The sequence below is a fragment of the Artemia sp. Qi Xiang Cuo genome, chromosome 2 (assembly GCF_049724085.1).
Source record: "Artemia sp. Qi Xiang Cuo chromosome 2, ASM4972408v1, whole genome shotgun sequence".
In the NCBI taxonomy this organism is placed as follows: domain Eukaryota; kingdom Metazoa; phylum Arthropoda; class Branchiopoda; order Anostraca; family Artemiidae; genus Artemia; species Artemia sp. Qi Xiang Cuo.
Window position 1 is genome coordinate 41,474,999 of NC_142795.1, and position 125,769 is coordinate 41,600,767.

At 36.0% G+C, this 125,769-nt stretch overlaps 1 protein-coding gene across 1 annotated transcript; it reads right to left on the minus strand.

The window, feature by feature from the left end:
* Nucleotides 1-3,516: 3,516 nt before the first annotated feature.
* LOC148955238 (uncharacterized) lies at nt 3,517-95,812 on the minus strand. The gene is made up of 4 exons (XM_089101111.1): nt 95,711-95,812; nt 56,068-57,836; nt 26,992-27,122; nt 3,517-8,055 (listed from the first exon to the last, which is right to left on the minus strand). Exons 2-4 carry the CDS (start codon nt 57,751-57,753, stop codon nt 7,044-7,046), a joined length of 2,829 nt encoding a protein of 942 aa, XP_088957237.1. The 5' UTR covers nt 57,754-57,836; nt 95,711-95,812; the 3' UTR covers nt 3,517-7,043.
* Between the last annotated feature and the right edge of the window lie 29,957 nt (nt 95,813-125,769).

Consider the following 125,769-nt stretch of genomic DNA (forward strand, 5'->3'; position numbering starts at 1 on the left):
CTTTTCATACATTTCTTGTTAAAACTTTATTTTCAACTAATTCAACCGGGTTTTCGAAAGCAATTCATGCCAGAGTACAGCATTATAACTAGTCCAAGACATCCACTCTGTCATCGCCCCCACCCCCAAAAAAATACTTTTCAGACATTTCTTGTTAAAACTTTATTTTCAACTAATTCATCCGGGTTTTTCACAAGCAATTCGTACCACAGCACTATAACTAGTCTAAGACATCCACTCTGTCATCTCCCTCACCCCCCCCCCCAAAAAAAAATACTTTTCAGACATTTCTTGTTAAAACTTTATTTTCAACTAATTCATCCGGGTTTTCAAAAGCAATTCATGCCAGAGTACTGCACTATAACTAGTCTAAGTCATCCACTCTGTCATCGCCCCCACCCCCCAAAAAAAATACTTTTCAGACATTTCTTGCTAAAACTTTATTTTCAACTAATTCATTTGGGTTTTTCACAAGCAATTCGTACCATAGTACAGCACTATCACTAGTCCGAGACATCCAATCTGTCATCGCTCCATCCTCCAAAAAAAATACTTTTCAGACATTTCTTGTTAAAACTTTTTCTGAGGGGGAAGGAGGGGCCTCTGAGCCTTGCCTTTGAGGCAGATCCCGTTTATTTTCGATTCTGAGTATTTTTGGCTTTCCCTCCAAAATTGGCCTCCCCCTCCTCTTCCCTCAGAAATGGAGGAAGGAGGGGCCTCTGAGCCTTGCCCTTGAGGTAGATTCCAATTTATTTTCGATTCTGAGTATTTTTGGTTTTCCCTCCAAAATTGACCCCCCCCCCTCCCCCCTGCTCTCAGAAATGGGGGAACGAAGGGAACGTTAAACTATTTTAAACTGACAACACTGTCCAAACATCACATGTGTATTATACAGTACACAATCACCCCATCTCCCCCAAAACCCTTTTCAGCCATTTCTAGTTAAAAAATTTTATTCCAATTCGCAAATCTCATTACCCCTTTTTAAATGTCGATCAAACAATTCGGATTGTAGTGTCCAAGTTTTTAATAACAAAGCCTACACACATGTACACACTATGCTTTCAAAAAACCAGTCTGGTTGAAAAACTTGGAGTTGAAACAAATTTGTGCGGGGAATCCCCCGTTCATACTGTTATTTTTTTTGCAATGTTTAGGAACAGGCGGGGAATCCCCACTCATTTGGAATGGTACCAACAGGACATAAGTAAATACCACATAGTTTTATGACATGTTTAATCACGTGTAGAGGTCCCATTGAATAACAATGGAAGGGACATAGCACCTAAAATAGCATGGAAGGAACATAATCCACCCAAATCCATAAGTACATGCTCTGGAAAGGTACCAAGGAACATAAGGCAAGCAAATAACACAGGAAGGAACATAAGGCAAGCAAAGTATAATATTGATTACTACTTATTTGAAAATGGCATGCAAAAAAAGTTTACGATTCTCAGAGGTTAATATTCCTTTATATGGTGGTTGATCCTCACGAGTACCCTACCCGTGTTTGATGACAGGAAAATTTGAGAAGGATAATCACTAGAAAGAGAAGTAAATTCACTAACTTTGAATATCGAGCTAAGTTGCCTTCGAATATTCTTGACGTTCATTATATAGGAGTTGTAACCTAAGAAAACTCTTGCAGTGTTCAAAGATGCCGACTTAACCATACATTTTTTTGACTTTTCGATCTTTTTTTTGTATTCGTCATCAATTTACACTAGATTTTCTAACGTTGTCTGTTAATTTGTCATTTTATCCTGTCGCCGTTCGATTTGAATTCCAAACTTGACAGGAGCTAAAATAATGGATTTGTCCTTTTACGTCAATGAAATAACGCATCCGATCGATAAAAGAAGAACAATTTAAGTTTGTTTTTTTTACTTTCATTTCGAATACATACAAATTATATAACAACTCTGTAAGTTTTAAATGAGACACAAGGCATTTTGAAATGTATCTTTGACTTCTGCTCTGTAAGAATAAAGCTACAAGCGGAATTATGAAGATTGGTTTCTTTTCTGACGAAACTAGAAAGACTTATACCATCTACATAGCCCCGAGAGACAGTCGATAGATAGGCTAAGCCTATTTTTCCTGTTATCACGTTTCCGTCCCAGCAACAGGATGTGCAATAATGATCCAGTTGGTAATGAAGAGATTAACCCCATGGGATTACTCGGATCGTATAAACGAAAACTGATATGCAGAGTATTTGGCATTAAAAGGAATTCATTCGAAATGGCCCATCGGTAAACTAAAATAAAACATTTGCTTAAAGAAGTGCCGGCGCATCTACCTTTTTATTCTTTATTGTTTGATTAGCTTTTCACCAAAGCAGTAAGAAAACCTTGGATTTCATTATCTTTATGCTTATATTAAAAATTATTCTTGATAGGTTCTGAAGACAGAAAAAAGTACGTCTGAACGCGGCAGCCCTTTAGACAATCTTATAGGCTAGACCAGCAGATTACTTCCTAAAATCTATATTGGACCGTTTTCCTTTTTTGTAACTCAGGCATTGTGAATCAAGATTGCTAAATTGACACATTTTATACCTTTTCGACACTTTCCAGACTTGTGTAGAACCAAAATGTGAAAAACCATCTGAAACCAGAGACTCTTACCTGTCTTTTAAGGGTAGAAACCATGGTAATATCCAAGATTTTTTTTCGGGGTAGGGGAGGGCTACAAAATGATTCTTTGGGGGGGGGGCACAAAAAACTTTAAAAGTATCGAAAAAAATTATATTCATTTTTGTTACGTTTTTACGAGTCGGAAAAACATTTCGGGAGGAGGAGTTCAAACCCCATAGCCCCACCTTGGATACTACCTTGGTAGAGACACTAAAGGAATCGAGTTTGGTGGCCACTTCAGCTGAAAAATCTAGTGATTATGATGAAAGATGCGTTTCTTCAGCTGCTTCCAATTATGAACTGATAGAAAATCAGATTATATGACGATCTAATTTCTATATTTATTTATGCAAACCTTAGTCAAGAAATAAGTGAGTCAAGGATCCAAACGTTTTCCAGAAAGCTAAAGCATTCATAAATAGAAAAACGCCATAACATTTGGAGTTTCCCCGTTCGCCTAGAGGTACAAAAAAGTACCAAGTACAGAGGCTATGAAAAGTTTTTTCTATATTTTAAAAAGAGAGAAAAAAAAAATCAATGATCGTTCTAAACGCAGCACTCGAAAATTTGGCAGATTTTAACTCTACTGTGACAAGAACTTCGCTTCCGGGCCCGCCCCCCCCCCCCGAAATCTCACGATTTTTTTCATTTTCCCATAATTTTCTGATTTTTCTCACAGAATAATGGGTTCGAAGGATTTGGACCCCCCCCCGAAACAAATTGCCCCCCCCCCCCGAAACAAATTCCTGCGTACGTGCCTGGGTCAGGGTTCAGGTGAAAAACAAGACTTTTTACCTGATCCAGATAAAAACTGATTACGAAAATAACTATGATTACCTGTATGTACCTGATATAATGCACCATTAGCTCAAGCTGAGTAGCTGTAATTCTTAGCTGAAATCTTTATGATAGCTAAAATTAAATATGAGTGGTCAAACCAAATGTCATTGATATAAACATTTATACAATGCTTTTTGGAATAAAGAAACAAAAAATAGCTAAACTTTACTAGGCAATTTATATTACATTCTATATTATACAAAAATATCACAGTTCCAAATAGCTCTAAATTGAGAAACTCCGCATAAATTTAAAGTAAGAAAACGAAAAAAAGCCTGTATACATATCAACTGGATATATTGCCTTCACAACCTCTGAATCTATTAATGAATTCAGAAACAATATTCAACAAATTTACTATCCCTATATACAAAAAAGCCATATACCTATCGTTATTACAGATATCTATACAATAAAAACTCCCCAAGCATAATCTAGGGATAACAAAGTAAAAAAAAGATAGGGGACAAAATAAACATTCTTTTTAATTTGCACTCGGGATTATTTGCCATCTTACAGAAGATATATTGCAATGCACCTAAAAGATCAGGTTACGGAATAAAAGATCATATACAGAATAATTTCTGTTCGTTTTAAGTTTTAATGTCGCTCCTTACTTTCAGTTAAAAAAAAAACTTGTTTTGTTTAGTTAATATGCTAAAGAAAGACCGATCAAGTGAACCAGATTCACAGCAAAATGCGACAGAAGTGAAACTCAAAAATCATCCCAAGGAATATTGATTCTTTGTCAGTAATTTTGGCGTTGATATCATAAAATATATACAAAAAATAATTACTTAATATATAATTATTTGACTGAGAACCTTTTATCACTTGAAAAACTTGATATGATCTTTTGATTTAACTCATATTCGGGAGCATGGACCCCTGCAGGGAGAGGGCAGGGGAGTAATGGCCCTGGGCCCACAAGCAGACATCAAGAAAAAGGGTAAAAATAGGAAAATGAGAAACATTCTTATTAAAAGCTTGGTAAAAACAAAGCTTCTAATTCTGTATTAAAATTACATTCTGGATAAAAACAGCAAGAAATAAATATTGGATTTAATTCCTTTTCTGGAGTATAGATGCCGACAAGGGGGGGTGGCCTCTGGGAAACCAGAAGACGTTAAACAAATGTGTAAAACAGAAAAATAAAAAGTATTGCCAGTTTAAATTTTGATCAAAATAAACTCCTGGTAGCACCCTCCCCATGGAAATTTTTTGGTGGTACTGATGTACTGGAGCGAAAGAAAAGGCAATGGATTAAAGTCTATGGCACCTATTTAAACTTCGTGTATGTTTCGTTAGAACTTTTTAATGTTTACTATACTGTGAGTATGTTAGTTTGTGTTGTGCAGTGATGTTCGATTGCCTAGTTGAAACAACTGGATGATTAATTGCAGAACTGATAAGAAATAGAATCAAAATTCTCTAACCGAATAACAAGAGAGCAGTTCTTCCAATTAAACCAAAATCATTAGAATTCGAAAATGCGTCACGATTCCAATTCTTCCCTCCGTCATAACAAATTGGTGGAAACATCCCTTTCAAAACTGTATTTTCTAATACCACTAAAAGTCATTGCCATAAATTTGGTTTGGGATAATCTTGGTGTATAATTTGCCTTCATCTTAGGCAAAGCAGAAAGAGGGTTCTTTCCTTCACTATTTTGTTTTTGTAGTGATTAATTAGTCATATTCTAATTTGATTTTAGCACCATGCAGGTTGACAACTTCTGTTCTGAAATTCTTGCTATATTTTTAACTATTATCTTGTTCAAATTTAAGATGTACAATTGCAATTTTGGGGCTTTGGGTATGTACCTCACCCTCCCAAAAACATCGAGACTGGTTCTCAATGTTCTATGATTCAGAGTGAAACTCATCTTGCTTACATATTTATCTGAAAAATAATTGTGGACTTCTTTTGTATTTTATTATTTTACTTTTTATATTATACAGTCTACAATTGTTGTTGATACTGTGGGGTTTCATTTTAAAATTAAATGCCAAATGACACATTTCCACGAACCATGATCGACACATTTTGTTAACAAACAATTTTATTTTCACATATAATAAATAAACTGCTGCAAAAAAAAAAAAAAAAAAAGGAAAGAAGAAAGTACGTCTTTTTCCGTCAGCGTATTAGTGAAATTGAAATAGAGAACCACTAATTGGCTTCGTTTGAAATAAATCTTAAATTCCTGCTTTAATTTGCCATCATTCAAGGCAAAATAGAAAGAAAAGATTTTCTCTTTACTTAATACCGGCTCAGAAACCATTTCTCTTGTATTTTGATTTTAATCTCTTTTAGAGAGACGAATTCAATGATTTTATCTCAACAGCCTCGCTCGAGAACGCAGAAGGTATCAAATACCGAGCTGGAAATACTTCACTAAGACAACAACGATGGGATTTTATATTATTTTAATTAGCCGAAGAGAATATGCTTCATCAATTTTGGAGAAAAATATAAGGTAAAAATTGTATAATTTCAGATTTTGGTTTTCATTTAGCTAGCATATAACAGGCGAACTTAAATCAAAATAACTTACTAGTTTGAACTAAACTGAAGCAAATGAAAGAAAACATATTCGAATTTATTCCACATTGTCGCCTTTCTAGCTGAAGGTTACTGAAAAGGCCTCCAAAAAGGTTGGATTAGCAATAAGAACGTGTTTTTAAATTACTTTTCTTTCATCTCATTGAATCGCCTTGTTTTAACTCACTTTTCATCAGTCCTGGTTAAACTTCGCTAAAGTAAGGATGCTAGGACTGCTTTGAAAATTTTTTAATTTTTTGTTTTATTGGTCGCATGTTGTTGTGAGTCCTTTATCTTTTATATATTTTTGTCTTGCTGAGGACAGCCCTTGTACATAGGGCCAAAATATTCATTCAAATTATCTCCACTGTCTTGCAAAAAGATTTCCCTATTGTTCTTCGTGCTTCTGTTGTTTGTAAAGCTGCGATACAACCTAATAAAACAATAAACACTGCAATACTGGCGGTAATGATGGCAACAAAATCCACACTATATACAGGTGCCATACTGGCTGATTCCTCGGCAAAGGGCATTCCAAGTTCAAACAACTTCTGATAATTGCTTGTACCCATAAATAAAAACAATGGAACTTGTTTTTTCTAAGAAAAAGAGGCAAAATCTTGTTCCTGACTTTTAGCTAGAAGGACAAAAAAAAATATTTCATTCAAAGCATTATTTAACCATAGAACAATAAAGTAAATAAAAGGGGATGTTACTAGAAAGATTACTTTAAAATAGCCTACATACAAAACATTTTAGACTATTGTTTATCTCATTTTTTTCTTTAGTATGTTTTTGTCCTTGATGGTCTTGGCATTTAAATTGTTATCACTAAATACAGAAACAGAAGACGCAAGGTAAAAAAAAAACAGTTACATGATGGAAGATGAATCGTCATTTGACTGAAAAACACGATATAGGTACAAGACATGCAAGAAAATCGAGATCTTGATAACTTAAAAGCCGATACAGTTAAAGAAGTTATCAAAATAATTCAAAGTGATTAGACAGCTGCATCTAAACATACAACGCTTTACCACAACTGTCTGTATGATTCAAAGTAGGGTAGTTTAAATGCCATTCCCGTCCCGTTTCTTTACAGACATTAGGACTGATAGTCATATATTCGTTTTCGGCATCAGCCACTACACGTTCGATTTCGTAACGATTCGATCGAGGCACCACGAAATAATCCTGATGTACACTTGCAGATTTATTGTCGCTTGGATACTCTTCCACTGAGTAAGGTCTGTCTTTTGCCTGCAGCCATAAAGAAAGATGATCACGCTTCAGTAAAACAATAGCTGCGATGCAACCTAATAAAACAATAAACACTGCAATACTGGCGGTAATGATGGCAACAAAATCCACACTATATACAGGTGCCATACTGGCTGATTCCTCGGCACAGGGCATTCCAAGTTCTAACAACTTCTGGTAATTTCTTGTACCCATAAATGTTAATTCAGTGCAGAATAGCATGGACATGTTACTTTCTACCTCTAACTGATCTGAAAGAGACGCTAATGATCTAGAAAAGCACCCTTCACACCTTAAGGGATTGTCATATAATTTTAGTATTTTCAAAGACGGTGGAAGTCTTTCTACAACAAGTGTTTTCAGCTTATTTCCACTTAAGTTCAAAATTTCCAAACTTTTTAAATAATCAAATGTTTGAGCAGGTATGAATTCTAATAAATTATTCTGTAAGTAAAGCTCTTTCAACGCTTCAAGAGGTTCAAATTCACCTCCACCCAGTTCAACTAATAGGTTATATTCCATGTGCAAAATAACAACATTAGGGATTCCGTAAAATGTCCTATTTTGAATGTGAGCAATGTCACTATTGTTGATATGCAAAATCCGTAGATTTTTACGTCCGATAAAGCTATGACTCCCCAAATCAATCAATGGATTGCCATCCAGCCGCAGATGTGTTACGTCCATAGGTACACGACTTGGGATATCTGATAACTTGGATGATGAACAGTCCACCAGATTCGTCCCCCAAGCGGCGTCATGATAACATCTAAAATAATAAATTATATTGCTTAACATTTGACACTCCAGATAGTTCACAACACAAAAGATGATTTTTCAAAACCTTACATCAGATTGACCTTTTTAATTTTTACACATATTTAAGCCGTTCAAAAGATAAATGAAACAATCCTATGAAACAAATAGCAAAAGAAAAGCAATGGTTAAAATTTGGTAATTTCAAGAGGGTAATTGCCCGAATGGGACCAAAGGACCTCCCTCCAGCATGTATTTCTGAATGGAGATTTAGTCATAGCGTTATCTAATAAATTGTTTAGTATCTGGTGGCGAAGATGTTTTTTCACTTATTCTTGCGTATTTGATAATAATTGTGAACTTGCAAACAACCTTTAAATTTTAAGCAGCTTCTATCCTAGGGAGGCACGAGCCCTGAAATTTGGCTCGTGCCTCATACTCACAAGATGCCTCATTTCTAGCGAGGGTTGAGAAATTGGATCAACCCAGGCCTGGTATTTTATACCTACTAAGGTGTAAACAATTAAGTAGCAAACAAGAAAGTTGTTTTTTGAGAGGTAGCAGTAATTGGTGGCTCTAGTAGAAATTATAAGGGGGTGGGGCTTTGTGGCTTGAGTCTTGATTCCGTTTTGTGAGTGCACCAATAATAAGGGAGGGGGATATCTATAACTAAGCAAATGTACTTTCACAGGAAATACAGTTCGGGGGGAGGAGGGATTCGAAAAAAAGCGAATCATATGAAAATGGGATTTCCAAAAAATAGTTTTACAATCTTTAAACGTCATGGGAGAAATCCAAAGTTCCTCACACCCCAAGTTTAGTCTATGTGCCTAGCCAAAATAAAACTGAAAGGGCATTATGTTATTTTATTATGAATTGTGCTGATACTATTAATAATTGTTTAAGGTTGATTAGGCTACTTCGATAGTTTTGTGTTGATTTTTTATTTGTCAATAAAGTAGAATAAACAATAAAGGCTCATTAAAAAGAGAATAAAAATCATAGATTAGAAGTGCATCTCTCCAAAAAATATTTTAAAGGTTTCTAGAAAAATTTTACATACATAAAGTATTTCCACTTCCCCCGCCCCCTATCCTAGAAGAAAATCTCTCGTACTGACACGTTAGCAGGGAAGATATTTTGGTACCTGCCCTCACCCCCCCCCCTGGCCGAATCTCAAGAATTGACTGACTATGTAAACAGGTAGTTTTTTTTGCGTACTTCTGAATTTACCCCAAATCTCTTCCTAGAAATAAACTCCATCGTGTCTGTTTTGAAACCTCTTTAAGTTTGATTATGCACTCCGGAAGAGATTAGCTGTTTTTAAACAAGGGAGTCAAGTTACAACCTTCAAAGATTAGATCTATTAACCCAATGAAGCAGTATTTACTGACATTGCCGCCCTAAGCAAAACATAGCATTCTAAATTTGCTTTTTGTCAAAAGGAAACACATCCAAAAGGGTTAATTTGTTAATCTTCCGCGAAATTGGATTCAGCCACAAATTGCACTTGGTTTAATTAGGAAGTCTAATTAGTTTTTCTAAAAGCAACATTAGCTAAAATTACAGTTAGACAACATTTCTCCAATTATATTTGAAATAAATTACATTTACATCTTATATTTTTTTACCGGTGAATACTCATTGATTTGGTGACGCATAGTTGACGTGGCGTTAAAAAGGAGTACACGCCAAGTTCCAATAGGCCTATACTTCCCCGTTTTATTGCAATAAAAAAAACAAGTTTTTTTTTAACTGAAAGTAAGCAGCGTCATTAAAACTTAAAACGAACAGAAGTTATTCCGTAAATGAAAGGGGCTGTCCCCTCCTCAACGCCTCGCTCTTTACGCCAAAGTTTTTTATTGTTTTAAAAAGCAGAGTTGTGAGAAAGAGTCAATCTTTAGCGCAAAGGGCGAGGCGTTGAGGAGGGGACAGCCCCTTTCATATACGGAATAATTTCTGTTCTTTTTAAGTTTTAATGTCGCTCCTTACTTTCAGTTAAAAAAGTTGCTTTCTTTATTTAATTTCTGAACGTTTTGAATTAATACTGTTTTTGAATTTGGCAGACCGTACATGAATAATTAAAACGAGATTTGCTTATTAGTTTTACCTTTTTTTTAAACTAATAATAACCTTTTAATAACCTAAGTTTGACTTTTGTTCCAGTTACTTAAGAATGACTCTTGAATCACAACGGCTGTTTAATTAGAATAATAACCTCTTTTAAAAGTTAAAAAAAAAGCTTTAGCGTAAGAGCGAGCTATTGAGGAGAGGCAACCTCCCTTATATACGTAATATTTTCTGGTCGTTGTAAGTTTTAATGTTGCTCCTTACTTTCAGTAAAAAAAAACTTGTTTTTTTTATTTAATGTCTGATGTTCTTTAAATAATGCTGGGAAGTCCAGCGCCCCCTTGAGGGAAATTCTATTCCCCCGTGAAAGAATTCTCCATAGAAAGATCCTCCCACGTAATCCCCTCCCTCTGACTCCCCCCCACCATAAACCCCCACCTGAAAACGTCTGTATACTTCTGAATAACCAATACTATATGTAAACAATGGGCAAAGTTCATAACTTGCAGCCCTTCCCCCAGGGACTGTGAGGGATTAAATCATCCTCAATGACATAGTTATTAGATTTTTGGACTATGCTGAACAAAATGGCTATCTAAAAATTTTGATCCTGTGACTTTGAGAAAAAATGAGCGTGGGAGGGGGCCTAGTAGCCCTCCTGTTTATTGGGTCACTTAAAAAGGGGACTAAAACTTTTAATTTTTGTTCGCATGAGCCCTCTCGTGACATTGAAGGGCCACTGGGTCGATACGATCACCCCTGCGGAAAAAAATTAACATGTTTCCGTGATCTTTCTTCTGGCAAAAAATACAAAATTTCACATTTTTACAGATAGGAGCTTCAAACCTCTACAGTATGGTTATCTGATAGCTGAATCTAATGGTGTGATTTTCAATAAGATTCTATGACTTTTAGAAGGTGTTTCCCCCTTTTTCCAAAAATAAGGCAAATTTTCTCAGCATCGTTACTTTTGATGCTTAAGACTAAACTTGATGAAACTTATACAGTTAAAATCAACATAAAAATACAATTGTTTTGATGTATCTATTGGTATCAAAATTCCGTTTTTTAGTGTTCGGTTTAGACCTCGGCGTCACGCTGCCACATCGACCGAACGCCGCCAACGAGAGGCCCGGTTGACCGCCAAAATGTCGCAACGCCGCCGGCGCACCACACGCGCGCCACCGCCGGCTGACTTTGAATTAATTTTGCGGCAATTCTTTATTGCGTCAACCGCCAAGTCGGACCTTTTCTTTTCTCATGCGGTTAACTATTTCGATTTTCCTGATTAGAAATCAAGCAGGGCTTGCACTTTCCCTGAATTCGGGGATTTCCCCGAAAATCTATGTGTCGCCCCGAAAAAAAATTTGGTTCCCAGAATCCCCGAAAATCACCCAATCACGGTGCCACGCCTAGTGATTTATCACTAATAACTATCCCTGCCAAATATTACTTTGTATACCATAATTCTTCACTATTATCTTGTTCGTTAATTTTCGTCTCTTGTGTAATTTTTGTCTCTTGTGTTACTTACCAGACAACCAGACAGATACGATTGCAATATACACGGCTCTTCATATGCATACAAACCAGACAGATACGATTGCAATATACACGGTTCTTCATATGTTGACAAGAGTATCGTCTTTATGAACTTAAATAAAGAAAACAAGTTTTTTTTAACTGAAAGTAAGGAGCAACATTAAAACTTAAAACGAATAGCAATTATTCCGTATATGAAAACGACTGTCCCCTCCTCAACCCCTCGCTATTTACGCTAAAGTTTATTCATTGTTTTAAAAAGTAGTGATGACAAAGAGTCAAACTTTAGCTTAAAGAGCGAGGCGTTGAGGAGGGGACAGCCCCTTTCATATACGGAATAATTGCTGTTCGTTTTAAGTTTTAATGTCGCTCCTTACTTTCAGTTAAAAAAAACCTTGTTTTTTATTTAATTTCTGAACTTTTTCAACTAATGCAGGTTCGATTTTGGCTCACCATGCATGAAAAATTAAAACACAATTTGCATACTAGTTTTGGCAGATTTATTACGGATATGAAGGGTCGCCCCTCCCCAATACCTTGCTCTTTACGCCAAAGCTGTTAGCACTTTTAAAAAGCTTCCTATTCTATTTAAGCATCCCCTATGTTTCAACCTTAGTAAACAGTCAAACTTTAGCGTAAAGAATAAGGTATTGAGGATGGGGGCAACCCTTCATATATGGCAAAATTTCTGTTCGTTTTTCAAATAATGCCTGTAAATTTGGCTCACCTTCTATGAAATATACCCCTCCCCTTCACGGAACTCAATAGTGTCGAAGACCACACTGCCTTTCCATCATGAACAATAAGTAGAACAACAGGGAAATTTTAATGTAAGGCAGTAGAAAGCAACTTTTGGATATTGCGGCCCCATAAATATGGATAATCTTCAGCAAAACAAACGAAAAAAAAACCAGCATAAAAAAAATTTATATTGAAATACAATTATTGAAGATGAAAAAAGTTTTTTTTTTTCAAAATAGCCCTAGTATCATTATTTCATGAAACTTCAACCAGGACTCTACAAGGAAGTTCGAGTCCTGGTGATATGACAAGCTACACTTTATGTTCTCTAGTTGCAACGTGCCGAGTACGATAAGCTCATTCTAAACAAATTTTACGAACGAGGGGAGAGCAGCCTTAATAATTTTTACAAGGAGAGGGAGTGAGGGTGTTTTGAAGAGTTTCTTTTTCAGTATAATTCAAAAATTAATTTTTCCCGAATATTTTTGGCTTCAGGGGAGGATAGATGCTTGCTCTAACAGCCCCCCACCCCTGCGGATCCCAAAATATAAACAATTTTCGGATGGGCTTTCTATTTATAGATATTCTAAAAACAGATAATAAATATCCCATCCTTTATTATATGTTTTAAAACTCATAGTGTCAATTCATGAAAATTTAGGAAGGGGGGGGGGGTCAAAATATATTTTTCAGAATCTTGGGGGGTGGGAATATGTCACATTTTCCAACATTTCAACGAAAATACCAAAGAGGCGTTTTCCAATGAAAATACCCCCAAAAAGCCTTCTTCTAAATCTAGTAGGCAAAAATTAAGGGGGCACATGCCACCTTTTCCCCTACAGTTGACACCACTGACAACTCGACTTCAATATGCAGGGCTCAAATTGAGCAGATTTATTCACCTAAAATAATATAAAATCACCAATTTTTCGTCATCTTTAATTCTAAAACTGACCTGTTTGTTTGTTTATATGACCAATTAAAAAGAAAAGAAATCAAATCCTAAGATTTATTTAAGAAGATTGTTGGAATCTTGATTATCTAGTAAACGTATGGGACTAGCACTTACACATCACTGTACATAATTTTATGAAATATGAAGCAAATTAGTTTAGTTACACGAAACTTTAAAATAAATATCAAAAACATTTTTCGGCAATAAGAAGGGAGGTTCGTGATAGCTATTTAAGGAAGGGAGGTTCGGCAATAAGAAAATCTGAAGATTCTCCTTTTCACTATTCCCTCTCAAATTTCTAGACTCGCCCTAAAGCTTGCCTGTTTTGTGCTGTTTTGAATTCTGTACCCCAAAATATTGCCCATTTCCAAATAAATTGCTACGTGTGCACCTGCCCCCCCCCCAAAAAAAAAGAAAACCCTGAAAATTGTGCCTAATTGGAAACTTTTAAACCTCTGAAAGAAATCTCTTCACGAAATTGAAAAAAGTATCACAAGGCCTTATAAAGAATCACAATAATATCAATTAACTAACTGAAATACTTTGTAAACTAAAAAAAAAAAAAAAACTAACTACAATACTTTGTCGAAACAAAATTTCCGAAAATAGCACAACCTAAAACAAAAACAAAAGAGAACAAATTGTTCCACGACACAGTAAAATATTCACTTTTAAAAAAAAATTTAAAAACACAGTAGGTTCTATAAAAAAAAAGAGTAACATTTATACTGGTTAGGTGAAATGGAAATGATAATTTGGAAAGTACTTCCCCAGTTCTATCACAAGTAGGGATACATGGCCTAGTTTCCTTCTATATTAAAATATGTCATTCCCTTTTTGTTCTTTTAGCACGTTGAAATTTTGCAACAAAGTAATACGAAAATTTCTATTCAAGGATAAAGCCTTATTTGTTCTATCCACTGTAACAGTTTTACTGGCCAATTTTTTTAATTTAGACGTCCAAAAAATCACGTTTGATATTGTTTACTGGTGTTACTAAGTTATTCTGTTCATAGCGCTTGCCGTAATATACACCTATTTTTCAGGAGTTATTCACTACATTAATATCAGGTCTACTCCTGTGATGGTCGTTTAAAATCCTCGAAAGATCCGTGTAATGGTAATTGGAACATTCCATCACTGTCAGACTTTATCCATTTCAAGAGGAAATTAAAATGATAGTTTTGCCTGGTCCTAATCGTCAGGGGCCATTATTCAAGCTAGCCATTTAGAGTCAGTTTAGCCTTAGTTGTGAATGGTATAATCAAATGCAATTTCTTTGAAACGTGTTAAACAACAAAGTAATATTAGCCAATATTAGCCAAACTTAGAATTTCTCTCAAATAAGATTTCCACTAAAATTTAATAAGTTATTACAAAAAATTATTGCTAAGCATGTCATGTGCTCAAGACACAAATTTGCCATGTTCTTGAGCAAACATTCGTCAAAAATTGAATAAAAAAAAAATCAATGAATAAAGCCATTTACTTCTTGAAAATGTGTCTATCCAAGCAAGCTATAGAGATAAAAGAAGGCACAGAATAATCGAGTGATAGAACGCATCATATGACCTATTGGTCGAACGCGTCAAACCCCAAACAACAACAATAACAACAACAATACGTCTATGTTTAAAATTGATTAGTATGAAATTAAACACCTTCGATTTTCAAAGTATTTTTTCCTTCCTTGTCCTATGTTTACTATCTAAGTACTAAGAAGCGCCGTTAAAACCAAAATCAAAATTAATCTGTCTACTTATAAAAGGTCAAATGTTTGCGTGTGATGGTGTGTGTACACTCAATTGTTTAGCTTCAATTTTCTCTCTGGGGGAGGGGGAAGCGAGAACAAACAAGTGGTTTTAGATATAGCAATACTAAGGAACACCGCTTTTACCCCTTTTTAAAAGTAGAAGCGTGCTTTTTTGCACATATTATGAATATTCAAACCAAGAGATTCGGAAATGGCCCGTAAAACCCTTCACTAAATAAAGACCCTGAAAAGTATTACGGACAAAATAGTTTTGCAGGGTCCAAATGGGGCATCCTATCTTTAGAGCCCTAAGTGAGCAAACCCATAGAATTGTTTACGCATGCCCAATGTAAAAAGCATTTCTTAGCATTTTAGATTTTGCTTGTCGAATCTTCAAATTGTTCAAAATAAAAATAGAATAATTTCATTATCGCAGATGAACTTAGTTCTGTTAAAGCAAAAAACTACAAAGCTACTATTTTGTCATTTAGAATGTATATGACTATATACAACATTATACGAAAGAACGGGCTTCGCCAGCTCTTGCAAATGAGAATTAGAAAGGAATCTCTTAAAACTCTGGTGATTTCTTCTATTTGATTTTATAGTAACTATTGTATCTCAATTCTGTATACCGCTATTGTGTTCTGGAGCGTGCATCCTAATATTAGATTATTTGAAAAAAACTACGTTTTCTAAAGAGTTAAAGAGGCTGAGTTAAACGGTCAAACATAATCCCGTACAGGGATGAGGTGTCACAGTTGGGGGGCTGCCGCTCCCAACGACCCCCGCGTTCACACCCGTTAAATAAAAAAAAATTTTTAAGATTAAAATAATGTGCGACATTAAAACTTAAATCAAACAGAAATTATTCCGTATATGAAAGAGGCTGTGCCCTCCTCAACGCCTCGCTCTATATGATAAAGTTTTTATTGTTTAAAAAAAGAGGTGTGAGAAAGTCAAACTTCGAGGAAGGAGTGATCGGATTCGAGAATATTTCGAGGATAAGCTCCCGGGCCCTAGGACAGCTTAACCTTTAAATTTCAGCCCACTCGGACACCGTTAGAGGGGGGCTGTGGTGGGAGGGTCCAAACTTCCGGCCCAGTTTACCCCATGAAGATAAAGTCAGAGGAGGATTAAATTTTGCAAGTTTCTTAGTTTGAGCTTGGGCTACAAAATGCAATTACCGCCGTCTCTCTGCGACCTCTAGGACCTGAAATCGCTTAACATTGTGGTGGGTCGCCTCTTTATAGAGGCACAACTGTGCCTCCTTGATATCGCTTGCGACAGAAAAATTATTTACGGAAAAGCTATTGTCCTCAGAGAGTCTCATTGGTTAAACAAACAGACATTAGAATACTGGAGAAAAAGAGTAAACAACACAAATATTAGTTAATTTTGGAGAAACACATTTGAATTTTAGAGATAAAAGGAAGAAACAATAATAGAAAAAAGCAATTTCGTCTCGGAATTATTAATTTTTTTTACAAACTTTGTTGTTTAATCTATGGCGTTCGTCGAGCTTTTTAATGGTGAAAAGGCTAATTGGAATATTTAAATTTTTCATAGCCCTTCTACATGGCCCATACAGATGATAGGATTTTGAAAATTCAGTTTAAATCAGTTGAACATCGAAACTCAGGAAAATTAAAGACTCTAACTAAAACCCGACTCACAAAAGACAATGTAGTTGCTTAAACAGGGTGTAAATAAAAAACGCGAACAGTGTCTACCGTAATTCAAACGTATTTAATAAGATTAAATAAAACAATGTTTTCAGTTGAAAGTAAGGAGCAAACTTAAAACGAACAGAAATCATTCCGTATAAGTGGGGGTGATCCAGGGCCGTATTCAGGATTTTTGTTTAGGGGGGTTTTTACTAATTTTTGACTTTTTTGGAGGGGGAGGGTTTACTAATTTTTGACTCAGTTTTCGACTAATTTTACTGATTTTTACCTAGGTTTTACTAATTTTCGACTTATTTTCGAGTCGGTCAAAAATTTCAGGGGGGGGGGGTTCAAACCGGGTAACCCCCCCCCCCGGGATACGGCCTTGGGGTGATCCCTCCTCAATACCCCGCCCTTAACGCTAAAGTTTGACTTTTTGTCCCAATTATTCAAGAACAACTCAAGAAACACGGCAAGGACCGTTAAAATAATTGAAAAAAGCTTTTCAGAGTAGTGAAAAACTTTAGCATAAAGAGCGGGGTATTGAGGATGGGAAAACCCCTTTTATATGCTAAGCTGAAAAATTTCTATTTGTTGCAAGTATTAATGTTGTTCCTTACTTTCAGTTGAAAAACTTGTTTTTATTTAATTTCAGATTTTTTTTTTCAAATAACGCCAGGAAATCCCCTCCCCCCCGTGTAAAATTTCTCCTGGAAAATTGCCCCGACAACTTTCCTCTCCAAGGAAAACTCTCCACATAGAAAATCCCCACCCCCCAAAAAAATACTCGTATTCCCTAATAACAAACACTATATTTGAGCGATGGGCGAATTCCGTAACTTATTGCTTACATCCTTTCTCCAGGGACTAGGGGGTCATGTCATCCCCAAAGGCACAGTTATCGAACTCTTCAACTCTTGTTAGCTATCCTCCGATATTTTTGATTACTTTAAAATGTCACTAGAATTTCCGATTTCTGATCAAGTGAGCCCTATCCCGATCTTCGAGGAACATGGCACCGCTATTTGAGAATCCTCCTCGACTAATGGAGTTTGTTGTTCCGAATATACTATGTCTCTATCGATTTCCGTCAGTCTATAAACCCATTCTCCCTCTCCTTCTCTCTCTCTGTGGGAGAGATAGCTCTCTCTCTCCCTCACTCTTAACCTCAATCTGAGGATCAACCTCACTATCTTGAAACTCTAGAAAGTCTGATGCTCAATCTCACTATCTTGAAACTCTAAAAAATGCTTAAAAAATACTCTAAAGAATGCTTATCACGAAGGTGTGAAAACTTTAAACGCAATAACTTGTATTTTTCAAAGTAATGCGGTAGTAAACTGAAAAAGACAAACGGTACTTCTTAAGGATCCGGTAAACACGCGACGAGTGAAATTTCGTTAATGCTAATGAAATGAAACAAGAGGATGAAAATATAATAGTTCATAAACAAATTTCGGCTATACTGTATGTTTGCACATTAGGGGTGGGGGGGGGGGGGGGGGGGGGGGGGGGGGGGGTGGGGTAGAGCATAACATATATTAAGTACGAAACCTAACCCAATTTAGGTATCTTTTTTTGCCCCTTCAACCCCCCAAAAAACTAAAGTTTAAATCTTTGTCACGGGATGAGCATTACCTCACAATGCAGCGAAAACCTGTTTTTCATTAAGCATCTTTGAGATTTCGATGCGGTCTTGCTCGCGTGTTTACCGGATTATTAACTAGTACCGGACAAGCTTATGAACCGTTGCCCAAAATATAGATTTAGGACAAAATAAAAAAAAGTTGACAGTCATTAAACAAGTATTCCTATTATTTTGTTTTACGAATGGGATTTCTTTCTCCTTTACTACAACTTATTATACATCTTCTAATAAAATCATAATCGCATCTCGAGTATGTGATTTATAAATGCAGAGAGCTTAAAAAGTTGGCAATATATCCTTTCAATTTGAATTGGACTAGCAGTTTTCCCATTCCTGGCAAAGTTTTAACGAGCCAACTTTAGAGGGGATTGACTGAAGTTTTTTTCAAAACTCTTTTTGGGACAGAAGTAATGAAGAGAAAGTTGAGATGACTCAAAAAGCGGTAGCCTGAAAGTTGGATCTGGTCCCCCTAATAGGTCTTATTGGTAATGTTCGGCTTCTAACTTCGACAGATATATAAATAATACAGCTTTTTAATCTTCTTTTTATGTTTTTACAACAACAAAAAACAGGCCTCTTAGTCACTTAGAATTATTGTACGTAGGCCTATCAAAAAAGTATTAAATCTATCAAGTTGGACGACGTGAGGATGGGGGGAGGATAAAATTAACCTAAACTAAAATATTGAAACTTTTTTATTCTCATAGTTTGGTTTCCTCTTGTGCAGCTTGTAAAAAAAAAAAATTAAGGGTGCCTTATGAAAAAGACTGATAAATATTACAGAAGTATTTATAAGATAATATTTCATGTTTTGGGGAGCGGGGAAGGATAAGTTTTTCCAGGGGAAATGCTACAGAAAATCTGGTCTTTAAAGAGTTGTTTCTCTTTTTGAATCATTTTACAATAACTTTTAAAATTTCAGTGGGATAATGGATTTTTCTTCATGTCCAAGAAACGAGAAGAGCAAGGAAAAAGCTGCTATGCTTTATACGAAAATAAAATTTAAAAAATCAGGCGATCGAATGCGCACAGTAGGTGAAATCAAAACTCACGACCTTGATGTTATGAGTAGGGCTGCTGTAGGTGTAGCCTACACCTTCGTCCCCACAAAAATGGTAAAAATTAAATGTTAGTCTTTTTTCGCAAAATCAGTTCAAACCAAACAATGAACTCCACACTAAAAACGATCAATTCAAAGAACTAGCATGAAAACAGGTAAATAAAAATTATTGACACGTTTTAGTTTTTATGTGTTAGAATGTGAGTTTAAAAAAAGATAATTAAGAATTCAAGTTTAAAAAATAAGACTAAGCAATTCTTTAACCACATACATAATTCATTAAATTTAAGAGATATCGACTCAAGCAGGTTACTTCATAAACACTGATGTTAGCGTTTGCTGCGTAATAAGCTGGTGAGACAAGAACGCAGTAATCCTGTTTTTGCATTTCTTTAGACAACTATCCAATATTGCTAGACTTAAATAGGCTAATTGTTCGATTAGTACTTCCTTTTTTCAGAGAAACATCGACAGTGGACCCAGGGAGGCATTAAAAAATTTTTGAACGAAATTTAATGACAAAAATCGAAGGAAAAATTGTTCCAAAACAATCGCCTTCAATATTTATTACATTTTAATATATTTATCTACCGTCCTACGTCTAGAATATGCTTCAGTTTATTGGTCAGTCTGTATTAAAGGATAAGATCTACATTTAATTGATATGATATGTCTTCCAGGTGTCTGTCTAAGAGTTCAGATAGAAGCTTCGGCTAGTTAACAAAGGGCTGATGGGTTTGACTCCCACCAAAGTAGGGTGTCATATTGGTGATTAATTAAAACAAAAACCTTCCACAAGACAAGTTTTTCAAATAAAAGTAAAGAGCTCCATTTAGCCAAGAATGAACAAAAATAAAGTCAAATAATATTGCAAGCGTAAAACTGCCACATATCACAAGAGAGAGAGAGAGAGAGAGAGAGAGAGAGAGAGAGAGAGAGAGAGAGAGAGAGAGAGAGAGAGAGCGAGAGAGAGAGAGAAAGAGAGAGTCTCTCTCTCTCTCTATCAATATATAACTCAAAACGAACAGAAATTACAATAAATAGCCGAGTCAAGATCAAAACGAGCAAAATTAACCTTAATTGTACTAATAATCTCCACGCCTTCTCAAGATCAGAACACAATTTGCGCTTTAAAACAAACAACACAAATGACCGTGGATTGTCAGTTAAATTGACATAGGCTATACTGACATTTCTTCGTTAAGGTTTTGATAATTTTTCGTTTATAAAAGCAAGAAAGGTGAAAACGTTTCAAACGTACTTTGTTTTCAGTGAAGGATACTGATTTGTGGCAGTATTACGCTTGGAGGATTATTTGACTTCAGTTTTGTTCATTCTTGGCTTAATGGAGCTCTTTACTTTTCTTTCAAAAACTTGTCTTGTGGAAAAAGTTTTTTTTAAGTTAATTTCTGTTTGTTTTTTATTTACATAGTCTTATTCATGGAAAAATATTGTATATCTTTTCAGTTTTCTTCTATGAGAATCCAAAGTATGGACTGCCATTTGTATGTTGGAGAAACTTTTTCAACAATTTTTAACCCTGCACACAAACAGTATTTTTTTATTTAATTTTATAACTTCTGAAATTGATCTGAAAAGTAAAACTTAATATCATTCCCAAAAGATTCTATCTATGCTCTTTGATAACCTGGATACACTTCACACTTTTGAATTATTTAAACTATAAGACCAGAAGTACTAATAGCAGTATCCTCAAAAGTTTCAACTTAATACCCCCAGTCGTTCTCGATATATTGCTGAGGTATCTTATTGGCAACCATAACTACAATGCCTTTTTATTTATTTTAAAGCAAAATTTTGTTTCAAAGCATAATGGGCCCAATTGCATAATTGTTGGAGGTTGACATGCCTAATATCTAAGACATAGTTGCTGGACCGTTCTACTATGCTGAACAAAATAACTGTCTCAAAATTTTAACTGGATTCGTTTTGAAAAGGAATGGACTTGGGAGAAGGGCCGCTTGCCCTCCAATCTCTTGTTACTCTTAGAAAGGGCACCAGACACTCGCGCTGTAATTGGAGTGCAAGAGGGAGGACTTCCCCCATCACATATCAAGTAAAAACATTTAAAACAAGTAAAAATAGAGTAAAAACATTTTAAATATATTTTGTTTTCAGTAAAGTGCAAATTGTGTTCTGATCTTGAGAAGGCATGTCAGCCCTACTCATGTTAATTTTTGCTCGTTTTAAGTTTGACTCGGTTATTTATTGTGTGATTTAAAAAAAACAAAATAAGTTTAAAATATTTTAACTTTATTAACTTTAATAAATTGACAATTATTAAAACTTTAAGGAATATACATCAGTATATGTATTTTAAACTGAATATCCATAGCCATTTTTTTTTTCAGTAAAGCGCAAATTATGTTCTGGTCTTGAGAAGGTATGGTGGTTGTCAAAGACATGATTTCCAGACCTTTCAACTACAATGAACAAAATGGCTATCTCAAAATTTTGATGTGATGTGTTTTGGGAACTGACGCATGGTGGGGAGAGGGGGCTTGTTGCCCATTATTCACTTTTGACTATTAAAAAGGGCACCAGCCCTTTCAATTTCCAATCGAATGAGCCTTTTTCGAAGTTTCTACGACAACAAATGACCATCTCAAAATTTGTATTAGATGTATTACGGGAAAATACGAGGTTTTGAGAGATAGGGGTTGCCCACCCTTAGATCACTCAGAATCTTTAAAAGGGTACTAGAGCTTCTGATTACCAATCCAACGAGCCCCCTCCGAAGTTTATACGATCACCCTTTCTATACATACCTTATATGCCCCCAGGGCATAACTTACCTTGCCCTGAGGGCTGTGTGAGGGAAATGGGGGGGGGGAGGTAGTTGCCCTCCAATCACTTTCGACTATTAAAAAGGGCAGCGGCCCTTTCAGTTTCCAATCGAATGAGCTGTTTTCGAAGTTTCTACGACAACAAATGGCCATTTCAAAATTAAAATCAGATTCATTTCAAGAAATCACGAGGTGTGGGGGGGATGTATCCCCCCCGGATGTATCCGCCCTCCGAACACTCTGAATCTTAAAAAGAGCAATAGGACTTCTGATTACCAATTCAATGTGCCCCCTTCAAAGGTTATATAAACCCCCTTTCTATATATACCTTATATACCCCCAGTGCATAACTTACAACTCTTGCCCTGAGGGCTGTGAGGGAGGGGGGGTTGTCATTCACAAAGATAGAATTTCCAGACCTTTCAATTACGTTAAACCAAATGGCTATCTTAAAATTTGTATTGGATGTGTTTGGGGAAGTGGTAGGCGTGGGAGGGGAGTTAGTTACCCTCAAACCACTTTCGACTATTGAAAAGGCAACTGGCTCTTTCAATTTCCAATAGAATAACCTGTTTTCGAAGTTTCTTCGACAACAAATGGCCATCTCAAAATCTCTCATCAGATGCATTTCGGGAAAATGTGAGACGGGGGGGGGTCCAGCCCTCGATTACTCTGAATCATAAAAAGGGCACTGGAACATCTAATTTCCAATCAAATGAGCCTATTCCGAAAGTTTTTACGATCATCCTTTCTATATATACCTTATATGCCCCCAGGGCATAACTTATAACACTTGCCCTGAGGGCTATGGGGGATTGTTATCCCAAAAGACATAATTTCCGGACCTTTCAATTACGTTGACCGAAATGGCTATCTCAAAATTTTGATTGGATGTGTTTGGGGAAATGGTGGGAGTGGTAGGGTGGTTAGTTGCTCTCCAATCACTTTTGACTATTAAAAGGGCACCAACCCTTTTAATTTTCAATCGAATGAGCTCTTCTTGAAGTTTCTGCGACAACAAATGACCGTCTCAAAATTTCTACCAGATGCATTTCGGGAAAATACGAGGTATGTGTATGGGGGGGGGGTATTCACCCTCCGAACACTCTGAATCTCAAAAAGATCACTCCTTATTAGCAATTCAATAAGCCCCCTCCGAAGTTTATGCGATCAACCTTCCTGTATAAACCTTAAATGCTCCCAGGGTATAACTTACGACCCTTGCCCTGAGAGCTGTGGGGAGGAGGGGGTTGTCATCCTTAAAGGCATAATTTCCGGATCTTTCAACTACGTTGAACAAAATAGCTATTTCAAATTTCCTATTGGACATGTTGGAACTAAAAGCAAGTGTGGGAGGGGGTTAGTTGTCCTTCAATCACTTTCGACTATTAATCAGGGCACTATACCTTTCAATATCCAATCGAATGAGCCCTTTTGAAGTTTCTACGACAACTCTTTTTTTATAGAAAGTGCCCTGGTCTAAACAAAACAAAAATAAGTAAATAACACATTGTGCCCACATCGCCCTTTACTTAGGCAGCGCTATTGCGCTGCCTATGATCCATGGAAGGTTTTTTTTTTTAACTTGTCGGATATTTTATTTTCTTATACTTCTAAAGAAGGATATCTAAAATAAACGATGCCGATATGTTCACCCCTGGAAACTTCCCTCCCTATGTAAAATTCTCCCCATGAAAAATACCCCAGCAGAAATTCGTCCCCCCCATCTGATAAATGTATGCATACTTCCCAATAACAAATACTGTACGTAAATAATTGGAAAATCGTATAACTTAAAGACCTTTCCCCAGAAGCTGTGGAGGGTCAATTTATCTGGAAAGACACAGTTATTGGGCCATTAAACTCTGCTGAACAAAATGGCTATCTCAGAATTCTGAACGAACGATTTTGAGGAAAAAGGGGCGTGGGAGGGGGTCTAGTTGCCCTCCAATATTTTCGATCACTTCAAAAGGGCACTAGGACTTAATTTCCGTTCCAATGAGCCTTCTTCCGATAGTATAGGATAACTGGGTCGATACGATCACCCCTGGGAAAAAAAACAAAAAAAAAAAAAAAACAACAAATAAACGCGCATCCATGATATTTCTTCTGGCAAAAAATTAAAAAAAGATTACATTTTTGCAGATAAGAGCTTGAAACCTTTAAAGTAGGGTTCTCTGATACGCTGAATCTGATGGTGTAATTTTCATTACGATTCTTTGACTTTTAGGGGGTGTTTCGTCTTTTTTTCAAAAATAAGGCAAATTTTCTCAGGCTCATAGCCTTTCATATGCAAGACTAAACTTAATGAAACTTATATATTTGGAATCAGCATAATATTCCGATTCTTTTCGAATATTTATTGCTATCAAAATACCATTTTTAGAATTTCAGTTACAATTGAGTTACCACAAACTGTTTGATTTACCCCAAATACGAGTCTGAATATAAAATAGTAATTTTTTAACAGCAATGTTAGAGAAAAAGAACTCAGTGCATTTATTTTTTCACAACGAAGCACATTTATCGAAAATAAGCTATGCCAAAAGGGCATAACTCAGGAATGACTTACTATATTAATTTGGAACTTTCAGGAAATGATGCGGGGGATGATCAATTGACCAAAAAGGTAAAATTTGCACGCTACTACTACTATTATTATTACTACCACTACATCTACTGTATCTACAGCAAGTACTACCAAAGCAGAGTATATTGAAGTGAAAACATTAGGAAATGTTGAGGGGAAAGTTGAACTAAATCAGAACAAACTATGTGCATACAGACTAAATATGGGGATATCAGCAATATCTTTTGAACAGCTTACCGTATCAAGCTGAAACTTCTAGGGCATCATGAGGGGGATGTTCAACTGACCAAAAGGCAACATGTGCATACTACTACTGGCATTAACACTGCTACTAGAACTATTAAGGTTGTGGGAATGCGTATGAAGGTGAAAATCTAAGAGATTATTGAAGGGAAGTTTGAACTAAATGAAGACAAACTATGTGTATACGGATTGTCAAAAGGGCGTATCTCAAGAATGTCTCAGGATATTAAGTTGTAACTTTCAGGGAATGCTCAAAGGGGAAGATCAATTGACCAAAAGGCAATATGCAAACGCCACTACTAATAGTTCTACCACTGCTATTACTACTACTGCTCCAACTACTAATCCCATTGCAACTAACACTATTGCTAAGATTAAGATGGAAAATTGAGGAAGTGTTGAAGAGGAAGTTGAATTTACAGGGGATGGGATGTTGAATTGAACATACAGGTTATCAAAAAGACACATCAGGAATATCATAGGAACGACTAATTTTATTAGTCGTAGATTGAAACTTCCCATCATCATGAGGGGGATGTTCAACTGACCAAAAGGCAATATATTAATACTACTGCTGCTACTAGTGCTAGTTCTATTACTGTTATTGCTACCACTAGTCCAACAACCAGTGCTACTAGTACTCCTATTACTACTGCTGCTGCGACCACTATTAAAACTATGGTTAAAGGTATGAAGGTGAAATTTTCAGAAAATATTGAGAGGAGAGGTTGAACGGAATCACAAAACACCGTTTGCATGCAGGTTGTCTTGTCAAAAGAGGGTATCGGCAATATCTTCGGAACGACTTAGTGTGTGAAGTTAAACTAACCAAAAGGCAATATTTGCAACCTACTACTACTACTTCTACTACCACTACTGCTACCACTACTACTACTATTGCTACTGCTACTAAAGCTAAGGCGACTACTAATAATTCTATTGCTACTTCTACTACTGCTGCTAATATTACTATTACTACTACTGCTACTAAAGGTAAGGGTGTTAAGGCAAAAATTTTAGGGAATGTTGAAACAATGTTGAACAAAATCAAAACACACTATGAGCATACAGATTGTAAAGAGAAAGTATCAGCGACACCTAAGTAACGGTTTAAGGTATTAAGTTGAAAATTTCAATGCGCGTTGAAGGGGAGTAGAGTAGTACCTTATACTTTGCATAAAGCTATAGGAATTGCCATGCTATTTGCATAAAGCTCTACACCTTTTCAAAGAGAGTGAGTATCCTCTCAAATGGCCTTACATTTCTATAGAAGCTATAAGAATTACCATGCTATTCTATGTTCCTTCCATTGTTATTCTATGGGACCTCTACACGTGATTAAACACGTTATAAAACTATGTGCTATTTGCTTATGTCCTGTTGGTATGCCCTGGGGACTCGAGGCAGATCCTGGGTATGCCACATGTGTTTAATACTAGCATAAAGTTTATTATATATCCTTGTAAGATATACCAAAGACAGTGAAAAAAAAAGTATGATTAATTGTCTAGACTGAGAGAAAGAGAGACTCAGATAGATCGTTTCGACTATGGCAATTGGCACGCCTGCTAATTTATCCAGTTAAAGTAGTTAAACATTTTCTCATTTGTCTTACTTGAGTCATACGCAAACGATTTAAGTTAAATCAGGAACTGAAAACTTTGTTGATCTCCACTAATTTAATCATCAGCGCAATTTAAGTTTGTTTGTTAAGTTAGTAACTGAAAACCGGGCTTGATGCACACTCCATGTAAACTTCAGTGGAATTTCAGTCTAAACGACTGAAAATTTTGTTTGATGTATACTAATTTTAAACTTCAGTGCATTTAAACTAGTAACTTTCGATATTTTTGATTTTTCACCGTAATTTTACCTGCATCCTGATGGGCACGCCATTTCACAGTCACAGGCATCAAATTCACAGCAGTGACAAAGGGCAAAGCAATGCGACTCGTACTTGCATAGAAATTCCTCACTTTTGACTTCCGATAGTTTTTGAGGCACCTGAAATTGAAAAAAAAGTGTAATGCGCCCCCTTGTCTTGACAGCAAACCCATATAGTTGCAAGAAGTTTCTGGCCAGAAGCTACAATTTATGCTTCTTAGAAGAAGGTTACACCTTAAAACCACAAAACAAAGTTTAGAAATTGTATCTTGAAAAAGTAGTTCCAAAGATTTTAAATTCTGGGCAAATTGGGAATTCCTTATTATGATGTTGTTTTGGATTACAGGCCGTTTCCATTAAACAATACACCTCTTTTAGGCAACATAGCTTAATTAATTACGCTCCTGCAACGTCAATCGTTTCAACTTTTCCTCTTAATGTTTATTAACGCTTGAAATGCCCGGAATATTCACATTATCCATCTAATCACTGGACCCTTTAATATTTTTGTAAAGAGTGCACGGCCGCAACCCCCCCCCCAACCGCAGCACCTGCTCTTTGCCCTAATGATTATGCTTTATGTTCTTGAAGAATTCCTTTTTTTTTAGCCTCTGTTCAGCTTCAAAATCGGGTGTCCGTTTTGGCCGTTCAAATCATTTATTTGACTTTTAATCAGGGTTGCCACCCTGACCTGGAAGAATTTACTAAATCGGAGAGAAAAAATCGTCGATTTTTTCCATCAAGCGTCGATTTTTACTATAGGAGGATAATCGATACGATTTTCACAATCTTTTTTCCTTTTTTCATTCTTTTTTTTCTCTTTTCCTTTTTCTTTCGTTTTCATAGTATGATTGTAGATTCCGAAAACCTACAAGTTCAAAAATCCTTTTTTTGGATATATAAATATATATATATATATATATATATATATATATATATATATATATATATATATATATATATATATATATATATATATATATATATATATATATATATATATATATATATATATATATATCTACTTACTTTTAATTTTTCTCAGCAGGCACCTTTTTACTCAATAAAAATTTTCAAACTGAGGAGATTCACCTAATCACCTTGGGTGGTTGGCTTTTGTTTTGATTCCAATATATTCCCAATCATCACAAATCCAAGTGTCATTATAGCTTCATTTTTAGTTGGTAATATTTGGTACACAGAAAGCTGATTTTGTCGACCTTTAGACGCCGGAAGTGAAGTGTCTGTTTATGAAAATAGGTGACTGCTTGTTTGTCTCTGAGACAGACAAACAAAATTGTAAATTGTAAAACAGACAAGCAAAATTGTAAATTGTCATATTTTTACGATACCTTTTTTCCCTGAATTTATGAAAAATAAAAAAAAAGTTTTATTTACTGTAAGTCATTACCTTTTACTAGTTTTTACTAGATTTCGGGAAATTTACTAGATCCTCTAAATTTACTAGATTTTTTTTTACTAGATCTAGTAAAATCCTACTGACGGTGGCAACCCTGCTTTCAATTCAACAACTTATTACTCACTTGTACTTGTGGCGGAACCAGGCGTTTCTGCATTACCCGGCATCCGGACGAAGCTTCTGAAAGAGGGTCTCCCATGATGGCCGGTTTTGTGTCAATTAATTGAAAAAAAAACAAGTATTTTCAAATTAAAGTAAGAAGCAACATTAAAACTTCAAAACTAACAGAAATTATTATGTATACAAAGGGGTTGCACCCTCCTCAACACCTCGCTCTTCACGCTAAAGTTCTTTAGTACTTTTAAAATACTTCTTATTATTTTAATTACACGAACCTTGTGTTTCAGGAGTTGTTCTTAAGGAACTGAGTCAACATTTAAACTTTAGCGTAAAGAGGGAGGTGTTGAGGAGGAGGAGCCCCCTCATATACGTAATAATTTTAAGTTCGTTTTAAGTTTTAATGTTGCTCCTTATTTTAAGTTGAAAAAACCTGTTTTTTTTGTTTAATTCCAGATCGTTTTTTCTAAATAATGCCAGGAAATCTGGCTCCACCTCCAAGGGAAAATCCCTCTCTCCACGAATATATCCTCTAAACAAAGTGGCTCCCAACCAATTTTTGGCCATGCCCCACCTAGACATTTCTAAAATCCTGATACTCCCCTCGTGATATTTAAATTCTGTCATTCAAAATTTGACATATAATCACCAGAAGGAAGCTTAAAAGACCACTGGTATTTGGTACACCAACTTGGTATAATTTTTTCAGGTCGTCCTCAAGACGTATTTTACACTAATGAAAAATATTGCTTGCATTAAACACCTTTTATACAACGCATGACGTTATTGCAATGTCTTTTTTGCTCTTTAATTTCATACGAATGTGACGTCATTACCATGAAAAATGTTTTTTTTTTTTACTAAATTAAGAATTTTTATTGCTTTAAAGTATATTCAGCCAAATGATGCACGTCCTGCCAATGGCCCACCAAAATATTGCCATGCCCCACAGTGGGGCCTGCGCCCCACGTAGGGAATCACGGCTTTAGACAATTCAATCCCGGTGAAAATTTATCCCGGAAAATTATCCCTAATATCTCCACGCGTAAAATTGAGTCGGCAAAGAGAAAGCAAGAAATATAAAAATAATTTCGTACGGAAATTCTGCTGTGTAAAATTTCCCCTGAAAACTTCCCTCTCCATGGGAAAATTTTCCGCGGGGAAAATTTCACCCAGCAGAAAATTCACCCCCCCCTCGACAAATGTATACACACTTCCCATTAACAAATCCTATGCGTAAACAATGGGCAAATTTTATAACTTAAAAACGTTTCCCCAGGGGCTTCGGGGGGGGGGGTCATGTTATCTCCAAAGGTATAGTTATTAGGCCTTGCAACTAAGCTGAACAAAATGGCTATCTCAAAATTTTGATCGGGCGATTTTGGTTTAAAAAAAAAGGTGTGGGAGGGGACCTAGCTGCCCTCCAATCTTTTTGGTGACTTATAAAAAGGGCACTAGAACTTTTAATTTTCGTTCGAATGAGCCTTTTATTGGTATTCTAGGACCACTAAGTCCATTCGATCACCCCTGGAAAAAAAACACACACACTAAATCAGGCATACGTGATCTTTCTTCTGGCAAAAAAAAACAAAAAATTCTACATTTTTGCAGATAGGAGCTTGAAACTTCTACAGTAGGGTTCTCTGATAAGCAGAATATGATGGTATGATTTTCATTAAGATTCTTTGATTTTTAGGGGGTGTTTATCCACGTTTTCAAAAATCAGGCAAGTTTTATCAGGCTCGTAGCCTTTGATGGTTAACACTAAACTTAATGAAACTTATATATTTGGAATCAGCATAATACGCCGATCCTTTTGATAAATCAATTGATATCGAAATTCCGTTTTTTAGAGTTTCGGTTTCTATCGAGTCGCGTCGTTCCGTACTTAGTTTGTTACACGAACTGTGTGTTTCCACAAGCAAATAGCTTACTTATATATAACAGAAAGAAACTACATTTTAAATGGATAACACAAAATTATCTCTCCCAAGTACTTTTCTTTTTGAGGGGAACTTGAACAGCAAATCACGTAATCTTTTAATTAAGTAGACAACAATAATCTAGACTGGATCACGAAAGAAAGCGATACTAAAACCGGTGAATGAAAAGAAGTCAATTTAACGCTGGATATGCACTAGCAGAGGTAAATATTTTCCATTAGAAAGACCTTCCCTTTATTGTGTTTCTAAGTGTACTAATAAAGCCTAGAAATGAAAGACACATAATTATATTTTAAGATTATTTCAAGCTATTTTCCTACGTATAAAAGTTATTTATGGTACAATTTGCAAATAGACCTTTAACAGCTCTTTTGCTTATACAAAGGTAAGAATATTTGGGTTAGTTTTCAAGTTATTCAGCGAAAAAATATTTAAATCAAATACTTTTTCCTTTTGTTGCTCGTGTGTAGTTGATATTTTATTGATGTGCCCTCTTGCGTGGCACATTAAGCATATGTGTAAAATAAATAAAATAGATACGAACATGTACATTTCACTTAACCAACGCTCTAGGAAGGACCAACAATTTTTACAGGGAGGGGACGGACTATCCTTAAGAAGGTATTTCCTGAAACTACAAAAAAAAAGTTAAATTGCTTGAAAAATATAGAGAACACATCAAAATTCATTAGAATTAGGAGAAAAGAAATTGAGTATCCAGCCATCCCTGCTTATGTTCCTTGGAAGTTAAAATTGTGTTAGTAGCCCAATATATTCAGGATTTTGTCAATTTTGGCATATTTTAAAAGAAATCCTCCAGGAAAACCATTGGTTAACGACCAATACTTGATTCTGTGCGAATAACTTAACTTTAAAAGCTGCAATCTTAAAGGCTGCAGTTTTTTGTCAAAGACGTCATTTCAGTTTGCTCCGAAAAAGGACACAAGCCCAGAATTTTTCTAATTTAAGTACACAATGAAATGTCTGTATCATAGGCAGCGCGCTAGCGCTGCCTAAGTAAAGAACGATGTAGGCACAATGTGTTTTATTTTTCTCCATACCCGAGCACTTCGTATCGAAGGAGTTGTCGTAGAAACTTCGAAAAGGGCTCATTCGATTGGAAATTGGAGTGGCTAGCGCCTTTTTTAATAGTCGAAAGTGATTAGAGGGTAACTAGCCCCCCCCCACGCCGATCATTCCCCCAAACACATCCAATCAAAATTTTGAGATAGCCATTTTGTTCAGCGTGGTTGATTTCCAGATAGAAAATATGTTTTTGAGGAGGACACTCACCCACAACCCTCGGGGCAAGGGTTTTAAGTTATGCCCAGAGGGCATATAAGAACGATGTTGGCACAATGTACTAGGCTATTTATCATTTTTTTCCTTTAGGGCAGGGCACTTCATATGGAAGGCGTCGTCGCAGAAACTTCAAAAGGGGCTCATTCGATTGGAAATTGAGAGTTCTAGTGCCCTTTTTAATAGTCTAAAGTGATTGAAGGGCAACTAGTCCCCCCCCCCACGCTCATCATCCCCCAAACACATCCAATCAAAATTTTGAGATAGCCATTTTGTTCAGCGTAGTTGATTTCCTGATAGAAAATATGTTTTTGAGGAGGACACTCCCCGAGAACGCACAGGGTAAGGGTTTTAAGTTATGCCCTGGGGGCATATAAGTAGAAAGGCCTCTATTGATCGTGACATGACACCAAATATGGGCATAGAGTCCCTAGGGAGAACACGTAGTAATGTCAGTCCCACGCCCACACCAAATATGGGCATAGAGTCCCTAGGGAGAACACGTGGTTAATCAATTTGGAACACCTGTGCTGTCAGTCATTAATCAAATTGTTTCCGGGCAAAGTTTAATAATGTCTGACAGGTACTGCTCCAGGAATAGATCCAAGTCATTAATGTCTTTGCCTCGGAAACAATTCTACTGGTCGAACTCCAAAACATATTAATAACCAAACGCCATGGAAACAATTCTCCAAGAAACATCTTAGCGATGAATAGATTTAGCGCGGGAATCAGGTTTCTCAGTAATTTGAAATGTGACAGCGCAAAGATGCCGAAAAACAAAAGGAACACGCTGAAATTATGTTTAGGAGTTATTTGGGCGAAACCGTTTTAGACATTTTATGGAATAATTTCGGCAAAGAAGTTAGAGACATTTTAAAAGATGATTTTAAAAGATTATTTTAGAAGAGGATTTAAGGGTGAAACTCTGTGGTCGTTATAATACACAAGTTGTATTTGAACAGTGTCGTGAGGTCCCCTACCCCCACCCCCAAGGGCTCCGCTCCCCCCAACCCCCCCCCCCAAAAAGCCCTGGGACCTCAAAGGTCCCCCCTCCCTCCCCCCATTTTTTTAAAATAACTTGAATTTTTTTAACATGGCATTTTTTTTAACTTTCTTACGTATCTTAAAATTACATGAAATATGCTTACGGCTCTACCAATCGTTCTCTGTGCTTGTTTATAGACACGACGTGGCTTTCCCACTGGTACTCTATGCCAGGTTATCGACACTACCTAGTTTATTGCATGCATTAAATCAGTATTTTTTGCGCAGTGGAAGAATAAACACACAATTCATATCTGTAAAAAAGTGAAGATGAATTATTCGACGAAAGTATGTGCACATGATAAAATCATCGTCGTGTTGAATGCTGACAAGGATAAATACCTGGACTATGAAACGAGTGCAAGTGGTAACACTATTGGAAATGTATGCATACGTTGTCATGACAGCGAGAAGTTAGATTTCTTTGGAGTACCCAAAAATTTCAATCGTTTAAACGGTGGATATGCAAGAGTAACATTACCAGAGAAATTAGTGTTCAAAGAGAATGCAAACTTAAAAATAATTGTCGATGATCGGGGACAACTCCTGGCTACTGTTGCTGGTAACACATTACCTGTTGATACATCCTATCATCATCTTTCTGGTATTAGCATTTTAAAGAGAACAAGAAGAAGACAAGCATACTCCTGCACTAATGTCATTAATCATATCTTGTCAATGTGCCAAAACTGCTATCTATGTAAAAATAATGTGACAACAGACAGTGAAATCGCAGGCAGAATAAAAAGGACACTAGCAGACAATATCATCAATGAATATAAAGATGAATTGACGGAAAGTGAAGCAAAAGTGTACTAATAATGTATAATAATGTATTTAACATATTTTTATATTAATATTCTACATGTCGTTATTTCATTAAAAATATCTTATGCATTATTTTGTTAAGTGTTCATTATTTTTAGGTTATGCTAGAACGTCAAACGTTCAGAATATCTATTAAAAAGGTCAGAGATGTAAGAAAAAGAATTTTTAGAGATAAAAATACTGCTAGCAAGCTCAATTTTTCATAAAAGATAGAAAAGTTCAAGTTGTCTTCTGAATTTTACCAAAGAACACAATTCGAGTCTAATTTCACCAGAGAAAATAAAAAGCTTCCACTTCAGTTTTAAGTTTACCAAGACATAAAAAATTTAAAGTTCACTTCTAAATTTTTCCATAGAAGATAGGAAAAGTTATACTATGGTTATGATTAATTTCCATGAAGATAAAAAGTTTCACTTTAATTCTAAAGTTTCTTAAATTCAATTATGACCTTTCTCAAAGAATCAGATTTAAAGTTTTGTTCCAAATATTTTCCCGGAAGAAGAAAAGTTCAACTTCGATTCTGAATTTTCTCAATGAAAATGAAATAAGTTATTGATCAACTCTATTTTCCCAAAATAATATAAAAATTTTCCACTTCAGTTCATATCTTTATCAAAGAGATGAAAAATTTAAAATACTCTTCCAACTTTTTTATAGAAGATAGAAAAGTTCAAGTTATCTTCTGAATTTTACGAAAGAACAAAATTCAATTCTAATTTCTCCAAAGAAAATAAAAAGCTTCCTCATCAGTTTTAAGTTCACCAAGACATAAAAATTTTAAGTTCAGTTCTAAATTTTTCCAAAGAAGATAGGAAAAGTTATACTATGTTTGTGATTATTTTCTATGAATATAAAAAGTTTCACTTTAATTCTAAATTTTCTTAAATTCTGTTCCGACTTTTCTCAATGAGATAAAAAAATTTTAAGTTCTGTTCCAAATATTTTCTCTGAAGAAGAAAAGTCCCAAAACATAAAAAATTTAAAGTTCACTTCTAAATTTTTCCATAGAAGATAGGAAAAGTTATACTATGATTGTGATTATTTTCCATGAAGACAAAAAGTTTCACTTTAATTTTAAATTTTCTTAAATTCAATTCCGACCTTTCTCAAACAGATGAAAAAATTTAAAGTTCTGTTCCAAATATTTTCCCGGAGGAAGAAAAGTTCAACTTCGATTCCGAATTTTCTCAATGAAAATGAAATAAGTTATTGATCAATTCTATTTTCCTAAAATAATATAAAAATTTTCCCACTTCAGTTCAGATTTTTTTCAAAGAGATGAAAAATTTTTAAATACTGTTCCAAATTTTTAATAGAAGATAGAGAAGTTCAAGTTCTCTTCTGAATTTTACCAAAGAACACAATTCAATTCTAATTTCTCCAGAGAAAATAAAAAGCTTCCTCATCAGTTTTAAGTTCTCCAAGACATAAAAATTTAAAGTTCAGTTCTAAATTTTTCCATAGAAGATAGGAAAAGATATACTATGATTGTGATTATTTTCTATGAAGATAAAAAGTTTCACTTTAATTCTAAATCTTCTTAAATTCAGTTCCGACTTTTCTCGAAGAGATGAAAAAATTTTAAGTTCTGTTCCAAATATTTTCCCGGAAGAAGAAAAGTCCCAAGACATAAAAAATTTAAAGTTCACTTCTAAATTTTTCCATAGAAGATAGGAAAAGTTATACTATGATTGTGATTATTTTCCATGAAGATAAAAAGTTTCACTTTAATTTTAAATTTTCTTAAATTCAATTCCGACCTTTCTCAAACAGATGAAAAAATTTAAAGTTCTGTTCCAAATATTTTCCCGGAAGAAGAAAAGTTCAACTTCAATTCTGAATTTTCTCAATGAAAATGAAATAAGTTATTGATCAATTCTATTTTCCTAAGATAATATAAAATTTTCCCCTTCAGCTCAGATTTTTCTCAAAGAGATGGAAAAATTTTAAATACTGTTCCAAATTTTTCAAAAAAAAAAGAAAAGTTCAAGTTCTCTTCTGAATTTTATCAAAGACCACAATTCAATTCTAATTTCTCCAGAGAAAATAAAAAGCTTCCTCATCAGTTTTAAGTTCTCCAAGACATACAAATTTAAAGTTCAGTTCTAAATTTTTCCATGGAAGATAGGAAAAGATATACTATGATTGTGATTATTTTCTATGAAGATAAAAAGTTTCACTTTAATTCTAAATTTTCTTAAATTCAGTTCCGACTTTTCTCAAAGAGATGAAAAAATTTTAAGTTCTGTTCCAAATATTTTCCCGGAAGAAGAAAAGTCCCAAGACATAAAAAATTTAAAGTTCACTTCTAAATTTTTCCATAGAAGATAGGAAAAGTTATACTATGATTGTGATTATTTTCCATGAAGATAAAAAGTTTCACTTTAATTTTAAATTTTCTTAAATTCAATTCCGACCTTTCTCAAACAGATGAAAAAATTTAAAGTTCTGTTCCAAATATTTTCCTGGAAGAAGAAAAGTTCAACTTCAATTCTGAATTTTCTCAATGAAAATGAAATAAGTTATTGATCAATTCTATTTTCCTAAGATAATATAAAATTTTCCCCTTCAGATCAGATTTTTCTCAAAGAGATGAAAAAATTTTAAATACTGTTCCAAATTTTTCATAGAAGATATAAAAGTTCAAGTTCTCTTCTGAATTTTACCAAAGAACAAAATTCAATTCTAATTTCTCCAGAGAAAATAAAAAGCTTCCTCATCAGTTTTAAGTTCACCAAGACATAAAAATTAAAAGTTCAGTTCTAAATTTTTCCATAGAAGATAGGAAAAGTTATACTATGATTGTGATTATTTTCTATGAAGATAAAAAGTTTCACTTTAATTCTAGACCTTTCTCAAACAGATGAAAAAATTTAAAGTTCTGTTCCAAATATTTCCCCGGAAGAAGAAAAGTACAACTTCGATTCTGAATTTTCTCAATGAAAACGAAATAAGTTATTGATCAATTCTATTTTCCTAGAATAATATAAAATTTTCCACTTCAATTCAGATTTTTCTCAAAGAGATGAAAAAATTTGAAATACTGTTCCAAATTTTTCCTAGAAGATAGAAAAGTTCAAGTTCTCTTCTGAATTTTACCAAAGAACATAATTCAATTCTAATTTCTCCAAAGAAAATAAAAAGCTTCCACTTCCATTTAAAGTTCACGAAGACATGAAAAATTTAAAGTTCACTTCTAAATTTTTCCGTAGAAGATAGGAAAAGTTATACTATGATTGTGATTATTCTCCATGAAAATAAAAAGTTTCACTATAATTCTAAATTTTCTTAAATTCAATTCCGACCTTTCTCAAAGAGATGAAAAAATTTAAAGTTCTGTTCCAAATATTTTCCCGGAAGAAGAAAAGTTCAACTTCGATTCTGAATTTTCTCAATGAAAATGAAATAAGTTATTGATCAATTCTATTTTCTTAAAATAATATAAAAAGTTTCCACTTCAGTTCAGATTTTTTTCAAAGAGATGAAAAAATTTAAAATACTGTTCCAAATTTTTCATAGAAGATAGAAAAGTTCAAGTTCACTTCTGAATTTTACCAAAGAACACAATTCAATTCTAATTTCTCCAGAGAAAATAAAAAGCTCCCACCGATTATTTTCCATGAAGATAAAACGTTTCACTTTAATTATAAATTTTCTTAAATTCAGTTCCGACTTTTCTTAAAGAGATGAAAAAATTTAAAGTTCTCTTCCAAATATTTCCCCGGAAGAAGAAAAGTTCAACTTCGATTCTGAATTTTCTCAATGAAAATGAAATAAGTTATTGATCAATTCTATTTCCCCAAAATAATATAAAATTTTCCACTTCAATTCTGATTTTTTTCAAAGAGATGAAAAAATTTTAAATACTATTCCAAATTTTTCTTAGAAGATAGAAAAGTTCAACTTCACTTCTTAATTTTACCAAAGAACACAATTCAGTTCTAATTTCTCCAGAGAAAATAAAAAGCTTCCACTTCAGTTTTAAGTTCACCAAGACAAAAAAAATTTAAAGTTCAGTTCTAAATTTTTCCGCAGAAGATAGGAAAAGTTATAATATGATTGTGATTATTTTCCATGAAGATAAAAAGTTTCACTTTAATTCTAAATTTTCTTAAATTCAGTTCCGACTTTTCAAATAGAGATGAAAAAATTTAAAGTTCTGTTCCAAATTTTTCATAGAAGATAGGAAAAGTTATACTTTAATCGTGAATATTCAAGTTCTCTTCTGAATTTTACCATAGAACACAATTCAATTCTAATTTCTCCTGAGAAAATAAAAAGCTTCCACTTCAGTATTAAGTTCACCAAGACATAAAAAATTTAAAGTTCAGTTCTAAATTTTTCCGCAAAAGATAGAAAAAGTTATAATAAGATTGTGATTATTTTCTATGAAGATAAAAAGTTTCACTTTAATTATAAATTTTCATAAATTCAGTTCTGACTTTTCTCAAAGAGATGAAAAAATTTAAAGTTTTATTTCAAATATTTTCCCGGAAGAAGAAAAGTTCAACTTCGATTCTGAATTTTATCAATGAAAATGAAATAAGTTATTGATCAATTCTATTTCCCCAAAATAATATAAAAAGTTTCCACTTCAGTTCAGATTTTTCTCAGAGAGATGAAAATAATTTAAATAGTTTTCCAATTTTTTGATAGAAAAGTTCAAGTTCTCTTCTGAATTTTACCAAAGAACATAATTCAATTCTAATTTCTCCAGAGAAAATAAAAGGCTTCCACGTCAGTTTTAAGTTCACCAAGACGTTTTAAGTTTTAAAAAGACGTTTTTTCAGTTTTAAGTTCTATCATCAATGAAAAATTTGGAACAGTATTTAAAATTTTTCATCCCTTTGAAAAAAAATCTGAACTGAAGTGGAAACTTTTTATATTATTTTGGGGAAATAGAATTGATCAATAACTTATTTCATTTTCATTGAGAAAATTCAGAATCGAAGTTGAACTTTTCTTCTTCCGGGAAAATATTTGGAGAAATGTTTCTAATTATTTATTAATATTTATTTATACCTAACCTACCCTATTGTTTTTGATGGTTAAATGAATGAACTGAATTTATGAAAAATTAGAAATAAAGTGAAACTTTTTATCTTCATGGAAAATAATCACAATCATAGTATAGCCATTCCTATCTTCTATAGAAAAATTTAGAATTAAACTTTAAATTGTTTATGTCTTTGAGAAATTAGGAACTGAAATGGAAGCTTTTTCCTTTTCATTGGTAAATTTCAGAATTGAGCTAATTTTTTTCACTTCTCTAAGAAAATTCAGAAGAGAACTTGTACATTTTGCACTTCTTCGAGAATATTATAATTCGAGAAATTAAAGTGGAGCTCCGTATCTTCATGAAGAATATTCACAATCAAAGTATAACTTTTCCTATCTTCTATGAAAAATTTGGAACAGAACTTTAAATTTTTTCATCTCTTTGAGAAAAGTTGGAACTGAATTCAAGAAAATTTAGAATTAAAGTGAAACTTTTTATCTTCATAGAAAATAATCACAGTCATAGTATAACTTTTCCTATCTTCCACGGAAAAATTTAGAGCTGAACTTAAAATTTCTTATGTTTTGGTGAACTTAAAACTGAATTGGAAGATTTTTTTTTCTCTGGAGAAATTAGAATAGAATTGTGTTCTTTGGCAAAATTTAAACGAGAACTTTAATATTCAGAATCAAAGTATAACTTTTCCTATCTTCTATGAAAAATTTGGAACATAACTTTAAATTTTTTCATCTCTTTGTGAAAAGTCGGAAGTGAATTTAAGAAAATTTAGAATTAAAGTGAAACTTTTGATCTTCATGGAAAATAATCGCAATCATAGTATAACTTTTCCTATCTTCTATGGAAAAACTTAGAACTGAACTTTAAATTTCTTATGTCTTGGTGAACTTAAAACTGACGTGGAAGCTTTCTATTTTCTCTGGAGAAATTAGAATTGAATTGTGTTCTATGGTAAAATTCAGAAGAAAACTTGAACTTTTCTATCTTCTATAAAAAATTTGGAACAGTATTTAAAATTTTTTCATCTCTTTGAAAAAAATCTGAACTGAAGTGTAAACTTTTTATATTATTTTGGGGAAATAGAATTGATCAATAACTTATTTCATTTCCATTGATAAAATTCAGAATTGAAGTTGAACTTTTCTTCTTCCGGGAAAATATTTGGAATAGAACTTTAAATTTTTTCATCTCTTTGAGAAAAGTCGGAACTGAATTTAAGAAAATTTAGAATTAAAGTGAAACTTTCTATCTCCATAGAAAATAATCACAATCATAGTATAACTTTTCCTATCTTCTGCGGAAAAATTTAGAACTGAACTTTAAATTTTTTATGTCTTGGTGAACTTAAAACTGAAGTGGAAGCTTTTTATTTTCTCTGGAGAAATTAGAATTGAATTGTGTTCTTTGGTAAAATTCAGAAGAGAACTTGAATATTCACGATCAAAGTGTAACTTTTCCTATCTTCTATGAAAAATTTGGAACAGAACTTTAAATTTTTTCATCTCTATTTGAAAAGTCGGAACTGAATTTAAGAAAATTTAGAATTAAAGTGAAACTTTTTATCTTCATGGAAAATAATCACAATGATAGTATAACTTTTCCTATCTTCTACGGAAAAATTTAGAACTAAACTTTAAATTTTTTATGTCTTGGTGAACTTAAAACTGAAGTGGAAGCTTTTTATTTTCTCTGGAGATATTAGAACTAAATTGTGTTCTTTGGTAAAATTCAGAAGAGAACTTGAACTTTTCTATCTTCTAAGAAAAATTTGTAATAGTATTTAAAATTTTTTCATCTCTTTGAAAAAAATCAGAATTGAAGTTGAAAATTTTATATTATTTTAGGAAAATAGAATTGATCAATAACTTATTTCATTTTCATTGAGAAAATTCAGAATCGAAGTTGAACTTTTCTTCTTCCGGGAAAATATTTGGAATAGAACTTTAAATTTTTTCATCTCTTTGAGAAAGGTCGGAATTGAATTTAAGAAAATTTATAATTAAAGTGAAACTTTTTATCTTCATGGAAAATAATCTGTGGAAGCTTTTTATTTTCTCTGGTGAAATTAGAATTGAATTGTGTTTTTTGGTAAAATTCAGAAGTGAACTTGAACTTTTCTATCTTCTATGAAAAATTTGGAACAGTATTTTAAATTTTTTCATCTCTTTGAGAAAAATCTGAACTGAAGTGGAAACTTTTTATATTATTTTGGGAAAATAGAATTGATCAATAACTTATTTCATTTTCATTGACAAAATTCAGAATCGAAGTTGAACTTTTCTTCTTCCGGGAAAATATTTGGAACAGAACTTTAAATTTTTTCATCTCTTTGATAAAGGTCGGAATTGAATTTAAGAAAATTTAGAATTAAAGTGAAACTTTTTATCTTCATGGAGAATAATCACCATCAGTATAACTTTTCCTATCTTCTACGGAAAAATTTAGAAGTGAACTTTAAATTTTTCATGTCTTGGTGAACTTAAAACAGAAGTGGAAGCTTTTTATTTTATTTGGAGAAATTAGAATTGAATTATGTTCTTTGGTAAAATTCAGAAGAGAACTTGAACTTTTCTATCTTCTAGGAAAAATTTTGAACAGTATTTCAAATTTTTTCATCTCTTTGAGAAAAATCTGAATTGAAGTGGAAAATTTTATATTATACTAGGAAAATAGAATTGATCAATAACTTATTTCGTTTTCATTGGGAAAATTCAAAATTGAAGTTGTACTTTTCTTCTTCCCGGAAAACATTTGAAACAGAACTTTAAATTTTTTCATCTGTTTGAGAAAGGTCGGAATTGAATTTAAGAAAATTTAGAATTAAAGTGAAACTTTTTATCTTCATAGAAAATAATCACAATCATAGTATAACTTTTCCCATCTTCTATGGAAAAATTTAGAACTGAACTTAAAATTTTTATGTCTTGGTGAACTTAAAACTGATCAGGAATCAGGAAATACCGGAAAGATGATGATAGGATGTATCAACAGGTAATGTGTTACCAGCAACAGTAGCAAGGAGTTGTCCCCGATCATCGACAATTATTTTTAAGTTTGCATTCTCTTTGAACACTAATTTCTCTGGTAATGTTACTCTTGCATATCCACCGTTTACACGATTGAAATTTTTGGGTACTCCAAAGAAATCTAACTTCTCGCTGTCGTGACAACGTATGCATACATTTCCAATAGTGTTACCACTTGCACTTGTTTCATAGTTCAGGTATTTCTCCTTGTCAGCATTCAATACGACGATGATTTTATCATGTGCACATACTTTCGTCGAATAATTCATCTTCACTTTTTTACAGATATGAATTGTGTGTTTATCCTTCCACTGCGCAAAAAATACTGATTTAATGTATGCAATAAACTAGGTAGTGTCGATAACCTGCCATAGAGTACCAGTTGGAAAGCCGCGTCGTGTCTATGAACAAGCACAGAGTACGATTGGTAGAGCCGTAAGCATGTTTCATGTCATTTTAAGATGCGTAAAAAAGTTAAAAAATGCCATGTTAAAAAAATTCAAAAGTTATTTTTAAAAAATAGGGGGAGGGGGGACCTTTGAGGTCCCGAGGCTTTTTGGGGTGGGGGGGGGGGGGCTCGGCGCCCTGGGGGGTGGTGGTAGGGGACCTCACGACACTGTTCAAATACAACTTGTGTATTATAACGACCACAGAGTTTCACCCTCAAATCCTCTTCTAAAATCATCTTTTAAAATCATCTTTTAAAATGTCTCTAACTGTTTCGTCGAAATAATTCCATAAAATGTCTAAAATGGTTTCGCCCAAATAACCCCTAAACGTAATTTCAGCGTGTTCCTTTTGTTTTTTGGCATCTCTGCGCTGTCACATTTCAAATTACTAAGAAACCTGATTCCCGCGCTAAATCTATTCATCGCTAAGATGTTTCTTGGAGAATTGTTTCCATGGCGTTTGGTTATTAATATCTTTTGGAGTTCGGCCAGTAGAATTGTTTCCGAGGCAAAGACATTAATGACTTGGATCTATTCCTGGAGCAGCACCTGTCAGACATTATTAAACTTTGCCCGGAAACAATTTGATTAATGACTGACAGCACAGGTGTTCCAAATTCCCAATCGCTTTGATTAACCACGTGTTCTCCCTAGGGACTCTATGCCCATATTTGGTGTGGGCGTGGGACTGACATTACTACGTGTTCTCCCTAATGACTCTATGCCCATATTTGGTGTGGGCGTGGGACTGACATTACCACGTGTTCTCCCTAGGGACTCTATGCCCATATTTGGTGTCATGTCACGATCAATAGAGGCCTTTCTACTCATATAAGGTTTTTATAGAAGGCGTTGTCGTAGAAACTTCAAAACAGGCTCATTCGATTGGAAATTCGAAAGGCTAGTACCCTTTTTAATAGTCGAAAGTGACTGGAGGGCAACTAGCCCCCACGCCAATCATTCCCCCAAAAATATCCGATCAAAATTTTGAGATAGCCATTTTTTTCAGTGTAGTTGATTTCCAGATAGAAAATATATTTTTGGACACTCCCCCACAACCCTCAGGGCAAGGGTTTTAAGTTTTGCCCTGGGGGCCCATAAGGTTTTTATAGAAGGTGTTGTCGTAGAAACTTCAAAAAAGGCCCATTCGATTGGAAATTCAAAGGGCTAGTGCAATTTTTAATAGTCAAAAGTGATTGGAGGGCAACTAGCCCCCCCCCCACGCCCATCATTTTCCGAAACACATCCAATAAAAATTTGAGATAGCCATTTTGTTCAGTGTAGTTGATTTCCAGATAGAAAATATATTTTAGAGGAGGACACTCCCTCAGAGCGCACATGGCAAGGGTTTTAATTTATGCCCTGGGGGCATATAAGATCTTTAAAGAAAGCGTTGTCGTAGAAACTTCAAAGAAACTTATTTGATTGGAAATTCACATGGCTAGTGCCCGTTGTAATAGTCGAAAGTGACTGGAGGGCAACTAGCCCCCCCCCACGCCCATCATTCCCCCAAATACATGCAATAAAAATTTCGAGATAGCCATTTTGTTCAGCGTAGTTGATTACCAGATAGAAAATATTTTTTTGAGGAGGACACTCCCCCACAACCATTAGGGCAAGGATTATAAGTTATGCCCTGGGGGCATATAAGGTTTTTATTAAAATAGTTGTCGTAGAAACGTCAAAAAAGGCTCATTCGATATGAAACTCGAAGGGCTAGTGCCCTTTTTAATAGTCGAAAGTGATTTGAGGGCAACTAACCCACCTCTCACGCCCACCTTTTCCCAAATACATCCAATCAAAATTTTTAGATAGCCATTTTATTCAACGGAGTTGAAAGTTTAGGATATTAGATCTTTAAGGATGACAACCCCCCCCCCCACAACCGTCAGGGCAAGGACCATAAGTTATGCCCTGGGGGCATCCAAAGTTTTTGTTGAACTCGTTGTTGTAAATTTGTCATTAAGACACATTGAATTAGAAATTGAAAGGACTAGTGCCTTTTTTAATAGCTGAAGGCTATTTGATTTCAATTATCGCCCATTTCACTCGCATCCTTTTTCAAAACACATCCCAGCCGAACTGTAAGTTATCCATTTTGTTCAACTTTGTGGAAATTAGGTCTTTTAGGATGATATCCCCCTCAGAGCCCTCAGTGCAAGGGTTGTAAGTTATGCCCTGGGGGCATATAAGGTTTATATAGAAAGTAATTCCATAAATCATAGGCAGCACGATCGCACTGCCTAAGTAAAGAACGGGGACACTCGAGAACGATACAAGAAACTGGGACTAAGCAAAGAGGACGACACTCCCCCACAACCCTCATGGCACGAGTTTTAAGTTATGCCCTGGGGGCATATAAGAACGATTTTGGCACAATGTATTATTTATTAATTTTTTCCTTTAGAGCAGGCCACTTCGTATCGAAGAAATTGTCGTAGAAACTTCGAAAAGGGCTCATTCAATTAGAAATTGGAGTGGCTTGTGCCCTTTTTAATAGTCGAAAGTGATTGGAAGGCTACTAACACCCCTTCCACGCCCACCATTTGCCGAAACACATCCAATCAATATTTTGAGATAGCCATTTTGTTCAGCGTAGTTGATTTCCAGATAGAAATTATGTTTTTGAGGACAGTCCCCCATAGCCCTTGGGGCAAGGGTTGTAAGTTATGCCCTGGGAGCATATAAGGTTTTTTATAGAAGGCGTTGTCGTAAAAACTTTAAAAAAGGCTCATTCGATTGGAAATTCAAAGGGCTATTGCCCTTTTTAATAGTCGAAAGTGATTAGAGGACAACTATCCTGCCTATCACGCCCACCTTTTCCCCAAACACATCTAATCAAAACTTTGAGATAACCATTTTATTCAACGTAGTTTTAAGTTCTGGAAATTAAGTCTTTGAGGAGGACAACCGCCCCCCCCACAACCCTCAGGGCAAGGGGTGTAAATTATGCCCAGGGGCATATATGGTTTTACAAAACGCGTTGTCGTAGAAACTTCAAAAAGGGCTCAAAAAATTGGGAATTGAAATGGCTAGTGCCCTTTTTAATAGTCGAAAGTGATTGCAAAGTAACTAACACCCCTTCCACGCCCAACATTTCCCCAAACACATCCAATCAAGATTTTGAGATAGCCATTTTGCTCCTCGCAGTTCAAAGCTCAGGAAATTATACCTTTGAGCAGGACACTCCCCCCACAGTCTTCAGGGCAAGGGTTATAAGTTATGCCCTGGGGGCATATCAGGCTTTTATTGAAATCTTTGTCGTAGGAAAATGAAAAAGGGCTCATTCAATTGGAAATTCAAAGGGCTAGTGTCCTTTTTAATAGTCAAAAGTGATTTGAGGGCAACTAACCCTCCTCTCACGCCCACCTTTTCCCCAAACACATCCAATAAAATTTTTTAGATAGCCATTTTATTCAACGTAGTTGAAAGTTTTGGAAATTAAGTCCTTAAGGATGACAACCCCTCCCCTCCCCCACAGCTCTAAGGGCAAGGGTTGTAAGTTATGCCCTGGGGGCGAATAAGGTTTTTATTGAAAGCGTAGAAACTTCAAAAGGGCTCATTCAACTGAAAATTGAAAGGGATAGGGCCTTTTTTAATAGTTGAAAGTGATTGGAGAGCGACTAACGCCCTGCTCACGCCCACCATTTTCCCAAACACATCCAATCAAAATTTTGAGATATCCATTTTGTTCAACGTTGTTGAAAATTTTTGATATTAGGTCTTTTAAGATGATAACCCCCTCAGAGCCCTCACTGCAAGGGTTGTAAGTTATTCCCTGGGGGCATATAAAGTTTATATAGAAAGTTGTTACATAAATTTCAAAAAGGGATCATTTGATTGGAAATTGAAATTGCCCTTTGTAATAGTCGAATGTGAGTGGAGAGTAATTAACTCCCCTCTTACGCCCACCATTCCTCCAAACATCTCCAATCAAAATTTTCAGATAGCCATTTTGTTCAACGTATCAGAAAGTTCTGGAAATTAGCTCTTTGAGAATGACCCCCCCCCCCCCATCACTCAGGGCAAGGGTTTTAAGTTATATCTTGGGGATAAATAAGATTTTTATTGAAAGTTCTGTCGTAGAAACTTCAAAAGGGCTCATGTGATCGGAAATTGAGAACGCTAGGACTACTTTTAATAGTTGAAAGTGATTGGAGAGTGACTACCGCCCCTCTCACGCCCACCATTTCCCCAAATACATCCAATCAAAATTTTGAGATAGCGATGTTGTTTAACGTAGTTGAAATTTCTGGAAATTATGTATTTAAGGATGACAAACCCCCCAGAGCCCCAAGGGCAGAGGTTGTAAGTTATGCCCAGGGGGCATATAAGGTTTTATAGATAGAGTTGAGCTAAACCTTCAAAAGGGGCTTATTCAATTGAAAATTGAAAAGAATAGTGCCCTTTGATATAGTCGAAAGAGATTAAAGGGTAACTGACCCCCTCTCACGCCCACCAGTCCTCCAAACATCTCCAATCAAAATTTTCAGATAGCCATTTTGTTCAACGTATCAGAAATTTCTGGAAATTAGCTCTTTGAGAATGACCCCCCCCCCATCACTCAGGGCAAGGGTTGTAAGTTATGCCCTGGGGGCATATAAGATTTTTATTGACATTTTTGTCGTAGAGACTTCAAAAGGGCTCATTTGATTGGAAATTGAAAGGGCTAGGGCCATTTTTAATAATTGAAAGTGATTGGAGAGCGACTACCGCCCCTGTCACGCCTACCATTTCCCCAAATATATCCAATCAAAATTTTGAGATAGCCATGTTGTTTAACGTAGTTGAAAGTTCTGGAAATTCGGTCTTAGAGGATGACAACCACCCTAACAGACCTTAGGGTAAGGGTTGTAATTTATGCCCTGAGGGCATATAAGGTGTTTATAGAAAGCTTTGTTGTTTCCAAAAGGGTTCATTCGATTGGAAATCGAAAGGCCTAGTGCCCTTTTTAATAGTCGAAAGTGATTGGAAGGCTTGACATTTTAATAGTAAAGATCGAAGTGGGTATATTGTATTATTTTTTGTTGTTGTTGTTGTTTAGACCAGGGCACTTCGTATCGAAGGAGTTGTCGTGGGAAATTCGAAAAGGGCTCATTCGATTGAAAATAGAAAGGGCTGATGCTCTTTTTAATAGTCGAAAGTGATTTGAGGGCAACTAATCTCCCTTCCACTCTCACCATCCCACGCCGACCCTCCCATTTCTGATCTTATAATTTAACTAAATCAAAATAGCGTAAGTGTATCCAAGCTATCAAAGAAAGTAAACAGATTTTTTTGCGAATGGTATCAAGGTTTCCGTATCAGGTCAACCAAAGGAGGTATGACACTAAATTAAAAAGTATCATTTTTGTCCAAATATATAAAAGGGTGTATGTGGCTAAAAATTGCTTAGAATTTTTCTCTAGTACACAAATAACAGGCCAACATACAAAGTCTTAAAAAACGAAAAGATTTAAAGTATTCTTTTTCCCTGAAAAGACTATGTCAATATAAAACGAACAGAAATTAATTTAAAAAACTTTTTCCACAAAATAAGTTTTTCAAAGAAAAGTAAAGAACTCCATTAAACAAAAAATGAGCAAACATAAAATCAAATAATCTACCAAGCGTGAAACTACCACAAATCAGCATCGATAAATAAATGAAACCCAAAACGAACAAAAATAACAATAATTAACCGAGTCAAACTTAAAACGAGCAGAAATGAACATAAGTTGGGCGCAAAACCCCTATGCCTTCCCAAACATGAGTAGGGCTCAAAACCCTTATGCCTTCCCTAGGCCAGAACATAATTTGCACTTTACTTAAAAAAATACAAATGAATGTGCATTGTCAGTTTAATATACATATACTGATATTTATTAATCAAAATTTTAATATTATTTGATTTATTAAAGTTTTAAAAGTAAAAACATTTATACTTTTTTCAGTAAAGTGCAAATTTTGTTCTGGCCTTGGGAAGGCGTAGGGGTTTTGAGCCCTACTCATGTTTGGGAAGGCATAGGGGTTTTGCGCCCAACTTATGTTCATTTCTGCTCGTTTTGAGTTTGACTCGGTCAATTATTGTAAATTTTTTTCGTTTTGGGTTTCATTTATTTATCGATGTTGATTTGTGGTAGTTTCACGCTTGGTAGAATAATTGATTTTATTTTTGCTCATTTTTGTTTAATGGAGTTCTTTACTTTTCTTTGAAAAACTTATTTTGAAAAACTTATATTATTTGTTTTATTAAAGTTATAAAAGTAAAAACATTTAAATTTTTTCAGCAAAGTGCAAATTATGTTCTGGCCTTGGGAAGGCGTAGGGGTTTTGAGCCCTACTCATGTTTGGGAAGGCATAGGGGTTTTGCGCCCAACTTATGTTCATTTCTGCTCGTTTTGAGTTTGACTCGGTCAATTATTGTAATTTTTTTTCGTTTTGGGTTTCATTTATTTATCGATGCTGATTTGTGGTAGTTTCACGCTTGGTAGAATATTTGATTTTATTTTTGCTCATTTTTGTTTAATGGAGTTCTTTACTTTTCTTTGAAAAACTTATTTTGTGGAAAAAGTTTTTTAAATTAATTGTTTAAAACATGAACAATTACATCTAAAAAAACGTGCACTTCACAACCATGTCAAAACCCGCACTAACAATTTCGATTCAAGGAAACGAAATGCAAGTAAGGAGCGACTCAGCCCAATAGTAACCTAAACTCTAAAAAACTGAATCTTTATAACAATAGGTGCATCAAAAGAATCGGCTTTTGGTGCTGATTCCAAATATATAAAATTCATTAGTTTAATGTAACCTATCAAAACATATGAGTCTCGGAGAGTTTGCCTGATTTTCGAAAAAGGGGGCAAAAGTCCCACAAAATTCAAGGAATCTAATTGAGGAATCTTATCAAAATTTCACCATCAGATTCAACGTGTCGGAGAACCCTACAGTAGAGTTTTCAATCTTTTCTTTGTTCTTCCCAGGGGTGATCGTATCGAACCAATTGTCCTAGAACATTAGGAGACAGCTCATTTGAACGAAAATTTAAAAGTTCTAGTGCCCTTTTTAAGTGACCAGCTTAAATTCGAAGGCAACTAGCCCCCACCCCATGCCCTTTTTCACCAAAGTCGTCTGACCAAAATTTTGAGATATCCACTTTGTTCAGTATAATTGAAAGGTCCAATAGCTATGTCTTTGGGGATGACATGACCCCCAGAGCCCCCGGAGGAAGGGCCGCAAGTTATGCAATTTGCCCATTTTTTAGGCTACATATAGTATTTGTTATTGGGAAGCATACCAACATTTTTCAGGGTGGGACTTCCAAGGGGAGAATTTCCCATCGAGATGAAAGTTTCCGGAGCTGAACTTTCGAGGGGAAATTCCACACGGGTGGAATTTGACAGAATTAATATATGAAATTCGTTTTATTTGTCTTACTTTCCCGTTGGCGACCCCATTTCACATGTGGGGATGCCCTGGGGGAATGGTCCAGGGGAAATCTTCAGCGGAGTTCAAATTCTCTGGGAGATTTTTACGTGAGGGGAGGGGGAGATTTCCAACGGGAGTAAATCTCTACGGGGAAATTATCACCACAAGAAATTCTTAATGAAAAATTACCGCAGGAGAAACTTTCCATGGAGGGGGGGGGGTCCGGGAAATATTTTCCACACAGGTGGGATTCCAAGACTCCTGAAACACTAGGGCCGTGTAATTAGACTCAGAACCTTTTTAAAAGTACTTAACAAGCTTTAACGTGAAGCGAGGGGTATTGAGGAAGGGGCAGCCTTCCTCATATACGCAACAATTTCTATTCGTTTTAAGTTTTAATGTTGCTCCTTACTTTCAGTAGAAAAAAAACTTTTTTTATTTAAATTAAACCGGAATGACATAACAACTATTAACATGCAGTAGGCCTATGGTCAATTAGAACAGGGAGGAAGCAGGGTTCCTCCCCCTAGATTCTGAAAAACACCTTTTTTGGTATTTTCACTCAAAATACTTTTTTTCGTATTTTCATTGAAAAAAATAAAAACTGCCCCCCGCCCCCCTATATTTTTAGGGATTGATGCAATTGCTAACATGAAAATGTTTGTCTAATTTCAGAGAAAGAAGTAGCATCCAAATTTAATGAATCTTGATGAAAGTTGGGTCATCAAGTTCAGCGTATCTGAGAGGCTTCTACACATGATCAGTAATTTTGACAGTCATTATAGGTGGAAAAACTTTAGACTTGAATTGTAGGGCTGCATAGATCATTTATCACTCATTTTCAAACAGTTCGTGGTAACGAACTGTAAGTAAGGAGCGACCCGGCTCAATGGTAACCGAAAGTCAAAAAACGGAATTTTGATACCAATAGATACATCAAAAGAATAAGATTTTAATTTTGATTTCAAATATATAAGTTTCATCAAGTTTAATCTTACCCATCAAAAGTTACACGCCTAGAAAATTTATCTTATTTTCGAAAAAAGGGGAAAAGACCCTCTAACAGTTATAGAACCTTAATGAAAATCACACCATCATATTCAGCGTATCAAAGAACCTTACTGTAGAGGTTTCAAGCTCCTATCTACAAAAATGTGGAATTTTCCATTTTTTGCCAGAAGAAAGATCACGGATGCGTGTTTATTTTTTGTTTTTTTTCTTTTCCCCAGAGGTAATCGTATTGACCCAGTGGTCCTAGAATATCGTAGGAGGGCTCATTGGAATGGAAATTAAAAGTTCTAGAGCCCTTTTTAAGTGACAAGAAAAATGGAGGGCAACTAGGCCCCCTCCCACACTCTTTTTTTTCCCAAAGTCACCCGATCAAAATTGAGATAACCATTTTGTTCAGCATAGTCAAAAATCTAATAAATATGTCTTTTAGGATGACTTAATCCCCCACAGTTCCCAGGGGAAGGGCTGCAGGTTATGAACTTTGCCCATTGCTTACATATTGTATTGGTTATTGGGAAGTATACAGACAATTACAGGAAGGATTTTTTTCTGGTGGGGGGGGCTAGAGGAGGGGGTTACTTGGGAGAATCTGTCTGTTGAGGATGTTTCTTTGGGGTAAGGGACATTTTTATGAAGGGGGCGCCGGATTTCCAAGCATTATTTAAAAAACGATCAGAAATTAAATTAAAAAAAAAAGTTTTTTAAACTGAAAGTAAGAAGCAACAATAGAACTTAAAACGAACAGAAATTATTTCGTATATGAGGGGGTTTGCCCCCAAGTCAATACCTTTCTCTTTACGCTACATTTTTTTGTGTTTTTTTTAGTGCTTTCAAAAGAGCTATCTATTCTAATTAAACGGCCTTTGTGATTCAGAGGTTTGTGAATTAAAAAAATTTTTAACTTTTAACGTAAAGAGCGGGGTATTGACTAAGGGGAGAACCCCCTCATATACGTAATTACATATACGTAAAAAAACAAAAAAAAAACAAGCGATACGGCTCAATAGTAATCGAAACTTTTAAAATGGAATTTTGATGTCAATAAATGTATCAAAAGAATGGGCTTATAATGCTGATTCTAAATATATAACTTTTATTAAGTTTAGTATTACTCATCAAAGGCTACGAGCCTGAGAAAGTTTACCTGATTTTTTAAAGAGGGAGGAAACATTCCCTACAAATGAAAGAATTTTAATGAAAATCACACCGTCAGATTCAGCGTATCAAAACACCATATTACATATGTTTCTAGCTCGTATCTGCAAATATCTGCAACTTTGCTTTTTTTGCCAGAAGAAAAATATACGAATATAGAAGTTCATTACGTAAGTTAATTTGTAAATTACGTCAGAACCAAATTTAGAGACAGCCATTTAGCAAAAGAAAAGTAAAATTTTATGCAAATTTTGTTTACTTATTCAATGACGGTGAGCCAAAATAAAAGCTGTATTAACTAAAAAACGATCAGAAATTAAATAAAAAAAAAACAAGTTTTTTAAACTGAAAGTAGGGAGCGACATTAAAAATTAAAACGAACAGAAATTATTCCATATATGAAAGGGGCTGTCCCCTCCTCAACGCCTCGCTCTTTACGTTAAAGTTTTTTATTGTTTAACAAAAATAGAGTTGTGAAAAAAGTCAAACTTTAGCGTAAAGAGCGAGGCGTTGAGGAGGGGACAGCCCCTTTCATATACGGAATAATTTCTGTTTGTTTTAAGTTTTAATGTCGCTCCTTACTTTCAGTTTAAAAAACTTGTTTTTTTTATTTAATAACTGAAAGACACCCAGGCGAGACCAAAAACCAAACATGTTCGCGAGAAGGCATTTACAAAATGCTTTACAATTGTATTCATTAATTTTCCATGTGTTCGTTCAGTTTAGCTGTTTTTGCTTTCCTATGAAATTGCAAATCAACCCTAAATAGGTACCACCCCCCCAAAAAAAATGAAATAAAATTTCACATACATAAATCTTAAAGATCCCTACCAAACTGTTTCATCTTTCAAAATAATGATACCATGTTTATTATGTCAGTGGTTCCGAACCGATTTCGGGCCATGCCCCACCAAGACATTTCTAAAATCCTGATGCCCCCTCGTAGCATTTAAATTTTCTTATTCAAAATTTTATGTTTATTCACCTGAAGGAAGCTTACAAGACCATTAACTTGGTATCTATTTTTGGGTCGTCCTCTAGGCTTTTTTTATATTAATGAAACATATATTCCACTGCAACTGGATCCTCGCGTAACTGAACCCCTTGCTACTGAACCCCCGTGCATCTGACCCAAGGTGCAAATAACCCCCGTGTTACTGGAACTCCATGTATCCGAATCCTCATACAACTGAACCCTCGTGTAAATGAACCCTCATGCAACTGAACCCTTATTCAACGGGGCTTCAGTTGCACGAGTGTTCAGTCAAATAGGACTGAGCTGCAGAGGGGTCTAGTTGCACGAAAGAATCCCTTGCTACTGAACCCCGGTGCATCTGAACCAAGGTTCAACTAACCCCTGTGTTACTGGAATTCCACGTAACCGAATCCCGATGCAACTGAACCCTCGTTTAATTGAACCCTCATGCAACTGAACCCTCATGCAAGGGTGTTCAGTTGCACGAGTGTTCTGTCAAATAGGGCTTAGCTGCACAGGGGTCTAGGTGCACGAAGGTTCAGTTAAATAGTGCTGAGTTGCACGTGGGCCAAGTTAAACGGGTTCAGTTGCACGAAGATTCAGTTAAATGGGGTTGAGTTGCACGGAAAGTGAGTTACATTGGTTCAGTTATACCCCACACCTCTTTTGTACAATGTATAAAGTCATTGCAACACTATCATGCTTTTTCTGTGCTCTTTAAATGTATTTAAATGTGACGCCATTCACATGAAAAATGTTCATTATTTTTAAATGAAGGTTCTAAAGTAAAGTGAGCCGAAGAGTGCACGTCCTGCCCGTAACCCACCAAAATAGTGTCATGTACTGTCACTGTTTTCTCCTGCTTGCTTTTTGAGCCTCAATTAATACGTCTAATTTTAATTTCTTTAAGTTTTGAATCAATATTTTCAAAATATCATCTTAAAAATACAAAGCTATAAGTCTGCCACGAAAATGAATGATAAATTGCAAGCGTGCTGAACTAGCCAAAATTAGAGAGATATCGCTGACAATTTTACTAATTTCTAACTTTTCTTCTTCATTTTTCGGGACATTTAAAAAACGGTTCTAGTCGTTTACCCCCTTGGCGATAACCCCCCCCCCCCCGAAAATTACCCCTGCGTAAAATACCCCCTCCCGGAAAATACCCCACGCGGAAAATAAGAGGCTTTTAAAATTTGAAAATTTTATTTGAGTTTCATTTTTTTATTTCCGTAGGGGGAAGGAATTTTGGTACTTGTGTATTATGCGCCACTCACTCAAGTTTACGCGGTGTAAAAGTCGAGAACTCACCAGTTTTTCAACAGCACATTCAACAAACTATCACATGAAAGAAAATGCAGACCGTGCACTTCAGCGTCGCATCTATGTGAACGAAGATCTATGTTATCAAAAAGCCGTACTTGCGAGCGACGCGAAGTGTCGCGAGTGGCAAATATTTTCGCACTCTTGGCAACAGTGCTTGCCACGAATTATTTTCTTCGGCTGGTGGCAACCCTGGGGGTGGGCTGCCATGGACAAGCCATGGATTTTTTTCTTGAAACCTACTGGAAATTGTGCCAAATTCAGATGAACCTTTCTCTTCTTTGTTTCACAATTCCCACGCCGGAGGATTAATTGTACTTGTATCTCTTGTCATTGCCGAGCTTTAAATCCATAAAAGTAAATTTCAAATCATCCTAAATAATAAATATGATTTTTAAAACTCATTTTCAAAATGGACTAAGCCGTAAAAAAAGATTTCACGAGAATCTATGAATGTACGTGGAAATGACGGTCGCAAAATGAGGCTTCACATAACAGAGATATCAAATACTTTACCCCCCCCCCTAAAATGTAAATCTATAGCCCAAATTTATTTCTAAATTAACGAAAAAACTGGTGAGTTCTCGAGTTTTACACAGGGTAAACTTGAGTGAGTGGCGCATAATGAGTGGCATAGTGAGTGGCGCATAAAACTACTTGTTAACCATCTCTTGTATTATAATAAAATTTCAGTAAACTGCCAGTTACTAAGTTAGACTTCAGCCTAAAAAATGGTTAAGGCAGTGGTGATTCCATAGGAGGGGCGAGGGGGCGCCCCCCTTAACGTAGTCTAAAGTAGTAGAACCTATTTAATTACAGCAAGTTTGCTTGATAGGATCTGGTTCCTAATGCAAGTTTATGGGACATACCTTTTTTGCCCCCCCCCCCTAAAAAAAATCCTGGATCCACCCCTGGGTTAAGGGGTGGTAACCCCACTCATATTTAGGGCTGTTCATACTTTAACATCGATCTTTACTTTCACGTTGAAAAGTATTTTATTTCAGTTAATCAGGAAACACTCTTTGTTGACGTATTATTTTGAACTACAGACTGGAACTGAAACAATAGTTGTCAGAGGCTAAACAGTTGCGGATATATTTTCTTCATTTTATTTTGTAAATAGACTTTTTAAGTTTCTGCGTGTTTTTTTTACATTTTACCCAAGAATTGTTCCTTTCTATTAGTTTAAGAATCTTATATTTTGGAGCATTATATTTTTATAACTATTTTCAGTTAATTCCTAGCAAGGCCGTATCCAGGGGGGGTTACCCGGTTTGAACCCCCCCCCCCCCCAAAAAAAAAAATTTTGACCGAGTCGAAAATAAGTCGAAAATTAGTAAAACCTAGGTAAAAATCAGTAAAATTAGTCGAAAACTGAGTAAAAAATTAGTAACCCCCCCCCAAAAAAAAAAATCCCGGATCCGCCCTTGATTCCTAGTTACAATCACTTTTGTTACAAGCCCAAATATAAATTCTTCATTAGAAGCTAAATATGTAGATTGTATTAACACATAAATTCAGCGGAAAACATGCAACCCCAAAAATTATTTAGCAAAGCATGGACTTATATTAAACAAAAATTATAGACGCTGTTTCCAAAAAATCTCTCTTCAATATTTCTTCCCATCTACGATACACATTCCTTTTTGAAAGCAATCTATCATCAAAACAGGAAGGCTGTAGCATTGTTTTTGGACACCGGTCGGCCCCATCACAGCTGAAGAAATAAACTAGTGGAAAAAAAGCAAGATTTTCACCTATAGCCACTAAATTAACCCAGTTGCAAGAGCTAAGTATGAAATAAGTACAAATATAGGCGGCTGACGGAAACAAAGACCAAACAGATGTTTCAGCAATTAATTTTTGAAGGTTGTTTGTTTGTTGTTTGTTTTTGACATTGACAGGTTTATCACTGGTATGATAAATACACTGGTTTTATCGCACCCGTGACACTTGAAAACCATCCCTGTAAACACGGTTGCAAGAGGGGATATTCAAACCACCCTGAAAGATAATTAATCAAAATAATGAAATTTCTATTTACCTCTGGTGCGATCACTATGTGACAGCTGACATCGTGAGAGTCAACAAGGATGGGCTGATGACGACTTTGATTAGTTAATCCTGTGAGCCATTCGAGGCCACAGTCACAAATAAATGGATTTTGACCTAGCTTGATCCAAGTGATCTGGCTTTGGTCTCTAAGCCAAACTGCCGTAGGCTTAAGATGCTGGATTGCATTCCTTCTCAAGTCAATTAACGTCATGTTTGTCTTAGCACTAAATGTATTGGCGAGTACATTTTGGATTTTATTGTTGTTGAGCAGTATTGTTTCCACCGAATTCGGTATCTGTTTCTCATTAATCATAGATATCTGGTTGAAACTGAGATCCATAAATTTCAGGTTCATTCGAGTTTCCAATTCATAGTAATTACTTATTTCAGATATCTCATTCGAATGCAAATCCAAGAATTCCACTGACAATGGCAAAAATGAGTAATCGAACAATTGAACCCCATTCTCTGATAAATTAACAAACCGTAGCTTCATTAAGTTTCGGAATAGTCCATTTATATCCTCAAGGAAATTAGAATCGAAACGAATTTCCTGCAAATTTTCACTTCCGTCTAAACTACCTGGCTCAATTAGTTCCAATCGATTATTCGCTACTTCTAATATCTCAAGCTTTGACAAGCCATATAATGCTCGCCCCATGATACTCTGTAGTTGGTTATTACTTATCAATAAAACTACTAATTGGGTGGAATTAGTGAAAAAATTGTCTTCTATACTCATTATGGAATTGAATGATAAATCTAACCTCTTTAGCATTGTCAGATCAAAGATAGCCCTAGGAATGAGGGGTAAATTATTTCCCTTCAGTGCCAATTGTGTTAGTCCAAGACAAGGACGAAATGAACCATTGGCCAGCCTTGTTATATTATTATGATCTAGTTCCAATTCAGCTAGGCCACTCAGTCCTCTAAATGTATAGCCGTCAATTACATTCAGTTGATTGTTAGCGAGCTTCAGAGAGTGTAAGTTCTGGAGGTTGTCAAATGCACCAAAATCTACTCGCTCAATAATATTATTTGACAAGTCCAGCTCTTGTAAACTAGACAGGTCTCTTAAGAGCCCGCTTTCAAGAACTCTTAGTCTATTATTATTCAGCTTCAGGACCACTAGTCTCAGCAGACCTCGGAAAGGATCTCTCGACAGGGACTTCATCCCATTGTTGGACAAGTCTAATGTTTGTAATTCTAGCAGACCTGCAAATGATGCATCATCTAGCTGACTTATATCGTTTTCCTTTAAAATTAATTCCGATAAATGTTCTTGAGCAAAAAATACCCCAGGCTGAATACTTTTAATATTATTTCTTCTAAATGAAATGGAAGTAGCATGCCTAAGGCAATTTTCAGGAAATTGAGGCAGTTCCCGTAAATCAGTATTATAGAAGTTGACAGCCCGTAGGCTCTCTAATCGACAAATTTCCAATAAGTTTCGAATGCGACAGCTTGTTATAGCAAGTTCACTGAGTTTATGATATTTAGAAAGGGGAAGAATATCGGCTAAAGTGGTAGCCGAACAGTTCAAAATAATACTGTGTGTGCTAGGGTCAAAAGTAGGAGGTACTTCTTGGTCCAAAATACAGGTTCCTTTACCCTTTTCCCACGTACAAAGGCAGTTCATTCCTACGAGTATCATGGCCAAGATTAATAATTCCATATCTTAATCAAGTCGAATTCTTGATAAACTGGACATTCCTTTCTCCATATGGTAGCCGGCAACGCGACACTCTAGATCTGTATCTGAAAATAAGATTTAAGAAACGGTTAAAATTATTCTAAATTTTATTTTAAGCAAAGGAAATTGTAATAAAAGCGGAATAAAAACTATTTAATCATTACTCACGAATAATTTACAGCCCATACATAGAAAACTAGAACAAAAATATCAACCCTTGCCTCGGAAAATTCTGCCTCGACTTACTCCCTACCAATTACTCGTTTCTATTTTGACTAGCCTGTCTTTATAGCGCTTTTTTCCGTTCAACTTCTGAAACAGGATCAATTCAGTTGCAATAATTCAAAGATGCCATATTACAAGACAGAAGTTACTTTTGGAGAGCGACAATAAAGATATAAAATATTTTGGAAAAGTAAAAAAAAAATCTATAATATATTAAGGACTGCTAAAAAAAAGATACCAAAAAGGCTCATGACCAGTCGATTTAATGTGCTCAATTTGAGGCCCTTGTGATATAAATATCAGCTTGGCAAAAAAAAGAGAAGAAAAATCACACAGCATTTTGAATTGCCTCCGCCGGTTTAGGATAGCATTCTATAAGCTAATTGTCAGCGAAATACTAAAAATAATAACCCTATCATATACTGCAAAACTGACAACAAAGAATATCGCTGAAGGATATATGGGCAAATGAATTCGGTATATATACGTCATAAACATGCGGTTTGAAAATTATAATCTGTTCCAATCACAACTATTGAAATAGTTAGGCTGTGTGTTTCTTTTCCTCCAAACGAGGCTGGAGCATACCGGATAGACGTTGACATGATGAATGCTAAGCAATGAACAACTTTTTTCCCTTGCAGAGTACTCTCAGAGGGAAACCAGCGTCGGGCACAGTAGATAGCCAAGTTTTTTTTTTGGGGGGGGGGGAATCATTCCGAATAATTGTTATCGAGCATGAATCATTTTTGAGACGAGTTTTTGTACCTTCTTATTTATGCTGTGGATACGGGCAGGAATTCATATTTATGCTCCAGACTTAGACAAGAACTATTTGTTTAGAAACAAAGAAGCATGATATGAAAAACGTAAATGAAACCTAAAGTCCTAATTAAACAGTAATTAACAAAAAAATATTATTTTCATTTCATTCCGTTACCTAGGAGCATGAGGAACTAAAGGTCGAATAAAAATTCCATTAAAAAAAATCCCTAATTTCTAAAATAAATTGCCTGTTACTGTACAGGTAAACGCCAAGATTAAAAACACAGTCTCAAATTCTTTGAGGATTTTCCCGTCAGGAATTTGGTTGTTTTAATGCCTGCTCCCTGTATCTAGAAACACAGAGACGATAAACACCATTTAGGAATCATTTACTGGAAAAAAAAGTTTTTGATGAACGTAAAGAGCGAAGTAGAAACTTAAAACGCTCAAAAATTACTGTTTTACATTTTATGCAATACATTTTTGACAAACTGTTACAATTAAACTGGCTCGTGATTTCCCTATATTTGCAGAATTCTGAAAAACTAGTTCTTTACTGAAAACAAAGCATTCTTGAGTTTTCTAGAGAGTTCAAATCGTGTAGTGAAATTTATTGATTTCTTGGCCGGTAAAAGACTATTGGGAGCAAGGCCGTACTCAGGATTTCTTTTTCAGAGGGGGTTTTACTAAAAAAAAAATTGGGGGGGGGGGTTACACAAAAAAACCTAAAAAAGCACATGAAAATTTGTTTATATCCGTTTGCTAAGTTTTTACGAGTCAGACAAACATTTTTTGGGGGGGGGGCAGGGTTTCAAACTGGGTAACCCGCCCCCCTGGATACGGCCCTGATTGGGAGCATTATGAATAATTATTTTATTTTCAGCAGGCCACATAAGGATTTTTCTACTCTTAATACTATTTTGTTTAAGCTCTAGTTTTTCATAAGTCTACAAATACAGGGAAATATCACGAGCCAGTTTATTTGGAAAAGGTTTTCAAAAATATTGTACATGAACAGCAAAACAGTAATTTGGGTTTTAAGTTTCAACTTCGCTCTTCACTTTCTTCAGAAAAACTTTGCTTTTTTAGAAATTAATTTTTGTGCGTTTCTTAGGTTTTAGAAATATAGACAATAAGCCTAATGAAACGAACTTTTTCCGACTTAGGCAATAGAACAAAGAAGTCAGCATGAGTTTTCGCTAATAAAGGGCATTAAGTAGAGGTTAATCTTTCCATCTCTCTTAAAGTTTCCCTTAGAAAGATCTGAAATTTGTCACATAAAGAGCCCATGGGGTATATTATCCCTGGCATCTTCGACGAGTAGTAAATAACAAATTTAATTTATATAAAAATATTAAACTATATGAGACATTTACAGAATTTAGAGACCTGGAGGACATTACAAGAACTTAAGCTAAAATGTGAATTTTGTATTTTATGCCAGAAGAAAGGTCATGGATGCTTGTTTATTTGTTGTTTTTTTTGCGTGTTTTTGTTTTCTCCAGGGGTGATTGCTTCGAACCAATAGTCTTAGAATACTGAGAAAAGACCCATTCGAACTGAAACTAGTTCTAGTGCCCCTTTTAAGTGACCAAAACGATTGGAGGGCAAAGATCATGGATGCTTGTTTATTTGTTGTTTTTTTTTTTTTTGCGTGTTTTTTTTTTTCTCCAGGGGTGATTGCTTCGAACCAATAGTCTTAGAATCCCACACCTCTTTTTTCCTCGATGCCGTCTGACCAAAATTTTGAGATAGCCATTTTGTTCAGCATAGTTGAAAAGTTTAGTAACTATGCCTTTGGGAATAATGTGACCCCCCACATCCCCTGGGGAAAGAACTATAAGTCATGATATTTGCCCGTTGCTTACGTATAGTATTTGTTATTGGGAAGTATATAGACTTTTTTTTTAGGGGGGGGATTTTCTTCTGTGGGAATTTTCCACAGGGAGAATATTCCGCGCAGTGGGAAGTTTCCAGTTGAAAATGTCTAAAGTATCTTTCCGTAAGGGAGGGGGATTTTCCACGGGATAAACTCTCCATGGGGGAGTTTTCCACAAAATAAATCTTCCAGGGGCAATTTTCTGCGGGAGCAACTTTCTACTAGGTGGTGGTGGAGGGGTAATTGCAGGAAAACTTTTCCACGGAGGAGGGGATTTCCAGCAAGATTTTAAAATTAATTAGAAACTAACGTCTTTTTCAAATGAAAGTACACTAAGAAAAATTTTCACCCGGAATCATCCACGAAAAAAAAATTCTTGGGGAGGGGGGATTTTGAGCTAGAATGGAATTGTCTGCGGGAATTTCTATGGTGGGGTATTTTATGTAGGAAGAACTTTCCATGGAGGGATTTTCCATGGGGGAAAGGAATTTTCCATGGGGGGGGGAGCCAGATTTCCTGGCATTATTTAAAAACAATCAGAAATTAAATAAAAAAAAGTTCTTCAACTGAAAAAAAGCAGCAACATCAAAACTTAAAATGAATATACATTATTACGTATTATGAGGGGGATGACCCCTCGTCAAGAGCTCACTCTTTACGCTAAAGTTTGACGTTTTTCCCTAGATCTTTAAGAACGACTCCTGAAACACAAGGGCCGTTTAATTAGAATAATAAGCTTTTTTGAAGTTCTGTAAAAACTTTAGCGTAAAGAGCGAGGTCTTGAAGAGGGAGCAAACCACAGTAGAGATGCTCGTCTGGATTTGCTTACGCCCCCGTACCAAACAGGTTTCTGGTAGGTATAATCTGGTTTGGTAGGTACAATCTGGTTAGGTGGGTATAATCTGGTTTGGTTCAAGTTTTTCTGACACAATTTACCGGATTTCTAATTCACGGTATACGTGTCTTTTTTAGGGTAAGCCCGTGTTAGAAAACCGGCATGTCTTGTTTCGCTGCCGACTAATGTTTTTGAAAAGGGTAATTACTTCTAAGTTCAATAACGAAATTACACTTCTGATGGTTAAGAAAGCGTAACGGGTAATTAAAGTATGAGGAATGGGATGCTATAATTAGAATGGTTTTAAGTTGAAAATTGTGACGTAAAAATAACTCTATTAGTGAATTTTTTGGGAACAGGTATTTGAGTAAAGGTATTGCGTTGGTTAAGAAAGCGTAACGGGTAATTAAAGTATGAGGAATGGGATGCTATAATTAGAATGGTTTTAAGTTGAAAATTGTGGCGTAAAAATAACTCTATTTTCGAATTTTTTGCGAAAAGGTATTTGCATAAAGGTATTGCGTTGGTTAAGAATGCCTCACGGTTAATTAAAGAATGAGGAATTGTCTCTTTGGGCTGTGTGGGCGTGACTTTGGGGTGTGTGTGTGTGTTCGGTCTGTGTGTATTTCTCTTTCGCCCGTGTGTGTCTCTTTGGGCTGTGGGTGTCTCTTTAGGATGTGTGTCTCTTTGAGCACTTTGAATCTTTATTGTCTGTGTGTGTGTATTTTGACTGTTTGTGTCGTTTTGGGCTTTGTGTCTCTGTGTGGATGTGTGCATCTCTTTGGGCCGTGTACGTTTCTTTGTGCTGTATTTGTCTATTTGGGCTGTGGGCATCTCTTTGTGATGTGTGTATCTTTAGGCTGTGTCTGTCTCGTTGGACTGTGTGTCTTTTTTGGGGTGTTTTAGTCTTTTTGGTCTGTAAGTGTCTCTTTGGGCTGTTTGAGTCTTTTAGGTTGGTGTTTGTCTCTTTGGGTTGTGTTTCTCTTTGGGCTGTCTGTGTCTCTTTGAGCTGTTTGTGTCTCTTGAGGCTGTGTGTGTCCCTTTGGGCTGTGTGTCTCTTTGGGCTGTTTGAGTCTTTTTGGTCTGTTTGTGTGTCTCTTTGGGCTGTTTGAGTCTTTTTGGTCTGTGTTTGTCTCTTTGGGCTGTTTGTGTCTCTTTGGGCTGTGTGTGTATCTTTTGGCTGTGTGGGTGTATTTGGTCTGTGTGTCTCTTTGGTCTGTTTGAGTGTTTTTTTTCTGTTTGTGTCTCTTTGGGTTGTTTGAGTCTTTTTGGTCTGTGTGTGTCTCTTTGGGCTGTTTGTGTCTCTTTGGGCTGTTTGTGTTTCTTTGGGCTTTGTGTGTCTCTTTGGGCTGTTTGAGTCTTTTTGGTCTGTGTGTGTTTCTTTTGGCTGTTTGTGTCTCTTAGGGGCCGTGTGTGTCTCTTTGGGCTATGTGTGTCTCTTTGGGGCGTTTGAATCTTTTGGTCTGTATGTGTCTGTATGGGCGTTTTTTTTCTATTTTGGGTGTGTGTGTGTATCTTTGGGCTTTGTGTGTCTCTTCGGGCTGTGTGTGTCTCGTTTAACCTGTGTGTGTGTCTCTTTGGGCTGTGTGTGTGCTGTATGTGTCTCTTGGGCTGTTTGAGTCATTTTGGTCTGTGTGTGTTTCTTTTGGCTGTTTGTGTCTCTTAGTGGCCATGTGTGTCTCTTTGGGCAATGTGTGTCTCTTTGGGGATGTTTGAATCTGTTTAGTATGTATGTGTCTGTTTTGGTGTTTTTTTTCTATTTTGGGTGGGTGTGTGTGTATTTGGGCTGTGTGTGTGTCTCTTTGGGCTTTTTGTGTCTCTTAGGGCTGTGTGTCTCTCTTTAGCCTGTGTGTGTGTCTTTGGGAGCTGTGTGTTTCTTTAGGCTGTATATCTCTTTGGGCAGTTTGAATCTTTATGGTCTGTGTGTGTCTCTTTTGACTGTTTATGTCGTTTTGGGCTTTGTGTCTCTCTGTTGGATGTGTGCATCTCTTTCGGCCGTGTACGTCTCTATGATCTGTATGTGTCTCTTTGGGCTGTGGGTGTCTCTTTGTGATGTGTGTCTCTTTAGGCTGTGTGTGTGTCTCGTTGGACTGTGTGTCTTTTTTGGGGTGTCTGAGTCTTTTTGGTCTGTAAGTGACTCTTTGGGCTGTTTGAGTCTTTTAGGTCGGTGTTTTTCTCTTTGGGTTGTGTTTTTCTTTGGGCTGTGTGTGTCTCTTTGAGCTGTTTGTGTCTCTTGAGGCTGTGTGTGTCCCTTTGGGCTGTGTGTCTCTTTGGGCTGTTTGAGTCTTTTTGGTCTGTTTGAGTGTCTCTTTGGGCTGTTTGAGTCTTTTTGGTCTGTGTTTGCCTCTTTGGGCTGTTTGTGTCTCTTTGGGCTGTGTGTGTTTCTTTGGGCTTTGTGCGTCTCTTTGGGCTGTGTGTCTCGTTGGACTGTTTGAGTCTTTTTGATCTGTTTGTGTCTCTTTGGGCTGTTTGTGTCATTTTGGTTTGTGTGTCTTTCTTTTGGCTATCTGTGTCTCTTAGGGGCCGTGTGTGTCTCTTTAGGCTGAGTGTCTCTTTGGGCAGTTTGAATCTTTTTGGTCTGTGTGCGTCTCTTTTGGCTTTTTGTGTCGGTTTGGGCTTTGTGTGTCTCTGTTGGATGTGTGCGTCTCTTTGGGCCGTGTGCATCTCTTTGAGCTGTATGTGTCTCTTTGGCTGTTAGAGTCATTTTGGTCTGTGTGTGTTTCTTTTGGATGTTTGTGTATCTTAGATGTCATGTCTGTCTATATGGGCAATGTGTGTCTCTTTGGGGAGTTTGAATACTTTTGGTATGTATGTGTCTGTATGGGCGTTTTTTGTCTCTTTGGGGTGGGTGTGTGTTTATTTGTGCTTTGTGTGTCTCTTCGGTATGCGTATATTTCTCTTTTGTCTGTGTTTGTCTCTTTGGGATGGGTGTGTCTCTTTATGTTGTGTGTCTTCGCGGAATGTGTTAATATTTATTGTCTGTGTTTGTGTCTCTTTTTAGTGTGTGTGTCGGGTTGGTCGGTTTCGCTAACTGTTGGATGTGTGAGTCTCTTTGGGCCGTGTACGTCTCTTTGAGCTGTATGTGTCTCTTTGGGCTGTGTGTGTCTCTTTGTGATGTGTGTCTCTTTAGGCTGTGTGTGTCTCGTTGGACTGTGTGTCTTTGTGGGGTGTCTGAGTATTTTTGGTCTGTATGTGTGTCTCTTTGGGCTGTTTGACTGTGTGTGTCTCTTTGGGCTGTGTGTGTCTCTTTAGGCTGTGTGTCTCTTTGGGCAGTTTGAATCTTTATGGTCTGTGTGTGTGTCTCTTTTGGCTGTTTGTGTCGTTTTGGGCTTTGTGTCTCTCTGTAGGATGTATGCGTCTCTTTGGGCCGTGTACGTTTCTTTGAGCTGTATGTGTCTCTTTGAGCTGTGGGTGTCTCTTTGTTTTGTGTGTCTCTTTTGGGTGTGTGTGTCTCGTTGGACTGTGTGTCTGTTTGGGATGTCTGAGTCTTTTTGGTCTTTATGTGTGTCTCGTTGGACTGTTTTAGTCTTTGTGGTCTGTTTGTGTCTCTTTGGACTGTGTGTGTTTGTTTGGGCTGTGTGTGTTTCTTTTGGCTTTGTGAGTCTCTTTGGGATGTGTGTCTCGTTGGACTGTTTGAGTCTTTGTGATCTGTTTGTGTCTCTTTGGACTGTTTGAGTCTTTTTGGGCTGTGTTTGTCTCTTTGGGCTGTTTGTGTCTCTTTGTGCTGTTTGTGTTTCTTTGGGCTATGTGTGTCTGTTTGGGCTGTTTGCGTGATTTTGGTCTGTGTTTGTTTCTTTTGACTGTTTGCGTCTCTTAGGGGTCATGTGTGTCTCTTTGGGCTATGTGTGTCTCTTTGGGGTGTTTGATTCTTTTTGGTCTGTATGTGTCTCTTTGGGCTTTGTGTGTCTCTTCAGGCCGTGTGTGTCTCTTTGTGTTGTGTGTGTCTCTTTAGGCTGTGTGTGTCTTTGTCCAGTTTGAATCTTTTTTATCTGTTTGTGTCTATTTAGGCAGTTTTTGTGTCTTTGGGCTATGTGTGTCTATTTGGACTGTTTGAGGCATTTTGCTCTTTGTGTGTTTCTTTCGGCTGTTTGTGTCTCTTTGGGCTATATGTGTCTCTAGGGGGTGTTTGAATCTTTTTGGCCTGTATGTGTCTGTATGAGCGTTTTTTTTTCTCTTTGGGCTGTGTGTGTGTCTCTTTGGGCTTTGTGTGTCTCTTCGGGCTGTGTATGTCTCTTTAGCCTGTGTGTGTGTCTCTTTGGGCTGTGTGTCTCTTTGGTCAATTTGAATCTTTTTGGTCTGTGTGTGTCTCTTTTGACTGTTTTTGTGTCGTTTTGGGCTTTGTGTGTCTGTGTTTGATGTTTGAGTCTCTTTTGGCCATGTGCGTCTCTTTGAGCGGTATGTGTCTCTTTGGGCTGTGGGTGTCTCTTTGTGATGTGTGTCTTCTTAGGCTGTGTGTGTCTCGTTGGACTGTGTTTCTTTTTGGGGTGTTTGAGTCTTTTTGGTCTGTATGTGTCTCTTTGGGATATGTGTGTCTCTTTGGGCTGTTTTGAGTCTTTTTGGACTGTGTATGTCTCTTTCGGCTGTTTGTGTTTCTTTGGACTGTGGGTGTCTCTTTGGGCTGCGTGTTGATTGGCAGAAGTATGTATTAGCGAAATTATAGTGGAGGGCGAGTTGCTAGAGAAAAATCTAAGTTAATAAGGGTTTTTGACCGTAAACTTTTGTAAGACAATTATGGAAAATACAATTCGTCGGTTCATAGGTGAAACTTAAGTCCAGGTATGGATCGAAAAATAAACTATTTCTGTAGAATCTGAGCTATTAAGGGTTTTTGATCATAAACTCTAGTTTCCTATAAGAAAATTATGGAAAATACAATTCTATCGTTCAAATGTGAAACTTAATCCATTCTCAGGTTCAAATGTAGAAAAACCCGTGTGGGTGAGTTGAAATAAAAAAATTTTAACAAGAAATGACTGAAAAGTGTTTTGGGGGAGATGGCTTGATTGGCAGAAGGATGTATTAGCGAAGTTATAGTGGAGGGCGACAAAGTCTTCAAAGTCAAGGCTATAAGAAAAAAAAAGTTCTGGATATTTTTGTAAGTTTGTAGTTTACGCACTAATATAAAATCAGTAACAATTCTATTTGGACTTTCTATAAGTAGATGAATCAAATATGAAACTTAGTTCCATTCTCTGGTTCAAATGTAGAAAAACTCGTGTGAATGAGTTGAAAAAAAAATTTTTTTTAACAAAAAATGACTGAAAAGTGTTTTGGAGGAGATGGCTTGATTGACAGAAGGATGTATTAGCGAAGTTATAGTGGAGAGCGACAATGTCTTCAAAGTCAAGGCTATAAGAAAAAAAAAGTTCCGGATATTTTTGTCGGTTTGTAGTTTACGCACTAATATCAATATCAGTAATGATTCTGTTTGAACTTTCTCCAAGTTGATCAAATTGGTCTCTAAACGGTTCATGATAAAAAAAAGTTTGAGTCAAGAAAAAAAAACTAAAATAATGTCATGAAATCATTTTCAGCACTCAGAGAAGTTCTTTTTTTTTGTGTGTAAGTTTTTGTGTGTGTATGTTTCAGCTGGTGGTGTGTGTGTGTAAGTTTTTTTGTGTGTGTGTAAGTTTTTTGTGTGTGTGTAAATTTTTTTTTTTGTGTGTGTGTGTTAGTATTTTTTTTGTGTGTGTGTTTGTTTTTTTTGTGTGTGTGTAAGTTGTTGTGTGTGTGTGTATGTTTTTATGTGTGTGTAATTATTTGTGTGTTTGTTAATTTTTGTGTGTGTGTGTATTTTTATGTTTTGTTGTTAGTTTTTGTGTGTGTTAGTTTTTTTGTGTGTGTGTGTGTGTGTAAGTTTGTGTGTGTGTGTGTGTAAGTTTTTATGTGGAGGGCGAGTTGCTAGAGAAAAATCTAAGTTAATAAGGGTTTTTGACCGTAAACTTGTTTTTTTTTGTGTGGGTGTAAGTTTTTTTTTTTGTGGGTGTTATTTTTTTTTTATGTGTGTGTAAGTTTTTTTTTGTGTGTGTGTAAGTTTTTTTTTTTGTGTGTGTAAGTTTTTTTTTTTGTGTAAGTTTTTGTGTGTGTGTATGGTTTTGTGTTTGTGTAAGTTTTTGTGTGTGTGTGTGTGTGTGTAAGTTTTTGTGTGTGTGTGTGTGTAAGTTTTTATGTGGAGGGAGAGTTGCTAGAGAAAAATCTAAGTTAATAAGGGTTTTTGACAGTAAACTTGTTTTTTTTTTGTGTGTTTAAGTTTTTTTTTTTTGTGTGTGTAAGTTTTTTTGTGTGTGTAAGTGTTTAGGTGTGTGTTAGTTTTTGTGTGTGTGTAAATTTGTGTGTGTGTGTGTAAGTTTTTGTGGATGTGTAAGTTTTTGTGTTTGTGTAAGTTTTTGTTTGCTCTGAAATGTCTTTCGAAAAGTATTTCATCCAAAAAGTTGGGTTGATCTAGGTTCACTTAGAGTGGCGCGCCACTCTAAGTGAACCTTCAGAGCAAACAAAAACTTACACAAACACAAAAACTTACACATCCACAAAAACTTACACACACACACAAAAACTGACACACACACAAAAACTTACACACACATAAAAACTTACACACACACAAAAACTTACACACACAAAAAAACTTACACGCACACAAAAAAAACAAGTTTACGGTCAAAAACCCTTATTAACTTAGATTTTTCTCTAGCAACTCGCCCTCCACATAAAAACTTACACACACACACACACAAAAACAAACACACAAACACACAAACAAAAAAAAAATAACACAAAAACAAAAACTAACACACACACAAAAACTTACACACACACAAAAAAATTTACACACACACAAAAATTTACACACACATAAAAAATTACACAAAAACAAAAACATACACACAAACAAAAAAAAACTTACACACACACAAAAAAAAAACTTACACACACATAAAAAAAAAAATTACACACACACAAAAAACTTGCACACACAAAAAAAACTTACACACACACACACACACAACTTACACAAACACACACAAAAACTTACACACAAAAAAAAGAACTTCTCTGAGTGTTGAAAACGATTTCACGACATTATTTTATTTTTTTTTTTATTGTCTCAAACTATTTTTTTATCATAAACCGTTTAGAGACCAATTTGATCAACTTGGAGAAAGTTCAAATAGAATCATTACTGATATTGATATTAGTGCGTAAACTACAAACCGACAAAAATATCCGGAACTTTTTTTTCCTTATAGCCTTGACTTTGAAGACATTGTCGCTCTCCACTATAACTTCACTAATACATCCTTCTGTCAATCAAGCCATCTCCTCCAAAACACTTTTCAGTCATTTCTTGTTAAAAATTTTTTTTTATTTCAACTCACACACACGGGTTTTTCTACATTTGAACCAGAGAATGGACCTAAGTTTCACATTTGATTGATCAACTTGGAGAAAGTTCAAATAGAATCGTTACTGATATGATATTAGTGCGTAAACTACAAACTTACAAAAATATCCAGAACTTTTTTTTTCTTATAGCCTTGACTTTGAAGACTTTGTCGCCCTCCACTATAACTTTGCTAATACATCCTTCTGCCAATCAAGCCATCTCCCCAATAACACTTTTAAGTTATTTTTTGTTAAATTTTTCTTATTCAAACTCACCCACACTGGTTCTTCTACATTTGAACCAGAGAATGGAACTAAGTTTCACATTTGAACGATAGAGTTGTATTTTCCATAATTTTCTTATAGGAAACTAGAGTTTATGATCAAAAACCCTTATTAGCTCAAATTCTACAGAAATAGTTTATTTTTCGATCCATACCTGGACTTAAGTTTCACCTATGAACCGACGAATTGTATTTTCTATAATTTTCTTACAAAAGTTTACGGTCAAAAACCCTTATTAACTTAGATTTTTCTCTAGCAACTCGCCCTCCACTTTAACTTCGCTAATACATACTTCTGCCAATCAACCCGCAGCCCAAAGAGACACCCACAGTCCAAAGAAACACAAACAGCAGAAAGAGACATACACAGTCCAAAAAGACTCAAAACAGCCCAAAGAGACACACATATCCCAAAGAGACACATACAGACCAAAAAGACTCAAACACACCAAAAAGACACACCGTCCAACGAGACACACACAGCCTACATAGACACACATCACAAAGAGACATCCACAGGCCAAAGAGACACATACAGCTCAAAGAGACGCACATGGCCCAAAGAGACGCAAACATCCAACAAAGACACACAAAGCCCAAAACGACACAAAAACAGTCAAAAGAGACACACACAGACCAAAAAGATTCAAACTGACCAAAGCGACACACAGCCCAAAGAGACACATGAACAGGCTAAAGAGACATACAGAGCCCGAAGAGACACACAAAGCCCAAAGAGACACACACACAGCCCAAAGAGACAAAAAAAAACACTCATACAGACACATACAGGCCAAAAAGATTCAAACACCCCAAAGAGACACACATAGCTCAAAGAGACACAAACAGCCGAAAGAAACACACAAAGAGCAAAATGACTCAAACAGTCCAAAGAGACACACATAGCCCAAAGAAACACAAACAGCCCAAAGAGACACAAACAGATCAAAAAGATTCAAACTGCCCAAAGAGACAGATAGCCTAAAGAGACACACACAGCCCAAAGAAACACACACTGGCTAAATAGACATACACAGCCTGAAGAGACAAACACAGCCCAAAGAGACACAGACAGACCAAAAAGAATCAAACACCCCAATGAGACACACATAGCCCAAAGAGATACACATGACCCCTAAGAGACGCAAACAGTCAAAATGAACAAACACAGACCAAAATGACAAAAACAGCCCAAATAGACACACATAGCCCAAAGAAACACAAACAGCCCAAACAGACACAAACAGCCCAAAGAGACAAACACAGCCCAAAAAGACTCAAACAGTCCAAAGAGACACAAACAGATCAAAAAGACTAAAACAGTCCAACGAGACACACAGCCCAAAGAGACTCACAAAGCCCAAAGAAACACAAACAGCCCAAAGAGACACAAACATCACAAAGATACAAACACAGACCAAAAAGACTCAAACAGCCCAAAGAGACACACATACAGACCAAAAAGACTCACACACCCCAAAAAGACACACAGTCCAACGAGACACACACAGCATAAAGAGACACACATCACAAAGAGACACCCACAGCTCAAAGACACACATACAGCTCAAAGAGACGTACACGGCCCAAAGAGACGCACACATCCTACAGAGAGACACAAAGCCCAAAACGACACACACAGCCAAAAGAGACATACACACAGACCATAAAGATTCAAACTGCCCAAAGAGACACACAGCCTAAAGAGACACACACAGCCCAAAGAGACACACACAGGCAAACAGCCCAAAGAGACACACATACACACCAAAAAGACTCAGACACCCCAAAAAGACACACAGTCCAACGAGACACACACACCCCAAAGAGACACACATCACAAAGAGACACCCACAGCTCAAAGACACACATACAGCTAAAAGAGACGTACACGGCCCAAAGAGACGCACACATCCTACCGAGAGACACAAAGCCCAAAACGACACAAACAGCCAAAAGAGACACACACACAGACCATAAAGATTCAAACTGCCCAAAGAGACACACAGCCTAAAGAGACACACACAGCCCAAAGAGACAAACACAGGCTAAAGAGACATACACACAGTCCGAAGAGACACAAAAAGCCCAAAGAGACACACACACAGCCCAAATATACAAAAAACGCCTATACAGACACATACATACCAAAAGGATTCAAACACCCCAAAGAGACACACATTGCCCAAAGAGACACACATGACCTCTAAGAGACACAAACAGCCAAAAGAAACACACACAGACCAAAATGACTCAAACAGCCCAAGAGACACATACAGCTCAAAGAGATGCACACGGCCCAAAGAGACGCACACATCCAACAGAGACACACAAAGCCCAAAACGACACAAAAACCCAAAACAGACACACACAGACAAAAAAGATTCAAACTGCCCAAAGAGACACTCAGCCTAAAGAGACACACACGGCCCCTAAGAGACACAGATAGCCAAAAGAAACACACATAGACCAAAATTACTCAAACAGCCCAAAGAGACACACATAGCCCAAAGAGACACAAACAGCCCAAAGAGACACAAACAGCCCAAAGAGCCAAACACAGACTAAAAAGACTCAAACAGCCCAAAGAGACACAAACAGATCAAAAAGACTCAAGCAGTCCAACAAGACACACAGCCCAAAGAGACGCACACAGCCCAAAGAAACACACATAGCCCAAAGAGACACAAATAGCACAAAGAGTCAAACACAGACCAAAAAGACTCAAACAGCCAAAAGAGACACTCAAACAGACCAAAAAGACTCAAACAGCCCAAAGAGACACACAGCCCAAAGGGACACACACAGCCTCAAGAGACACAAACAGCTCAAAGAGACACAGACAGCCCAAAGAGAAACACACCCCAAAGAGACAAACACCGACCTAAAAGACTCAAACAGCCCAAAGAGACACTTACAGACCAAAAAGACTAAGACACCCCAAAAAAGACACACAGTCCAACGAGACACACACACAGCCTAAGGAGATACACATCACAAAGAGACATCCACAGCCCAAAGGGACACATACAGCTCAAAGAGACGTACAGGGCCCAAAGAGATGCACACATTCAACAGAGAGACACAAAGCCCAAAACGACACAAACAGTCAAAAGACGCACACACAGAACATAAATATACAAACTTCCCAAAGAGACACACAGCCTAAAGAGACACACACAGCCCAAAGAGACAAACACAGGCTAAAGAGACATACACACAGTCCAAAGAGACACACAAAGCCCAAATAGACATACACACAGCCCAAAGAGACAAAAAACGCCCATACAGACACATACATACCAAAAAGATTCAAACATCCCCAAAGAGACACACATTGCCCAAAGAGACACACATGGCCTCTAAGAGACACAAACAGCCAAAAGAAACACACACATACCAAAATGACTCAAACAGCCCAAGAGACACATACAGCACACACACAGCCCAAAGAGACACACACACAGGATAAACGAGACACACACAGCCCAAATATACACACAAACCCCAAACACACACACACACACCCCAAAGAGAAAAAAAACGCCCATACATACAAATACAGACCAAAAAATTCAAATACCCCAAAGAGACACACATAGCCCAAAGAGACACACACGGTCCAAAAGAGAAACAGACATACATAATTAAGACAAACCGACAGCAAATAAACAAACAGTCAAAACATACACCTATAGCTCAATGAAACAAAAACAGCAAAAACATACACACACAGCACAAAGAGACAAACACAGAACAAAAAGACAAGAAGAGCAAACACACTAACAAACAGAAAATAAAGAAAAACACTGTAAAACTAGACACAAACAAAAAAGACACGCACAAAGCACAAATAAACACACACAGCACAAAGAGACACAAAAAGCCCAAAGAGACAAACACAGACCAAAAAGACTCAAACAGCCCAAAGAGACACGCAAACAGACCAAAAAGACTCAAACAGCCCAAAGAGACACACAGCCCAAAGGGACACACACAGCCTAAAGAGACACAAACAGCTCAAAGAGACACAGACAGCCCAAAGAGAAACACAACCCAAAGAGACAAACACCGACCTAAAAGACTCAAACAGCCCAAAGAGACACTTACAGACCAAAAAGACTCAAACACCCCAAAAAAGACACACAGTCCAACGAGACACACACAGCCTAAAGATACACACATCACAAAGAGACACCCACAGCCCAAAGAGACACATACAGCTCAAAGAGACGTACACGGCCCAAAGAGATGCACACATCCAACAGAGATACACAAAGCACAAAACGACACAAACAGTCAAAAGAGACACACACAGACCATAAAGATTCAAACTGCCCAAAGAGGCACACAGCCTAAAGAGACACACACAGCCCAAAGAGACACACACAGGCTAAAGAGACATACACACAGTCCGAAGAGACACACACACAGCCCAAAGAGACAATTCCTCATTCTTTAATTACCCGTGAGGCATTCTTAACCAACGCAATACCTTTATGCAAATACCTTTTCGCAAAAAATTCGCAAATAGAGTTATTTTTACGTCACAATTTTCAACTTAAAACCATTCTAATTATAGCATCCCATTCCTCATACTTTAATTACCCGTTACGCTTTCTTAACCATCAGAAGTTTAATTTCGTTATTGAACTTAGAAGTAATTACCCTTTTCAAAAACATTAGTCGGCAGCGAAACAAGACATACCGGTTTTCTAACACGGGCTTACCCTAAAAAAGACACGTATACCGTGAATTAGAAATCCGGTAAATTGTGTCAGAAAAACTTGAACCAAACCAGATTATACCCACCTAACCAGATTGTACCTACCAAACCAGATTATACCTACCAGAAACCTGTTTGGTACGGGGGCGTAAGCAAATCCAGACGAGCATCTCTACTAACCACCTCACATACGTAATAATTTCTATTCGTTTTAAGTTTTGACGCTGCTACTTACTTTCAGTTGAAGAAACTTGTTTTTGTTTTTTATTTAATTATGTACAAGGTTGGTATTTTGAGAACAAAACACAATACTTATGTCAACTTCTTTTGTATCAGAAAATAAGATTTTTAATAACAAAAGTTAAGAGCAACATTAAAACTTAAAGCGAACAAGAATTATCCTGTGTATAAGGGGGACTGCAACCCCCCCCCCCTCGACCCCATGTCAGGCCAATAATTGAATTTATGTTTGTTCTTAATTTCATATTAAGAGTTATTCACAATATAAGGGGGCTACCACCCTCTCTCAATTCTCCAAGTTTAATTTTTTATATAACAATGACTCGAGAGAAAAAGGGAATCAGGGGTAAGAAAAGAGTACCGATAAGTGTAAAAGGGCATTAGAACTTAGGATTTCTGTTCGATCGAGCCTTCTCCCGATAATTGATGACAACTGGTTCGATACAATTACTTCTGAAAAAATACCACCATTCTTCCAGGAAAAAGACAAAAATAATTATTTTATCCGCACTGCTTAATACAGAGCTCTCTAATGTGAGGGGGATGCCACCTCCATCAATCCCCACTGCTCGCGTTCAAATTTAGTTTTGAAGAACTGCTTCGAGAAAGGCATCAATCCCTGAGAAGGATCCCCTTATATAATTTCTCTGGGGAGGGGGACAAAACGTGAAATATAAATATAAGTCTCAAAATTTTCAGTTTTTCGAGCAGAATTTTAAGACATCTTGATTTCAGGGGAGGGACACTGCCCTTTTCTTTCCTGTGGAGGTAGGCATCGGAATGCATTGTTTTATATTTTACCTAAAATATTTCTGGAATAAAAAAAGGAGGAGCCACTCCGCAACACACATAGTGCAGGCTCATGTTAAATGTATTCCCTAGAATGAAGGGAGACTTGGGGACGGATCTCAAACAGTCTTTCTATATTTATAAGTCCAGGCATAACATCGCTATCTTCCACCACAAATTGGTGAAAATTAACACTTTGCCCTGTCACGACCTCTTTTAATTCTTAAAAAAAAGAAAAAAAAAAAATTTCAATCTCAGTTCTATTGGACCTTTTTTACCGACATTCCACGACCATATGCTCAATAAAACCAATCCTGGAAAAATAAAAACAAAAACAAAGAAACACACAACCATACCTAACCTTCTTAGGAAAATACGAGATTTTGTATTTTTGTAGACAGGGGTTTGGAACTTCTGCTCCTAAGGTTCTCAGACATTTGGTTTTATGGTTGGGAAAAGATAACACTAAAGAATATAACTGAACTGTTATTCGCTCACAAACTACAATTGGTGATGTTAATAGAACGTTTTTACAGTGATTTCAAAAATATGATTACAGTCCATCATCCGCAATCCTTGCAGAATAGTTTATGATTTTCTTTTTACAATTTTCTTTTCCGTATCCCACCTTTTACTTGATACATATTATACTTTAAAATTTATTTAACATATTTCCGCATAATAAGATTATTAACTGATTATTATTTTTTAGTCCTTTTAGTACCATCTCTAACTCCTACTGATTAACAAAATTCCCTCACTATAAATCTTTCTCGCTATTTTTTATATCATTATGTTGCGAGCATTGTGTTTCCTAATAAAACACTGCTATTTTTTTATTTATTTTATTGTTTTTTTTTATTGGTTTTAGCTGGTTTTTCTCAAATAACCGATTTGTATTTTTGTCACATAAATTCATTAAGTTTGTGAGCCATTTTTCGACCACTTCCGAATGTTCAATTGCTTCAAATATTATCAGTATATGCACATCGGATGACAGTACAATAATTCAGCATCAAAATTAACCTCTCTTGTATACCCCCCCCCCCTCGTACATAAAAAAAACATAAACGGGTGATTGAATACAGCCCATGTATATAACAAAAAAGTATATAACTTTTTAAAGTATAAAAAGTATATAACCGACGCTATTATACAAGACTTGATAGTGCAGGGGTAACAACGCTAGACTGTGACCGTGGTAACTTAGGTAATAAATGCATTAAAAATGTATAAACTCGTTTTCTAAATGAACTAAAAAGTTGAGAATATTTTTTTCCCTCGAGAATCTATGAGTATAACTGAAAACAGGGGGTGCAAGGGGGATTGGGCTTTCGGTCTTTTTAACTTGTTTTCCTCAACTCACAAACTTCTTTTATTTATGCATTTATAAATTCGATTAATTTGATATACATGTTATGTGAAGCCTCATTTTGCGACCCTCATTTCCACGTACATTCATAGATTATCGTGAAATCTTTTTTTACGGCTTAGTCCATTTTGAAAATGAGTTTTAAAAATCATATTTATTATTTAGGATGATTTGAAATTTTTTTATGGATTTAAAGCTCGGCAATGACAAGAGATACAAGTACAAATAATCCTCCGGCCTCCGTGGGAATTTTGAACAAAGAAGAGAAAAATTCATCCGAATTTGGCACAATTTCCAGTAGGTTTCCAAAGAAAAAAAATTGGACTATTTTTTTCCAAGCAGACGAAAAATAATGAGCAAGAAGCAAAACGTGGCAAAAATCGTATTTATACGAAAAACAAAAAACAAATAAAATTTAAATAAACAAAAAATTAAATGCAAGAGCAAAGCGACGCTTTTAAATAGGCTTCTGAACGCAATTTTGTGTGACTAAACTCCGACTGCTCTACTGAAAATAATCAATTTTCAATATTTTTACTAAGATGTTGTAGGCTAAACAGTTTTTTTTATTGTTAAACTATTCGTAGCTACCAATAGAATGTTTGTTGTACTGTTGAGTATATTTAGTGAAACAAAAAGGAACATTACAAACTTCTTAGCAGAAGAATATACAGGCTGCATATTGTCTTAATTAGATCTATTTGATTGACGGCACAAAGTCGGGCCTCTTGGTCTTTCTAACACAGACTTTTCAGCAGAGATGCAGGCTGTTTTAATTAATTGGAATGAAATTATGGGGCTAGTACCTTGGGCCAATGGCAAATGAAATGAGAACAATGATTTTCGAATGTGTATTCCCCTTCTTTGATCTTACACCAAAGTGTTCAGATCCCTTTGGAGCTTATTGGGGAAGTACTTCGGAACAAGGGGACATAAGGGTTGAATTTGTAGGGGGACACTCTACTGCTGATCAGGATTGCCGCCAGCTCAAGAAAAAAATCTATGGCAAGAGTAAGAAAAAAAATCCATGGCTTGTCCATGGCAGCGTACCCCCAGGGTTGCAACCAGGCGAAGAAAAAATCCTTCGCAAGCATTGTTACCAAAATTACGAAAAAATTTGCCACCCGTGACGCTTCGCGTCGCTCGCAGGTACACCTTTTCGATAACATAGATCTTTGTTCATATAGATGCGACGCTGAAGTGCACTGTCTGCATTTTTTTTTCATGTGATAGTTTGTTGAATGCGCGGGAATATTTCAACGTATCTCGCACTCCAGCAAAATGTACAATATTCCGGCATTAGGGAGAAACCGTGAGTAAATGGAAAAACCGTGAGACCGCATATGTGTGAACCAAGAGTAAAGCTAGGTTCTGACCAGAAGTAAATAACCGTAAAACAAGCAGGAAAACACCGTAAGCGCAATGCTGGTCTCAAATCAGGCTAGACCCTCGCGTCCGTTTTCTTATGGCTGATTTCTTCGTAAGAAAAGATAGGCGATTAGGCCGGAAGAAAATGTTTGCATGAAGAAACGTGGGGGACCTAGCCTGATTAGATGCGGTTGATTTTCTTTATTCTGACTTTTCTCGACTTTCGACCTTATATACTTTTGGTTCTGACAGAGCAGGATTCCGATTCGCGCTCCGACCCGACTGTTTTGCACCATTGAGATAAACGGCGTTCTGTTGCTAGGTGACGGGGAAATTTCCCTCTCTGCTGATAGAAGTACTGTGGTGCACAAGAATGAAAAGCTGACTGACATTGTGCCTTGAACAGAACTTAATCGATGCACAACATTTGGAAAATACAATATATATATATATATATATATATATATATATATATATATATATATATATATATATATATATATATATATATATATATATATATATATATATATATATATATATATATATATATATATATATATATATATATATATATATATATATATATATATATATATGTATTCTACATTCTATAACCAGCATTCCAATCCCTATCAGGAATGATTTATTCGTGAACTTCAAATAACAATAAAGACGCAAGTTTGCATAGCATAAACACTGACACGAACCTTATAAATCCATATCATAATTTTGGAACACCGACTCAACATTGGGAGGAAATTTGGCATAACATAGAGTCAAGATTTTCCATGACCGTGAAGAAACTTGACGAAGGGCTAACGAAGTGGCCGTCAGCGGCAGAATTAACGCAGCTATCGGCAAATTCTCTCTAAAGCTTGACCGGACGACTAAAACTAAAAGTATCTGGAACATCTAGCTGTCTAAGCTAGAGGGTGTACTATCAGAGTGTGACTTCTAGGATGCTTCAGTCTGTGTCAAAAGTAAGGAAAGGGGAGAATTATACGCGGCGATTCGAGCCTCTAGTTCAGCTGTTTGCAAGAGCCGAAGGATCTACAGTAACTCACCCTCCAACAGCTGCCCACACTGACCTCCATAAGCCGTTGAACAGGACTATCCGCACAACGGTTAAAATATCCGCCATTTGAAATATATCAGTCCTCAACTCTCTAAAACATCAGTTACTCGCTTAATGTCAGTATGAACCGAAATGCACATTATATGTAAAACTTGCCTTCACATGTGAGAATATTGCAAAGTACAATTTCTGTTTGACGCTGAGATTCCAGCAGATTACGAAAGCCGATTATTAAAAAAAAAACATTATTTCAAGTAAGAGCATAAAGAAAAAACGAAAACAAAAGAAAATGACGCGAACTTGGGGATTAAAGTACGAAAAATCTTTCGTTTTGAGTTTGCGGCGAATTTGATAAGCAAAAAATGAGAGAAAAAACGTCTCTGGGATTTAAAGGTGGATTTAACGTCTCTGAGATTTAAACGTCTCGTCTTAAAGGTGGTTTTCACATGGAATCTGACGCAAACTTTGAGCTCCTCAGCCGCGAAACCTCGAGGTCGAGTCGTTTTCCAAGACTCGCGACAAAAAACATTTAAGGTTCACCACGAACACATAAGGAAGAATTGTTTCTGTGAAAACACAAGGGTGGATTGATTGTTAACTAGGACAATTTTGCATATTATGAAGTAAGAATTGCCTTCTTAACATGTCTTCTTATGACCAGGACTGGTCCTAAATTTATACCAAATAAATAATTGAAAGCTTACTCCAGCTCTCAAGCTGTTTTCTGTTGTCGCTAAGTCGACTCAAAGTACCTCTTCTCTATTACACGCCTAGAAATAGCTAACCCAGAGAACGACACTCAACCAGTATAGCTCTCCTGTACAGTCATTTCCAGCTTACCTTGGTGGGGGCAAAACCAGGGGCAGATTATAGTTTTTGGGCATGGTTAAAATTGGTCAAAAGAAATCACATGCCAGAAAGTTTGAATTTCCACACTTCTTCAGCACGTCAGCTGGAGCGCCACCTGTGGCCACAGAAGAAAGAACAGTGGGACAGCTGGTCCGCTAACCCATTTTGGCTCGCCGTAAAGATTCATTTTCTGAGCGACACCAATTCCGTACCATGTTAAAAAAAAAATCAATGTTTTCTTGAAAAATCCATGTTTTTTATTTAAAAATCCAGGAAATCCATGGCGTTTACAAAATCCATGGCAGGGGTTGAAAATCCATGTTTTCATGGATAAATCCATGGCGGTGGCAACCCTGCTGCTGATTGCCTTCAACATTATGAGCCAATTTGACTTGATTTACCAGAAATTTGTTAGGCAAGCACATATTACCAAGGACGCGTTAATAAAAAAAATTATGGATTATTGAACTTTACAACCCATGCTTTAGCAGGCTTCAAAGTGTCATTGTTCGGGGGTTTCTCGCCTATTACGGAGAGTGAACTGTGTGACTTGTAAGCACGAATCGCAACATACGTTCATCTCCACGCGAGGGCTACGCACTTGTGCCAATTGGTTACTTCTATTCGTTAAGGTAAATTTGTCTTTATGCAAGCCATTAAAGAGCAATTGTAAATAATAATGCAATACAGTAACGTAGTTTCACATTTCGTATTAGTAAAGTACTGATGTGCCAATATCTCGGCCAATCTATTGGTGATAGACACAGGGATCCAACCATGATAATAAGTAAATGTTTGGGAGTAAAGTACCTTTGGCGTGTATATGATTCATTTTTGGAAAAGCTACAATAATTTGGGTTAGGTTTTGTGTTTTTGGGTAATATACTAGAGTATTAGCTTGCATACTATTAAGAAACAATACTAATAGGTTTCGAGGATAAACAGAGTGAAGTTGGTTTTAAGTATAAATAACATATTTTGAGATTGTCTTCACAGAGCATGTCATCATTTTTTTTTATCAAAAAAAAAAATCTTTGGACATTCCATTTTAAAAGTCTTGAATCGGTGACATACAAACAAACCAGAGTGTTGCTCCTGCCACATTTTTTCCTTTCCGGTTAAACCAAGTATCAGTGGCGCAAAACTTCGCAGTGCCTAAGCACAGTAATTTTAGCTTGATTTCATCCGTGATAAATCAAGTGTGCTAAACGCGTAAAATGAATTTTACAAGAGAGCATAAGAACTGGTGCATGGCTTTAGAGTTTTTTTTGGCAGCAGTGCAATGAAGAGCGTCATACACAAAGAATCAGGAAATATGTAAAGGAAGCTACTCCGGGGGAAAGAGGCAAATAAAGAAAAACACAAAAAAAACAGACAAGTTTAGAAAATACAGACAAATGTAACATATGTATATGGACAATCGTAAAAAGCTTGAGATTTCAGGGAGGCACGACGTGCCTTGAGTCTGGTCCTAAAAATAATTAGGCTGATTTTAGAACTTCGAGGAACTGCGGAAGCTATTCCAATACAACCAGATTGTTTTCTTAAGAATTCAAGAAGCACGAATAGGAGACGATGCCTTAAAAAAAAAGTCGAACATTTTTCGTATATTGGGGACAAAACAAAATTTTGAAATTGAAATGAGCTGACTGGTTAAAAAAGTGTGCTCACTTCAAAGGGATGATTTATTATTATCAGTACGTCGACATGTTCAACAGAGACTCTAGGCCCTAATGTCTCACACACAAAAATCTATCAGAATAATCCAAGTGATCTGGAAGAAGACAGAGTACGTCCCTACTTTGCTCCAGTTTCTAATCTGAACCAATCGCAAATGAGATCACACCATCGATCGAGATGCAAAATAGTCAGAAATTAACAGAAAATCCTAAATTCAAAGATGCAAGCGAATAGCTAAGATTAAAATTAAAATTGACACAATAAGAAGGAAAGTATTTCAATAAAACTAGCCCTGTTTGCTTTGAACATATATTTTTACTTTAAAAACACGACAGGATAAAAAACATAAATAAAGCAGTGAATGATAACCGATTAGATTTCTTAGTTTATTTCTTAGAATGCATAGATTATTAATATTATTTAATAACCCAGAAACTATAGGAGTTTGGTTATAAGCTTTTTATTGGAAGTATGAAAAAAAAAACATATTTTTATTAATTAATCGAGGTCACCGTTTCTTGTATTTACGAATAACTATTCCGGAAAACAGTTTCCACTCCACACTACAGAAGGTAATGTTTGTTTGTAGTTGTAGTTGATAGTTTTTTTGGAATGTCACTTCTTTCACTTCATTATTTTTAGCAAGAACAATCACATAGGAAGCTTCTAACATGTCTGCAATAGTCCATAAGGGATTAGATAAGGCTCCAATTATAGTTAGCAGTTTTTCATTCAGAGAAAATCCAATCCAAGAAACACGTTCCCAATCAACGTTTGTATTGAACTCACGGATCTATCGATTCAGAGAGATCCCCATAATCCCCCAAATACATGGACATGGAAAGAAGTATTTAGCGCCGAATTCCTTGGCTTTCTATTGAGATGAATGAGGAACTGTCTTTAAAAGGAAAGAAAATGAGGTTTGGATGATTGGAAACTCCCTCAGGCAAAAGGTGACCGCTTTGTACTGTGAGGAAGACTGATTACGTTCCTTTTATTTCAGTAAATTTCCTTTAACATATTCTTTGCTTCTCCATATTAAGCTGGTAACTGACATTCTTGTCCTTTTACACATTGCTATATTCAGGCATATACGGAGAAATTCGCTACGGAGTGGGACAAATTCGAAAAATAAAAAATATCAAAGTTATACAAAATACAGGAAATATGGATAAAACTAGCCTATAAAAATCTCGCGATTCATATCCAGATTACACATTATTTTATTCTGCAATACCTCATAATGTACATAACATATACATTAACAAAAACTCAAATATATCAATTATACACATCTACACAATTAGTCAGAACCACAGTTTATAGAATTAGCAGTATGATCATTCACTATCTCACCCATTATAAAAACCCGGACCAAGGTGAGAGTGCTCCAGAGAATGTTTTTGCAGATATAAACATAAGCGGCATTAGATCTTTTCATGGGTAGACAAGTCAGATTTCTCTTGGACGCGAAACAAGTGGAAACCCGTTATTACGAATAATGCACTTTGTAACCATTTCTCATTGATTGACGGAAACAGATTAACCCGCTAATGCAGAAATAAGTGGGAGGAGCTTTTTGTTCGCACCGAGAATGAAGACCAGAAATGATCTGCGATAAACTTACTGGATAATTCTATAAACTGTGGTCAGAACTAAGCAGGGTCGAATCTCCAGCATTTTTATTGGGGGGGGGGGGCAGGAGGGGCCCATATTCAGATATTCAAAGAACATGGGATGTATAATAGTTTTTTTCTTCACATTATTGGAGGGGCAACTGCCCCCCCCCCCCACCTTGCCACCCCCAAACGACGCCCCTGGAACTAGAAACAGATGAGTCTCTACTTGGATTGTCACTCTGTAAAAATTCTAGTCTAGTGGAGAAACGCAAAATAGAAAACTTAAACCTATGAAACCTATGAGAGGCTACACAGTCAGCAAACTAGATAGCCTAGTTATGGAAATGGCCACGCACTCTGTCCTAATCAGTAGCATGCGAGGAGTGACTAAACAAAGCGAAGGCAAAACTTTTAAAAATCAAGTCATAACAATATTTTAATCAATTAAAATGGAAATGGTGACTTCAATCCTAGAATTTCCTTGCAAGCAAATTTGTTGCTCAAATTAATGAGAAGAATCCACAAATTTGTTTTTAGGTTTCACAAACATAATTTAAACTGAAAAACGCAGAACCATATAAGACGAGCAGGAATGAATCCATACAATTCAAACTTCAACGAACAGAACCTAAAATGGATAATCACGTCAAACATAAAGATAATAGATCCCGATAAAGAAGAGTGAATAAGTCTTAAAAAGAGTAAAAATTGAAATGACTATTCAAGTCAAAATGAATACGAACAAAAATTACTACAAAGGGGAGTTTGGCTTCTGCCCCATTCCCGCTTAACCTAACCGTAAAAGTTCTAAACCCTGTGTCATTTCCGTTTTATTGAAAACTATGTGTTTCTTTAAGAGTCTCCTGCAATTTTTCAAAACGTCAACGAAAAAAATATGTCACTAGAATAATCAAAATGACTTGAGAGAACTAATGGAAATAAATAGAATGTTTAATATATAATGATACTAATTCCTGAAAATTTTACTTCACTGTAATGTTTGTATTTCTCAATGTTACAAATATAAAAAACAAGGTTTATAACATATTCTGTTTTCAATAAAGCGCAAATGGCGTAATAAGCTTTAGAAATTTTACCGTTAGGGGAAGGGGGATATCTACCATCTGTATCAGTATCTATTTTGTTTAGCCTTGATATGATTGGTTTGTTAACTTCTGTTCGGTTTGAGTTTCATTTATTCTTTGATAGTAATAACTAGTTGTTTTGAGTTTAAATTATTATAGCAGTTTATTTTTGGTGGTCTTAAGTTTAATATGGTACTTTTCTTTGCTTGGAAAAACTTGTTTTTCGCAATGTATTTAAAAAAAAATAATTTCTGTTAATTTTTTATCACAAAATTTGTATTATTGGTTAATGTAATAGATATTTCACCAGTTTTTCACGTCTTAAGCATAAGAATTAAATACTAATTTAGATTCTTAAGTTGCATAAGGTGATCTGAGTGTTGGCTTTGATTGAATTTAATATAAGTATTATACAACTTTCCTTCAAATATGAAATCCAAGGTTTGGAATTATTCTTAAACTAAGATTTTGATTCAACAGTAATTACAAATAATATACTCGAAACAATCCTCCTGGGAGAATGTTCAAAATATTACATATGAATGAAAATAGAACAGAAGGATGAATAATATATATATATATATATATATATATATATATATATATATATATATATATATATATATATATATATATATATATATATATATTTATTCTTATTTTTCTTACTTTTGAATTCTTTCATTTGTGATTTTAACGGGATCTTTTGCTATCTGTGGTAATGGAAAAAAAATATCATTCTGATAACCTGGATGCAGATAATGTCTTTTGGTTGAGTTCAACATCCCTCTCATCCAGGGCCGTAGCCAGGATTTTTCAAAGAAGGGGGTATAATTTTTGGTGTGGGGGGGGGGGGGGTACAAAAAAAATTAAAAACGCATCAAACACTTGTTTATATGAATTTTTGTTATATTTTACGAGTTGGACAAAATTTCGGGGGGAGAGGTTCAAACCCCCTTGCCCACCCCCTGGATACGTTCCTGCTCTCAACCATTCCCTGAATGTTCAAACTCAATATCCTAGCCCTTTCTAAGATATTTCACCTTCACCCTTTTTGCAACCTGGATTGTTAAATAGTGTCCTTTGATTTGTTTGAACATCCACATCCGACAACCGGGATCCACATAGTTGTACTTTGATTAAGTTCAGCATCCCCCTCAACATAATCTGAATGTTTTAACTTAATACCCTTCCCTAACTGTTCTCGGAATATAAAATGTGTCCGTTTTGATACCGGAAAAGTAACCCACCTCCCATGCTCCTCCTGGATAATTTTGAATGTTCATAAGAAGGAAAGTTGAAAGTTTTACATGTTTAAGTCAGAGGCAAAGCTATAGCTTTGCCCATAGTAAAGAGCCATGAGGGTTCAATGTACTATAATTTTTTTTTTCCAAAAGCACTTCATATGGAAGGGTAGTAGTATAAACCTTGGAGGAGGCTCATTCGATTGCAAACTAAAAGTTCTAGCGCCCTTTTAAGAGCCAAAAGTGATTGGAGGGCAACACGCCACCAACCAAGCTATGCAAAAAGCCTATTGAAGATATAAGGTTTCTATGGGAGGGACTGTCGTATGAATTTTTGAGGGGGCTAATTCAGTTGGTAATTGAAAGTTCCTGTGCCCTTTTCAAGATTCAAAAGTGATTGGAGGGCAACCACCCCCTTCTCACGTCCTTTTCCACTGTTGTTAGAGAGGGGGCAGATGCCTCAAAGGGTGCATTTTAATTCCAAAATATCCTAACTCTCACTGAGCCTTCAAGTAAAAAACAAAATTAGTTTTAAGGAAGGCGAGGGACGGGAGGAGTACAAATTGATATTAACAGTTTTGATATTTGGTCCTTTGTTACCCCTTAGAACATCTGATCAACATTTTGAGGTAACTATTTTGCACTTTCTCTGTGGCTTCTCAATATTTCGTGCAGGAGATTTTCCACGGGGAGGATTATCCAAGGGAAATTTCCAGGGGTTATTTTCCGGGGGGACACCCGTCTCCGGATGCGCTATACCATTTTGACAAGCAAGTTGCGGTTAAACTCTTTTGATTTAGTTCAATTGTTCCAGTTGTAGTAGTAGAAGTTGCAGTAGTATTTGCAGTCATAGTCACAATCGCAGCACTAGAGCGACAAGTAGTCACAATCGCAGTCGGAGCCGTTGGGGTCACGAGTTGTCCTACATGCAAGTTGTCGCAATTACAGTTGAAAGTAGTCGCAGTAACAGTAAAAAGTGATTACAGTCAGAAGTAACATCACTAGCAGTAGAGTTGCATTCGTACTTGCAGTCGCAAGTAGATGTGGTCGCAGTCACAAGTATTTGCAGTCGCAGGTATTCGCAGTTGCAAGTTTTTGCAGTCTTCAGTAGTCGCAGTCGGAAGTAGTCAGACTCACAAGTAGTCGCAGTCATAAATAGTCGCAGTCGCAAGGGTCACAGTCTCAAGTAGTCGTGGTCGCAAGTAGTCGTAATTGCAAGTAGCCTTAGTAGTAAATTTTTCTACTCACTAGAATAGATTAGATGCAAGCAATAACAGAAAAGTAAGTAAAAAACACCTCCGTCGACAATTTGAAAATTGCTTTCAAAAAATGAACTTAATAGTCTGTCAATTACGCATCTAAATCCCAAGAAAATGATAGGAATTCAGCTGCATAAAAAGGAGAAGAAAACGAAAATAATAATGATTATGTGAATGATATTGATTTTACAGGGATGAAACTTTATACTGGTACATGATTTTCATGATCCACAGAAAACCGCAAAAGCCAAGTTACCTACATTACTATTGTAAAAATTAAACCATTTCCGCTAAAAAAAAAAAAAATGGTAACATGGATGCTCGGTAAAGTCCATTTCTACGATCTGAAATCAGTTTCACTGCTTAATGCAGCTTATTGCAAATTGAATGCTGAACTTGTGGCCGTTTTGCGAAAAAATTTTACTGTGCCAGAAAAGATAGGTATTAAAGAGCCTCTATTGTTTATCTCGAAATATTCAATGTGTCGTCAATTTTCTATGGGATGTTCTGTCATGTATGTCTGAAATGCCATAATTGTATTGTGGTTTTGTTTTCCCTTTCCTTGGTAGGCTACTTTAAACTTTATATACAAATCCCTAAGTCTAATAAGCATTATCATGTCAAATACTTTGCTTCCAACAGAAATCAAGCTAATGTTTATGTAATTACCACACACTTGTCACCTGTCTTATAAAGGACTTTAGCTACATTTTTCTAAGTCACTGGGTATTTCATTATTTAACGTGAATCTTAAGCAAGGCCTATTATGACCGAAAGTTTAAAAACACTTAAAAAAAGCTTCCCTAAAAAAGTTGCCCTTCAATCCTTTTTGTTACTTATAAAGGTCACTAGAACCTTTAATTTCCGTTCGAATGAGCCATTTCCCAATATTTTAGGACCACAGTTTCGATACAACCACACCTGGACAAAAAAAAAACAAAAAAAAACAACAACAACAAAAACAACAAATAAACAGGCATCCGTGATCTTTCTTCTGGCAAAAAATACAAAATTCCATATTTTTGCAGATGGAAGCTTAAAACCTCTACAGTAGGTTTATCTGCCATACCGAATCTGATGATGCGATTTTCATCAAGTTTCCTTGAATTTTTGGGTGTGTTTCTCCTTTTTTTTGAAAAGCAGACACATTTTCTCAGGTTTGTAGCTTTCGATGGGTAATACCAAACTTGAATTTTATATATTTGGAATCAGCATAAAAAGACAATTCTTTTGATGTGTCTATTGATATCAAAATTCAGTTCTTTTAGAGATTTGGTCCCTGTTGGGTCGAGTCGCTCCGTACTTACAGTTCGTTACCACGGACTTTTTGATATTGTTTTTGAACCAGTTTTGTGTTCTAAGCAAAGTAATACTTTTTTCAAAATTCCACAAATATAGGAAAATGTATCGAGTCAGTTTATTTGAGCTAGATTAAAGATATATGTTCCATTAACTGAGAAACGATAGTTTTTGTTCGTTTTAAATTTCAGCTTCGCTCTTTACTTAATTCAGAAAAAAAAAACTTTTTTTTACATCAGGGTCTTAGTTCAATGATCTTTTTTAGGTTTTTGGGGAAGGGGGCAGTAAAAATTTGTTCAAGCATGAACCACGGTCACATAATGGGACCTAGGGTGATATTTTACTGGTAGCCTATATTACGAAAGTATGAATAATGACGAAGAATAACTTCGATTCCTATGGGGAACTTCAAAATATTTAAGTTACTAAAAAGATCTACAATTACTTGGGGAAATTGGTTTTTTAAATTCACATAGTAAATTACGATTTAAGTTCGAAAGGGATATTTACCATTTTCTTCTTTTTGTTGATTGCTCCCGTACCGGTTTGTGTATTTATCCCAAGAATTGTAGAAACCAAATTTAGACAACAATTTGGTTTAGAAAAAGAAACCATATATACTGTTTTATAAGACGCAAACTTCTCAATAAAAGTCTATTTACACAGAGACGTCCACAGGGGGCTCCCCTGCAGATGTAATGGGGGATCATGGCCAAGATCGTATCCTTTTTTTGGTCTGGGGGGGGGGGTAGAAAAATAAAAACATCAAAAATTTGTTAATTTGCCCTATTTGACTTTGTTAGAGCGGTTTTAAAAAAAATGTCCTCCATATTCACTTCTCCCTTTGTCTACTGTAACGGCTAATATAGTTGGCAATACCAGTGTCATCTTGCTATTAGCAACAGTATGGCTGGTATTGTATAGGGGCTACCTGAATCGAATAAAGGCCAGTTGAATGACCATGTAGGACTCACTCTCCAACAGAGCTCATGGACATCATTGTTTTCAAGGCGACCAAATCTTATTTTACAGATTTGTTGAGAGTTCCTAACATCTAGAAAATCACGTTAGATTATACAGCGGGTAGCTGCAGCCAGTATGTCATAATATACATTACACACAGTTGATGGGGTTGGATAAAAGCGATTTTTATATACAGCTTGGTAATTATACATTGTTTTGTCTCGCATCTGGGGTATCGAAATGAAACTCGGTGTAAGGGGTTGACTCGGTGCAAAATATTTTCCCCCGGCCCTCTCTAAAAAGTACAAGCTGCAGTTCTTTCTTTCTCACATCTGTCGTCCGACAGGCTTTTTGCCTAGTAAATAAATAAACAATATAGAAATATTGAGAGCTGTAATAGTTTCAGAGACACACAACACTTTCATCTTTCATCAATTTTCGACCCATATCTAATATTTTGTCATCTTGTCCATTTTCTTCAACAGTATATGACATAGTTCATAAAGCATAAAGCAATTTGTGGCCGACGCCCAAACATATTTTTCCATTACTTCAAAAAAGGAAACCGAATTTACTTCCAGGAGATGGAAAGCTGGCGTTAACAGCCAGAAGGAAATTTCAAAGAAAACAAAATCTATCTTTTTCCCATTCTAGTCACAGAGCCGACATGACAAATCTCTATTAAGATTTGTCCGCACCGATGATAAAATGACGAGTCAAGAAGACGAAAAGTTTAGATAAAATACTGTGTATAGTACAAATGAGTTTATTTCGAGGGAGGGGAAAGCCCGATAGGAGGAAAAAACGAAAATATGGGAGAATTACGAAGAAAACAGAAGAACTTTTGGGGAAGAAAAATCCCAAGATTGGAAGGGAGAGGGGGTGGGTCACAGTCCATCTCTTTGAATCAAAAATATCTTGTAGTGAATATCCTTTATTCAAGTTAGTCTAGAGGTGATTTAATCTCAAGCGAGGGTACAGAAACAGTAGATCACGTTAGAATGTTTCTGCAGGACCCCAATGCAGCCAAAAAGTTTAAAACGCCCTGAAATGTAATATTTAAGGCTGAAACTACCTTCAGCCTCAACTTTCCCCCTCCTGAGAAAAAAACTTGGCTCTCCTCCCCCAGAAATAGAATTAAGTCGATAAGGGAAATTGGGATCTATATTTGAACAGTTTATCGTAATATTACCTAAATCTGTTGTTAAAATATACCATAATAAAATATTATAATATACCCAAATATTAATAATAAGCCTAAAATACCCAGATATTAATAATATACCAGAATAAAATATGCCCAAATAATTATTAAACAAACTTAAAGATGTTTTCCATTTACGTTTTTCTGGTGGGAAAACGTCGGAGCAGAAGTTAAAAATGTGTCCCGTCATCACTTTTCGTGTATGTAAGATTTTGGGAGATAAATGTGCGATCCATTTTAATTTTTCCTCAAGTTGAACAGTAATCTTGTTGAAAATAAATGTAACTCGAATATACTTCTCATAAATTTATATTCCGTTCCAACCTAACATTTCTCAGGTCAATATCGCTGCTTAGCTCGCACAATCTATTCCATCTCCGATAAAAATTTCTCCACTAATTTCTAAGAAAAAAATGGAAAACCACTTAGATTGCCGAATTGGTGCCACAAGGGTTGAAAAATTCCTATGTGTGGATATCAGTATCATTAACTGAAAGGAGTGTTGAACTATCGCCAATTCAGATGATTATGCAGAAAGGCAATACAAATTCCAATAAAAAATTTTATAGCTCTTGAAATTTCATAGATGAATCAACCCCCCTCCCTCACCTTCGTGCCTGTGCTAGACACTTTTCCTATACAGTGCATACCTAGCCTACGTTTCCAAAAACATCTCTTCCTCTTCTGGTCTCTCTGCCAAATTTAGTAAGAAGAAGGAAAAAATATGTAGTAGCTATTGTCTTTCTTTCTCTTTCTGCAGACTGAGTTCTTCGTTTTTTCGCCAAATCAATAGCTTTAAAAATACCATTTATGGGAATTTTTGAAGAAGAACTATGACATCAAAATGTTACTGCATTTTAGCATACAATCAAGAACAGGTAAGTCTTGATACTAGAACTTTACGTTTTGAGGTTATTATTCAATAGGTTTCAGCTATATTCATCGAGTCTAATTTTTCATAAACTATTGAATCTGAGCAATGGAAAGGCTTAATAGCCTTGGTTCCATTGTAACTGAACCACCGTGTAACTGAACCACAAGCAACTGAACCCAAAGAACTAAACCATCGTGCAACTGAATCACCGTGCAACTGAACCACCGTGCAACTGAACCCCCGTACAACTGAACCCCCGTGCGACTGAACCCTCCAGCTACTGAACCGTCAGGCAACTGAACCCCCCTTTAACTGAACCCTCATACAACTCAACCCCCGTGCAACTCAACCCCATTTAACTAAAACCCCGTGTAACTGAACCACCATGTAACTGAACCCCCGTGCAAGTTAACCACCGTACAACTGAACCACCGTGCAACTGAACCACCGTGCAACTGAACCACCGTGCAACTGAACCCTCGTGCAATTCAACCACCGTACTTACATTGGGTAAAACACAAGTTAGAATCTTTAAATGTTCAACCTTGTTGGATTTGTTTGCTTTTTTAAGTCCTTATATAAATTACTGTCAAGATGATGCATAAAAATGCTCTGTTTTGTTGTCACAAAAATAAAGAAAATCGGACGTCATAAACTCTTAAATCCAGATTTATTTCTCTTTTTTTATGTCTGTTAATTGGGGTTCCCTTCACCCAGTCACTTTCTATGGGTCTAAGCGTTTAACCCTCTCCCCCGCGGAACATTTCTCCTCCGCCACCCACGGGAACCTCATCACCTGGAAAATATCCCCCTCGCGGAAATTATGGTTTTCAAAATTTAAAAATCTTCTTTTGAGTGGTGTTATTTTTTAGTTTAATTGAGAAGTTCCAAGGGAAGTGGAAAAGAGGAATTTATGTGTAAATCTCCCCCCCCCCTCCGTGCAAATACTTTCTTCTCCTGAAAGATCCTCCAGAAAACCCCACACAAAAAATTTCCGTATGTTTCCCAATGACAAATACTATCTGTAAGCAATAGACAAATAAAAAAAAACTTAAAAAGGAACTGAAACTTTTGCAATGGGGTTATCTGATTGTTTTGTAGCTAGAAAGAGAGGGAAATATCTCAAAGAGTGCATTCTGCACTCTTTGAGATATCACAGCTCTCATTGAGCCTTCAAATAAATACAGAATTAGCTCTAAGGGAGAGACGACAGGAGGATGGAGGTAGAAATTGTTTGATAATCCCCAGGCATTTCTAGTCTTTTTTTATAAGCCGAAAGTGATTGGAGACTAACCAACAACAAGCGGTATTTTTTTTGGGTGGGAGGGGGAGATTTTCCACGGGTAGGTATTTTCTGGGGGGGGGAGGTATTTTCCGTGAGGTGTTATTTTCCGTGGGGTATTTTCCTTAAGGGATGTTTTTTGCAGGGGGGGGGGGTCAACGGTGGCTCTCGCCGTCTACATGCTGTAATTTTTTTTTACCACTTTGCTTATTTTGTTGTTTTCATTTTGTGGTATTTTCTACGCTCGTAGTTATTTATCGTTTGGTTTGAAAAAGGTTATTTACTTGCTTCGGTGCAGTGGTTCAGTTGCACGATGGTTCAGTTACACGAGGGTTTAGTTACATGGGGGTTTAGTTACATGGGGGTTCAGTTAAATGGGGTTTAGTTGCACGGGGGTTTAGTTACACGAGGTTTTAGTTAAATGGGGTTCAGTTGCCCGGTGGTTCAGTTACACGAGGGTTCAGTTGCACGGGGGTTAGGTTTCAGGGGGATTCAGTTGCATGGTGGCTCAGTTACAGGGGTTCAGTTTCTTGTGGTTCAGTTACACGGTGGTTCAGTTACACGCACACAAGGAATATTAAACCTAAATTTCATAAACTTATAGGCTACTGGCTAAGTGGCATGCTTATTATTTAGTTCGTAGTCCTTTTTTCTCCCTTTTTTATTTTATCCGTAGTTTTTCTGTTTATTTTTTCCTTTCTGTATTTTGTCGTGTTTAATCTCATTTCTTTTAGTGTGAATTTACATTTTTTGTAGTTTTAGATATGGAATACCGGGTTTCCATTTAAGCTGCCAATTAAGTATCTGTTTATCTAGGCTACTGGTTAGTCATTGTATTTTAGCTTATCTCAAATACAAATAAGAATTGATACACGAAATTGTTATATTTATAGACCACTTATATTTTAGATTGCAGTTGTATTTCCTGAGGCTCATTTTATGTCGGGATCGTGAAATCGATCGGCAATTCATTGCTCGAGGGATCCAGGACAGAATAACCCAGGGCTGCATTCCAGGTTCAACAAAAAGTAACTAAAAGTTACGAAAAACTAACTTTTTGTTCCAGCTGAAATGGCAGTTTTTTTTTTGGTAACTTTTACTGAAGACAGTTAAAGAGCATTTTTAGTGAAGTAACTGAACATCATTATAATCATTGCTATTACTATCAGTTTGAACACATTGAAAGTAATATTAAGCTCAATTATATCGAAAGAGTGATGAAAACAATAAATTGAAAATCGAGAAAATTACACCCAATAAACCTAATAAACCCATAATTGCTTCACAACCGTTCCCAGTGGTTGTCAATTTCAAATAACTTCTGTATTTAAAGTAAAGTTGTTACGATCTGCAGCTTAGAATACATCCCAGGACGGGAGAGTTATCTTTACTTATTTTCCTCTGCTCTTAAACCTGATGAACAATGATTCTGTCAGTTGGTCCAAACAAGGAGAGTGACTTACAATGTGTCTAGTTGACAGGAAGACATTAGAAACTCAAAACGGGCTAAGTAAATCTTTTTCTAGGTTTGCTTGTCCAAGTCTGGGCGTCAGAGTCGTATCCAGGATTTTTGTTCGGGGGCGAAGGGGGGTTATAAATATTCTTTAAAAAACGCACCAAAAATTTTGTTTTATAGCCTATTCACTTTTGTTACGTTTTTACAAAACGGACAAATATTTCGGAGGGTAAGGGGATTCAAGAACCCTACCCCCCCCCGCGGATACGGCCTTGCTGGATGCACTAACTCTAGTGTTGCTGCTGAGAATTTAGATTTCCAAAATTTATAATAGCTGTGGACGGCTTTTGTTGGATTGGATCTCCGGATCACTGCACAGTTTATTTCAAGTTTCACATTATTCACCTTTCCTTTTTTAGCTTCTTTTTTTTGTATGTGTTCCTAGGCCTGGCCTTACCAATAGGCCCACTGGGCCCGAGCCTAGGGGCCCTCCATGCCAGGGGGGCGCAGTAAATTATCACTGATTTTTTCCTTAGCAAAAACTGGACTAATGTTATTTATCGTCAAAGTGTCAGATGCATTCCGCTGCCATGCAGCCTATTCACAGGAAAGTTATTTTAAAACAACAAAGGGATTCCGTGGCCACTCATAAACTGTCAGATTTTTCCCAAGAATGGCAACTGAGAATTCGGTAGGCTATCACCTCCTACTTTCATTACTTTTGGTCCATCAGTTGCGTTCTGTTCACTGCTTCCACGATCTCCGAATTTTCGGAGACTTTCCTGAAAATCTCGGAAAAACGGAGCAGCAAAATTACTTGTGTCTAAAAGCGTCGAAGCTTTAAATCCGGCCCTGTGTGTCTCTTCTCCTCGAAATGCAATCGTACTAACATTGAATGGCCTAATTGCTCTAAATAAGATGGATACTTCTTTAAAAATGCATATTATCCAGGAAATTATTTTCAGGAATGTTTCAGAGCCTAGACTAGCCTATGAACCACGAAGGTCTTTGAAGCATCGCCTCCCACCCATTACTCATCCAAAGAGCATTATTAAAATTGTACAAACTTTTTGTTGTAAAGCAAAACTTTAAGATGAGCTATAGACCCACAGCACACACATGGCCCCGGGCCCTGGGGGGGGTTGTATTGACACCAAACTTTTTCTTATCCGACCTTTGAACTATTTTTAACAATATATCTATCTCAAAACTTTCATCAGACGGGTTTGGAAAAAGAAAAGTATCTTTAGCCTCATAACATTGCTAAATCAAGATTTATGAGATTTTGAAGAATTTTAATATGGCTTCAAATCCCACTCAGATCATTATAACTGTGTTTACAAAACCTAGAGTCAAAGAAAAAGAGGCTCACACCAAAATTAAAGGAAAACATTTCTTTTTCCAAAGTTAAAATTTACATACGGTAGGTACAATTCAAGTTTAGGGATTTTTTCGAAATCTTTGAAAGTGATTGAGTTAGGGGAATGAGACTCTCAGGAACGTATCCAGAGCCTTAATGATCTCCTGGAAATAGATTTTTGGAGTACCTATCTCCACTCTTTCTCACTTTAGAAGGCATTAACTTTTAAAGCCCTTAAAAATCTTGGTGTTATGAAAGTGTAGATATAGACCTGTCATATATGTAGTCTTTTAAGCCCTAAAATAAGAACAGAGTGGAGATAGTAGCTTGGCAATACCTTCTCGGGGTATATTGTCGGCTCTGGGTTCATTCCTGAAAATTTCATTCACTTAACAAAACTGCTTTTCAAGATAGAAAGAAACCCCTAAACTAGAATTTTACTGAGGCTATATGATGCTTTGCAATTTTTTTTTACTTACAAGTAAGGAGGAGCAGAGATAGGAGCTTGATAATACCTTCTCATACAGGGGCGGATCCAGAATTTTTTAGGGGGGGGGGGCAAAATAGGTCGATCCTATAAACTTGCGTTAGGAGCAAGTTTTATTAACGCAAACTTGCGTTAATTAAGTAAATTACACTACTTTAGACTAAGTTAGAGGGGGACGTCCCCCTCTGGATCCGTCACTGTGCCCATAGTATAATATAGGCTTGAGCTCTGAGTTAATTTCATTAGGACAACTATTTTCCAAAAGGACAAAAAGTCGCATATTTAGAATTTTACAAATATTTGAAGGTATCAAAACTAAACAATATTTTATTACCTCAAATCTATTAAACCATAAACATTTCCTATTTATAAATCGTACTCCTTTATATTTTTCAGCGACACATCTATCGTTACACATCAGAAGCAAAGAGCCTACTGACTGCTGCTACAGCAAGTCCTCTAGAGATCTGCCTCATTACGGATTCTTAGCGCAAAGTGGAAGGGGATGGCGAGGGTCTCGTTAAGCAGAGAGGGGAGCTAAAGATGTGCTAGGTCGAGTTTTTTTCCAAACCAGAAGTATTTAATAATGAATTGCTTTTGTTTTGTTTCTTATTCAGTAAAAAAGTTGGTTCAATTCAATGTACAACTCACTTGTTTATTTTATTTCATTTACATACTAAAAAAACATCAGTAAAAAGTAAAGAGCAGATTCAAAGTTCAAAACGGCTAGAAATTAGCGTATATATTATGTTAAATGCGAAAAGAGTGAACACTACTATGAAAAAAAAAACGACATTCAAAACGAATAGAAATGACCACAGACATAAGGGTAGTGTCTTGCACCCCTGGAGCCCCCTCCCCTTTCCAAGGCAAGAGTATGGTTTATGCTTTACTGAGAAACAAATTGATTTGACGCATTAAAAAGTTTCCTTTGGCAAATTATTGAAAATACCCTGTACATTTTCCTACGCCCTTTTTTCCCTAAAAAGCATCCGATCAAAATCTTGGGATAACCACTTTGTTGAAAATAGCTGAAAGGCCCAATAACTATGCCTTTGAGAATGGCATGACCGCCTACAGCCCGTGAGGAAACGGTTTTAAGCTGTGAAACTTGCCCTTTTTACATAAAATATTTGTTACTGGGGACTAAATAAACATTTTTTTGGGGGTGGGGGGGAGGGGGTGGGGTATCTTCTGTGCGGAGAATTTTCCGCAGGGAACACTTTCTGTGTATAGGGGGTGGGGGTGATTTTCCACGGGGGAATTTTCTGTGGCAAAGGACTTTCCCAGGGATAATTTTCCCAGAGGATATTCTACACGGAGGGAAATAGCCAGAATTCCTATACGAAATTCTTTTTGTTTGTCTTACTCTCTTTTTGTGACTCTGTTTTACAAGTGAATAGGTTCAGGGGTAAATGTGCAGGGGAAATTTTCAGCAGGGTCGGAATTGTCTGGTTAAGAACAGCAAAAAGAGCAATCTCAACGATCAACAAGCAAACGGGACTACGGTCAGTAGAAAGAAAAGATAAAAACTAAAACGACGCGGATATGTCGCCTGTATTGTCTGGGAAATGTCTAGAATTGTCTGGTAAATTTGTCAGTGGTAGGGGGGACTTTCTGTAGAAGGAACTTTCATGGAAGAATTTTGGTCGTGGGGATGGGAGTTCCATAGAGAGGGTGACGGATTTCCTAGCACAACGTGGAAAAACGATCAGAAATTAATTTTAAAAAAATCAACTGAAACTAAGGAGCGACGCTAAAACTTAAAACGAACAGAAATTATTCCAGATATAAGGAGGTTGCAACCTCCTCAACAACTCGTTCTTTACACTAAAGTTTGAATTTGTGTCCCAATTCCTTAGGAACAACTCATGAAACCCAAAGGGCTGGGCCATTTAATTGGAATGAGAAGAATATATTTAAGTATTAAGAAATTTAACTCGAAGAAGCGAGGTAATGAAGAGAGGGCAGTCCCGCTCATATACGGAATAATTTATGTTCGTTTTAATATTTAATGTAGCTCCTAATTTCGACTGAAAAAACTTACTTTTTAATTTAATACCCAACGGAGACCCGCTGAGCGCTTCAAAGCTTTTGCTTTGATTTTTAACTATACATCATTGGCCAACCATGTAAACTAACGGGAACTCATTTACGCTTAAATTTTTATTTCATTTTACGTTTTGCTTAAATGAAATTAAAGTACCAAGGCCGTATCCGGGATTTTTTTTTGGGGGGGGGGTTAAAAAAGGGTTTGTTTTCGGGGGGTTTTACAAAACAACTTTTAAAACGCATTAAATTCGTTTATATTCATTTTGTTAAGTTTTTACGAGTCAGAAAAACATTTGGGAGGGGGGGTGTGGTCAAACCCTCTAACTCCTCCCCCCTGTATACAGCCTTGATCAACAGTGACTTACAGAAGAAATTGCTTTTTAGGATTAGCGAGTAATTTTTGGCCATTTTTAGCTTTTCCAGTTCAAACCAGGTATTTCCGAGCCGATTCCACTTTTTAGCTTACAAGTCACTCTCCGTGATAGAGATGAAAGTAACTGCATCTCAGAGAGAAATGCATATCAGAAATCAATTATTGGTACACCAAACAGCAAAATTTGGAAGCCTATAGTCACCGAAGGCGGCCCTAGAGTATAACAGGCAATTGTTACCCGGGAATAATAAAACCTAAACCAAGTCTGATGTTATAAAATTCAGAATGATAATTAAATGAAAAAGTAAACGTTTAATTGCAAAAAAGGTGCAAATTAGCTGCTCAAGTATTAAACATAGTTCCATGTGCGTACCATTCTGATAAAAAGTTACTTTTTTTAGGAGCCATGGGCCTGATTATATCTCCAAGTATACAGAATATTCATAAGAAGATCCTTTCATAAGAACAAACACGGGTAAAGAAGGGGGAAACTTGCCGTTGAAGAGGTCGCAGGCATACTTTGAACCTCCAGCTATGCACAATGCACTCCATGTATGCTTCCAGTTCAATCAAGATGCCACACGCTTACTTTTTAAAAAGGTAGTGTTTGGAAGGGTTAATGATTCAATTTGCATGCCTACCTTTTTCCAAAAAAGTTGCCAATGAAAGCGATGAGGGCATTCGAAGTGTAAGAGAACCACTTTATTCCTCCAATAATAAAGATAGAAATTTTTCCCAAATTTTCATTCAAATGATATCCAATATTCCTACTTTTTTGCCAAAAAAAAAAAAAAAAAAATGGCGAGAAAAGGTGTGGGGTTATTTGAGCAGTCCAAATCCCAGCGGTCAGTACACGAGGACCAAGTTTTCAAAGAAAAGTAAAGAGCTAAATTAAACAAAGACGAGCAGAAACAAAAATCGATAGGCACATCAAACATAACCATAAAAGATGATGCTATAAATGAATAAATGAATTCTAAAAGCTCGTGATACTAGTAGTTACCTATTAGGCACTTTCAAAAATACATGAAAAAATACATTGAATTGCGCATAAGGTTTCAAAAAAAAATTAAAAAATACATTGGAATTGGGCAAGGAAAACCCATGCGTGGGACACTGTATTTACGCGTGAACATTTTAAAGGTTGGCCCACTAAAGTCGAGGTTTTTTTTTTGAACTTGACAAAGTATAATGTAGTCAAGCATGTTTTGCTCGTAATAATATAATTTAAAGCAAACAGGTTTTTTTTTCTAAACCAGTTTTGTCTATAGCTTAATATATTCAAAATATTTTTTTGATATCTCTAATAGTGTATGTGTCTTCCATGTCAGAAAACCAGTGGTAAATCCCGTATCAGAAAACCGGTGCGTCTTGTTTAGCTGCCAATATATATCAATTATTTTCTTGTATATATTCAGGTTTCAGATTATAATTTTCTACAGTTTGAATAGTTCATTTGTTCTAACAATACCTATAGTTTACAATCATTTACATTGATAGAGATATGGAATCTTCTAAGCGACTTCTGGTGAGTAAAATTTTCTTATATCGTACATGAAAAATTAAAATAGAATTTGCATATTAGTTTCGGCAGATTTAATCCGGATATGAAGGGTCACCCCCTCCTCGATATCATGCTCTTTACGCTAAAGCTGTTAGCACTTTCAAAAAGCTTCCTATTCTAATTAAAAAGTCCCTGTTTTTTTTTTCTTCAAATTTCGGTAAATATTCAAAAACAGGGCCAATCTATTACTACGAACGGTACTTGCCTTACCAGACGGGTTTTCTAATGTGACACTCATTTTTTTGGGGGGTCAATCGATGAGAGAGAGCGGCGGTTAGTCCATATGGTAACTTGATTAGTTGGTTTTTTAAAAAACTTGGCAACGTATGATGTACTCAAGCAAAAACCCTATAAGATTTTTGTTGTCACTATTCTAGTTTTTCTAAACCAATATTTGCTTGCCTGTATAGGACCATGCTATTTGCTTAACATCCGTTTTTTCTTATTTGTCCTTGAAAAACCGTATACAGGTTTTTTTTTCTGTTTTTGTTGTCAATTATACAATGGCACCTTTTCAGAGCATGTACTTATGGATACCTTTCCAAGCAAGATGGTTAAACATGCTTTTTACAATCGGAAATGTTTTGATTAACATTTGCAAAAAAAGGGGTAATGGGATTTGCGAATTGGAGGAGATGGGGTGATTATGTACTGTATAATACACAAGTGATGTTTTGGAGGGTATTGTCAATTTAACGAGAAATGACTGAAAAGTGTTTTGAGGGAAATGGGTTGCATGGAGGGTTGAGTTGCACGATGGTTCAGTTAAAGGGGTACAGTTACACGGGGGTTTAGTTAAATGGGGTCGAGTTGCACGAGGGTTCAGTAGCACAAGGGTTCAGTTGCACGAGGGTTCAGTTTCACAGGGGTTCAGTTACAATGGAACCCAAACAAAAACAGTGGGGCACACACAAAAGCCAAATGAATGACATTGCGACTTGACCTAGCTTTACCTCTCCGATGTGGTCTGTATAATACACATCTGGGGAGGGGAGAATGGAGGTAAGTATTTAGTTTAAAAAATGCTAGGAGGACTTGAGTTTTTGGGTAGGGTGAAAAATGGTACTTATTCAATATCCTGGTAAACATTATACCTCATTCTTTTATTCTAACTTAACTTCTAGGAATAGGACTTCATTCCATCGGCTAAATCATTTATTCATCTATAACGGTGAACAAAAAGACTATTAATTCTCCGTATTCTTCTTCTTCTTCTGATCATGCACCCATTCCTCCTTCTCTCTTCTTCTTCTGATCATGCGCCCACTCCTCCTTCTCACTCGGGGTCAGTTGACGTCTCAGTATCCGGTAAAAATTGCATATTCCACTCGTTCTCCACACCTCATAATATCCATCATGAGTGATAAAGTGGGAGTCATCGATCTTAGGTTCCCGATCTAGACATGAAATTTAAAAGGCTTAAAATATATGGAATTTGTATAAGCTGTAATGGGCAAAAATTATTACTTCACGGTCGAACTTATATACATAAAGATAATGTATTAAAAAGACCCTCAAAAAAAATTTTTTTTCAGTGTAAGCCCGTGCAACATCTATGGTGAGCACCTTTTAGCAGATAGCTAAGGAGGGTTCAGTTACATGAGGGTTCAGTTAAAGAGGGTTCAGTTGCATGGGGGATTCAGAAGCTTGGGATTCAGTTAAAGAATACCTCCTAGACAGATATATTTTTTAAATGTATTTTATAGCTATTACCAAAACATCTAGCATAAAGAGCAAGGTATTTCGGAGGGGGCAGCTCGCTTCATATACGGGATAATTTGCATTCGTCTTAGTTTTTAATGATGTTCCTTATTTCCAGTTGAAAATGATTATTTTTTAATTTAATTGGAATGAAAAGTTAAAGTCTAGCATAAAGAGCAAGGTATTTAGGAGGGTACAGTTCACTTCATATACTGGATAATTTCTATTTGTCTTAGTTTTAATGATGCTCCTTATTCCTTGTTGAAAATGCTTGTTTTTTAGAAGTCACCTCTTGCATACACAATGGAGAAATTTCATTCAAAAAATTATGAAAAAATTGTAAGTAAGTAACAATGTCTGGGGACCGGAACTTCTCAAATAATAAATCCCAGGAACCTAACACCCACGAAAATCTAAAAAACTAGGTCTGAAAACCCAAACAGCTAATTAACCTTTCTAATTCATGATTTCATCTAGACATGAAAATTAAAAGGCTTAAAATATATGGAATTTGTATAGGCTGTAATTGGCAAAAATTATTACTTCACGATCGAACTTATATACATAAAGATAATGTATTAAAAAGACCGTCAAAATTTTTTTTTTTCAGTGTAAGCCCGTGCAACTTCTATGGTAAGCACCATTTATCAGATAGCTAAGGAGGGTTCAGTTACATGAGGGTTCAGTTAAAGAGGGTTCAGTTGCATGGGGGAGTCAGAAGCTTGGAATTCAGTTAAAGAATACCTCATCGACAGATATATTTTTTAATGTATTTTATAGCTATTACCAAAACGTCTAGCATAAAGAGCAAGGTATTTCGGAGGGGCAGCTCTCTTCATATACGGGATAATTTGCATACGTCCTAGTTTTTAATGATGCTCCTTATTTCCAGTTGAAAATGCTTATTTTTTAATTTAATTGGGATGAGAAGTTAAAGTCTAGCATAAAGAGCAAGGTATTTAGGAGGGTACAGTTCACTTCATATACCGGATAATTTCTATTTGTCTTAGTTTTAATGATGCTCCTTATTCCTTGTTGAAAATGCTTATTTTTTAGAAGTCACCTCTTGCATACACAATGGAGAAATTTCATTCAAAAAATTATGAAAAAATTGTAAGTAAGTAACAATGTCTGGGGATCGGAACACTGCGCATAAATTCTTGATTTCTTTAAAAATGACTGAATTTCAAAATCAAAATGAATTTTGCATTTAATACTTTTCGTTTAAACTTAAAATATGCTAAAAGAAGGTTCTCGTGAAACTATTGCAGTTTCTATAAAAATGAATGAATTACAAAATCAAAATTAAATTGCATCTACTGCTTTTCGTTTAAACTATTGCAGTTTCTATAAAAATTTGAAAGCTAAAAGTTAAAAAGCTGCTCACCAAGTTTAGCGAAATAAAAGCGTCTATTAGCGTTCCACTTCATGATTCGAATTGTAAGAAGGAACTGAACACACATCACTCCATTTTTAAGGCATTTTATACGTTATATCTTGGAAATTAAAAGATATTAAGCCCCTTCTTATCAGATACAAACGCTTAATATCCACAAGCATATGTGGTAACGGTTAACTATTAAGAAAATCATAAGAGAGAGGAATCTGTATCTTGGAAATTAAAAGAAATTAAGCCCCTTCTTATCAGATTCAAACGCTTAATACCCCAAGCATATGCGACTCAAATTTCACTTTAGAATGCTAACGTGTATCTGATGAAATAATTTAAGTCCAGTTTCAGAATTCCTATCAAGTCGAATAATAAAGCAAAAACGAAAACAACTACAAAAAAAACCCCTAATTTTAAACAGTTTTTGGGAAACAAGGTGAAAGTAAAGTGCAACTCGTATAAATGAAACCCAAAACGTAAAAAAACTACAATAATTAACCGAGTCAAACTCAAAACGAGCAGAAATTAACATAAGTTGGGCGCAAAACCCCTATGCCTTCCCAAGACACGAACAAAATTTGCACTTTACTGAAAAAATACAAATGGCTTTACTTTTACACCTTTAATAAATCAAATGATATTAACATTTTGATTACTAAATATCAGTATATGTATATTAAACTGACAATGCACATTCACTTGTATTTTTCAGTAAAGTGCAAATTTTGTTCTGGTCTTGGGAAGGCATAGGGGTTTCGCGCCCAACTTATGTTAATTTCTGCTCCTTTTGAGTTTGACTCGGTTAATTATTGTAATTTCTGTTCATTTTGGGTTTCATTTATTTATCGATGCTGATTTGTGGCTGTTTCACGATTGGTAGATTATTTGATGTTATTTTTGCTAATTTTTTCTTTAATGGAGTTTTTTAGTTTTCTTTAAAAAAATTAGTTTTTTGAAAAATTGTTTTTGTTTTAATTTTTTCTAATTATCAGAAAATGTTATTGTGGGGGTTATGATCTCCTATCTGCACAAATGTGGAATTTATGTTTTTGCTAGAAGACAGATCACGGATGCGTTTCTATTTGAAGTTTTTTTGTTCTAGTGTCCTTTTTAAGAGACCGTAAAGACTGGAGGGCAACACACAACATACAAGTAACAAACCCTTTCCTGAAGTCACCTCTTGGATACACAATGCAGAAACTTCATTTAAGAAATTATCAAAAATTGTAAGTAAGTAGCAAATTCTTTCTTGAATTCGCCTCTTGGATAAACAAAAAAAAGTCATTTCATTCAAGAAATTATGACAAAATTTAAATAAGTAACAAATCCTTTCTTGAAGTTACCTCATGGATACACAATGCAGAAATTTCATTAAAGAAATTATCAAAAATTGTAAGTAAGTAGCAAATTCTTTCTTGAATTCGCCTCCTGGATAAATGAAAAAGACATTTCATTCAAGAAATTATGACAAAATTCTAAGTAAGTAACAAACTGTTTCTTGAATCCTCCTCCTGAATGCACAATACAGATATTTCATTCAAGAAATTATGACAAAATTCTAAGTAAGTAACAAACTGTTTCTTGAATACACCTCGTGGATACACAATGCAGAAATTTCATTAAAGAAATTATGAGAAAATTGTAAGTAAGTAGCAAATTCTTTCTTGAATTCACCTGCTGAATAAACAAAAAGACATTTCGTTCAAGAAATTATGAGAAAATTCCAAGTAAGTAACAAACTCTTTATTGTTTTCACGACTTAGATACATGATGTAGAAATTTAATTCAAGAAATTATAAATAAAAAGGAAAGTAAGTAACAAACTCTTTATTGATTTCACCTCTTGGATACAAAAAAAAAAAAAAAAAAAAAAAAAAAAAAAAAAACATTTCGTTAAAAAAATTATGAAAAAATTCTAAGTAAATAAAAAACTCATTCTTGAATTCGCTGTTTACATGTACAATACAGAAATTTCATTCTATGGGACCTCTACATGTGATTAAACGCGTTTTGAAACTACATGCTTTTTGCTTGCCTTTCCTTGGCGCCATTCCAAACGAGCGGGGATTCCCCACTGGTTCCTACACATTGCAAAAAAGTGACCAGTACGAAAACTCCACGTTTTCAACCAGACTGATACTATGGGACCTCTACACGTGATTAAAAACGTTTTGAAACTACATGCTATTTGCTTGCCTTTCCTTGGCACTTTTCCAAACGAGCGGGGATTCCCCACTGGTTCCTACATATTGCAAAAAAGCGACCAGTACGAAAACTCCACGTTTTCAACCAGACTGATATATATATATATATATATATATATATATATATATATATATATATATATATATATATATATATATATATATATATATATATATATATATATATATATATATAAGGAACTTGCTCTGAAATGTCTTTCGAAAAGTATTTCATCCAAAAAGTTGGGTTGATCTAGGTTCACTTAGAGTGGTGCGCCACTCTAAGTGAGCCTAGATCAACCCAACTTTTGGATGAAATACTTTTCGAAAGACATTTCAGAGCAAGTTCCTATATATATATATATATATATATATATATATATATATATATATATATATATATATATATATATATATATATATATATATATATATATATATATATATATATATATATATATATATATATATGTCAGTCTGGTTGAAAACGTGGAGTTTTCGTACTGCTCGCTTTTTTGCAATGTGTAGGAACCAGTGGGGAATCCCCGCTCGTTTGGAAAGGTGCCAAGGAAAGGCAAGCAAATAGCATGTAGTTTCAAAACGTGTTTAATCACGTGTAGAGGTCCCATAGTATCAGTCTGGTTGAAAACGTGGAGTTTTCGTACTCATCACTTTTTTGCAATGTATAGGAACCAGTGGGGAATCCCCGCTCGTTTGGAAAGGTGCCAAGGAAAGGCAAGCAAATAGCATATAGTTTCAAAACGTGTTTAATCACGTGTAGAGGTTCCATAGAATGAAATTTCTGTATTGTACATGTAAACGGCGAATTCAAGAATGAGTTTGTTACTTACATAGGAATTTTTTCATAATTTCTTGAACGAAATGTCTTTTTTTTTTTTTTTTTTTTTTTTTTGTTTTTTTTATCCAAGAGGTGAAATCAATAAAGAGTTTGTTACTTACTTTCCTTTTTTTATAATTTCTTGAATTAAATTTCTATATCGTGTATCTAAGTCGTGAAAACAATAAAGAGTTTGTTACTTACTTAGAATTTTGCCATAATTTCTTGAACGAAATGTCTTTTTGTTTATCCAGCAGGTGAATTCAAGAAAGAATTTGCTACTTACTTACAATTTTCTCATAATTTCTTCAATGAAATTTCTGCATTGTGTATCCACGAGGTGTATTCAAGAATGAGTTTGTTACTTGCTTACAATTTTTTCGTAATTTCTTAAATGAAATATCTGTATTGTGCATTCAGGAGGAGGATTCAAGAAACAGTTTCTTACTTACTTAGAATTTTGTCATAATTTCTTGAATGAAATGTCTTTTTTATTGATCCAGGAGGCGAATTCAAGAAAGAATTTGCTGCTTACTTACAATTTTTGATAATTTCTTAAATGAAATTTCTGCGTTGTGTATCCATGAGGTAACTTCAAGAAAGGATTTGTTACTTATTAAGAATTTTGTCATAATTTCTTGAATGAAATGACTTTTTTTTGTTTATCCAAGAGGCGAATTCAAGAAAGAATTTGCTACTTACTTACAATTTTTGATAATTTCTTAAATGAAGTTTCTGCATTGTGTATCCAAGAGGTGACTTCAGGAAAGGGTTTGTTACTTGTATGTTGTGTGTTGCCCTCCAGTCTTTACGTTCTCTTAAAAAGGACACTAGAACAAAAAAACATCAAATAGGAACGCATCCGTGATCTGTCTTCTAGCAAAAATATAAATTCCACAGTTGTGCAGATAGGAGATCATAACCCCCACAATAACATTTTCTGATAATTAGAAAAAATTTAAAAAAAACACTTTTTCCACAAAATAAGTTTTTCAAAGAAAAGTAAAAAACTCCATTAAACAAGAAATTAGCAAAAATAACATCAAATAATCTACCAATCATGAAACTGCCAAAAATCAGCATCGATAAATAAATGAAACCCAAAATGAACAGAAATTACAATAAATAACTGAGTCAAACTCAAAACGAGCAGAAATTAACATAAGTTGGGCGCGAAACCCATATGCCTTCCCAAGGCCAGAACAAAATTTTCACTTTACTGAAAAATACAAGTGAATGTGCATTGTCAGTTTAATATACATATACTGATATTTAGTAATCAAAATGTTAATAACATTTGATTTATTAAAGGTGTAAAAGTAAAACCATTTGTATTTTTTCAGTAAAGTGCAAATTTTGTTCGTGTCTTGGAAAGGCATAGGGGTTTTGCGCCCAACTTATGTTAATTTCTGCTCGTTTTGAGTTTGACTCGGTTAATTATTGTAGTTTTTGTACGTTTTGGGTTTCATTTATACGAGTTGCACTTTACTTTCACCTTGTTTCCCAAAAACTGTTTAAAATTAGGGGTTTTTTTTGCAGTTGTTTTCGTTTTTGCTTTACTATTCGACTTGATAGGAATTCTGATACTGGACTTAAATTTTTTCATCAGATACACGTTAGCATTCTAAAGTGAAATTTGAGTCGCATATGCTTGGGGTATTAAGTGTTTGAATATGATAAGAAGGGGTCTAATTTCTTCTAATTCCCAAGATATAGATTCCTCTCCCTTATGATTTTCGTAATAATTAACCGTTGCCGCATATTCTTGGGGATATTAAGCGTTTGAATCTGATAAGAAGGGGCCTAATTTCTTTTAATTTCCAAGATATAACGTATAAAATACCTTAAAAATGGAGTGATTTGTGTTCAGTTCCTTCTTACAATTTGGATCAAAAAGTGGAACACAAATAGACGCTTTTATTTCGCTAAACTTGGTAAACAGCCTTTTAACTTTTAGCTTTAAAATTTATATATAAACTGCAATAGTTTAAACGAAAAGTAGCAAATACACTTTAATTTTGAGTTTTAAATTCAGTCATTTCTATAGAGACTGCAATAGTTTCACGAGAACCTTCTTTTAGCATATTTTAAGTTTAAAGGAAAAGTATTAAATGCAAAATTCATTTTGATTTTGAAATTCAGTCATTTTTAAAGAAATCAAGAATTTATGCGCAGTGTTCCGATCCCCAGACATTGTTACTTACTTACAATTTTTTCATAATTTTTTGAATGAAATTTCTCCATTGTGTATGCAAGAGGTGACTTCTAAAAAATAAACATTTTCAACAAGGAATAAGGAGCATCATTAAAACTAAGACAAATAGAAATTATCCGGTATATGAAGTGAACTGTACCCTCCTAAATACCTTGCTCTTTATGCTAGACTTTAACTTCTCATCCCAATTAAATTAAAAAATAAGCATTTTCAACTGGAAATAAGGAACATCATTAAAAACTAAGACGAATGCAAATTATACCGTATATGAAGCGAGATGCCCCCTCCGAAATACCTCGCTTATTATGCTAGACAATTTGATAATAGCTATAAAATACACTAAAAAAATATATCGGCCGATGAGGTCTTCTTTAACTGAATCCCGAGCTACTGAATCCACCTTGCAACTGAACCTTCTTTAACTGAACCCTCATGTAACTGAACCCTCCTTAGCTATGTGATATATGGTGCTTACCATAGAAGTTGCACGGGATTACAGTGAAAAAAAAATTTTTGACGGTCTTTTTAATACATTATCTTTATGTATATAAGATCGATCGTGAAGTAATAATTTTTGCCCATTACAGCTTATACAAATTCCATATATTTTAAGCCTTTTAATTTTCATGTCTAGATGAAATCATGAATTAGAAAGGTTAATTAGCTGTTTGGGTTTTCAGACCTAGTTTTTTAGATTTTCGTGGGTGTTAGGTTCCTGGGATTTATTATTTGAGAAGTTCCGGTCCCCAGACATTGTTACTTACTTACAATTTTTTCATAATTTTTTGAATGAAATTTCTCCATTGTGTATGCAAGAGGTGACTTCTAAAAAATAAGCATTATCCACAACGAATGAGGAGCATCATTAAAACTAAGACAAATAAAAATTATCCGGTATATGAAGTGAACGGCATCCTCCTAAATACCTTGCTCTTTATGCTAGACTTTAACTTCTCATCCCAATTAAATTAAAAAATAAGCATTTTCAAGTGGAAATAAGGAACATCATTAAAAACTTAGACGAATGCAAATCATCCCGTATATGAAGTGAGCTGCCCTCTCTAAAATACCTTGCTCTTTATGCTAGATGTTTTGGTAATAGCTATAAAATACATTTCAAAAATATATCTGCCGAGGAGGTATTCTTTAACTGAATCCCAAGCTTCTGAATCCCCCATGCAACTGAACCCTCTTTAACTGAACCCTCATGTAGACTGAACCGTCCTTAGCTATCTGATAAATGGCGCCTACCATAGAAGTTGCACGGGCTTACACTGAAAAAAAATTTTTTTGACGGTCTTTTTAATACATTATCTTTATGTATATAAGATCGATCGTGAAGTAATAATTTTTGCCCATTACAGCTTATACAAATTCCATATATTTTAAGCCTTTTAATTTTCATGTCTAGATCGGGAACCTAAGATCGATGACACACACTATATTACTCATGATGGATATTATGAGCTGTGGAGAACGAGTAGAATATACAATTTTTACCGAATACTGAGACGTCAACTGATCCCGAGTCAGAAGGAGGACTGGGCGCGTGATCAGAAGAAGAAGAGAGAAGGAGGACTGGGTGCATGATCAGAAGAAGAAGAAGAATACGGAGAATTAATAGTCTTTTTGTTCACCGTTATAGATGAATAACTGATTTAGCCGATGGAATGAAGTCCTATTCCTAGAAGTTAAGCTAGAATAAAAGATTGAGGTATAATGTTTACCAGGATATTGAATAAGTACCATTTTTCACCCTACCCACAAAACTCAAGTCCTCCTAGCATTTTTTAAACTAAATACTTACCTCCATTCTCCCCTCCCCAGATGTGTATTATACAGACCACATCGGAGAGGTAAAGCTAGGTCAAGTCGCAATGTCATTCATTTGGCTTTTGTGTGTGCCCCATTGTTTTTGTGTGGGTTCCATTGTAACTGACCCCGCGTGTAACTGAACCCTCGTGCAACTGAACCCTCGTGCTACTGAACCCTCGTGCAACTCGACCCCATTTAACTAAACCCCCGTGTAATTGTACCCCCTTTAACTGAACCCTCGTGCAACTCAACCCTCCATGCAACCCATCTCCCTCAAAACACTTTTCAGTCATTTCTCGTTAAATTGACAATACTCTCCAAAACATCACTTGTGTATTATACAGTATATAATCACCCCATCTCCTCCAATTCGCAAATCCCATTACCCCTTTTTTTTTTTTGCAAAAGTTAATCTAAACATTTCCCATTGTAAAAAGCATGTTTAACCATCTTGCTTGGAAAGGTATCCATAAGTACATGCTCTGAAAAGGTGCCATCGTACAATTGACAACAAAAACAGAAAACAACCTGTACACGGTTTTTCAAGGACAAATAAAAAAACGGATGTTAAGCAAATAGCATGGTCCTATACAGGCAAGCAAATACTGGTTTAGAAAAAACTAGAATAGTGACAACAAAAATCTTATAGGGTTTTTGCTTGAGTACATCATACGTTGCCAAGTTTTTTAAAAAACCAACTAATCAAGTTACCATATGGGCTAACCGCCGCTCTCTCTCATCGATTGACCCCCAAAAAAATTAGTGTCACATTAGAAAACCCGTCTGGTAAGGCAAGTACCGTTCGTAGTAATAGATTGGCCCTGTTTTTGAATATTTACCGAAATTTGAAGAAAAAAAAACAGGGACTTTTTAATTAGAATAGGAAGCTTTTTGAAAGTGCTAACAGCTTTAGCGTAAAGAGCATGATATCGAGGAGGGGGTGACCCTTCATATCCGGATTAAATCTGCCGAAACTAATATGCAAATTCTATTTTAATTTTTCATGTACGATATAAGAAAATTTTACTCACCAGAAGACGCTTAGAAGATTCCATATCTCTATCAATGTAAATGATTGTAAACTATAGGTATTGTTAGAACAAATGAACTATTCAAACTGTAGAAAATTATAATCTGAAACCTGAATATATACAAAAAAATAATTGATATATATTGGCAGCTAAACAAGACGCACCGGTTTTCTGATACGGGATTTACCACTGGTTTTCTGACATGGAAGACACATACACTATTAGAGATATCAAAAAAATATTTTGAATATATTAAGCTATAGACAATACTGGTTTAGAAAAAAAAACCTGTTTGCTTTAAATTATATTATTACGAGCAAAACATGCTTGACTACATTATACTTTGTCAAGTTAAAAAAAAAAAAAAACCTCGACTTTAGTAGGCCAACTTTTAAAATATTCACGCGTAAATACAGTGTTCAACGCATGGGTTTTCCATGCCCAATTCCAATGTATTTTTTCATGTATTTTTGAAACCTTATGCGCAATTCAATGTATTTTTTCATGTATTTTTGAAAGTGCCTAATAGGTAACTACTGATACTCAACTTGTACGTTAAGCTTCAATGTATTGCTAGTACAAATTAGCTGGCATCATAAAAGTATTAGATTAACCCCATCTATATCTTACTATAGATAACCCATCAGTAATACCTCGTTTTTTTATGCAAATAGCCTAATCGTGGTCACCATATTTAGTACTTTTTCAGCATCAAACTGACATTTAAATAAAAAAAAATCAATTGAGAGTAAGGAGCAACATTAATACTTAAAACAAGCAGAAATTATCCTGTATATGAGGAGGGCAGCCCCCTTCTCAATACCTCGCTCTTCACGCTAAAGTTTTTTAGTACTTTAAAAAAAGCTTCTTATTCTAATTAAACGGCCCTTGTATTTCAGGAGTCGTTACTTAAGAATTGGGACAGAAAGTCAAACTTTAGCGTAAAAGGCTAGGTTTTGAGGGGAAGGCAGTCCCACTTATATACGGAATAATTTCTGTTCGTTTTATTTTTAATGTTGCTCCTCACCTTCAGTTGAAAAAAATGTTTGTTTTTTTTCATTTTTTATCATTTTTCAAATAATGCTGGGAAATCAGTCTCCCCCTCTATGGAAACTCCCCCTCGAAAAATTCCTCTAAGGAAATTTCCTCCCACGTAAAATCCCCGCTCCTAAAATTTTCCCTGAACAATTCCATCTTCACTGAAAATTCCCCCTCGGAAAACTTCCTGTGGACACTTCCGCCTGGAGAATTCTGCTTAGGCTACTTTCATTTGAAACAATCATTTGTTTTTTATTCAATTGTTGATCATTTTTCAAATCATGCCGAAAATCTCTCTCCATGGAAGAATATCCCTCCCTGGAAAAATCTCCCTGACGATTCCAATTCCATTAAAATTTCACCCGGACAATTCCCCTGGAACATCTCCACAAGCAAAATTGAGTCGCCTAAGAGAAGTTAAGACAAATAAAATAGTTTCGTATAGGACTTCTGGCAAATCCCCCCGTGTAGAATTTGCCCTGGAAATTTCGCCCCTGGAAACTTCTCTCCGCACAGAAATTTCTCCCTGTGGAAAATCCCCCAAAATTCTCCCTCCACCCGAAAAATGTTGGCATATATCCCAGTAAAAAACACTATATGTAAACAATGAGGTCATGTCATCCCTAAAGGCATATTTATTGAACCTTTCAACTATGCTGAACAAAATTGCTATCTCAAAATTTGTATTGAATGAAATTGGAAGTGAGGGAGGGAAGGGGATTTGTGGGGGCTAGTTGATCTCTAATCTTTTTGGTCACATAAAAAGGGCACTATAACTTTTAATTTCCGTTCGAATGAGTCATCTCCCGATCTTCTAGGATCATTGGTTCGAGATGATCCCCCCTCGGGAAAACAAAGAAAAAAAAAGTAAATAATAGGCAGCGCGAAAGTGGTGCCTAAATAAAGAGCAATGTAGGCACAGTGTAATTTTCTTTCCATTTTATGTGTTAATTTTTGTATTTTTATACCTATTATAAACGTATTATCTAATGTATTAAATTTTTTTTCACTGAGGCACTTCGTATAGAAGGAGTTGCCGTAGAAATTTTGGAAGGAGCTTATTCAGTCGGAAATTGACAGTTCTAGCTCCCCTTTTAAGTGTCAAAAGTGATTGGAGGGCGACCAGCCCCCTCCCACGCCCTTAAATCCCTCAAACACATCCAATCAAATTTTTCTATAGCCACATATAGTATTCACTATTGAGAAAGATGGGCATGTTTAGTCTTTAGTGTCCAAAAAGGTAAAGGGCATTCAGGTGAACCTCTCAGGTGAATGTTAAGGGGAGTTTTGAGCTAAATCAAAACACCTTATGTGCATTCAGGTTGTCAAAAGGGCGTACCCCAGGAATGACTGAGTGTATTAGTTTGGAATTTTCAGATGGGGGGATGATCAATTGACCAAAAGGTCAATATTTGCAAGCTACTACTACTAACCCTGCTACTGCTACCACTACAACTACTACTACTATTACTACTACTTCCACTACTACCAATACAACTACTGTTTCTGTAGTGAGTATTACCAAGGTTAAGGATATTGATCTGAAAAGCTGAGGAAATGTTGATGGGAAAGTTTAACTAAATCAAAACAAACTATGTCCATACAGATTGTCAAAACGGCGTATTAGTAATATATTCGGAACAGCATACACCCTATCAAACTGAAACTTCCATGGCATGATGAGGGGAATGTTCAAGACAATATGGCTATTAATACTGCTGTTACAACTGGTACTACAACTACTAACACAATATACTGCTGCTACTACTACACTACTACTATGATGCTAGTATTATGAAGGCTAAGGGTATGAAAGTGAAAATTTGAGAGAATATTGAGAGGAAACTTGAACTAGATAAAACACAATGTGTGCATGCAGATTGTCAAAAGGGCTTGGCTCAAGAATGGATTAGGGAATTAAGTTTGAAATTTTAGGGAATGCTAAAAAGGGAAGATCAATTGATCAAAAGGCAATATGTACATGTCACTACTAATGCTACTACCACTGATACTACTTCTACTACTACTCCAACTATTACTTCTATTGCAACAACTTCTAACGCTAAGAAAACTTCAGGAAGTGTTGAGGGCGAAGTTTAACTAAATTAAAACACACTGTGAAAATACAAACTGTCAAAAGGGCATATCGACAATATCATAGCAACGGCTAATTGCATCAAGTTGAAACTTCCAGCAAGGGGAATGGTCCATTGACCGAAAGGCAATATGTCAATACTAAGCCTGCTACTGAAACTAGTACTAGCACTATTACCATTAATACTACTACTAGTCCTACAGCTAGTACAACTAGTGCTCCTACTACTACTGCTGTGACTACTATTACAATCATGCCTAAGGGTATGAAAATGAAATTTTCAAGGAATATTAAGGGGGAAGTTGAACTGAATCAGAACACGCCGTCCTCACGCAGGGTGTCAAAAGGACGTATCCGCGATATCTTAGGAACGGCTTGGTGTGCGTAGTTGAAATTTACAGGGCTTGTCGTGAGGGATGTTTAAGTAACCAAAAGGCTATATTTGCATTTTGTTACTACTACTTCTATTACTACTGCTACTACTACTAATACTGTTACTACTGCTACTAAAGCTACAACGTGCTGAACTAAATCAAAACAGATTATGTGCACACAGGTTATCAAGAAGTCATATCAGCAATTTTTCAGGAATGGATTATGGCATAAAGTTGAAAGTTTCAGCGTGAGTTGAGTAGGATGTTGAAGAAAAACCTAAGTTGCTACGTGCTTGCTGCTACTAATGAACCTATTACTTCTACAACTATTATTACTACACAAGCTAAGGGTATTAAGGTAAAGCTTTCAAAAAATGTTTAGTCGGATGTTGAACTAAATAAAAACAAACTATGAGAATGTAGATTGTCAAAAAGGTGTAACAGCAATATCTTAGGAACGGCTTGTATTATTAAGTTGGAACTTTCAGGGAATGTTGGGGTGGATTTTGAACTAACCAAAGGGCACTATGTGCATATTACTAATAATATTACTAGTATTGCTGTAACTAATGAGGACAAGGGTAAGAAGTTCAAACTTCAGGGAATGTTTAGGGGTAAGTTGAACTTTTTTAAAACACACTCTGTACAAGCAGGTTGTCAAAAGGGTGGATCAACAGTATTTCCCGGAATGGTCTTGAGCATTAAGTTGAAACTTTCAAGACATGTTAAGGATGTTGAACAAGGCAAAATGCAAAATGTGTGTATTACAACTACTAATGCTACTACTACTTCTACTACTTCAAGTATACTACAACTGCTGCAACTACTAGGACTACTACTGCTACAACAACTACTATGACAACTAGTACTAGAACTGCTGAAGCTAAGGCTGTTACAGTGAGCCTTTAAAATTATAACACGCTATGTGGATGCAAGTTATTAAAAGCCTGTAACAGATATATCTCAAGAACAGCTTAAAGCATTAAGTTGAAACTTTCAGTGCATGTTAAGAGGAATATTGAGCCAACCAAACAGGTATACTACTCAAAGCGAAGAGTATTAAGGAGACCTTTTCAGAAATGTTGGGGGTTATGTTAAGTTTAACTGAAACACGCTGAATATATATAGGCTGTCAAATGGTCGTATCGGCAAAATATCAAGAACGACTTAGAGTATTAGAAAACATTTTTCAGAGCATGTTTAAGGGTATTTTGAGCTAATAAAAATATAATATGCGCACAGTACTGCTACTAGCAACAGCAGTACTACGCTTTTCAGCCATATCTAGTGTAAATTTGAAGTTCTAGGGGGCAGAGCCCCCCTAATCCCCTTCCATACGCCCATGGACATTTTGTTTTAGAAATTGTAGTAAGCTTTATTTTTCAACTAAATTAAATAATGCTATGTGCGTCCATATTTTAAAAGCCCGTATGTTATTAAAAATTGTAAAAAAAAAAATTTCTACAAGATGTAAATAGTAAGAAAAACTATGGATTCTTATAGAAAAAAATGAAAAGATTAAAAAAAATTCCCATGAAAAAAATTATGTCAATAAAAAACGAACAGAACTGAAATAAGAAAAGCCTTTTCCATTAACACGAAGAATGAGCAAAAAGAAAGTTAAATAATTTTCCAAGCGTAAAACTACCACAAATCACGATCAATAAATATATGAAGCCCAAAACGAACAGAAGGTACAATAAATATTCGAGTTCAACTCAAAACAACTAGGAATTCACTTAAGTAGGGCTGACGCCCCTCATGGCTTCTGAAGACCAGAATATAATTTATACTTTACTGAAAACAAAATACATTTTAAATGCTTTCACTTTTTAAACTTTAATAAATTTAAAAGTATTAAAACTTTAATGAATAAATATCAGCACATGCATATTAAAATATCAATCCATATTCATTATTTTTCAGTAATCGTGGTTGTGATTTTTTTTTCTATATAAGGAGAAATAGAAACATTCAGTTCGAAATAAGATTTTTTTTTCAGTAAAGTGAAAATTATGTTCTGGTCTTCGGAATGAATGAGGGGAATTAACCCCTACCCATGTTAATTTCTGATTGTTTTGAGTTTGACTCGGTAATTTATTGTAATTTATGCTCGTTTTGGGTTTCTAGTTTTACGCTTGGAAAATTATTTAACTTTATTTCTGCTCATTTTTCGTTTAACGTAGCTCTTTACTTGTCTTCGAAAACTTATCTTGTACAGAAAGTTTTTTTAACTTAATAAACAAATAAACACGTGTCCGTAATCTTTATTCTGGCGAAGAATAAAACATTACACATTTTTGCAGATGAAAGCTTGAAACCTCTTCAGTAGGGTTTTCTAATACACTGGACTTGGTGGCGCGATTTTCATTAGCATTTCCTGACCTTTGAGGGGGTTTCACCCCTTTTTAAAAAATCACACAAATTTTCTCAGGCTCGTAGCTTTGGATGGGTAACAGTAAACTTAAGGAATTTTATATATTTAGGATCAAGATAAAAAGATGATTCTTTCCATTATCAAAATTCCATTTTTTATAGTTCCGGTTACAATTGGGTCGAGTCGCTCCTCACTTACAGTTCGTTCAAGGTTCTCAAGGTTGATTATTATTATAAGTAACAATAAATTAAAATATTTCCCATTTTTCCTTTGGCAGGAAGCAGAGCTCCTACGCCAACGGGGAAAAAAGTAATAATCAGCGTTTTCTGTACAACATTGTCTTATAGATACCTCGTCTGCCGTATATAAAATATAATCAAATAAAAGCTGCAATAGTATTCATAGAACAGGCAGCTTCCTGAATTACGTGACAAAAAGACAATAACAATGAATAAACATTGCATCCTCAAGAATGGTTACACAATTTGTGGAAAGTAAATTAAGAATCCTGAGAGAGAACAAGGACATTTGTTCAAGGGTGTGCAGTAACTAAGAACGAATTTTGATTTATTTTGAACACATGCACCCGCCTAAATTTTTCTGAGAATGGGCAAAACTGCAAACGATTTTTCAGGGAAAGAGGTAAAAGTTTGAAAAACTATTTTCGTCCGAGTGTAGTGTCATACTCTTTTTTTGTATACAAATATCACAGAGCTTCAAACCAGGGGCGTAGTTTGCTATGGAGCAGGGGGGGAGGGGTTGGTAAGAATAGCCCCTTGCAGAGCATGTCCAGACTATGTCAACCTTTTTTTTGGGGGAGGGGGGCTTAAAAGACTTCATACCCGTCAAAATTCTGACAAATCAACGTTTTGTGTTTAGTTGCCGATTTTGGAATTGTGAATTTACAATATTAATGAGCACATGCAAATAGGAGTTTGAGTATTATCTATCCGACAAAACTCCTTATTCAACACCCTTTTTTTGCCCGTCGGGAACCCCTAATGGCTATAAACTTACATGTGCCAGATGACCTATGTCTCGTAATTCTTGAAGAGATATGGAATATCCACAAGCCAGCGGGAACGCCTCAGTTCCTCGCAATCCAGATTTCTCCCTCATGGTATGATTTTCAGTCCAAACAAACCATCATTCTCAGTAGATGCAGCATTTCAGCTGGTTTCTTACTCCTTAGACTCGGTGACGCAGGGACAATAACCAAATGGTTCAGTAAGGCTGGTCTTCCCTGGAAAATATATTTCTTCTTCTGACCATCATGATAGACTTAACCACTCTTCAGGTTGAGCCCTCTCCTGTTCCTTTTTCACTTCAACTAACTTAGAATTTAACTAAGTAACAACTTAGTGATTGAACAGATATAAATGGTTGCAATAATCAAACAATAGTATTCATTCAAGTTCAATAAATTGAATCCAACTTATGCTCGTGGGTCGTAATTAAAAATTTAATAGGGCTATACAAAGTGCACAATATCACAGTAACTTGTCTTTCACTTGCCGAAGTTTACTTAATACTAAGCAAAAAATGTGAAAGAAAACATATATACAACGCCTAATTATGGCATAACTTCGACCTAATTGCTTCTTTAAGACACTGAAATGTAGTTACCTTTTCTCGGCTAGTCTGTCAATCAAGGCGGGTGACAGCACAGAAATTCCCAAAGCGGCAAGATCAATCAAATGATAATTCTTTTGGACTGATTTTCATAATTTTTCGACCAGGTAGACTAAAATATTCTGAGGGACAGACCTTTGACTTACTTGACTTAAAGCTCCTGCCCCGTTGGGGAGGGGGCGGCGTAGAGAGCGTCACAACTCTGCTCCTCCAGGCTGACCATTTTGGCGCTAAGATTGGGGCCTCGTCGACAGCAATGTTGGCCATCTCCAGGAATTATTGAGACCATACTTCCACCTGGTCCGGGGTCTGCCCCCCGGGTGGGACCAGCCATGGGCTTTTCGGTCGAAATCATAGATTATTCGGGCTGGAGTTGTCGTCCACACGCGTAGGAAGTGTCCGAACCACCTGAGAATGCGCTGTGCTATCTGGATGGAGAACGGCACTTAGGAGGTGTGCGTAAGTACGCTTGCGTTACTCACAAAATCATCTCACCGAAGTCCTTCAATCCGACGGAGCTGTTTCTTCTGGCAGACGTCTACCATATTGAGGGTTGTCGACTTAAGGGGCCATGTTTCTGCTGCATAGAGCAGGAACGAGCTTACGAATGCGTTATAAATTCGCATATTCGTGCACCTAGATATGTGCGGCGTTCTCCAGAGAGCGTTGAGCCTTCCGATGATAGACGAGGCTTTTGACATTCGGCTGCGTACCTCCTCATCTATGGAGCTTTCACTGGACAGCACGGAGCCAAGATAAGTGAAGCTTCTTACAACTTCAACAGAAGCTCCGGAGACAGTTATGTTCTCGGGGGCCGGGCTTGGGGGATCAATTGCCATTATCTTAGTTTTGAGCCAGTTGATTTTCAGCCCCACTTTTGTTGCCTCTTCCTGTAGGACTTCCATCGCATGAGTAAATTGGTCAATCGAGTTGGCAATGAGAGCAAGATCATCTGCGAAGTTGGCATCCGTCAGAACCCGATCTCCAAACTACAGACCGAAGGGCATGCGATTCTTAGTTCGTGTCCTGACATAGTCTATGACGCAGTTGAAAAGTTCCGGGGCGGTGTCATACCCTTGGCAGACATCAGGCGTTCAAGGGCCAAATGAGACCAGTAGGCCTACGCTGTTGACATTGGGATGTATAACAGTTATTGCCTAAAAACTGTTTCAACATCTCCAAAATCATGAGTGCAGGGGCCATTATGGTTCAATGTTAGAAAGACTTGGACCAGATGGCTCCATTATCATAATAGCTGTGAACCAGTCAGTAGCTGCTGCTATACTTTCTATTTCAGATATAGCAGTAAAGAGATGTAAGGTAAAGTTTGTGCTTGGTCCTAGCTCTAACCCTGCTTTAATCAGAAACAGAAAAGGCATTGTATTTATCCCATCTGAGGAGGTCACCCATCTGGATGATTTTGTCAAGGAGGTCCAAGTTGAAGACAGAATTCAACAAGTAACATTGGCCTATAAAAATCCAAGCCCATCAATTATCCCTTTGGTTTGCACCTTTAATCAGGATGTTCAGTTCCCTCTGAAAATCTTTGTTTGGGGTGCAAGGTATACAGTTAAGCAGTTTATCCTTCGTGCAATTCAGTGTTTCAATTGACAAGGTTTCGGCCACATGGCCTTAAATTGCCATAGAGGCAGAAGATGTCTACTTTGTAGTGGACAACACACCCTTAATGAATGCCCCCAGTCTAAAACAGTAAAGCATGATCAGGTACTCAAGTGCCCTAACTACACTGGTAACCATGCTGGTAATGCCAAGGAGTGCTCAGTATTCATGGAGAAGAAATTAATTGTAACTTACTCTTTCAGCGATAATGTCCCCATGAGGACTGCTGCTGAAGTTTTGAAGAATGGACTTTCTAAAAATACAGAACACAATCCTATAGTACACTCAGACTCTTTTCCTCCACTGACTCCTAATCAACCTCCAGCTGAGGAACTCAACATGAGGTACATGGTTATGTTTGAAGGTATTGCAAAGCAGATCTCTGATCTAACTCAGGTTATTACATCTATTTGTGAACTGATTTCTAAGTTAGCACCAAGACCTTTTCAAAATGCAGTCTGTAGCCTAAATAAGTCAGTTGAAAACCTAAATAGAGAAGGTTCATTCCTTCCCACAATGTCAGCAGATACCAGCAGCCTTGACCTAAAAACCCTAAATAAGTCAATTGAAAACCTAACAAATAGCCTAAAAAAGTCAGTTGAAAACCTAAATAGAGAAGTATCATTCCTTCCCACAATGTCAGCAGATACCAGCAGCCCTGGCAAAGCAGAAAGGAAACGTAAAGGAAAGGAGTCTGTACCCTGCCCAGAAGGTGCTACAATACAACCTAGGGCCAGACCTAGGTTGTCCCCTTCTCAGACAACTGACCAGTTATCTTTCCATTGTTTTCTGTTGAGTTTGGCATGGTTAACTAAGCACAAACTTATTAAGTAATTTGGTTAAGACTACTGGTTTAGTTCATTCCCTAAATTCATTTTTTTTTCTTATTTAATTTTTTTTATCTTTTTTCTGCATATTTACTTCTTTAGAGTTGCCTTATTTGTTTATAATTTGATCTAGATGACAGGATAAATGTATTATTTATTATAATTGACGTGTATAAAAATTATATTTGCTGTTTGATACGGTATTTGCATCATTATGGTTCCTGTTTATAATTGATGGCAGGTGCTGATGAGGATTAACCCCTAAAATAAGCAAGATAAATGGTAGATGGCTAAATATTATTTTAATCTTGATGGCCAGATGTCCCTCCCATATTATTTTATTTTAGAGTTATCCTTTTTCTATTTTATTTTTTTTATTATCCTTATCTATCCTTTCATATTTTATCTGATTAATTTTCTATATATGGAGGTATGTAATAGGTTATAAATAATCTGAAAATCTATTATTTATTATATTTGTGTTGTATATGTATTTTAATTGCTGTTTGACAAAGCACAGTTGCATTATTTTGATTCCTGTTGTTCAATGCAGGCAGTTGCTGCAGGTGAATTACTCCCTACCAATAGCAAGATAAGTGATACATGATCAGGTTCAGTGAATATTGTCCAAGTGACAACGAAGCAAGCTAGTGATTACAGGGGACACAGAACAATTGAGCGATACGGACGCATATGACCCATTGGTCGAACGCGTCAAACCCCAAACAACAACATCTCGCTCACAAAACGGTCGACTACCTAGAAGTGCAGAAGTTTGCTAGAGTCTGATTGAACTGGCTGACACTGACAGGCATTGCACTTACCGGTTGTTGGGTTAGAAAGAATGTCTTTTAGATAAATGAAAATGCCTTAAATTCTCGTGCTTTGGGTGCTGGTTTTAGATTGTGGAGATTCTGATTCCTGGATATTGTACAAAGCCATGAATTTGGATATGCTTTTGCTAAAGTCATTGCATTCGTTATCATGATCAGCTTTGGAACATCTTGTATGTCACAGAAATCAGTATAAGTGCCTTACAAACCAGCAAACTTTCTGATTGAAGTTGTTCTGATAAACAATTTACAATGACTAACACTTTATCCCCCCCCCTTACATTTAGTGAACTGACAACCCAAAGAAAAGCTTTAATTTCCACAAATCACAAAGTTACTTTCAAATAAAGGCCACATTTCTAAGTTTTTAGTCTTTTAACAATAAATCGTTTTTTCCGTGCAATGAAATGCCATCACTACTGCTACTTCTAACAACTCACTACAGCAACAGACCACCTAAGGTAAACACAGCTGCACACGCTCCTCCTCCAACCTAATCTATTCAAAGCTTCATTCTTTATACCCCCCACCCCCCCCAGAAGTTCTAATTAGTTTAAATTTTCCTTATGACCTATACCCACCCAAATCGGGCCGACCTGCTTTTGTTCGGCCCCAGATGGATCTCCGTGAAGAATGATCTTTGACAATCTGTCATCCTTCCTCCATAAACTACGTCCTGCCCATCTCAACCTTTCTTTCACCATAGCCCTAGATAGTAGCAGGCGTATAACTCAACCATCATTTAAATCAACTTCCATGCAGTTCAACCCTCGTTTAACTCAACCCCAATCCAATCAAATTCTGTTTGACTCAACACTCATTCAAGTTTGCCTATGAATAAGTTTTCCACCGCAGGCGAGGATTGAAGGGGTAAAAATATCATTTTTGGTATTATAATAATATAACACATAATTAAAACTACTACCTAACAACTCATCGCAGCACCAAGCCGCCTGAGGCCAACACAGCTACGCACGCTCCTCCTCCACCCCAATCTATTCAAAGCCTCCCTTTTTACACCCGCCCACTCCGAAGCAGACGGTATATCAGTCATAATGGGTATATAACCGTTTGAAGAAAGTTTCTTCAAGTCTGAAGACTGCGGCTGCCCTTTCGCACCTTTCAGACAGACCAGTTTCCAGCCCCGGATTCGAGCGATTCTGTATATATTATAAAGTGAATTTTTTTTGAACATTTTGGTGTTCATTTCTTTACGAATACTGCAAAAATTAATATTCCAATTTTTCATTGACCTCTAACCTTACTTTGGGTGGAAATGGGGTAGGCCTACTAAATGACAGAATTTTTCGATTCTGACGTCTTTTTCGGTCTCCCGAGACTTGAGTTAATAGGAAACGATTTATCAATCCAGAAAATATTGCAAAACTTGAATTTAAGATTTACCCCCCCTCCCCCTTAAAAAGAGGTATTTCTGCACGGGCGATTTCAAGCGATTCTGAATATGTTATTAATCACCTTTTTTGAACATTTTAGTGTTCACTTTTATAGGAATACTGCACAAATTAAAATTCAGATTTGTCACCCCCCTCTGATCTCGTTTAGAGTGGAAATGGGATACTAAGCAATGGAATTCTTCAATTCTAATGTCATGTTCGGTCTCCTCAGACTAGAATAATCAGGAAAACACCTTTCAATCCAACAAATAATCCATAAATTAAGATTCTGATTTTTCATATCCCTCTGACCTTGCTTAGGGTGGAAAAGGGGTACTAAGTGATGGAACTTTCCCATTCTGATGTCATTTTCTGTCCCCCAGACTTAAGTTAATAGAAAACAACATTTCAATTATGTACTATACTATTATACCGCAAATGGTGTTTTTACCCTTGCTGACCCCTCCCCCCAGGGTGGAAATGGGGTACTAAGCGATCGAAATTTTCAATTCTAATGTCTTCTTCGTTCCCCTCAGACTTGAACTGATAAGAAACGACCCTTCAAGCCCCCACATTAATTGCACAAACTAAAATTTTGATCTTTAATACTTCTCTGACCTCGCTTAGGGTGGAAATGGATACTAAATGATGGAATTTTCCAGTTCTGATGTCAGTTTTGAATTAACCAGACTTGAATTATTAGGAAACGACCTTTCAATCTAGATTGCCAGTGGCGTCGTTTGGGAGTGGCAAGGGGGGGGCAGTTGCCCCCCAAAAAATTGGAAAAAAGCTTTTATATAGCCCATGCCCCCTTGACTCTCTGGATTTTTATTGTTTTAATTTTTTTTATTTTAATTTTTTTTATTGTTTTAAAAAATAGAGTTGTGAGAAAGAGTCAAACTTTAGCGTAAAGAGCAAGGCGTTAAGGAGGGGACAGCCCCTTTCACATACGGAATAATTTCTGTTAGTTGTGAGTTTTAATGTTGCTCCTTACTTTCAGTTAAAATAACTGGTTTTATTTAATTTTTGAACATTTTTGAATTAATGCAGGTTTTGATTTTGGCTCAACGTACATGAATGATTAGAACGAAATTGCATACTAATTTTACTTTTTTTGGTTAAATGGCTTTCTCGAAAGTTGTTTAATTTTATTTACGAACGTTTTTATTAGTAATAAATAAACATAACTTACGAATTAACTTACGTAACAAACTTCTATATTCGTTTATTTTTAATACGTATATTAGGGGGTTCGCCCCCTAGTCAATACCTCGCTCTTTACGCTAAAGTTCGAATTTTTTGAAAATGACCCCTTAATCACAAAGGCCGTTAATTAGAATAAATAGCTCTTATGAAAGTACTAAAAAAATCTTTGGCTTAAAGAGCGAGGTATTGACAAGGGGGCAAACCCAACCATATGCGTAATATATCTGTTCGTTTTAAGTTTTGATGTTAATTCTTACTTTCAGTTTGAAAAACTTGTCTGTTTTTATTTAATTTCTGATGTTTTTTTTAATAATGCTGGGAAATCCGGCACCCCCTTCATAGAAATATCCCTTTCCCCATGGAGAGATCCTCCCACATAACCCTCGACCCCCCCCCGCTACCAGCAAAAATCCCTTCTGAAAACGTCTGTATAATTCCGAATAGCCTCAAATAGTTTCTTTGCCCCCTGGCAAAGAAACCGCCAGATTTCAGCACGTTACGGACTCGATGACCCCTTCGTCGTGATCGTGACCAGGAGGGAAAAGTTCCTGAAATCTTTAGACCCAACGCATAGTATGTTTGAAGCTATAGATAGTATTGTGTAATGGTTGTCTTTTTATGTAAATAGTTTCGTCATTGATTTTTGAAGTATTAATTTAAGTTGCTCGTTTGTTTGATGTGTTGTTGTTTTCTTTTCATTTTATCTCTACTCCATTTTTACTTTTTTTGTATTGTTAAAGATGGGTAATAAAAATCATTCATTCAATACTATATGTTAACATTGGGTAAAGTTCAAAACTTTCAGCCCTCCCCCCGGGGACTTTGGGGGATTAAGTCATCCTAAAAGACACAGTTATCATATTTTTGACCATTCTGAACAAAATGGATATCTCAAAATTTTGATCGGGTGACTTTGGGAAAAAATGAGCGTCGGAAGGGGCCTAATGGCCCTCCATTTTTTTTGGTCACTTAAAAAGGGCACTAGAATTTTTAATTTCCGTTCGAATGATCCCTCCAACAATATTCTAAGACCACTGGGTCGATACGATCACCCCTGAAAAAAAAAGAAGCAAAAACAAAAAAAAACCAAATAAACATGTATTTGTGATCATTCTTGTATCAGAAAACACAAAATTCCACAACTTTACAGATATGAACTTGAAACCTTTACAATAGGGTTCTCTGGCATGTTGAATCTGATAGTGCGATTATCACTTGATCGCCATAACCCTTAGGGGGTGTTTCCCCCTTTTTCGAAAATCTAAATTTTCTCAGGCGCGTAACTTCTGGTGGGTAAGACGAAACTTATATATTTGAAATCAGCATTAAAATCAGATTCTTTTGATGTATCTATTGGTATCAAAACCCGTTTTTAGAGTTTCGGTTACTATTGAGCCGGGTCGCTCCTTACTTACAGTTCGTTACCACGAACTGTTTGATAGCGATAACAGCATTTCTATATACACTAGCATCTTGTATCGATCCTGCCAGCCTTTGATTTACAATAACATAATCAATAAGATTGGCCATCATGTGAATGCCATGTTAACGAAAACCACGCGATTAGATGCCACTAGAAATTCCATAGATTCAACTTTTAAATTCACAAATAGATATTAAAAAATTCATAATCTTTTTGGCTAATCGTCTGTCTACTCGAAACCATTTTGTATTTCAACAATGAACACCAACTACCATTATTGATTTAAGCTATCTCCTTTTTGCTTCACTTGCACATATGGACACTTGCCCAGACTGCAATCAACCTTAACACTTCCATCTTTCTTCTACTCTCAAAGTCAATAGTCTTTTCT

Excerpts from the sequence above, each read along its gene's own strand:
- LOC148955238 (XM_089101111.1), bottom strand. The coding sequence starts at position 57,753 with ATGGAATTATTAATCTTGGCCATGATACTCGTAGGAATGAACTGCCTT. Across the intron at positions 27,123-56,067 it reads ACATAGTGATCGCACCAGAG|GTGCCTCAAAAACTATCGGA; the intron begins GTAAATAGAAAT and ends TTTCAATTTCAG. Across the intron at positions 8,056-26,991 it reads GCGTGCCCATCAGGATGCAG|ATGTTATCATGACGCCGCTT; the intron begins GTAAAATTACGG and ends TTATTATTTTAG.